The sequence below is a fragment of the Varanus komodoensis genome, unplaced genomic scaffold, assembly GCF_004798865.1.
Source record: "Varanus komodoensis strain SLA01 unplaced genomic scaffold, ASM479886v1 scaffold16, whole genome shotgun sequence".
Lineage (NCBI taxonomy): Eukaryota > Metazoa > Chordata > Lepidosauria > Squamata > Varanidae > Varanus > Varanus komodoensis.
In genome coordinates, this window is record NW_025335468.1 from 6,375,272 (window position 1) to 6,494,662 (window position 119,391).

The following is a 119,391-nucleotide window of genomic DNA, read 5'->3' on the forward strand; positions in this document are numbered from 1 at the left end:
AACAACATTATTAAAAACATCTGGGATATAAATGGAACCTTTTGGATCTAAAAAACCTACCTGCCTGCCTGCCTTTCTGCTAGAGCTAAGGACTTCTTTTGGAAAGTTTTAGAATTAGAAAAGGCTGCCTCCAGAAAGGATGGGCTTTCCTTCTGTGGAGGCGTTCAAGAAAATGCCACACCAGAGATGTTGTCTCAAGGTTCCTGCACTGAGCAGGGAGTTGTGCAAGATCACACACGAAAATTGTGTGAGTTGGTGATCTTAGCATGCCCCGCAGTAAATGACATATAAGAACATGGTAAAGCTATCAAGGGCTTGAGGCTGCTCAGGTTTTCCCTGCACTATTTACCCTGAACTGCAGGTTCCCCTGCTGCATGGAGGCCATGTGCTGGAGGGATTGATGTGTGGCATGGTGAGCAGCTGTTAAAAATGACAACGTTCCCAGAGTTCCCTTGGGTGCATAGAAATAGTTGTCCCGTCTCCTGGATGGTACATTTCTTTTGAATGAGTTGATGTCCCAGAGATCCAGATATCACCCCACAAATCCCATAACTAGCACTGACATATTGAAAAGATCAAGAATAGACTACTGGGAGGCAGCAACAAAAATAAACTCCTTATTGAAATAGTTTGCTAGACATGTTTACTCAGAAATAAGTCCCAGAAATTGAGTTGAACAGCGCTTTTAACTAAAAAATTGTTTATAGAATTACAGCCTGAAGGTTTTGATTCATTTCACTTATTCTGTTGATGAGACCCCAAAGTGCTGCAGATGAACTGTGTTTGCATCCTAGATAAGTCCTCCTCCACCTGGTGCCCTCCAGATGTGCTGGACTGCAAACCCCTCATCCACTGCTAGCATGGGGTTTGTAGTTCACTACATCTAGAAGGCACTAGGTGAAGGAAGGCAGTCTTGGAACATGACCAAAATGCTCTGCAAGCATTCTGAAGTGGCAGGTAGGTGGACATGTTTGGGCTGATGTCCAAGAGTTCCCTAAAAGTAGAAGATCGGAAAAATCTCAGTCATCGATACTGTTCAAGCCTTAATGCCATGGTTTGTCAATGATCAAATGTTGCAGCATATCAACATTCAAATATCAAATACCAAAATCAATTATGGGTGGCAAATATGCTGGCAAGTGCAGAGATGAAATATTTGCTGAATATTTGGTAGAACAGAGAAGGTCTGAAAAATATTTGACATCATAATTCACAGAATAGAATTTTGAGGATAACTTTCAGAAGCGCCAACATCTGCCAAAGATATATAAAGAAGTCAGATAGAAATCTAAAAATAAATAAATATTTAGACCAGGATGCACCTGATGATAAACAAGGTCTGCTGTATCATTTTTTTCTTTTCACATTAAATTCCAGGTGTTGGAATGTGCAATCAAGATGGGACTGGAGTTGTTCCCATGCTATGATACTGGTGAAAATTATCTACCTAGCAGACATTGCTCTAGATCGGGAGGGCAGTTCCCATTGGTGCCAATGGGGGCTTTCTTCAGCTGGGGAGGGTTCTTGGGGACTTCAGTGGGGCTTGCTTTTGAGTAGATGTATGTAGGCTTGTTCTGGGAACAGGATTACAGATTAGCCTGTGAAGTTTAAATGAAAACTTTAATGGTGCCTATTTCTTTACAGAGTTGTTCTATAAATGCATCTTCCAAGGATATGTTCTCTTATGTGGTTCTTGTCAAATGGGTCATTAGGTGCAGTAGACAATACAAAAGAAACAAATTTAAGACTGTTTGGACTAAGTGAAACCATTTTTTTTCTTTTTAAAGAGCTTAAACTATGTGCTTAAAATGTTTTTGGCAGCCTTGGGACCAACTGAAACTGTAAATGATTACAGGTGGAAAACAGAAAAGACTGAGAAGAAGAAATCACAGCCTAGGAGAACATTAAAATTCACCACAAGAGAGTTTGTTAGATAATATGCCATATATTTTCGGTACATAGGTAAAATGATACATATTCCATAGACTTACCTGGTAAGTTGTTTGAAAGACTCAAATGGTTCTGATCTGAGAAACAAGAAAAAAGTCAATTATGGAACAAAAACTTTGAAGGTAAAATATGAAGCATGTACTTTGAAGTGAAGAGAACTAGCATAGCTGCCTATCTTGATGCAGAATCAATGGCTTGTGGCTCTGATAGGTAAATAGAGCCTCCATGTTCAGAGGCAGTATATGGGGAGAAACAATAGTACCATCACCATCATGCCTTGCTCATAGTAGGCTTCTGTTTACTCTTGGAATGCCAAACTACTGGGATTTTTCAACCTATCCAGCAACATGATTAGTAAGTCTTTCAAAAACTTTATGCAACACATTTAATTTTTAAATCAGCCATAACTGAAGAATCTATAGACTCACACAGAAGCATCTTTGAAGGGAAATGCACAACATGAAGGGTGCAAACCTATGCATGCTAAGATAGAAGTCCTACAGCTCCCAGCATTCCACAGTCATCATGGCTGGTGAGGTGCATGCTGGGAGCTGTAGGACCTTTTTATGTCTCAGCATGCATAGGATTGTACCCTAGATGAATATTTAATTGCTTAGACTAATGTTTGAATGCCATCCTGGAAGAGTTTCATGCAGGAATATTCAGGATGATGAATGGGGGAGACCTAGGATCACTTGTCTGCAGTTCAGAGTGGTGTAAAAGTGTTCAGTTTAAGGGTTTTTTTATATTAAGAAAGACATATCAGCAGTGGCATAAAAATAAGGAAATGACCCACTTGGATCCAATAAGTATTATGAAGTACAGAGGACAGAAAGATAAAATAGTTACATTTTGTCTTAATCTATTGTATTCCAAACCATCTACTGCCACTTGTAATCACATTGTGTGCCTTTCCTGTCCCATCCTTTAAATTTTTTTTGCTTCCATAATCTTCTCTTTTGGAAGAGACTATTGGGCATTCCAGCCAGCAAGTGTCAAAGGCAATGTGACTTGGAATGCAACTACCAGCAACCTTATCCACAGAACTGCCTATAGTAATAACCCTGCTACCTCCTATTTCTTCATGTCCTGGAATGCTTTGACCCCTGTTTTAAGGCAAAGGCAGGATGCAAGCACTCTTCCGCATCTATTCATTTGCGTCTTTCATTTGGACTTACCTGAGCTGTGCAGGATGCTGCACAGGAGCAGGAGGAGTACCCAGAGCATGGTGTTCCCCTCCCCCCCGCCGGAAAGGAGAAACGTTCCCTCGCCTCCTCCCCTGTCGGCTCAAAATGGGCAGTGCTGCTGCTGCCACTTTCTAGCCTCACCTCGTCAAGCTTGGATGCTTTATATATAGCATGGCAAGGCCCTCCTTTATTCCCATGCACTTTCTGAGATGGCCACAGCTGCGTCAAGTGGAGCCACCGCCAAACAGGATCTTCACTTTATCAGACTCAGCACACTGAAAGGCCATTTAGGAAAGAAAGCACACATACACTTCCTCTCTCTCATTATCTTTTTTACACAGGGAGGTGAATGGATCTGGTGTGTGGTCACTGTGCCCTTATTTACTGTGAAATTAGGCCACGGAGGTCAACTGATATGCCAATCAAGAGTCTACACAATCTGACAGCAGTAAGGCTGCATGGAACCCACTGGGTAAAATCCAGCCCAAGTCCTACTTACAGGAGGCCTATTAAAAGTAATGGGTCTTAAGTGAATCTTGCATGACTTAAAACCCATTCATTTCAATGGAACTACTCTAAGTAGGTTTTATGTTGGATTTTACCCCTAGACTATTGGCTAGGGATGGATGGATGAGTTTACGTACAGGCCATGCCAGTTTTGTTTGTGTTCACATATGGACCCATTGTGTCCCATTTCTGTATCAATCTGTGATACAGACCTTTAAAAACCACATACAATTTGCATTTTTAAAGATTGACCAGCCTTCAATATGCATTCTGTATGAATTTTAGTCTAAAATAATCATTTTATACACACTTTGGTACATTGTTTGAGTTGTAAACCACACTGGGAAATTTAGAGCAGTATGAAAACCAAAAGTTAATGATGTTCTGATGTGTACATTAATCTGGGAAATGCAAATCTGCTTGGTTTGGCAGACTGAATATCCCTACAGGGGGCCAAAGACAGAAGAGGACCTAAGTTATATAGGTAGTCCTGTGGTGCTGAAAATAAGAACAGGTGATAAGGGTAGAGAGTGGGGGAGCGGGCAGAGAGAGAGAGAGAGAAGATCAAAGAGAAGGCAAGGCTCACTTATACTGCCACTTTGAGATCTTTGTGATTAACTGTTCCTTGCCTCCATTACAATCCCATTCTTTTCTTCGGTGCTTCATTTTTCACACACGGTGGCAAGGAAGACTTTTCGGCTCTGTGCAATGAGATCTGTTTCCTGGAGGAGGGCTGGACAAAGATACCTGTGGGAAACATACTTCAGTTTGCAGCACTGTAATAAAAATGCCATTTGAAGGCTATCCCACTATACCAGGCCAGGATACAAGTCACCATGAAATTCTGCTATCCATTTCTCATGGAAATTAGGTATTCTTGTGCAGCATTAAGTTCAGGGGGGTCCATGCAAGAAAATTGTGTACATTGTACAAGACTGAGTGCAATTGAAATTGTATGGCCATACATTTCTAGAACACCCTAGTTGCCTCTTCAAGGAGAATCTACGTGTTCTGTTAACTGCAGATATTTTAGCTATGCATGGTTGCTTTCCATACTCCTGGGCAACTGTCAGGATGCCTGATTTAGACTGGGATCACAGTACTCCAGAAGGAATGGTGTTAAAACTTTTCCCCACCCTGCCCTTCCATTCAACTCTTCATCGGGTGTGGGGTTAAAAAAAGAGTACTTATTGGAGCCAATGAAGGTATTTCCCCCCTTTATGACTCTCTCTTGGAATGGTAGTGGAAGAATTTGGGGGGGGGGGGGGTGGAATAGCTGGGGGATAAGGTTTAACCCCTTTGTCAGAGCACCATGGGCCCAGTCTGAATCAAGGAGGCATCACTTACTGGAGAGTAAGGGAAAATATCATGCATAACTTCATGATTCAATAATGTTTCATTTGATTCTGCAGGGGTATTGTATGAGTAGAATGTACTTTGGATTGCAAGTCAGGGTTTAAGATTCTGGACAATTCTCTGTGAAAAAAAACTCCCCACAAGTAGGAATGTAGCAAAGTATGGAGCAACCTGGCTATTATTTTTACTTGCAGAACATGTTTTTTTTTTAATAATTTTTGTTTCTAATGCTGGACCAGGCCAGGGTTACATCAGTTATGCTGTTGTGAATAGCTTACTTAAGTCTTAAGATCAATGCAAAACATATTTACACTTTCATAGATACAGAACTGGCTCAAGAAAGAGTCAAAAATGCACTTGAAATAGTAACATGGATGCCTTTTCTTTTTCATGCTAATGAAGCATTTCTTCATAAATGTTTACATTGAAATGCAGCAGATCTTTGTTCAGAAACTCATTTCTACAAATGTATTGCATTCTTTGGATTGCATTTACTTAGATTCCATTTCACACATGAGTTTAAAATTTGTTTTTATTATTTGTTGCAAGAGGAAGTCTAAACAATGGCAACGACTAAAAAGATGAACAGAATCAAACAATTGTTACAGTTTTACATAAAATGTTGCATGAAATTTAGTATTAGCCATATGAGTACATACGTATTGTAGCTCACTGTATATTTCATGTGTAGCAACCTATGGGTAAAGGTGATTATGCAGTTCTAATTGTATAAATGATTCATCTCCAGGAAAGTGCTGTGTAGGCGCCCACTACAATATCCACGACAGCAGTGGCACTTTGCAGAGTCGCTATTACAACTGCAGAAATCACAGTTGATGCTCAAAAAACACTCAGACATCACTTCCCACAAATGGTGCTTCCAGACAGCAGCAGTGGATCATAAGCTGGACAGGAAACTTGGTAGCAAAAAAGTTGGCCTAGCAGAAACGCAGGGCAAGCAAACAGGGATGATAGTTAAACTCATAAAAGATTTCTGTACATCTGCAGCATATCTATTACCTCAGCGTTAGTTGCTTTGAGAATCCAACCAGTCAACCAACCGATGTTAGTATAGTCCAAAGCCACAGACATCCCATATCATTTCTGAGCAAGAGCATTTCTATTCATTGGAAAAGGCCACTGGTGCACTTCTTTCACATGATATCTCTCCAATAAACTTTTTACTGATTTTTTGGTTGTGTGATTGTAAAGGAGGATCTCTTCGCTTCATAGTCAGAAGCTAAATGATCACAGTATTACAGGTAGGAAGGGGTTTTGCCCAGATCATGTTGTCTAGCAGCTGTACATAAGAACATTAAAAAAAGTCATGCTGGATTGGCCCAAAGGACCATCTCGTTGTGTGTACACAGGTGGCGAACCAACTGCACACAGCATCCCTCATGCAGGATGGGCGCAAGACCTCCTTCTGCCCAAGATCCTCAGCGACTGGTATATGCATAGCCAGCAGATAGCCTCCTTCCTCATGGATCTCTCCGACCCCCTTTTAAAGCCATCTAGATTGGCAGCCTGCACCCCTCGCCATGGCTACGAATTCCAGAGTTTAACTATATGCTCTGTGAAGGACTTCCTTTTATCTGTTCTAAGCCTCCCGCTATTTGGAGTAGGAAAAGCCAGAGGGCCATCACGTCTTGCTCATTCCAGGATGCTGAGTTAAACCATCCCTTTCAGGTGGCTGTTCAACAGCATCTTGAACGCCTCTAGTGCGGGAGAGCCCACAACCTCCCTAGGTACTGGGTTCCATTGTCCTATCACTGTAACAGGAAGGTTTTCCTGAGGTTCAGCGGAAGCCTGGCTTCCTGTAACTTGAGCCTGTTATTTTGTGTCCTGCACTCTTTGTGACAACCTTTCAAGTGTTTGAAGAGGGCTGTCATATCTCCTCTCAGGCTCCTCTGAGCCACTGACCCACAGCTGAGCACCATGTGTTGCAACCGAGATACTATTGCTGCACTTTTCCAAACCCTCCTCAGTTGATCAGAAGCGCATCCCTGCCTCCTCCTGGGAACAGGGCAGTGAGGCCTTCGCCTTTGCAAGCCTTTTGGGAACACAAGAACAATGCTGCTGTGACGTGCTCTCAGATGATAAATGCGTATGGGACTGTGCTGCCCTGGGTCTAAAAAATTAAGTGAGAAGCAGGCAGTTTGCAGTTGACAGGATTAGACCCGCACCTGGGTGTTGGTTTTCTCTTGTACCAACAGCGAATATGGAGACTTCACAGAGAAAACACCCATCTGCTTCAGCTACTGTTGCATCAGGACAATGATCTAGATGGCTGAAAGCATGTCTTGGACAGCTGCTCCCTGAATCAGAGGCACTGTGTTCAGTGGCAGCTTCCTAAAATGTGAAGAAAATGTGAAGTTTTAGAAGAACGTAAATGCGCTTGTAAGCACCATGTGGCCATTTCAAGGAACCAAATCCAAACACAGCTTTTGTTAAGTTTGTATCTGCAGCTGGAGATGTGGCAGATTTGGAAAAAATGTGGGAGAAAGAAGCACCCCCCCTCCCCATTTCTTCCAGAGATTCCACTCTCAGAGGTTGATGTGCCCCCCCCCCCCCCGGCCTTGGAATGGCTACCTGCAATTACTGAGTACACAGTGCTACTTTTCTGGAGAAAGTTTATTGAAATAACCAGCATCCAGGTAATTAGGAAAAGAGACTTGTTCCAAAGGGAGGATTTGATTTTTTATAAATAAGAATTGCACCCACTTTCCAAGAGGTGAACATTTCATGTGGATTTTGCATGTGCCAATCACTCGTAAGTCCGCCTATCCTGTTCCCACCTTCATCTGTGCTTTAAAAACCTGTCCGGAAATTCACATTTAAATATATATTTGGAACATTTGTCACAAAAGATGTATTTTAAATGTATTTTATCTCAAAACATACAGTTCTAAACCATTTTAACTTAATAGATTACAGTAGACTCTCAACTATCCGGCCTCTGTACTATCTGGCCTAGTTAAAAAATAACTATCAATGAACAGTAAAATAAGTTTAAATAATTTTTGGAAGAATCAAGTCTATGTTTTATGTTAATGTTTTGTTTATTTTAAAAGTGTATGTATTCGTACTGTACATGATTTTATGTTTCCTGTAATTAAGTTAGACATTATAAAATTTATCTTAAAATGTGTACATTATTTTTATCCTTGGACTTCCTTTTTCTGTAATAAATTTTTAAAACGTACAGTACATAACAAACATTTATAAAGTACTGGCCTGTACTAAGAGGTCATAAAATATTAATACGAGCAGGTTTTGGTATAAAAAGGGTGTTTTTAATGGTATGGGTGGGGTAGGAAGTGAGCATTTATAGAACTCCGGCCTATCCGGCTTTTTTGGTATCTGGCCTGCCCTTCCACCACATTAGGCCGAATAGTTGGGAGTCTCCTGTACTGCTTAAATGCGTTTTGGTAGATTTTTTGAGCTGGGAACTGTATCACAAAATTGAGAGAAGTGCAAAATCTGAAGGAGAATAATATTCTGATCTGCTTATTAATGTGGATGGTACAAATGGGCTTTCTTTTTCACTTGGTTATAGAAGAGTTCTAGCCAGCGTGGGACTCAGTTTCACTGTTATTTTGAAAAGAATTCCTGAGGACAGTGGCTCTCTAAGCTAGCTCAGTGCCTGCGCTATCTCTGTTTCCATAGGTGGGAGACCTCTGGGGCTGGGACTGCAGGTGTCAGCCACACCTTGTATTCTCCCACAGTCCAGGTAAAGAGATATTTGTGGCCTCTGCAGTTCCCATGCAACAAGCTCACAGGGATGGGGGCCAGCATGAATCCAGGTATCCTCAGAAATATGGAAATATTTTCTTAAATATTATGGAGCACATCAACATCCCCATATTGACTTCATTCCTTCAATGACTCTCTGCCAGTATATATTTCCTGATATTTTAGATTGTGGGCCTTTGGACTGGGCCTTGGGGACCATATGGCATTTGCTGAACAAAGGGGTAGAAGGAAAGGAAACATTTTTTATTTTCCTCTTCTAACAAAGCACATTCAAATTCCAGCAAACACATTTAAGAAGTAAAAAGGAAGGGGCATTCACTTACACTGAAAGATATATAAACTCACAATAAATATTCAGTGAGAAAAATGGCTATAACTTCATATACATTATGAGTATACATAAACAATTATATTTAAGAGTATATAAAGTGTAAACATGCAAGCATAAATACATATTACAATACTATAAAATGGTACTTTAAAACTGTACGTAAACCAAAATCAAGCTCTCTGACTAGTTCTTAATGTCTGGGGGAAAGCAGAGTTTTTGTTACTCTAGAGCAGCCTTAACCTGGTGGCCTTCAAAGGCATTTGGACCCCAACTCCCAGAATTCCCGTTCAGCAGGGCCATTGACTGGGAATTCTGGGTGTTGCAGTCCAAATGTGTTGGGGAAGGCTGCTCTAGAGACATCACAGAAAAGGCCCAGATCCCAGCAGACAGCTCCATACAGGATGGGTCTGCTCCTGCCCACTCCACTGCAGAGAGGCTGAGCCTTGGCAGCTACAGTTCAGCTTGCAGCTACCATCTTGTTTTTCCCTCATGCACCAAGCATCGTTTTAGTCCAGTTAATTGTGGGAACTTAAAGGGGTCACTTCCAGGAAGAGTGCTGACACTCCTCATAATTAGAAAATGTCGTGCTGAGGAGAAGCCTGCCACTCTGCCATGCTGAAAGGTTAGTCATCACTCCTGCAGGCCTTAAGAATCCTATCCATACAGAATGGGGGCTACCAAGAGCACTTTGCCAAGGGCCCCCTCAAAGCTGGAGCTGGTCCTACTCCAGGGAGCCCAAGTCCTCTCCCTTTCAGCATGTCACTATCCGGCGCATGCCAGACTGGAGTCTGCGTCACACAGAACAGAAAGCAAACAAACAGGTCGAGTGAACTGTGCCTTCATTACGGTTCAGTTAAGATTCTGCACTTCTGTGGAAGGCAATAACAAGGATGTTTACACGGCACTAAGATCTACGGCAAGAAACTAGGGAGTGAATAGCTACATTATGCTTTTACTTTGGGGAAGAGGGTTAACATATTACAAATAGCATCTCTTCTCCTGCAGATGGGAAAAGAATATCTGCTTATGGAATAAACACCAGTATCATTGTTTCCAAGGACTGTGTTTTTGGGAAATGGCAGGACCTTTAGGTGGAGGTCAAACTTGCCAAAGGGTCTGAGGATGGGAAGGGGGCAGGGCAGCCCAGCAATTTCTGGCAGGTGCAGGGGCTGAGACTGTAGGCACTGGGAGGGCATGGGGTGGAGCCCAGTAGTTCTGGTTAAGCTCAGTTCAGAGCCTGACAACCCAATGTTGTCTAAGGGGTGGGGGAGCCCATGATGGAAAATGTGCCCCTTGCTTTTCTTGTAGACTAGCTCAATCAAAACAAAACCAACCAGCCAGACACCCCCTCTCCTCCTCCCAAGGTTGTTGGCAACACTCCCAATGGATCCAATTGCTGCTCAGGCGTGCAAAATCTTGAACTGGCAATCTTGGGACCTGGGATTGGGAGATGCCTAATGAACAATGGTCTCTTTAGACACACAATGGTAGAGAAATATGCCACATCACTTCTGGACTGGCCAGGCCTGATATCAAGAGGCTTTTAGCACTGTCTTTTTTTTTTTTTTTTTTTTTTTGCTGTATTTCTAGTATATTTCCTTCCGCTCCAGCCACTGATCCCAGGAACCCTGAGCTGAGGACATAGAATGGCAGAAAAGCCTTGCGACTTCGGACCCAGGTCCCAACGTTTCCTGTAGCTGCCAAGCCAGAGGGCCCTGGGAGGCCCACAGGCCAGGCATGAGCAGGATAGTCTCTCCTGCTCTTGCTCCCAGTAACTGGTATTCAGAGGGGGAAGTTGGAGATGGCACGCAGCCATCAGTCTTGGCCAGGCTGGACGAATCTATCACTTTCACTTTCTCACACAGGCACACCTTTAAAAGGCCAAGTCCTTCCATCCTGTCTACCAAGGTATGAAGAAATGTGCAGTTTTGTAAATTCTCATTAAAACCAAAATTATACAAAATTCTCAATTATCTACAGCAGCCAAATTCAATTATTTGTGAAACTTAAGATCTTTCCCTCCCATTTAAGAAGATTGCAGATTTCCTCTTTTAAAGCTGGGCAAGTTGGAGGCCATCAGTACAGCTTGTGGTAGCGAATTCCATAATTTTATTATGTCCTGTTAGAAGAAATATTTCCTTTTAACTCTCCTGAATCTCCAACCAATCAGCCCCATGGGATGAATTTTCTAATATTTTGAGAAAAAAAGAATATTGTCTTGCTTTTATTGAATGAAAATAAAGTTATTCAGTGTTATTTCACAAGAGCCATAAATAGGTAAACCACAAGCTTTGCATGCTGGTTCAAATCTTAGGATTTCCAGGTTTAGCTGGAAAAAAATCCTGCTTAAACTGTCTGGCCTGCAATCTTTCTTCCTCAACAGCCTCCTGTGCAACAATTGGGTGTCCTTTAAAAATATCCATTAATGCAAATGGAAGCTTTATGTAAAGTCTAATTGCTGCACAGGGAGGTGATGAGTGGGGGAAAACTCCAAACAGAATGGGGAAGGAAGTTGAAAGGAAGAGATAGAACATTTAAAGGAAATTAAAGGAGAAGTCAAGAGGATTAAACCCCTTTAAAATGCTTGGAGGGTACTCAGAATCAGAATAATAAAAGCTCAGCTAGCAAGTATACTTTTCACATGTTGGGAAAAGTAGCACCAAGTTAGAGCAGTGTAAAGAAAGCTATTAGGGGAAAGGCTTCCTTTGGAAAATTGAATTTTGCTCAAATGAGGAAAACAAAAGGGAGCACAAGCTTGCCCAAGGGAGATTCAAGCAGATGATACGAAAAGCAAAATGCATTTAGAGGAGCATATTGCTAATGACATCAAGAGGAGCAATAAATAATTCTTGAAATATATCAGAGTTAGAAACCCAGGGGGACCATTGAATGACAATGGAGTTAAAGGAGTACTAGAGAAGGATTAGGAGATTACAGAGAGGCTAAATGAATTCTTTTAGCTTCAGCTACAGAAGGTGTGAAACAGATACTTGGCATCTGAAATGATATTTACATAAAGGGAGCCTGAGGAACTGAAGCTAATAGTGTGACAAAACGAGGTTTTCAACCTTCTGGATGAACTGCAAGTTAATAAATCTCCAAGCTCAGATAGTATCCATCCTAGAATTCTTACAGGGTTAAAAAGGTGAGATTGCTGATCTTCTAGCAACAATACGTAACATGTCCCTAGCACCATCCTCTGTACCAGAGAATTGGAAAAAGGCCAATATGGATCCATGAGTCAATGAATGTGTGACTGTATTAAGGATGCCTGTCAATTTAACTCCCATATTCAAACTTGTTAAGTCCTGTCCCTCTCAAATATGACAAATTTGCAAGATTTTGGTAAAGTCTCATAAAAATGAACTAAAGGAAAATTGTCACCCACGTTGGACAAATACATAATGTTCAGACTTGTGGAGGTTCTGTATATTCCTCCATGAAGCTTGTCTTTTTTGCCAATTAGGAAATCAATGTGTATTTTAAAAAGTGCACACCCAAAATGTGCACTTGTTCCCATTCACAAGTGTGGAAATTGCAGTTTTCCAAAAATGCACATTTTAAAATGTGTAGTATTCAGAAATACAGTGGTGCGTCAGTTCACAAATGCCTTGGTTCACAACCAAATCAGGTCACGAACAAAAATTTCATGAAAATTTTGATGCGGGTCGCGAACTCCGCATTGGGTGGCGACCAAGATTGCAGCCATCTCCCCACCCTCCACCCCTGAGTGGGGAGATGGCCACGATCACAGTTGTGTTTGTGCAGGGAAGACATAGAGGAGCTGACGACAGAAGAACCTGCTGAACTCCAGAGTGAGCAGCAGAAGGCACTTGCTGCGGAGTGTTCCACTGAGGAAGAGGAAGACAGGGAGGAGGTTAGCAGGGATGTGATACAACCCATTATGAAAAATGGAATGAGTGCCAGGATTTCTTTGAGAAGCACCACCCCAACATAACTAACGAACAGAGTGTTGAATCTGATGAACGATAATGTGGTCTCTCATTTCCGGAGGGTTATGCAGCGCAGGAGAAAACAAGTGACTATAGACAGATTTTTCACCAAAATTGACCCTGCAGCTAAGAGACAAAGAAGAGAGGAAACCCCTGCAAGGGATCTCCCCAATGTCCTTATGGAGGGGGACTCTCCCTCAAAACAATAACCTCCCCCCCACCTGGTTTAGTGTTCTCCACTGTACTGTACAGTACTCTGTTACTTTGTTGTTCTTTATCACTTTGTTTCAAATTTTTCTGATTAAAAAAAAAGTTACAGACTGGATTAACCTTATTTACATTGAAGCTTATGGTGAAATTTGACTTGGCTTGCGACCAAAAACTGGCTCACAACCACATTCAGAGGAGCCAAAACGGATTGACCTTATTTACATTGAATCTTATGGGGAAATTTGATTTGGCTCGTGACCAAAAACTGGCTCACAACCACATTCAGAGGAGCCAGAACGGATTGACCTTATTTACATTGAATCTTATGGGGAAATTTGACTTGGGTCACATTCAACTTGGGTCACAACCAGAGTCGTGGAACGGATTAAGTTTGTGAGCCAAGGGACCACTGTATTCCCATTTTCAAGAGGCTCACAAGTGCAGAAATGTGCTAACATTTTATCACAAAATGCACTCGCAACCACTGTCGCGTGGTGCAGACGGATGAGAATGAGGATGTGCAGAAGTTTTGTTTGTGCTCCCAAAGAGTGGGGAAAGCCCCCCGTGCATATGCATGAATGTGTGTGCGGATGTGCATGAATGTGTGAGATGGGTGTGAATGCACAGAGAGGGAGGGTGTGTGTGAGAGTGGCATCCCCATCCACTTTCTTGCCCTTATACACTGTTTCCTTTGCACCTTCTCACTAGGGAAGTTCTCTCCCTTTCAAACTGCCAATTGGTTTAAACAGAGCCTTTTCTGCAGAGGCCTCCAAGGCTGCAGCCTGGCTTTCCTCAGTTCCCAAGCACCTCCTGATTCGTCCTGGGAAGTAGAACTCACTGAGGCTGAATCCCGCGGGCTTTTCCCAGTGTTATAGCTGGCATGCAGAAGGTTAGCCGCAAGGAGTAAGGCCCTCAGGCTGGAAAAGCTCCCCTACCACTGCCTTACAGAGCAGCCTACACAAAAAAGACTAATCCCTTGTTCCATGCAGCTTGTACACCTTTCGGTATAACAGTATCAGCAACAGAGGCATTGCCTGTTTTCCTGACAACTAATGGTGGAAAGATGGGAACGTTCTCTAAAATGGTTGTTGCTTTGGCAGCTTGCTGGGATAATGGTTAAGAACAGTTTATAGTATTTAGAAGATTTTTACCACACCCTTCAGGTGGAAACAACAGGAACAGTTAACAGCATAAAACAAAATCTATGGTAAAGAGAATAATTAATTACTTGGAAATAAATGAAAATAGTAATAACAACTGCAATAAGAAAACAGCATAACAACAGCAGTGGCAGCAAACAAACAAAAACAAAAATGACCCTACACAAACTAAAGCACGATGTAACTCAATACAGAAAAGGGCCGAACAATAACAATGAAGGTTTTCGCCGGGTGTTCCAAAGGCACTAGAACTGTAACTGCCTTTAGGTCAGGAATGCTAAACGTCTTTCAACTCAAGGGCTGGAAGTGCAAAGAAATTCCCAGGAGCCAAAGGGGAAAGGAAGCATTTCAGGGCCAAAGGGGAAAGGAAGAGGGCCAAAATACCCCAAAATAACACATGTCATTTCATAATTTAGTTACTTCCAGTCAGTAACTAAGCTTTAGGAGAAGCAAGTCAACCTTTTAGAAATAGGGAGACCAGCAGGACATCTGAGAAACTGCCCAACAGTGAGTGATCAGGTGAAGGGCAGTGGGATCAGGGGAAGGGCCATCACCATGTAGAGAACCCAGCAAGGCTGAATGCGGCCTCTTGCCAGGACTTCCGACCCCCTGCCTTGCATGGATCACCACACACATATATCTAAAGTTGGAGGAATGGAAAGAAGGGCTTCTTCAGAAGATCTTTGTAACCAGGCAGCCTCAGATGCAGGAAGAGTTAAGGCTTTAAACATGGGAGCACATAGACGCACCTAGGGCAGCCTTCCCCAACCTTGTGCCTTCCAGCCCTGTTTGAACTGCAACACCTAGAGTTCCCAGTCAATGCCCCAGCTGGATGGGAATTCTGGGAGATGCAGTCCAGGTGGCTCTGAAGGCAACCAGGTTGGGGGAGGCTGATCTAGAGCATCTGCTTCAAGACTGGTGAGAAGTTCTCCCGTGGCTTAATCCCAGATAATAACCTTGCCACCATATTTATGCTCACTGTCACTCCTCTTAGCAGAAGTGGCTTACGAAAGCAGACTTTTGAGTCCACAAAGGGAAGCGCTTGGGAAACTAGATGAAGACTAATGCAGCTGCAGCAATAAAACTGCTGTAGATAATGCTTTGCAGGCCAAATCTCCTGGCTAAACAGCAAAGCACATCAGGCCCGGCTCTCAAGAGAATGAAACCATGACTATGATTATGGAATGAAACCACAACTAACATTACAGAAATGTGCCTGCCTTTTTAAACACAAGAAATCCAGGCTAAAAGGAAACTAATTGGGGTCCACCTGGCTGTTAGACCACATCTACCTTCTGTGACTCCAGTTTTCACCCAGGGTCCTCTGATGTATCGAAAGCTGTGTGCCTGGGCCGCTGTGCACCCTGCATGGCCCTTGCTATCGCCCCTCAAAACAGCTTGGAAAACTCCAAGGGCAAAATCATGTGGCCCCTTCCTCCGTGTCACCCCCTGCCACTGCAGTTCCAACAGTTTTGGAATACTCAAGGAAAGCCCCGTATGGCATGCTGCACTAATCCCAATAGGTTGTTATCAAGTATGGGTAACTTTGGCCAAGTTCCCTTAGTTCAGGATGGCATGTGGATGACTCTTCTCGCCAGTGACTAGGTTCAGAGGAATTTGCTCAAGCTGCCATCTTCCTTCCAAATGGTGGCACATATCCCATCGGCCCCGTGGCTGAAAATCAATCCCACCATGCACTGCTCCTGCCTGGCCTGCCTGCCTCTCCTCCATTGGTCCACATGCTCCCCCAGGCATGTCCTCAGCCAGCGGCCTGCTTTGGTTTGTTTTTTTCTGCTGTTGTGCGAGGCGACGACCTTTGCAGAAGAGCAGCACCATTGTTCCAGAGGAGCAGGGGAATGCAGGGATGCTCCTGCTCTGCATCGCACCAATGGGCAAGCACACCCACCCCCTTGCTGCTCATGTGCCTGCTCACACACACCCACGCATGAGGCTTGCGCATGCTGCAAGGGGCTAGCTCCCCCGGCAGCCAGGCCCATGAGGATATCCGCATGGGCAGGCTGTGCCAGGGATGGGTGGAAGGCCTCTTGTGGGAGCATGTGTGGGTATCTACCTGGGAGAGCTTTCTGGCTGGCCAGAAGGACCATGCCATGCAGCTGTGGCGGGGGTAGTGGTGGGACGGTGGGGCTTGTTGTGAGGAATGCCAAGGAAGAGATAGAAGGCAGCAGGGAGGGCAGGAGAGAAAGTGGGAGACCAGGGCTTCTCCATAAGGCATAGCCTCTTGTGCAAAGCTGCTTTCACAAGAGGAGAGTGCCAGCTTCTGGAGCAGGACACACACATGCAGCCCTTTCAGGGTGCTGCTCCAGCAATGCGCAGCAACCAGACAGGCATGTGCCTGTCTGCAAGGTCCCTTCTGCTGGAGACGGTGCTACAGGATGCCCTGCTGCTGTTGGTATCCCAAAGCTACAGCTGGACACTGGGAAGGCAGGGCATGGGCAGAGGGAAAAAGCAGCACAAGGCAGCCAATCAGGTACAGCTGCCTCAGCAGTTGCTAGGCAGAACAGGACAGTGAAAAATGGAGGATGGAGTGTCTGCTGCCACCACACTCTTGCCATCAAACTCAATGGCAGAAACAGAGAAACCACAGAAAAGCATCGTAACTGAATCCACACATAACAACCAGCAATGCTGAAGTGTGGAAACCTTAGCGCATACCCTTGATTCTCCATGAGGATTCAAGGTCACCAAACATGCCACACTACACAATACTAAATGGATTCTCACATAATGACAAGCCATACCTGCCATGGCTTGTCCTTATGTGTGAACACAGCCAATAACTCACTTTCAAGGATGAAGTATGGGTTGAATATGAATTGTCGTTGAAATGTATGTTGATGTTAAACGGTGGGTTATTATGTTCTCTGACCCAGCTGCACTAATAACCATGGCTTGCTGAATGTAGACAACTCCTAAAGAGAACCCATGGTTTGAAGATGGGTCATGCAATATGAGTTGTTCACCATGGTTTGTTATCTCAACTGGGTCCAGACAACATGATAAGCCACATTTCAACAACAACCCATGGTTCAATGACAACCTACACTCAACCCATACTTGGTTCTTGAGTCTGCATTGTTGTGTTGTTTCAACCTAGTCGCTGAATCTAGTCCGGCTTCATAACGTAAGGCTGATCTAACAGCACTCAGCCTCAGCACAACTCTAACCAAAATAGCCAGACCTCTAGGCCACTTAACCAACAGCATTTCCCTTTGGTAGGGACTGGATTTCAGTTTTGCATTGGTTTCTTGAGATAGCTACACTGTTTTTCAAAGTGATACCAATCAACTTTTTAATAGCCCCAGTTCCTGGGTTTTATATAATCCAGAAACATTTAAGTCTAGCATTAATGTTAAGGTCTCTGGAATCCAGGATTTTGAACACTAATACATCTAGATTTATCAGTGTAGCATATCTGAAGCTGTTTACTTTTAACTGAGTTTCCAGGAACTAACCTTTGTTAGTTCATAGATTTAAAACACACACACTCACATTTGTGTACTTCTGGCAAATCATTCTCCCATAGTGATGTTGATAAAAATATCAAATTGTAAGGTCAAGAACTCTACAAATTCCAGATGCAGATATGACACTGGAGGGAATTTGTGCTATAATATTTAGCCATTTCTAGAAGGATGCCTTCTAGCAGGGGAATGTTGCATTCTTACCTACCAACATTGTTTCTTTTCGTCTTTGATGTTATTCTCTGCACCCTCACGCCACTGATTGTTCCAGGAGTTCTCCGCTGCCCCATGTTGAAAAGAGAACCCCTAATCTCTCCTCCCAATCTCTTCTGAAGGAACTGCAGTTATTTCCTATATCCAGAAGGACCACTTCTTGCAACACTTTGATTTGGATATGAAAATACAATGCTCAGGTGTCACATCAGTAGTGAACACTGCGTACTTGCCTGTCCTAAGAAAACAAACAGGGACTCCTCTTTTGATGAACAGACCGATAGGTATAACCAGGCCTGAGAAAAACCCTCTTTTCTAGAAATCAGCATGTGTGTATCCTTGAAATCGAGCTGACATTAACCAGGCACCAGTCCAGAGGAAGCTAGCTGGCCCTTGACAGATAACAGCCGCTCAAACAAAGGGCAATCCACACCAACGCACCCCATCCTCCTGCTCTTCTATGCAACAGCACCCCATCCTCCAACAGCACCCTTGGAGCATCTTCTTTGGTATGCAAATGGAAAAGATCATGCTATTGTAACTTTTTACTTCTGTAGCCCATTGGAAAGTGTTAACTGTGTTACATGTAACCCTTTAATGATCAGTGTATAAAAGGGCCAGGTGAGGACTGCTCAGGCGCACCATCTGTAACGATTCATTGGTAGCTGGTTATTCTTGAGAATAAATCTTTTAAAAGGAATCCTTCCCCTGCTGTGTATTTTGTGCATATGCACACCAGGACATGGATAATTTGGTCAATACTTTCCTAATAGTTAGGTCATGGCTTTCTTCACAAACCCAAGGGGTCAGCAGATTCTGCTGCTTTCCAAATTCTGTTGCTAAATCCTATCCTTTCCAAGATTCACTTTTTCCTGTCTATAGTTACGGTAAAATTCAGCATCCATACAGCAATTAGTTTACTGCAATTGCCTGCTTGAAGGTTTCTTTTCTGTCCATTTACTTGATACTAAGCATATATGAGAGCTTAGTTTTCAAATGCAAAACCCTAAGCCTCCTCAAAGCTCTAAACTTGAGTGTGACCACAAGTCCGCCAAAAATGTGTCAAATGTGTGTTTGTGTCCATCTTGTTCCCAATGCCCAGTTCAATTTGCACAAATTTCCCAGTAGGCTAGATCAGCCCTGCTTTGATCAATGGAGAAAACGTGTCCAAATCTGGGGAAATATGTGCCATTCTCCTATTTGCTCAATCCTCCATTTGCCCAAGATTCCCATCTGTGCAGTGGTCATGCGTGCCGATGGGAATTGGGTACAAGATGATTGGCAAGACAATGTTTGGAGAACATAGTGATATTAAATGTCGCTCATTCACACATCCATCATGGATATCGCCTCTCTAAAGCACATCTTTCTCCCACCCCTGCTCTGCACCACTGATTGTATCAGCCTTCCCCAAGGTCTTCCCCATCATCCTGTCTCTTCATCACTTCTGTGCTGTGCTACATTTTGCATTTTTTTAAAAAATAACTCCTCAGGAAGAGAGAGAGAAAAAGAGAAAGAAAGAGAGAGGGAGGAAAATAAGCATCATCTATCCTCCAATACAAGTAGATCGAACAGAAATTAAACACATGCATATACACAGTGTATTAAAGCAAGTCCACATTGTATATCTTCTACTGAAAACTCCTCAGTTCCTTAGTATAGTTTGTGGAAATATATACTGCAGTTGACACAGCATGGTGTTCTTATGCCTTGCCATGAGTCAAGGTCCTCATTTAGCTCCTCCTCAGTATGGGACCGGAAATCCGTTTCATCCCATGGAAAATCCGTGTGCCTTGGCAGGTCATCTCTCTAAACTTGATTGCCCATCTAGAACTCTCCATTGTAATCCGCGGGGAAGCCTGCCTGCTTCTCTTTCAACATGGCTGCCCTGTGATTGATTAATGTGGCTTAGCTTATTAAAGCTCCGACAGCTTGGGAGACATTTCTATGGCCTCCTTCGAACTAGATTTGAACCATGGCTGTGCTGTGCGGCTGCTGGCTGCTGGATCTGGCGGCTGTGTTGCCCCTCTGCATGTTCAGCAGCACTGTGCTTACTGCTGCATGTACCTTGGCATCCAGTTATCCTTTTGGGCAATTACAAATCCATTATGTAATCGAAGGACGCCACTTCTCCTCCTCCCAATTTTCCAAATGATTGGAAAGACGTGGTTATACAGCATGGTGTAAATAAAGTGAAAATTTGCAGAAACTTTCCCAGATACCACAGGTGAAAGTAATGATTGACAATGGATATGTCTTTATGAATTTTCATATGAAGTATTCCATTTAGTTTAGGTCTTGGAGAGCAGTGTTGTGGTCCATAGGCTGCATCCCATGTCCATAGACACTCCTCTGGAGCATAGATAGATCTATACCTATGACAGGTTTTCCAGTGTTGAGTCCCCCTCCGGGCTGTGCAAGCTACCATGGAGGTCCCAACAGTGGATTCCTGGGACTCCAAGCTTGTAGGGGAAGGAAGCTGGGCCTTTAAAAAATCAGCATCCAAAGAGGTATGCAGGTAGAATATCTGAATGTGTGAGGGAGCAGCTCTCTATGCGCAGGAATCATGGGAAAGCCAGGATTGCCTCATTCCATGGCGTTGCCATTTGTCCCTGGGGAGTGGGGAGTGGGGGGAGCAGCTCGGAACTTCTTAAAGTGAAAGCAGCGAAAGGAGCTACAGATGGAACAAACCATGCGGAGCTGCTCAGGTATGCGGATGGAACTGGTTTGAATCCTTAAATCCTTAAAAACAAACAGGTAGAACATCTGCATCTGGTTCAGAATTTCCCAAACTGTTGTTTTTGCTGTACACCCCCTACTATAATGCGCTGGCTACTTTTCAGGGCATGGGAGCATATCGCCCATGTCCACCCTACTAGTTTTTCTCACTTGCATCTGTGTGGTGTCTCTGTCTTGCCCACCAATATACTTTCATCCCATTCTTCCCAAATTTGGCTGCTCTGGGCCTCCTGTGCGGCCACAGTGGGCCAGGTGCCTGCCCAACAAGTCCCTGCCTCCTGTTCTGTGTACAGCAGTGCGCTTCTGGTACCAGACTCATCAACACTCATGAATAACATTCATAAGTCTCCCATGAACTTTATTGGTCTCCCCCATGTCTGTCAGATATGTGAACTGCATCATGCTAGAAACTTAACCATTTGTTTGCCTGCTTCTGCACTCCACTGCATGCCAGATTCGTGGTTTCCTAGATATGACAGTCCATTCTGTAGCCATGGTCTCCTTAGCTGTTTTCTTACACATGATTTTGCATCAGACTAAATTTAGAGCACAATCCTATGCATGTCTACAAAGAGAAAGGGCCTAAAACTCCCAGCCTGCCTGTCTGGGGAATGCTGGGAGAGGTAGGCCTTGTTTGTAGCTAAACATGCACCTTCAAAACCTTAGCTAAGTATGCAACCCTGCTGCTTCCCAACACCATCTGAGGGGCTGCAGGATTCTTCGGAGTCCTCTCTGAGATGCTGTGATGTCAGAGCTGAGCCTCCAAAGACAGATTCCGCACCCCATGCCCTGGCAGCAGGTGGGGGGAAAAACAGCACTGCCGGCTCCTCCTGAAGGCCCGACTGGGCCCTGGAAGAGAAAAAAGGGGCTGCTGGGGGTCCGTGAGAGGAGGGGGATGGGTCCCATAGACTTACACCAATTCTGCTTGGCATCTCAGCCTCCTCCCCACCTGTTCCCCGGCACCCAATCTATATGGCCCAAAACATCCAGTGTTAGAATTTTGTGTAAATTCACAGTGTCCCTGCCAGTATGGAACACATCTGCTGCTGTCGACTCTTTGGGACTGCAGTCTATGCAGCATTCTAGTAAACGCTTGTTCTTATCAGGACATCCAGGTTTGGACCTCATCACTACCAGCAGGCCCCGATGGAGTCCGCATGTTCCCAGGCCCAAGAGGGCCGCTTAGGCATGCCGCTTTCGCTCACCTTTCCTCCATGTTGTGACTAAAGCAGCATGTGAGCAACTGAAATAACCATCGGTGTGTCCTCTGCCTCGCCACGGCCATCTCCCCCCCTCCTCTGCAGTTGCCCTCTCTGATTTAGGTTGCCCCTTGCTTGGCAGAGGGATCTACCCAGCCTGCCCATCCTGAAGTGCCACATATGCAGATGCAGCCATACAACACCAACAAGCCCAAGTGGCGAGCACCAATCCTTCTAGCCCTGGCTGGTTTTACATGCGGATCCACCTCACTGGATTGTGATGGGTGTCACATTCCTGTAAGTTGAGGCATGCCCTCTGCCTGAGCGGTGTTGATTCCCCGCTCTCTGGCTGCCTTGCAAAGCCAGCACCCAGGTTGCGGCCTTCCTTTTGGTTATCAGTTTGCAGTTGATGAGAAGCTGAACTTTTCATTAAGAAAGTGGTAAGCTGCATTAATAATGTCAACAAATAGCACTGCAGAGACTTTGCGTTAACTGTATACTTAATGTTTCATTTGTGCCATTTCTTTCCCCACTTCAGGATCTCCTGCAGAGATAATCTGGAGTAAAACAGGCTTATCTAATAGTAGCTTGACCTTTTTGCCTCCACTCTCTGCATTCATTCATTGTATATTTCCATTTTGTGAGATATCTAATCGAGGCCCGGCTTGATATGATTGTTGCCGGTTTCCCGAGTTACAAGCGCACCAAAGCAACCCCGGCATCAGAATTGGAGGAGGGACAAATAGATTTATACTGGGCTTAAGATATTTCCCACAGTCCCAATTTGTGGAAGCAGCCACTGGCTTCTGTGATGGTTCAAATGAAAGAGAAGTGAGGAATTGGGCTGAGGTGCAAGAGGTGCGACTGCAGTCCTGCAATTCTCCTCATTTGCAGTACGACTTGATCAGGCTGTGGACGGGTTTTGAGGGCCCTCGGGGAAGATGCCGCCACGGCCCACTTCCTCAGTGAGCTGCCCCTCTTCTTGCCACGGTCACCAGCTGCTGTTGCTCCTTCTCTTTCTCATCATCGCTACCACTTGCCGGCTTGCTTGACAGGCAGAGCGCCAGGAAGCCAGCTTGTGGGGCTTCATTTTTGCCATCATAACTTCATTTATTTAAAAAAAGAACGGCAACTTGTGACCTTTGCTTCTTTTTCAGGTGGCTCCGACTGGCCTACAAGATGTCACCATCCAATTGCTGCTGAATTACAGCTGTGCAGCAGAAGAAAGCGTTTCCACATTAAAAGGAGCCACATGCTGCCTGTGTGCCTTGTTTTGAAGTCCAAATCCGGTTTTACTGAATTGCAACTAAAGTTTGGCAACAGTATGGACAGTTACCGTGCAAGAGTTGATGTGATAGGCCCTTTTTCTGGCTCTGTGCTACCTCTATTGCCTGGGGCAGCCTGCCTGCATACACCAGTTGCTGAGGAGCTGGAGGGGAACGGAGGTCTTGCGCCCAGCCTGCTTGAGGGATCCTGTGGGCAGCTGGTTTGCTGCTGTGTGTACGCTGGACCAGATGGACCTTTGATCTGACCCGGCATGGCTTCTCTTATGTTCTTACATTCTTAATAGCTGGTATGCCTATGACTGCCCACAGGAGAGGACCTAAATCATGCTTGCCAGATGCCAATCCTGGCCGTTTATCAACATCAAATGGCTTCTAGAAAGTCAGACGACAGCATTTAAGTCTTGACTTTCTGTACAAGTAAGCACTAATGCTGTCCCTTTGAGAGCTACCTGCACACTGCTCAGAGAACCAGGGCTGCCATCAAGAGGAGGCACGGCCAGGCTCCTGCCAAGCGGCTGCACCCCACCAGGGACCACTGAGAGCAGCCTCCTGGCCTCGCCTCTTGGCTTCTTCATTGCAACTTGTTGGTGTCTATGCTACAGGCATATCACTGCTGGATCATTATGTGTCGAGCAATATGAAGAGAAAAATGTTGTAATCAAAATTTGAACAAAGGTCCTGTTCCTTGGTTCTGCTGAAAGACCTTCTGCCAGTGGTGCTTCCCTCTCTCCTCAACTCTCTTTTAGCAGCTGAAATTCCACCTGGCTGCAGCAGAGGGAGAGGTGGGACTGTGGAGTCCGCTGCATTGGCTCAGCTGAGAGGCCGCCTGCCATATGGCTGCTCCCCTCCCTGAACTGTTTCCCTTCAAGGTGGTCATTAGAAGAACGATTATACCACATTGAGAACTGGTGTCTGAGCTTCCCTTCCCTTCCCTTCCCTTCCCTTCCCTTCCCTTCCCTTCCCTTTTCAGGTTTTTTTGGTTGTTAGCTTATAGACAGGGAGTTTCTAGTTTGCCATTTGTCTCCAGGATTTAGCAAGACTTACGTAGGTACTTTAAAAACAAACAAGCAAACTAAATTATCAGGAAGTAAAATGGATCTTAACAATTAAGTTATGTGTTTGTTAGAAACATGCATCCCTAGAAAGCCACTTGGGCTTTTTAGGACAGCCATTACCAAGCTGCTGTCCTCCAGATGGGTCACAATATAATTCCCAGCATCCCCATCCATCACCCACAATGGGAACTGCAGTCCAGCACACCTGAAGGGCACCAGGTTGGAGAAGGGTTGTTTTAAGAAAAACGTTTACGGCCAATTAAGTGTTTTTTCCATTTCTTCTGCAATTTCTTTGCAATCAGGCCTTCCAGTTAATAGAACAGTCCTCCTTTTTCTTCACAAGTATTTTATTTGAGAAATGTGACATCAAATGATCACACCTCCTTGGCATGAAAGTACCGCTGCCATGTTTCTGACGAGGATATGAATCCTTATATCGCTCTAGTCCTTGCTCTCCACAGTGATTTCTATCACTCTTCTTTCCCAACAAGATCACAAAGTGAAAAGCCTCGGGAAACCGTACTTGGGGGCCCATTCTGGAATAATGACTCGGGGGCACCCCCTCCACTCAGCCCTTCTCAGAGCTGCACTGAATCCCCCCAGCTGTTCATGCCATTGCTTGGCCTGCTAAGCTTCCTGGGGAGGAGGCAGAACTGCTACTGGACAGAGCACTGGGTGAAACAGCTGCTGAGGCTCCACGTCCTAAGGACCTCAGAGCAATTCATGATGGATTATCGAGAGTTCAGATTTCTGTAAATCTGATCAGTGGATCCTGTGATGGACCATTTTCTCCACATTGTGTAGACTCCATGGACTTATGGACCAGTTGTTAAAAGCTTTTGCATTTGTACTAATGCCCATTAGTGCCAATGTGCACTTGTGCACGTGTGTGCGCGCACACACACATCAGCACCAGTGTGCCGTTGAAGCAACACACACTTTCCTGAATGAATGTTTGTGCTAATACACTCATGCACACTTGAACTAATGTGCATCAGCACAAGCACTCATTAGTGAAAGTTCAAATAGAATTAAATTCTCGCACGCTCCTAAAAATCCATTTTTTGTCAATGAGCAGATGGTGGAACAAGACACCCAATAATGGAGGAAACACAGAGGGAATGGATTCAAGGAGATCTTTACATCCCGATACCAGCAAGGATCTCCTTGCTCCTTGCTCTGCACTTCCTCAGCTGCAAAGCTGCTTTCACACCTTGGCTCAGCTATATACTTCAATGTGCTGTTCTCCTATACAGCTCCTGTTGCAGACACTGTCCAAACAAGTTGCAACACTTGTAAGCAGGGCTGTGTACTGCTGCACAAATATTTTGGGCCATGTTCTGTTTCTGCAATTGTTTGTCCCCTGATGAAAAGTGTGCTCTTGTGAGTCTTTTTTAGCATTTAACCTCCACATTTTGAGCAGGTTATTCCATGTACTCTGCATTTGTTTTAAGAAATGAGTAGCATAAATCTCTGCAACAGACAGTTTGCGGTGGCATCAGGAATACTGTTGACTGTAGTACTGTGTGATTTTGATTGCTTCCTTATCAAGAAATTTATATAGACTATCTGATTTCTTTAAAATAATTGGTTTTGCTCCGGCCCTCAAGCATAGAATATGAATATCAAAGAAGGACAGAATAAATTGCAATCTTTCATCTTAAATTAAGCAGCTGACTCTAGCTAGTCTCTCTCTCTCTCTTTCTCTCTCGGACACGCATGCTTATGTGTGTATGTGAAATCTACTAGCTTCTCTTATATAGCCCAGAGAGCCCAGATCTTCTCCTCAACTTGCTTATTATATTAAATAGTTCATTTTAGTTTACCATTACCATTTGCTTCATTTAATTAAGATGTATCAATCCGCATAAGTTGTAATCTTTTGTGCCTCATTACTATAAGAAACACCCCTTCCAGTCATTAACTTCATGGTGTTCTTATTAATACGTCAAAACATTCATAGACTTCGTTAAACTGTTTAGTCTGTTCCCTGCACTCTCCAAGGACATACTGAAGAACTGGATGTCCGGTGGAGACCTTTACATGTAAAAAAGGTAGCCTGTCGGAGGACCACCAAGGCTTTGAAGTACTCACCACCATGAATTATGAGCATGGAAAATAATGCAGGAAAATTATATGCAAGTACAAGTGGCCAGGGCTTCACCTGCATTTCCATGTGCCTGTGTGCCCCTTTCTGTGTTCTCTTGTTTCTGTGCTGCCCCATCCTGGACACATTTGGTCCTATATTCTCCTTTTGTCATCCTGGGATCTCCAGTTAGAGGAGGGAGCCAGAAGAACAGGTTGGAAATAAGAGAGAAGAGGCAGTGGATGGGTGGGGAGGAAGAGCAAAAAGAATAGAGAAATGCTGACACCAAGAGGGCAGTGCTTAATTTCTAAGAAGGGAGGTGCTGCTGTTCAAACCTATGTGGGGAAAAGATCTTGTGAACTGGGAGCTACTCTTGGGGACTACTCTCAGATATGTGAGGGCTGGCTGGAGTCACACAGTGGGGCAGAGTATACCTAGGACATACCCTAGGGTGCCTTCTTTGTGCTTCGGTCTCATAATCTGCGGTGTCAGTAAGTTTGCCATCAGGCTCTGGGGCTAAGCCCAGGTATACTTTTAGCTATGCGAACAGGGCCAGAGACTTTGGTTACCAAAGAGCCTTGGAGATACCTTCTGTCCAATTAATGCTTCATGTATCTGTCGTGGAGAAGATTCTCAGCTGGGTTGCCTGAGGAAAAGCTATTTCCCATGAAACTGAGTAACTTCCTGAGGATCCTGTGGAGTGCCTTCCAGTAGCAGGCGCCCTGTTAGTGTCTGCGTTTGACAGGCTGTGACCACAAAACTAACAATGCCAATTTGGTTAATCAGTTACAGTGCCTTGACCCCGGTTTATTGTAAATGACGCGGTTCGTGGTGCACACTTTACAATGCAGAAGTTCATCGTGTTTTTACCCTGAATACTTTCTTTGAAGTACTCTGGAATCCTTAAAGAAGTGTAAAAACCAGGCGCTCCTGTGTGCAGAGAAGGAAAAACCCAAGTTGCAAAGTTCACAGAGTGTTATTATAACTATTATTTTGAGTGCCATGCCCAGTGAGCAGAAGAAGCCTTCCTCACTGGAAGGCATGAAGATGGGCTTGGCATGTCAAGGCCATTGCCCTTCCCCATATTTTGCCAGCATCACTCTCCCCTGGCCTCATCTGGGGCTGGACATTCACAACAACATGAAAAGCGCAGCTGTGATGTTTGCTTTTCTCTGATTCATCCAGCAAGGAGGATGCCACACAATCAAGCATCCTCCTGTTTTGCCTGTCTTTGCATATCTATACCTGAAAAGCCCCACCGGCTCATCTGAAGCTCACTTGCCTTGGTTTCTCCCTCCCCTATCCTTGGTCTGCTGTCTTTAGGAAAATTAAGTAGACTAAGCTCAGACATATTTACTCAATAGTGGGTCCCACTGTGTTTAATAGAGCTTCCTCTATTAGGGGTGCAGCTTTCCTCGCTTACTGGCAGAATAGTGTTTTAGTCTTGCAATTTGCTCCCTTCCTCACAACCAGCTGAGGAAGAACTGGGTCAACTGCTTCACTGAGGTCATAGGAACAACCTTGGAGAAGGAGTTTTGGAAACATTTGGTGTGTGTGTTGGGGGTGGGGGGAGGAATCCAGCACTGCCAAGAAATGGCATACTCTGGTGATGCCTCAACATCCTTTGGTCCCTCTCCAAGGAGCCTCAGAGAGTTGCCCCAAAATGGCTGCCTGGCTGCTTTGCAGGGTTGGAGTGGCACAGAGGCCGCCTTCCCCTTTCTGCTCCTCCTGCTCTGCATCGGATGCTCGTAATACTTCAATTTAGGAGGTTCAAGGGCAGCCTCACCAGCCTGTGCCCTGATGCCCTTTCTGAAAGAGAAGGACTTGAGGTCACTTACAACAAAGTTTACAGCAAATGAAAATTTAAGTTAACACAGATTAAAAACAATTCAGAATAAAACACCAGGACCCAGCAAAATGAATTATTGTGTGGGAATAATGGAAAAGATGGAACAATGCAGAGTTACATGCACAGTTTTGAACAGCAAATCAAGCTAAAAGGGCCTTTGCGGATAAATGTGTGCAAGCAAGCTTCAAAAGCAAGCCTTGGGGGATGTGATGTTATGTGGCAACTTTATGGAGAGCACTTTATGGTGGGAAAAAGCAACTTGCAGCAAAAACCAAACAAAACCAGCAGGGAAATTGCTGAGCGTTCCCTTGGCAGCTGCCTTGCTCCCCGTGCACCGACTTGTCTTCCATACGTGTGTTGCTCCTGTTGGTTGTTTGCAGTCAAAAATTCACCTTAGCAGAGTGAATTGGTGCCTTGTGGCCTGAGCTAGGCTACTGTTTACACCCTTCTCTCTCTCCTGCATGTGCCTGATCGTGCCGGAGACTGCTTCCGGTCACACAAAGACTTCACGTTTCCTTGTGGAGGCTTCCTGGAAGAAAATGCACAGAAAACACTGGTGAACCTTTTGGCTCCCTTTGCTCATTGGAAGACCCTCTCTGGCGTGTCGCCACCCCATGTGACAGAGGCCTGCCGGAAATCTTTCGCATGCCAGAGTGGATGTTCCGGCTGCACAGTAGTTTTGATCCATGCCCAAGAGATGGTGTGGCTTGTCAAAAGTTCTTCTAATTAATTTCTGTTCCTGAAGGTTGGTTGACTTTGTCTAAACAGAATTTAGCACGTAAGGTCCAAGCTATGTATGGCATATAATTATATCCTTTTTCTTTGTCTTAGACAAAAGTAGCCCTGGGAAGCTGGACAGAGAGTTTCCCCTGGCCATTTTTCAACCCAAACCACTCCCCACTGCTGCCCAGTGAAACTGTATTCTTTTGAATGTCAATTTAAGGCTGTATTTCATCTTTAAAAACCACAGACCCTTAAATGCTACCCTTTTGAATATTCCATGGGATCCTAGCTTTGATGGGTGAAGGGAGCATTTGGTTATCCTCTGGCTTGGATGGACATCTGGGATTCCTGAGAATGTTGTTTCAGGTCATTGTTTAATAAGAACTTGTCAAAATCCTCAAATGTCTTTATATTCTGGACAGAAGGAACTTGAGGGGTTTTAAAAATCAAATAGGAGAGAAACCTGAACTGTTAGGTACATCCATCCAGGCCCAGAGCTTTGGGTACTTAGCTGTTAAGCACTTGGTAGGAATCCCGGTGTTAATACTAACTGTATTAGTATGAAATTGGGGTTGCTACTTGCTGCCTCTTCTTTTCCTGGCAGATTCCTTGGGTAACAGCTACGTGGTAGGCAAGTTTAATATGGTTCTTACCCTGATGGGAATAGCTGTACCTATTGAATTAGTCCAGTTTGGATGAATAAGAATTCTGCTTCTGTTCATTTTTGATTAGATTTACCAATATCTGCACATTGCTTCATATTCCGGGTGGATGGAACCAACATGAGATTTAAACTTCTTGAATGGAGAAAGTGAAAGTGCCAGCACCATTCATCCCCGGTGAACAAATGATTTAAGCTTTGTCTGAATGCCCTTTTCTTGGAGATGTGATTGGAGAAGCAGACAGGTTGCCTTGCATCTGTGTAGCTTCAGTCACACCTTGTAGAAAGGGATGTTGTTGGGCAACTGAAATCCTGCCACAATGGAATAGCATGACAGGAGGGCTGGAATGTATGAGGAAGTCAGATTTTTATATTGCAAAAACCTCTGACAGGTTATATATTCCGTTCCCCTGAGAGATGTGTATCAGTGGCAGCTGCGACTGACAAGTTTCAGAGGTTGCCTGACTATAACACTTTTGCCAAGTAAAGCATTGCTCTTTTCTACATAGGGAATGAATGACAATATGCCCTATGCAAATAGGAGAAAAATAAAGGGGCTGCATTCAGGCGTCTATCCAGCTCTGCTAGTCTCTTCAGTTGCGCAGGCTCATTCAGGCTTCTGCTTTTTGGACACCACAGAATCTAACAGAATACTGGGAATGGGCATTTATGCAGACATAGATCTTTCCTAGAGGTGCACACAGCAGATTTCTAGAAAGTGAGGAACAGCTGCTTCTCAAATGGCTCCACATTCAAATCCGAAAGTATAGACTCTATTATTATTATTATTTTACAAATTTGGTTTTCTTGCACACACACACACAATCGATGTGAGAAACAGCAAATTGTCTCATTAGTATACCAACTCTTGTATACCAATGTAAATCACTATTCTAATTTTACAAGGTTTACCATAAACATAGGGAATAATGAAGATTGGGAAAGTTAGGGCTTGCCAAATGAGGCATGGAAGGAGGTGATAAACGAAGAGCAAGGCAGGGCATTGGGAGGATATGTGACCAGGGAAGCTTGGATCTTGGTGATTACATTGGACTGTTGGGGTAGAAGTCAATACATGTAGAAGGGAAGGAGAAGAAACAGAACACAAGCAGTTATAATTACCCGGCTTCCAAGTAAAGGGCTCCTAAAGGACTTCACAGTTGTTTGCAAATAGTTAGAAAAATGCTTTGGGCCTGGGCTCATCAGGTTTCTGTTTTTAGGGAGAAACCACCAAACAGGGCAAACACTTCCTGCCCTAGTTGGAAATGGGATGCACCACACTTCTTGCACACATTGAGAGAGAGAGACAGAGAGAGAGACAGAGCAATACACCACAGTGAAACACAAAGCAAAAAAGGGGATTTGGGATGGGCAGTTATGGGGAGAACAGGCAAAGGCTTGGCCATTGTTAGGGACCTCTGAGCTACCAGAATTTGGTTCAAAAATAGTGTTTAGGATGGGGAACCTTAAAATGGGATTTCTCCTATAAGACTCTCCAGAGGGCAATTAAATTGGGTGTGCTTGGGTTATGATGGTTGGCTTCTCAACATCTAGGCTCTGTGCTGAATCGCTACTAGATGGACTCAACTGCAACAGCGACCCATGTGGAGGTCTGTGGCTTTGCAGACTAAGCCGCCTTCCTGCAAGGCATGGGATTTGCTCTGGATTCACACTCTTTGTGAGCCTCCAAGAAAAAGAAGTCAACAAGCTGGTTGGAAGCAAGAACAGCTGGGCTGTGAGCCTGGAAATGTAGATGAGGTGCTAGAGTAGACAGAAGATTCATCTTAAGAAGGCAAATAAAGAACAACTGAGTCCCAGATTCTTCTTAGAGCTGAGTTTAAATGTGCAAATGTGAGGTCAGCTCAAGCCGAGAGAGAGAGCAACTAGTGCCCGACTTCTACAGCAGATAGAAGCTTCAAAACAAGGGGCAAGAAGGATGCGATGGGGCAGGGGCTGGGCTCAGGATGGCCCATTTGTACGAGCCAAATGAAGAGAAAATCCAAAGAGCTTCCTCGCTCTTCAGTCACTTTATGCCTAGCTGGCTATACATGGCATAGACATTGCAGTGGATAATTAACGGAGAGCTTCAGCTGTTGCGTGGTATAGAAATTAAATAAATAAGTAAATAAATGCACAAGTTATTGCCTAGCAAATGAAACGTTTCAGGTGAGTTGTCCTGGTGGTATCTAAACCTGGTGTCCTGCCTAGTGGGCAGGGATGTTACGACATGGGGGAATTTCCTACCAAGGCTCTGAACTGAGCACTTTAAAGGCACCTTAGTGGTCTGCCTGCTGGCCAGTGACTTGGCAATGGACATATTTCCATATCTGCACAGGAGCTACTCCCATTAATCTAATCAATCAAGGAAGCACGAACACATTCCCTCTGGCCCTGCAACAACCTCATTGTGATTTCTGGCAGCCTTCCACGCTGCTGCTTCTGGAACAAGATGAATTTCTGAGCCAAGGTAACAACCATGCATACATAGCGTGCTATGTCCCCATCCAGAGAGCCAACTTGTCTGAGCAGCTGTGTCTGAAATGTTTATTTTGAGAGTGTCAGCTCACTGAATGTGGAAATAGCAGTTTAGCTTTTTGTAGGAAGAAGAGTAGACGTGTCCAAATGGCTACTTTGGCTTCAAAATAAATTTTCTATTTTTAAAATTTTCTACTCTTGCTACATTAACTGAAGGTTTTAAGGTTAGCTCTTATCTAATCAAAAAGAGAACCCTGCAAGCAAAAATAGGTTTACAATCTACTTATCACAGATGGACTACAATGTGTGTAACATTTTCAAGTGTGCAAATGAAAAGTAACTGTAGGATGAAGTTGAAACATTCAGTACTGAGATAGTCATTTGGACCACCACAAACCCTCAAGATACCATTTTACATCTACCTTTTTGCCATTTCCCGGTGTTCTTATTACAGAAATCTGTTAGTTCTGAACTGGGTTAAATAAAGGAGAGCAGAAGAACCTCAGTAGACCTCAGTAATTGCTCCAAAGCGGTATATTTGTAAAATCAATTAAAACTTGTTTGCAGAAAACAAAGGAAGCTGAAGTTGACTTGCAGCAAATTAAAAAGTATATGTGGATGGTGTCATTTTTCAAGGTGTCCTTTCAAGCTGGTTTCCTTCTATTCAAGAAGCCTTCCAGCCCAAAGAAAAGCCATCCAGCCGGAGTTCTGTTCCTCAGCAACAGGAACTTGCCATAAACTGAGAAAATTCTATGAAAAAAAAAATTTAGCCGCAGCACACGCCCAGGCCATCTTGTAAAGGTGGCCACATATTTATTAGCCTGTGGTCAGCAGCTGTTGTGGATTTTTGCAGCCAAGTCCTGAATCTTTATTGTTTGTTCCTTTCAGAAACCAGTTAGAGGTTGACACAGGAGGGCATTCCTATCTCCACCTGTTTACCCAATGCTATAAAACGACCGCAATAAAACTACTCCTCAATAGCATGCCAGAAGCTCCAGTTTTCAGTCTAGTGCAGTCATTGTGAATGCTCATTCTGACAGGCAATATGTATGATGATGAATGGGGAGCTTATGGGTTCCCCAGCTGAGCAGGGACAAGGGGAAAGGGGATGCCTGGCTCATCTGCATGAATTGCTTTACTGATGAATTTATTAAATGTACACCCTGCCTTTCCATCACAAAGCATGCTCAGAGTTGCTCACTACAATGAAAACCAAGGCGAGTTATAGCATTATAGCCCCAGCATAAGAGCAGATCAGTTCAATGCACATTAATACAATGAGGAACTATGCAATAGTTAACACCTTTCCCAAGAAACTAAGGAGTCAGCTTGAAGTCTAAAAGCCTAAAAAGAGTGCTGGCAGAAAGGCATACATGATGGCTACACTAGCCATGCCAGTCCTGATCTCTGCTATAGAAGACACAGATGTACTAGATTCAGGCCCTTGACCATGGATGTCCAGCCGGCTTTTTCACAGGGCTAGCCGTGTGAGTTTGTGGTAACAACAGCAAGGGAAGGCACTATCCTATGCTGCACAGTGGGGAACTGTCAGGTGATCCCAAATGGGGAAGATCAGTCAAACTCCTGGAAACAAGTTCTCCCAACCTGCCCCAGTCCAGAGACAAGCACTTCCACTTGATTCTGGTATTCTTTTATTAAATGTCAGGGTGCGCAGCTCACCAGATAGGGGATGATGAAGCAAGACTTATGAAGGTTACCCACTTGCATTTGTGGAGCGTTGGATTTACCAGCTGTGGAAGTGGACTAGAACCATAAGAACTCCCGGAAGGCCTCTGATTATACTTATCTGTGGAACCCTCATGTAGAACCCCATGCAAGGTGCTTGAGTGGATGGCTGCTGGTCAACATCAGGCACCCTGGAATGAAACAGATTATTTCATGCCATTTCAGTTGGGCTTCAGGCTGAGTTTTGGAATGGTTGTCCTGTTGGATGACCTTGGTTAGCTGGAAGATGGGAAAGTGGGTGTCTGTTGATTCTTTTCAACCTCCCAGGAGGTTTTCTTCTGGACAGGTTGTCTGGGTTAGGTGTTGGAGACTCTGTATTGCAGTATTTCTGTTCCTGCTTGGATGGTTGATTCCAGATGAAGGCACTGAAGGCTTGTCCCTCTGTGCCTTGATTGCTATGCTATGAGGTTCCACTAGGCTCTGTTCTATCCCCCACACCATTCAAAATCTACATGAAACCACTGGGACATTTTACCCAGAAATGTGAGCCAAAGGTCCTCAATATGCAGACAATCATTTTATCAACTCCAGGAGAGTCAGTGGCTGCTCTGAATCAGTGCCTGAGAAGATTGGGCCAGCAGATTGAGGGTTAATCTGGGCAAGATGGAGGTGCTATTAGGAGGTGGTTTCCCTGCCTAGATGAAGGATATTTAACTTGTTCTGGAGCAGGTTAGAGAATCAGGTTCATAGTCTGGTTTCCCCTGGATCCACCATTGTTGCTAGAAGCACAGGTGGAGTCACTAACATATAGCAGCTTTGCTCAGCCTTGGCTGATACACTAGCTACATCCTTGTCTGAACACAGCTACGGTCATCCATGATCTGGCAACCTCTTGGCTGGATTACTGTGATGCGCTCCATGTGGGGTACTTCTGAGAATGGCATGGAAACTGCAGCTGTTCCAAAACAGAGCAGTGAGACTGCTGAGAGGGACTGGCCAATGTGGTCATCTGATGCCAGTTCCTTTCCTCCTTGCCAGGAATGGGCAAGGAATTCAAAGTGCTGGTGTTGGTATTCAAAGTCATAAACAGCCCAGGGCCAGAATACCTGAAATATTGTCTGCTACCTACATATATACCTACTCAGAAACTGTCATTGTCAGTGTTCCTCCTCCAGGATCCCCAGCCAAAAGAAATGAGGCAGATGGCTACAAAAAGAGGATTTTTTTCAGCGGTGACACCCTTATGAACTTCCCAGAGAAACTCCTTTGGCGCCTACATTGTCCTCTTGCTGGTGGGGTTGATGACCATTCCAATTTCCCAGAAATTTTGCTCTTTCCATTTCTGCTGTTTTAAATCCTCCATTGTATTTGGCATACTCATGTGCTGCAAGTTTTTACTGTGCTTTTACTTCTATTTTATACTTTATTTACATTTTATGCTGCATGTTATGTCGCATTTCACAGTTTTAATTTTTGTGAGCCGCCCAGAGAGCTTTGGCTGTTGGATAACAGAAAAATATAAGAAGTGAGGAGCTCAATGGCTGCAGCCAGTGCTCTGTGATATGGGCTTAAGCACCAGGATAACCTGTAGGGTCAAAAATGCTGCTTTGGGTGTTGTACTGCAGCTGGTGTGATTGACAAGATATTCTGCTTTCTTCCATGCATCTTCTGCCTTGTTGTGCACTCCAGCTCTATTGTTCCCAGGACTTTCTTTGCTAATGAAATCCACTGCTGATGAATCAAACAGACACCCTTCCAAAATTACAGGGCGCTATATTTTAATAAATCATCACTAAAGTAGGAGGGTCTTTAGGACAGCAAGAACAAGTTAAGATTAAAGGGGGAGTGGTTGCACATGCTGGTGTTCCTAACTATAGGGCCTGTGAGTTTACTGGTGAAAAACAGATTGGATCCAGACTTCATCAAAGTTAGAGTAAAACCATTGACATTTGTGGGATAGAAGTGCCTTATGTGGAGTTCAGTGGGCCTGCCCTGAGAATGACAGAGTTTGGATCCAACCCAATATCATTCCTCATTGCCAGCACGCACTCATACTGTGTCATGTTCCAAAGAAGACCTTTTCTTTCTGACACATTTATCAGTTTATTCAGTGCCTCTTTACCAGTCCATAAAGTTCTTCAAATAAGGAAAAGTTGGTTTCTTTTTGGGTTAAGTATTTGCCTGTGATGTATTTTCTTATGATTCAGGGATTAATAATGATCAAATATAGCCCAGGAGATGGCGCATGCAGCAGCTGGGAGGCATGGATGGAAACTAAACAGAACTCTGTTTATTAGGCATTCGATGTTGCTGCTTTCCACACCCTCTGAGGCTATGCTTGTAAATGATGAAGCACGTTCTGCACATAGTAGCTGAGACTATAAAGAATGTTCTCTCTGCATTGCAGTGCAAATCCTAATAATAAAATGTTTATTATTTAAATAATTAAAATAAAATTAGAAAGTGTAAGAAACAGTGGCTACTTTGAGGAAGCCAACCGCAACTCCGGGATGTTTAAAGCTGATTATGCCGATCAGCTTTAGTTAATGGAAATTTAAGTTGCTCAGACATAGAACTGTATGATCTTGTGTTCTGGAGAGCATGCAGCCTGGTTTAGCTTCAGAAAAATGGCACTGCAATATAGGCAATGGCCATGAATGGTTTTGATGGAAGACGATACCTTAGTATATGCTATAACCTATTATGTGTTAGGGTTTTTGGACATACCAAGCAAAGTGCCAGTGATTAATAGAATGGTATTAAAACCATTCAGATTAACTCCCAACATGCAGGAAGTCATTTTGAGTTGAAGAAAATGAGGACTGAAATCGGAAATCTTTAATGGAGAAGCTACTTCGTTTCTGTGCAAACCAGGAGAACTTGACATGTTCCCCAGCTTTTGCTATACCGCTCAGAGGTATGGAATCCATCTATGTGCATTCTAAGAGCATTGGAAAAATAAAAAGTAGAATGCATGGGAGTTGAGATAGAGGATAGACAACGATCCAAAACTTTGAAGGTTGCTGTTGCCATTGTCAGTGTTCTGGGCAGCACAAAGAACTGCTGGTTAGGGTCCAGGGCTGTGGTGCGGGCAAGGGACCCTGGTTCCCACCTATGGAGTGGAGTGTGCAGGGACCTACAGGAGAGTGAGCCTTCTGAGGAGCCTCATCTGCATCCTCAGCTGAGAACAAATTCTCATGGTTTGTCAGTCCCAAGACAGACTTATTTTAAGAAGCCTTTCTTGGCTGAGAAGGAAGCCTGAAAAGTACTTGTGTGAATCAGCCCTGAGTGTGTCTTAGTATTTCTAGATGAAGGCATTTGCAGTATTAAAATACATTCTTCAAACATGCACACATGAACACAGCCCACAGGATAACTGCTGGCAAGGCTGGGGAGTTGCTACTAGGAGAGGGGAAGAAAATGGTTTCGGTTTGGTTCTGACCAGTTTATCCAGTTAGCACCTCCTGACATAGACATAGGCTCAAATGGAGTTTGCAGGATAGAAGACTTATACATTGCAATGTGTGTCAGGCAAAACATGTGGATTTTGAAAACTGCAAAAACACACATATTTTAAAAATGCATGGAGATACCCTTAAAAAAAGAAAAAAGTATGCATTTGAAAAATTCATACAAAAATATGCATACTGAACTAAAATACACACATTTATGTGTGGAAAGAAGCTCACAACTTGATGTAATTTTGACTCAGAACAAGGTCTGAGATTAAAACCAGAGAATTCAATGAATCAGGTTTTGCTAATTCACACATCTCCCATTGCTATCAGTCAGAGTCCTGGACTAGATGGCTGAATGGACTGACACATGGACTCATATAAAGAAGTGAGAACCTACAGGAGACACTTGGACCGGTGCAAGCTTATCCTGTTATAGCTTGGCTATGCAATGGCGTCACTTCCTGGGACCTGAGAGCACCGCTTTGGGCACCTACAGGCCACCTGAACCACACGGGGAAGCTAGCAGAAATCTGCTGCAGCCATGTGTAGCCCAAGCATCTGGCATGAATTGAGATCCAGTGCGGTGTGGTGGCTAGAGTGTTGGGCTGGGAGCCCAGGAGATCTGGATTCTAGTCCCCACTCAACCATGAAGCCTTTTGGGTGACTGGGCTGAACCCTTGCAAACACCCTTGGGTTCCTTGCAAGATGAAGAAAGATGGGATGATTGTAATGATTTCCTAGAACAGCCACATTGTTGCATCTGAATTTGCATGCAAGGGACATTATATGGTTGTGCTCATGGTGTGTTGAGGGGATCTTCACTGTATATCAGGGGGAGGGCGCTTTAGCACGACACGCCACTTCCTTTCCTCTGTCTTTTAGACTTCTTGGTGGAACCTTCTTTGAATCATCCTGGTTATTAAGATTCTGTTTGTTCTGAGTTACTAAAATGTTCTGTTTGGGAAAAGGGCAGTCTAGAAGACTTATTTGTATAAGCAAACAATGAGCAATGCACAGGAGTTTTTTTTCAGGGTATGATAAAATGCTTGTCCCCTGTGACCCCACCAGGGTCCATTGGAATTTTCTTTTGTTTGCGCTTGCTGCTTGGCAAATCTCTTGGCAAACTGGGCCAGCTGGCTACCCAGTGGCTCCAGCTTTCCTCTGAAGTGAACAAAATCTCACAGCCTCATGGGTTACACAGCACAGGGCTCATCACTTACTCGCTCCCCACTTCCCACAGCTTCTGGCATATGTGTGGCTGACCTAATTTGGGTTTCTTTCAGAAGGAGGGGCTCACTGGAAACATGATGTTTTCTAATATCTGGGTTCCTTTTCAAAAACACAGGATGAACCTGGGGTGCGGGGGGAGTCCCCCACTTGGAAGGGGTTACTCATTACAACAGACTTGGGGGCTGATGAAGCTTGATAGCTCTTTTTGTGATCACTGGAAAGAAAGGGAGGAGTAGGGCAGCTGCAGCTAGCCTGGAGGGGCTTGGAGTAGCAGTGAGGAGGGGAGAGTATCTCATTCCTCTTGGGGTGACATGCAGGATACAGTCTTGGCAGCAGCAAAGTCATTCTCTTACTTGGATCCTAACACAAGAGGCACAGCTATGGAAGAAGATTAAATAGTTTATTCACAAAGGTGAATAATATGTTATGCTTTTTGCTGTATGCAGCCTACATTCCTATATCTACAACTACCTACATAGCATAATGTGTAGTCTGGTTGAGAGCTGTTCAGTTCTTTATTTAATGGGAATCCCAAGAAGAGTGGCAACTGGGAGACCCCAAATGACAGCCAGCATACAGCACTGGGGCTGTGGCAATCTCCTCAGGATCCCGGCCCTTTTCTCTTCATCGGACCTCTTCTCATGCTTGGCCCTCACTTCGGAAGCGGGCCAAGAGGAACTCTGTGAATGCTCCCTGAATTCTAGTTGTGCAGTCAGCAACCTTCTTCCACAGCATGTGCAGCCCAAAGAAGCAAGCCACATGGAGAGGGATGGAGAGGGATCCTGCTGGTGGGGCTCAGCTCCTGGCAGTTGCCTGCATGAATGCCTGGCGAGCTTGGCACCCAGTCAGACTCATGGTGTGAGAAGCAGGGCAGAGTGTGGATTCCTCACACAGCCCTACGCAGCACCTCCTCAGATTAGGTCTGTGTTGAGGTTCATCACCTGCAAAACTCTCAGGACTTATATCATCCTTGCAGTCCCCAAAGTGCAGAATTAAACCCACCTCTTTTTGAAAGTCAGTTTGTCAGCCTAAAAGCGAATACACTGCCTTCTTATATTTCCCCCTCCATTCCAGAATAATACATTCTTTTAATTTTTTAACATTACTTTTCAATCTAAAATATAACTTATTCAAATATTTCAGGACATTTCCCCCTTCCAAAACTGTAATTATTCTTTTGACGGCTCATACTTTCCCCTTTAAAAAAACCACTCAACAAATTCAACCCAAATAACATTAAATACATTTTCCTTATATGCCCCTTTCTCACTTTAATATCACATGTTAATTTGTTGTTGATAGCTATATTCCATATGTTGTTGCTATATGTTGTTGATAGCTATATTTAATATCACATGTTAATTTGTTGTTGATAGCTACTGTATAGTCCAAAATTCTCTATACCAATCACACAATTGGTAATGTATTTTACTTTCCAATTCTTAGCTGTCATTAATCTTGCTGCAGTTATTAAATATGCTATTAATTCTTTTTTATTCTAGCTCCATTGTTTCTTATCAAATATTGAAAGTAATGCAATCCCATGACATATATCTATATTTAGACTTAGTATTTTACTACACTCTTTAAAAGCCTCTTCCCAAAATTTCATTATATATTCACAATCCCACCACATATGGAAATATATACTCACATCTCCAAAATAAATTGGAGTATTTATTATCTATACAATACAGCTTCACCTGAGTTAGGTACCACTTCCATACAATTTTATTCTTACTGACATACAGTTTAATATTTTCTTCATTCAGATATTTTCCCAATCTTCATTACAAATGTTCTTCTCAAATCTGTTTCCCATGTTGCTTAAGTGAATCATATTGATCCTGTCCTTCTAATGATATCTTATAAAATTTTCTTACTACCCCTTTCATCGACATATTTTCTTGTTTTGCTTTTTCTATGATAATATCTTCAAATTTCATGCCATCCCTGCATCTACCTCTTATCTTTATCCATTCTCTAGTGCAATATTCTAATTAAATCACATTATTGCATTATATTCTCTTTTCCTAATATTGCTTTTATTTCCCTATTTTTATTCAATTTCTCTAGTCAGTCCTTTAATCTAATTATTTTTTGTGCTTTAATATTTCCCTAAAAACTCCTTTAAATTTGATGGAAACCCTTCTAATTCAGTAATTGGGCATAATGGTGAGATTGATGGCTTAAATTTTTCCTTATACTTATTCCAAAGTTGCAATGTATTTTTAAGGAAAGGCTTTTCTAACTTTTTTGTAATATTTTTATTTTCACATTTGAAAATAAGACCTACCAAGGATCCTTCTAGTTGAGAAAATTCTGATCTTAGTCATATTACCTTATTGGGTTGCAATGTAATATCCAGAATATGTTCTTGTTGATAAGATACAGCATCTGCAAATGATCTCATCTTTAAGCCATGGGATCTCTCCCAGAAGATGCACCACGGAAAAGCGGTTTTGCAACGTCAGTTGTCCTCTTGCAAACCAAATGTCTTTTGGTGTCATTCCCCATACAGATCCCATGTATGGATTTGAGGTCCGACTAGATGGCCTGGGAGACCCCTTCTGACTTGCTCTGTTTCTATGATCCCCATCGGAAGAGCAAGGAGGCAGGGCATGGGCAGAAGAGATGAACTACTCACAATGTGCTTGGTTGTCTGTTGGTCAAAGCAGGGTGCGGCGCATGTACATGATTAATATCAACACTGGTGCCACAAGGACAGGCTCGCGGGCCATGGGCCATGTTGGGTAAGCTGGGGTTTAGGAGGAGTGATCTATTGGCCCAAGCTGGCCAGTGTGGATGAGATAAGAAGAGATGCTGAACAATGAATGCTGGAATTCCTGTGGACTAAAGGTTGGGCATAAAGCATTTCCCCTTCAGGAGGACAAAACAAAGAGTGGACAAAACAACCCTGCAGTGATGACGGCCGTTGTCTTGAGTGAGCCCAGTTAACACACCTGTGAATTATCCCATCCCTGGCAGCTGGCAAAGACAGGCAAAGAACTCACCTTTCTACCCATAGAAATGGACATGGTCAAGTAGCAGATGACATCAGAAATGGTCATCAAGGGTGATCAAGCAATTAGCAGTTCGCTAACTCATCCAGCAATTAGCATAAGTCTGGGAAACAATGGGAGCCTTCTCATTCCCATAGAAACAAGCACACAGAGAAAGAGGAACTTTGAAATGGAAGTGGGTAAGCTCCAAGCACAGACCTGGCAGCCCAGCCTGGAATGTGGACCTCCTGCACCCCTTCCTGTCCACAAGGGACGGCTGTCCAGAGCCTCCTGCACAGGCAGGTAGTCGGTTTGGACTTGTCAATTAGCTTCTGTCTATAAGAGCATTAAGCAGGGGGCTCTTTATTCCTTTAGAAATATAGAGTGAGATTGGGGTGCAATAAGAATATTTGCTGTCTAGGCAACATTGGGCAAAGAGTTTGGCACCTGCTACATATTTTCTTCTGAATAAACTGTCCTTGGTATTCAGAGTGATGTGTGAATGCATGCCTGGGTGCATTTGGCTCCGGCAGTGCCCATTAAACCCCAGCAAGAGATCCCAAACCTTTTGAGAGCATCCGGTGGATAAGCAGAGGTGCTTTGCTCCCCAAGATGACCTGGTGCAACAAGTGGTGGGGTGGTGTGCAAAGCACACTGTGTAGGTTGCTGTGGAGTGTGGCTTAGTGTGTCATGTAAATCCACCGAATGCAATTTCAGTACAATGCCACATTCTGTTCCTAGTTCTCTTTGACATCATCCTTGTGGGACTGTGTATCAGAATGACATAAGGCACTCCAAAACAAGTGCTTTAAAATCCTCTTTGGGAGACGCAGAGGCCTGATCCAGTTCTTTGTGTGTGACATCCAATCCATAAGACTGCATAAAGCTGGTGGTGAGAACAAAAAGCATTGCTGAGGTTCAGCTGGCTGAGGAACAAGTCTTCCACTTGAGTTTCCAATGACGTTGACAACAAAGGCTGTGAAGGAAAACCACAGGGCACCTGCAAAATGAACAGGAAGCTTCTAAGCAATGTGCTCATGGAGAGGCGTGTGAAAGTGTTGGTGTCTACCTGGAGCCTAGCAATACCTTCCCTGTTTCAGGTTGTACCCTCTCCTTTTATTACGCATGCACAAAAGGGATTTTCTTGGCAGCAGTGGAAGAGAAAGAGCCAGGGTGGTGTGGTGGTTAAGAGCATGGGATTGGGACTCAGATGACCTGGGTTCTAGTCCCCGCTCAGCCATGGAGCCAACTGGGTGACTTTGGGCCAGTCACAGACTCTCAGCCCAGCCTACCTCACAGGGTTGTTGTTGTGGGGATAAGATGGAGGAGGAGAATTTTGTAAGCTGCCTTGAGCCCTTTGTAGGGAAAAGGCAGGATATAAATTGATAAATAAATAAATAAATAAATATGCAGCCAGGGAAATTCGTGTCAGTGAGCACAACTCTCACACTTACTATATTGGGAGGGTGCGTGTGTGTTGGGGGAGGGGGTTCCATGTGTGAGTTTTACATTTGTCCTTGAGAAGGAGAGGATTTCTAGGGCTCACGTCCATGAGAAGGACAGATGCTTGCTTGTATGTTTCCCTTCCTGCCAGTTGAATGGCGCAGTAGGAATGAGAAGCAGTTCCAGGTTACTGGATCATGCTCAGAGGGGAATTGCGACTTAAGCCAGCAGGAAATTCTGCGAGATTTCCTCTTCCCTTTAGAGCCACAGTAGGAAGATGGGGAGGGAATCAGACAAACTCGATACTTAAAGTGAGCATTGATGCTGCTCGATGGCCTTAATGCTGCACCCTCTTTTTGGACATCCTAATATCCTGAGGGGCAGTCCATTGCCCCTGCGGCAGAGGCACATAAGCCCCCAGACTTGGAGGACTATGAGCATCCAATGGCCGGAGTGGAGAGTCTCTGAGCTTATATGATTGCCGAGCTTCCCATTTCTAGGCACAGTGGTTGCAGCTGCATCCATCTGCAGTGCTCGTTGTTCTAGGTGCTTTGACAGGGAGTTGCAGGGTGAGTATAAATTGCCATGGGCCATGGAAGCTCCATGGTTAGTATTATGAAGCTCTTTGAAAGCTCTTGGTAGGAATATCGGATAATATTTACATCTAGAGGGACAGACCTGGCCGAGGAATTGAATACAGATCTGAACTTAAAAGGCCAGCACCACCTAGGATAGTTTTTAAGCTGGGTCTAATGCACCCCTCAACCCTGGCTGCTCTTTTGAAGGCCAGATCCTGAAGATGAAACTCAGATACTTTGGCCACCTAATGAGAAGGAAGGACTCCATGGAGAAGAGCCTAATGCTGGGAACAATAGATGGCAAAAGAAGAAGGAGACAGCAGAGGATGAGGTGGCTAGATGGAGTCACTGAAGCAGTCGGTGTGAGCTTGGGTGGACTCCGGGGGATGGTGGAGGACAGGAAGGCCTGGAGGAATGTTGTCCATGGGGTCGCCATGGGTCAGACACGACTTTGCGACTAGCAACAATGCACCCCAGATCGTTGCTGCTGCTGCTGTTGCTGTCGAGTGCCATCGAGTCGTCTCTGACTAATGGCAACCCGATGAATGAAGGTCCTCCAAGATATCCTGTCCTCAACAGCCCCACTCAGCTTCTGTAAAATCAAGGCTGTGGCTTCCTTTAAGCAGTCACTGCATTTCATGGTTGGATTCCTCTTCTTTTGCCCTTGACTTTGGCTAGGATTTTATTCTCCAGGGAATCTTAAGATGCTCCTGAGTTATAATAGCCTCAATTTTGTCCTTTTGCTTCCAGGACAAATTCTGGCTTGATTTGATCACAAACTTACTATATAACTTCATAAAGAATAAATACTATGGGGGTAATGGAATTGTTATTGTTATTCATTACAGACAGTGATGTTCATATAGATTTAAATAGATCTAGTAAAACACAGATACTCCAGTCCAGCACCAGAGCTGGGCATTTTTAAGCCCAGCAATGTAAACAGGCTGATGTGCAGTTCCTATTCTTGCTCTGTTCTGCAGGATTGCGCAAGGCTGCAGTTCTGAGCCTAAGTATCTGTCTTTATGTCTGACTCACTTTAGTGGATTTTGAATACTTGTTGAAGGGTGTTTTGATGTCATTTGCTTATTTGCTGAAACTTGATCAAAAGGGTATTGTTTTTCACCAAAAGTTAGTCATTTCATGCAAAATTTCAGACATGCTTCTTCCCTACCAGTTCTCTTTTCCTTGTATGAAAAAATGCTTCGGTTTCCAATGCAAGACTGCACAGCTTTGGTATTTCCTACTTTTTCTCTTCTTGTTTCCTCTTAATCAGCCATTAGATAACTGGCTCAATGCCAAACCATTTTCTATAACAGTACTTATACAAAGTACATTCCCCAAGAAATACAGCATGCGTGTTTAGTTGGCTGCTGACAGAGGATTCTCACCCGCACCTAAATATTGTAGTATTTGGGATTTTTAATGCAAGCAGAGATAGGGCATGAGTGGAGACAAAAGAAATATTCCTGCAAGGCAGCAGTTTTACCATACATTAGATTTCCAGACAGAGACCCGCATGCAACTCTGGGGCATTTTCATCCAGCTCATACCTCTCTCCCCCTCTGCTTCTTCCAAACTGCAAAGCTGCTGTTTCTTCTGTGCGCACACACGTGTACGCATGCACCCCCGCCCCATATCCTCCTGCTCCTTGGTTCACACAGAGAGATTCTTGACCCTTTCTCCGGCGTTAGCCCCTGCTGAGCAATCAGCATCATCCCCTGCCTGTCCTGGGCTACTAACTAGCGATCTGACTAACACTTTGGTTAGCCTGCCCCAGAACTGCACAGCCCAGCCTCCTACCTTGAAGGCCATTTCTTTCTTCATTTCTTCATTTCATTTCTCTACTGCCCAATAGCCAAAGCTGTTTGGATGGTTCACAACGATTAATCAAATACAAAAGATATAACAGAGAGGTCCGCCTGGCGCCGTCGTTATTTGTTTTTTGGCACCAGGCTTAGACCTTTTTATTTAAAACTTATTTTAATTGCTAAATTATTGAATTAATTAGGATTTTAACATTTTTAGCCGAGAATGCACTGGGGTTTTTTAAGTGTGTGTGTGTGTGTGTGTGTTTTAATTGTTATATTATTATTATTTATGTATGTTTTTATGTATTCTTTGTGAGCTGCCCCGAGGCTTTGTTGCGATGGGGACGGCATAGAAATGTGTTAAATAAATAAATAAACAAACAAAAACACAGTAGAAAATTCCAGTGTGCTAATTTAAAACAGCTGAACATTCCAATATACAAAAATATAAAGCTATTTAACATCTAAAGCATTTCCATTAAAAACTAGACCACATTAAACAGCAGCCACAACTCACCGTGTGCCATTAAATACCTGGGAATCGAGGGCAGTTTTAATCAACAACAATATTGGCACCAACTGGGCCTGAGTGAAGAGACTGTTCCACAGATGGGGGGCCATGACTGAAAAGGCCCTCCTCCTTGTTGCCCTTTTCAGGACGTCCCTTTGAGGTGGCAGTTAGAGAAGGCTCTAGATGCAGACCATAGGGTCTAGGTAGAATGAGGTCAGAAGAGGTGTTCTATCAGGTATTGAGGTCCCAAGCCACATAGAGCTGTATAGGTTAAAACCAGAACTGTGAATTGTGCTCAGAAGTGTTTAGGCAGCCAAAGCAAGAGAGCTAGAATTGCTGTGATATGTTCAAACCCTTTGATCCCGGTTAGTAAACTGGCTGCCACAAGCTGCAGTTGCCAAACAGTCTGCAAGGGCAGCCCCACGGAGAGCACATTGCAGTAATCTAATGTGGAGATTGTTTCACGTGTGCCCCATCACCACCTGACCACTGAAGCATTTAAGTGATAATTTGCATTTGTGAATCAGCCATCTCCAGCGGATGGGAGAAAGGAAAAGCTGGCTGCATCTTTGGAGAGCTGTGTGAAGAGATAGAAGCAGTGGATCTCTGACTTGTGAAAGAGTTCAGGGTAAGAGGTCAGTTCTCAAGGAACAGAAGGAGCCAATGGTCTCACGATATCCTTCCTAACTCTCTGAAATGTATCTCACAGCTTGTGATGGAAATCAGTTTGCTACAACAGAGACCACCTAGCCTTTCCATTTGTGGTCTCTGAATTTCAGCTGCCTGGGTCTACTTAACCTAGGTAATCTATCCTACAGTGCATCCTGCAAAATTATATATGTAAGTATGAAGATAGACGTCGTCGTTTATGAAATTCTGAAGCTGTTGAAGCAAATAGAGGCAGCTCTTCAGCCACTGAATGCCTGCTGGTAACACTGAAAGTACTCAAAAGTTCGCTCATTCCCACCCGTGTGGCACTTTTTCACACAAATATGCAAGTCTGTCATCATAATGGCCTTCCTATAATCTTCTGTCTTTTCAGCCACTCACAACTTACTCTCCTTCATATTGTTCAAATTGCAGGTAATTAGAACAGGGGACGCGTTCTCAACAAGCCACAAAACCTGACTGGCACATTAGGGAGAAGGTGAGATTAGCACCCATCTTTCTGAAATCTAATTCCCCATTTGGAGGCTTGTTCTTATTTGTGCTTGAAGGTTGGACATTCAGTTATGTGAGCCCCCACTGGCAGTCTCAAGTGGTACGCTCTAGGTAGTGGCTTACCACCTTGGGGAGGCTAAGGCCAAAGGGAAGTGGTGGGAGAGAGTGCTGTAATGGCCATCACCAGCATCTGAGATGAAGGTGATGCTCCTCAAATCTTCTGATCTCCCAAAGACCCTGGTGGAATCCAGGCTGAATCTCCTCATGTGAAAATGCTTTAATCCACAGAAGAATGCTCTTGTCCTTACGCTAGTCAGATAGGTGAGATTTTTCTTTCTGATCTTTTTCCTGCACAATCTGCTTAATAAAGCAGTGGGGTGATTTTATGCGAAACACCTTCAGGCTTTTTTTTCTAAATGTGCAAATTTCAAGCTGTCTCAGAGATGGAAGTTTGCAAGCTGGCTCCACTTGTGCCATAGCAGGTCAGCACCAACACAGGTCTGGCTGGCCACCTGCCCCTAACAGGCGACCCCAGGACAGTGGCAACTTCAAGATCTCAGGGGTCCGCAGGCCTGGCACCGTCAATTGCCCCGCTCACCAGCAAGAAGCGGGCTGTGAAAACCCAGGTCCCCAGGCTGCTTTTGGTCTTCGTGGGTGCTCCATGCAAAATGAGAATACTGGTGTGATGTCGAACATCACCACGCTAATGAGGAACGAAGCATGACCTTTTGGCATAATACAAATCTGCAAGATATGTTTCTTCTGAATGTGTCTTGCCATGTGGAATCAGATGCCTTTGAGACTCACTGGTTTAATCACTCTTTCGGCTCATGGAACTAGTGTGGTTCTTTGGATCCCACCAGTCAATAATATCATCTTCAATTACATTTCTGATAAAAGCAGCGGGTAATTATTAGTTTCATTCCACAGGGGTCTTCAGGGACAGCAAACTGTTCTAAGTATTTTGGAAAAGGAGTTGAAGAAATTACAAGTCACACTTCAATTAAGATACTCTAGCACAGGGGTCTCAAACTCAACTTACCTGGGGGCCGCTGGAAGTAGAGGCTGGGTGAGTCCGGGCCACATCAAGGAGGGCCACTCATCCCGCGTTGCTCCCGGAGGCCGGCCCGCGGGCCGCGAGTTTGAGACCCCTGCTCTAGCATAATGTAGCTCCTTTCTACAGCTAAGAGATGGTGAAGATTCAATTTGCGTGTGATTGAAGGAAGACTAATATCCTTTCGGAGAAGTAAAACAGCAGTAAAAATGCAATTAACTGAATCAATATTAGATTGTTTCCTGAATGCAGGGTTACAGGTATTACAATGAAAATTTCAGCTTTGTTTACTTTGTAAGCCAAACATTGCTCTGCTCTGCGTCCTTCTCATCTTCTCCCATCTCCTCCCACTGTGATGGCATGGATTGCATCAATGGGCCTTATATAAAGAAAGACTGTAGATCAACCTCTGTTCTTCCCTCTTAGCCATTATGGGGCTAAGTCTAACCAGCCTTTTGACACTATGGCTGGTCATTTGCTATGCAACTGAAATTAAAAAAGGTAAGAATTTTTAAAAAGAGGTGGAATCATCCAGCGGGAAAGCTTGAGGAGCGCTCCGTGGCTGCTGCGGTGGACCACAAGCAGAAGCACCCATTGCACAATTAATTAAAAGGGCTTTGGGGGATATGAAGGGTATTGTGTGTGGTGGACACTGGGTGCTCTTGCTTTTGCTTGGCAGTAAAAGATAATATGCTGGAGGATGCATATTAGCTCTGGAATATTAGAACTAATAAACTAGCAGCATTAAGGTATAAAGGATCCCCTCTCAGATTTATAGAATAGAGGAGAAGAGGTTGCATTAGATAACCGTGGGGGGCAGATTTTCAGTACTATAATCCTGATTTTGAATTCGTGTATAATTGCATTCATGCTGAAATGTCAAGGAGGTGCAAACAGAATGGGACTTTCCTTCTTCGAAAAGAAAACCTAAATGGTCCTATTATGTCAGAGTAAACTATTGCACCTGTTGCATGTTTGCTGGAGGGAACTTACACTGATTTTTGCTATATATATTTAGAGGATGCCATTTGGTAGAAAGTGTACTTGAAATACTTTCATGATTATCCATGGCCTGTGCCATCCTGATAGCTAAATGAGGGAGCAATCAGCCCCTTGAGCTGAGAATCCACGTTATGACCTTCCTCTCCCATGGCAGCTGCTTCTCCAATGTCTGTAAAGTGAGCTTGGAGAGAGGTAAAGGGGGCATTCCAGTGGGTGGGGAGGGGGTCACCTCTGAAGCACCCCAAGTACATGGCTGAAAGCAGCTGCCTAGCAAAAACACAGAGCTGGAAGAGATGGGACCTGGAGAACACCTCTGCCACTCCTCCCACCAAGCCTGCAGACCTCTGAGTTGAGAGGCTTCTGGACATCCCGACTGGACTGTGCCCGAGTCAGAGCAACAAAATCACACCATTGTAGCGTGAGTGTGCAGCACACAATGCATCACCCCCGAGCGGCCTACGTTGCATGGCTTTGTGACCTTGCTGGTTCAGCCATCTCAGCTGGGAAATTATGCTGGGAACGTTTTCACAGTGCAAGCGTACACATTGCCTGCGATGTTGCAATCAATCATTGGAATAATAAAATGCTGACACTTCAATAGAACATTTGATACTGGTGACCTCCTCCCCTTCGAAGGCTCTTTAGATTTTAGGGCTTACTTTTATTGAATTGTCTAAGTATCATGCTCCATGATTGCATCTAATGGTTACTTTGTCCTCATTCTTCATCACTTCAGGAAGGAGTCCTAGCCACGGCCAACATGTCTGCAGTACCTGGGGGAACAACCACTTCAAAACTTTTGATGGAGACTTCTACCAGTTTCCGGGTGTCTGTGACTACAACTTTGTTTCCGACTGCCGAGAGTCTTACAAAGAGTTCTCTGTCCATATCCAGCGAGAAGTGAATAACAACGGCCACCCTGACATCCAATATGTTCTTGTCACAATTAAGGATGTTGCAATCTACCTCACTCACAAGTTGGTTGTGGTGGATGGGCAAATGTAAGTTTCTCTGAGAGCATGATGCTTCTAATCTATAGTGTGGAACCTGATGTTCCCGGCCAGGAAACCTTCACAAAAAGCTTGCCGCATAGATTAAAAGCTTCCATCCACCAAGGGAATTGCATTCTGTGCAGACCCCAAATTGTTTCCCCCAAATATCTTTGGTAGTGTAATTCCTGAGATTTTGCCTTAAGCAAAGTTTGATGAGAATATGGTGCTCTTCAGGGGAAATTTGGGAGAGGTTTCCGGGGAAGTAAAAATGGCTTTTAATAAGAGCAATGGCATTTCATAAGGGGCTTTACATGAGCGTTCAGCTAAAACAAATTTTGAATTGAATTTATATATTCTTGTTCAGGAAAATCTTGTTCTGAAAAATTTCAAAGTAAGCCACAAATGTCTTGATAATTTCTCGGTGGGGCAGGGGGGGGGGTTGTACTTTCCTAGATTTATGATTCCATTCCCCACCCACTGTGACATTATTTTCTGCAAGTTTTATTAGACCAGAACATAACCACATAGCAGGCCTTTTGTCTGTTGGTAAATGATATAATGCCATTTTTATTGTGAATAATTACTCTGCTGCTACTAATGTGCACTTTGTTGGTGTCCCATCTTAAATAGTAGCCAACACAGTGCAAAATACCATTGTCAACAAGCAATGCAAAGTATTATTTGGGCAAGGTACAAGTTGCAAATCAGAATTTATAATGTATGTTGTTTCTAAAATATAGAGGGCTGGGTTGTCAAAATGCTCATGGCTGCTTTCTGGAGCATTCTTCACCTAGTTATAGGTCATATAGGGCAACCTCCTTTATTTGTGTGTGTTTCCTCTTGTTCATCTCACAGCATTGCTTTGAAATAAACACTAAAGTCATCTTGCAGTGCTGGAAATGAGGCTGATAAAATACGGCCCACCCAAGTGAGTCTGTGGCCATGTTGGGATTTCTGTGCAGGCCACCTTTAGATCCAAGTCCACCGCTTATTACTGGTCCTCTGTTGTGCCATGGATACATTCTGGGTGTTGTCCTGACTTTGTAAGCCATGGCTGCCCCATCTCGCACTGTACACACTGAGTACAACTTCAGGTGCAACTAAGAGGTTCTGTCGTTCTTGCTTCAAAAGAGACTTATCTCTGTTCTTCCTGCATATGAAATAGGAAGGCCAGAGGAACCCAGTAACAGCTTGTGGTGCATCTGCTAATTCCATGGAGAAAGCACGTTTAGAAAGAAAGAAAGAAACAGGTTCTTCAGCTCTCACCATTTTCTGGCCAGTTGTGTGGCCTGGGGAATGTTGGAAGGACTAATTTCTGTCTAAACAAGCATAAGACTGTCCCTTTGGCTAGTCAATGAGCTGTTCCGCTTAGATCTTGAAAGTTCTAGTTGCTTTTCCAATCCTAGCATAGTTGAAATGGATAAGTCTTCTTCTACTTCCCAAGGTAGTAATTTGCAGTGTGGGTAGCATTCCTTACCAGATTATGACACTCAGAATCCATGCCAAATGTTGGGTAATGGGCTTAAGAAGATATGTCCCTTCTCATAAGGAATGCGTTCCTCTCCCTGAAATGTGACCCGTTTCACTGTTTGACTAACATTTTAATCTGCAACAAAACCTCTGCCATGAGCAAAGCACTCTCCTGAGCAGTGGCACCTATACAGGTACCTATGCAATAGGCAACTGTAGAGCAAGACCCTGCTCGGGAAATAGAATGACTTAGCCTAAAGTGCTCCTCAGTTCAAATTGAGAGCTGGGTTGCGAGGTCAGTTCACCAAGCAACCGCCCCTCTGTCACAATCCTGTTTGGTGTTGGGGGGGGGGGTTAAAAGCACATGAGCCACATCCCATCTTGAATCTGCACTCTAAAACTACTATATCCATTCCAGCCAGGATGTGGGTTTAAATCTGTTCTGTAGCTACAGAGCTGAACTCACATGGCATCCTCCCATTTTTCCCTGAATTCAGAGACCCTTCTGTTGCATACACTTCTGTTTGGGGTGGGTGGTTGATTTTTAACTTTTGCTATGGAGACCTTCCATTAAATCTATCCTTGGGCAAAATGGCACAATATAATCATTCTAGTAAGTGAATACGGATGCTAGGGGAAAAATGGTGTGGTGAAGGTATCTCAAATGCTAGGGCACAAAAAAGCCCTACAAAGTTAGCTGCAATCCTATGAAGCAGATATGTCAACTAGGGCATATGGCCAGTTGAAGGGCTTTTTTCTGTCTAAATGTGACAAAAGAGTGCAGTCTAAGTGTAACAAGCACAAGTATCGGTGTTAGATCTAAAATACAGATTTACTGGAAAATTTCTGATAGAAACAGCTGCAGGAGAAAGAGTACCTCTTACATTTACAGATCAAATTTACCATGCATTTTCCTAGATGCACTTTCCAACTGGAATGCTGAAAAGTAGCAAAAGTTAATAGAATGTGAATAATGTTCTACTTTTGCATGTTCATGTTAACTTTAGGCAGGATGTAAAGTTATAGTTGTGGCTTGCATACTGGAGGAAAAGAAATATCTGTGACATGAAATCTGTAGGACAGAATGGAGAGAGAATGCACATTCTTATAAAATTCTACAAATGTTTCCATATTTGATCTGTTGCCTGTGATGGAATCAACCAAACTCTGTGTGACTTCCTTCTCTATAGCACCAAGACTCCATACTATAGCTCTGGAATTTTGGTTGAGAAGAACGATATGTATAGTAAAGTCTACTCCAGAGTGGGCCTCATCCTGATATGGAACAGAAAAGATGCCTTGATGGTATGTGTGGTCTTAAACTTGCAATGCAACTTTGGCAGCGGCTTTATGGCTCAGGCCTAGAACACCCCAGAGAGGGACTGGTGTCCGGTGCCCATCTCTAGCAGATACTGTAGCCCGGAAGTAGCCAGTTAGGCAAGTGCGCTACCTGAAAGCAAGAGAAATTGGGGAAGTATTTTTGGTAGCTGTCCTAACAACGAAGGAACCTCCTTTCCCTGATCAGCCCAAGGACTGATCTTGGTTTTTCAGAAGCTCCTGGGGGGTGGGGTTTTATTCTAATAGTGGCTGGGGCTGAAGGCAAAGGCAAAATGGCAAGTCCAAAATGCCCCAAAGGCCATGACACCAGTAGACCTGAGTTCAAATCTCTTTTGAGTAGAAGCTGAGCATGAGAGGAAGCATTTCAACCTTTTAGAATGGGGGAATCTGTGCAAAAGCTGGGAAACCAGTCAGAGGAGAGCAGCTGAGGCCACCTGGGAAACTCAGGATGGGCAGATGTTGCATTCAGACCTGGGGTTCAGCACTTCCGATCCAGAGGAGGATCTCAACTCCCTTTCAGGGGAGCCATAACAACTGCTTCATGGCTTTTATGGCTCTGTTTTTGTCTGAAGCATTGGAACAGCACCGCCAGTCAGAACACCCAATACCAGCCAAGTATGCTGATGAACTAATCTGGTGTAAGCAGCTACATGTCCAGCTTTGCTACAGTCATTGAGATGTTCTTTCTGCTTCTGCTCTTTCAATCTAGGTTGAGCTCGACAGCAGCTTTAACAACCATACATGTGGTCTTTGTGGGGATTATAATGGCCTCCAGATCTATAATGAATTTATCTCTGATGGTAAGTAGAACCACGCCATGCTGTGATGCCTGTTCTGAAGGGAAGCATCTGAACACCCTGAATGCAGAAAGGGTCCACACAATCACACAATTGTTCACATTAGGCTATTAGAAAATCACCATGCTCTTGCTCCCCAGAATTAGTTCCCAAATATGAAATGAATTCTGTATTAACAAAATAATTCTTAAGTTTGAAGAATAAGCTGTATTTAAAACCAGTAATTTATTCATAAGATCAGGGTGGCTTATATTTTCCAGATATTCTTCTAGCTGACATTTAAATGAAAGACTGTCTGCATGGAGCTCATTTTTTGGATTGTAAAAAACAAGCCACTTCTAATGCACTTTAATTAAAGCCCACAGATCCATAAAGTCTATCATTAGCATGGATTTAAATTACAGAAAATGTTCAACCCTCCCATGCCTCAGTAAAGATATCCATGTATGAACAAAGCACATGGATTGATTTAAACCAGGGGTCCTCAAACGTTTTCAACAGGGGGCCAGTTGAAAGGTGCTAGTGAGGGGAGTGCGCTGCCAAGTGCGGGCAGGGGGCATGGACTGGGGCGGGGGGGGGCATGCGCATGCGTGTGCGGCAAGGCAGGGGCATGCATGCATGGAGATCCTTTTCTCCAAGCGAGTCCAAAATGACATCTGCGCGAGCAAGCCGGTGCCTTGCCATGCACACGCCCAGCAGCGGCTTGCTTGCAAGGAGACCATTTTGAACTTGCTCGGAGAAAACAATCTCTGCGCATGCATGCCCCTGCCTTGCTGTACACGGACACGCGTGCCCCCCCATCCCGGCCTGCGTGCACCCCCCCCCCACCTGCACCACCTCTGTGGCGGGCTGGATAAATGGGCATGGCGGGCCAGATTCAGCCCGCGGGCCGTAGTTTGAGGACCCATGCTTTAAACCTTGAAGGTGCAATCCTACAGCCTTCCAACACTGGCTGAGTGGGTGGGGCATAGGATACTTACAAGCTCGGAGCTGGGACTTGACCTCAGAAGGTCCTCGCTCTGATCTCATAGCCAAGACACTTCCTGCTTTGACTGAGCCTGAAAGAGAGGAGTGAGCCTCTCTTCCACAGGAGAAGAACTTTTAGACAGTCTAAATCAGCTGCCTAAATGTTTTGGAGGGGCATGGGGGCCATCCCACTGTCTGTGTTCCTTCTGCATTCTGCAGATGCTCACGATTACCTGATTTTGGAGATCTGGTATTGCACCCTAAAAGGTTTTAGCAGTCCATAGTAAGTGGATGTACCATGCAACGTGGAGTTGTGCTTCTAAGCCTTGTTAGCACATCGGGGTGGTGTATGTTTCGAGTAACTATAATAATACAGCATGATTTTTCCCAACTGGCTTCTGGATCACCTACCTTCTTGATATTTCACAAAGTATAGTTTCATTTATTTATTTTTCTATATAGCCCAATAGCCAAAGCTCTCTGGGCAGTTCACAGCAGCATATTTAAAAACAATATGCAATATACCCATGAAAACACACTAAAATCTCATAAAAGTTGGCTATAAACTTAAAACCAAACTGAAAACAGAAAAACAAACAATCTACATTAAAAAGACCCAATTAAACCCTATCTAACAACCAGCAACCCCCAGTGACTAATTAAATGTCCTGCAGTAGAGGATGGTCTTTATCAGGCACTGAAAAGTGAGTAAAGTTGGTGCCAGGCGGGCCTCAGTGAGGAGCTCATTCCATTAGCCGTCATGCTCAGTCTTGCTGATCCATCATAGGTATTGTTAATAAGTAGAGGTGTGTGAAGCATCCGTTTGGGCGGAATCCATCAGAATCTCTGGCTTTGGCTCCCCAGGCTCCAGTTCACTTTGCAGCAGCCCTGAATCCAAGTTCTTGCACCTGATATAGAGGGAGGCTGGTCACATGGGGCTCACCAGGAAGGGACCCTGGATGACTGTTGCACAAGCCATGTCCCTCTCCCAGGCCACCTGCAGCTGCCTTTCCACTGCTGCACCTGATGAGCAAAAAGGTCTGCAGTTACCTTCCTTCCGTGAGCATTCCTGGACTTTTGCTTGGCTTGGCTCCTTTGCAAGACCAGGCTGAGCACAAGAGGAAGTCCATGCATACTAGAGGAATGGATTTCACTGGGGTCCATCCCAACTGTATTACTCTTTCTTGGCAGCAGGATGCCAGGAATCATAAGTTTAAAAGGAAGACCATTAGTATTTGGATGCTTATTTGTTTAAAAATCAGTTCAGTGCCTCTAAAGATGCTGTTCACTCTTTCTCATAGGCCTGAAATACAACCCCATCACATTTGGAAACCTTCAGAAGATCAACAACCCCAAAACAGTATGTGAAGATCCTGATGAGACACAGCCTGTTGAACTTTGCAACCAACATGTAAGTTTCAATATCTGGGACAGCTTACACCAGAAATGGAGAGATCGGTCTCTTTTAGGGGAACAGGAAGTGTGAGTGAGTTATGCAACCTCTTGTGAGCCTTATATTGCTACTGATTCATTCTCTGGTGTGAAATTGGAGTTCAGCAAGTAAGAAAGTAGGAATGCTTGCCTCTTTGTGGACTCAGCTTTCTGTGCAAAGCATGGCATCTTTGTGCTCTGAAGAGTAGTGGGAAATCAAAGCAGGGCTTGTATGTGTAGTTTGTATTGAAATTATCCATGTTCAACCTGTTCTTCTCCGTATGCTCTTGGACTGCAACTCCTATTATACGCAGGGCTGATGGGTGATACAGTCCAAAACATTTGGAAGGAAAATGGTGAGAGAAAGCTGATCCAAATGAATGTACTGACAAATGGTGCTATTACTTCAGGGGTGGGCATATGGTAGATCTCCTGACTTTTGGGCTTCATCTTTCATATGTCCATACCAACATAGCTAATTGTCAAAATACTTGGGAGATGAAATTCAATACATCTGGAGATCCATCTTCTGTCCACTTTTCCCTAAGATTCTCTAATAAGGAGAAGACTAAAGCTTAACCTGGTGAACAGTGCACCTTTGAGACAGTAATGCTGGTGTCACCAGCACCATAACTTATCTGTTGTCCAGATACTATAAACATATTGAAGTTGCACGGTATAATTTCCAAATTATGTGGTTAATGTTAAGGAAATAAACTTACACATGACTGGTGTCTACTACTTCTGTGATACCCCATCTGAGTTCTAGCTACTTTTATTGTGAACAATGGCCCATATATCTTATTCCTAAAACTCCAATGCAATAGTTAGGTTTGTTATTTCAACCACCCGTGTGTGCTGTTGTATCTTCTGAGTCTGCTTTGGAAGACCCTTTAAACTCAACTTCCTTCTCTTTTTAGCGTGATGAGTGTGAGAAGCTGCTGACTTCTTCAGCTTTTGAGGATTGCCAGGGCCGCCTTAATCTGGAACAGTACATTCGAGCTTGCATGCAGGACAGATGCGCTTGTAAGAGAGCCGAAGACGCCTTCTGCGTCTGCAGCACCATCTCGGAGTATTCTCGCCAGTGTTCCCATGCTGGTGGCAAGCCGCAGAACTGGAGGACAGCGCAACTGTGCCGTACGTCATTCTCTATCTCATACAAGATGTAATCAGTAATGTATAGTAGGAGAGATTTGTGTCATTCAAGGTCAATGTGGACATCCTCATCCCTGATTTTGGCCCGTTCCAAACAGTTTTATCCTGTTTTGTAATACTCACTGATGAGGGGTTTCCCCATCGATTTTAGTGGAAAGGAACTATGGGTCATTGTTTTCTAAGTAACAGTGAAAGAGAACTGAAAATAAGAAACCAGAAGCAAGAGTGCTTAAATCTCACTGAAATGAATGAGAATTGCATTGTCATTGTATTCATTAGCATATGTTGTATTAAACATATTCAGCACAAAGAGACACAACTTCTCTCTCTTTCTTGTGTGTGCAGTGCACACAAGTTTGATCTTTTGGAGCTTTAGGTATAGCACCTGTTAAATTTCCACAAAACCCTGAGCATTCATTACAGGAAATCAACTGCCTGTATCAAAAAGTGTTAATTTACTCTCTATGAAAGTAAAGAGTTGATTGATGTAAGGTGACCTTCTAATTTGTATGGTTCCGTTGCTGTTCCAGTTAGTGTATGGCCATGAGATGTTGAGTTTCTTAATCAGTGCCGACTTCTTATTTTGTTTCATTTTTAAATTCTTTTAGCTATGTCATGTCCTGGGAACATGGTCTACAAGGAAAGTGGTTCACCGTGTATGGACACCTGTTCACACCTGGAGATCAGCAGACTATGTGAAGAGCACTACATGGATGGCTGTTTTTGCCCCGATGGTAACAATTTTAGTTGGCATAACAGTGGGTATAGCAATGGGCATAAGTTTAGGAATCCCAAGCCCAAATCATTCCTTAGCTAGAAGACTGTGACAAAGTTGCTAAGCTGCTTCACATTAATACTACCATGCAATCAACCACTTTCCAACTTGGTTGGAAAGAAACCTCACTGAACTCAGTCTGGCTTAGTTTTGAATGTTAAAGAAACATTTACGTTCAGTTTTAAAAAGGCTGCACTGAACTCTTTTGGGAAAGTCTGAGATGCAATAGCTATAGAGAAAAAAAAAGTATTTAATTGCCTCCCTGAGAAAAGCTAACCAGTAGGGTCTTCCCTGAAAAGCCAGTCTCTGCACTATTCATTAATCTCAATCATTAGCTTTGGGGTTCCTCTGAGAATGTAATTCCTGCCTGAGTTCCCTCTACCTGGCTAGTGAATTAACTCTCTTAGCACAATGGGACTGCTCAGGGTTGCAGTTTCAGTTGTCATTATGAATATATTTTATTTTGTTCTTGGGGTGTTTTTGCAGGCACAGTCTATGATGACATCACTGGGCAAGGCTGTGTGTCCATAAGCCAATGCCACTGCAAAATTCATGGGAAGCTATATTCTCCTGGTCAGAACATCACCAATGACTGTGAAAGCTGGTAAGAAACCCTGTGCAGCAGCCGCCTCTTTCAGAATTACAAATATTAGAATCCAAGAATGGAGTCCTTGATTACCATTTTGATCCTCACTTTCCAGTGCCCGGTACCTTCGAATCCATTTGTTCATTACAATGTTATGCTAAAGACTTTGTTACATGTTACAAAGAATGTTCCATGTGACATCAAGATGGGGTTATAATCCTTATAATGATTGTGAACTAGGTTGTGCATATGCTAAGGAACTGTAATTATGCAGAAGTCCAGAAGAAGGAGAGTCACAGACTGATCCTAAACAGTATAACTCTAGTATAAATCAAAATTAAATCTTTAATTTTACTAGGTCCTTCTAGAAAAGTTCTTAGGGTTGTTGAGGTTTTGTGTGGGTGCATGTGGCCATTTTGTGGCACACATCAAAAAGTTTATTTATTATTTTGAATAATTTGAAAAGGGCATTGGCTGGTTCTTGCAGTGCAGCAAGCAAGAATATGGGTTATGCATGAGCTGAATGTGGGTTATCACTGTAGGCTATTGTTGAATCACGGGTTCTTGTGTTATGTGAACCTCAGTCTGCTAACAAGCCATGGCTTGTTAACTGTGAACAACTCACAAAAGGAATCCATGGTTTGTTGTTGGGTTCTGAACTGTAGGCAACCCACACTTAACCTACTTAACCTATACTCTTGTTTGCTGTTGTGTATGTGCCAGGTCATTATCAGGTAGGAAACACTCTGGACTAGGGGTGCAATGAAGCTCAGCTGAATCTGTCCCTCTAGCCTTTATCTTGTGCTCAGCCCTGTCTTAGAAAGTACACAAGCTGAGAAGTCTGCGGACACTTGTGGGATGAAGCTTGTACAACCGGCAACCTTCTTTTGCAGCACATGCTGCATCACATGCAACACAGACAAAAGCTGCTGCACATGATGTGGAAGAGGGATGTAGCTTGTGCAGCAAACACACGGGACTCAGTTCCTGGTGAGCGTTGAGTGAAGGCTGGGTGTGCTGACCAAGAACTCAGGCTCACCGCCTCGACAAAGCAGACTGGAGTCCAAGGAGCAGAGCCCAGGGATTCTGACAGATCCCAACGTCCAAAATGGATTCATCACACATCTGTACTCATTTCTATATCTGCTTATTGCGTTAGCACTCTAAACCGGCTTGGATATCCTGAGCCCATCTTGAATGCTTTGTCTGTATTCATAGCACCTGTTCATCAGGTAGATGGATATGCCAGGACTTACCCTGCCCACGAACATGTTCATTGGAGGGTGGCGCTCACATTACTACCTTTGATGAGAAGAAGTATACATTCCATGGAGACTGCTACTATGTGTTGACCAAGGTACATGTGTCAGATGTTTCTGCTTTGTCGAAAGAAAATATGCTCAACAAAACCAATTTTCTGGTAGGTTTTGTAGGTTTTGAAATAGGAGAAGAGGACACATTTCCAAAAAGCACAGTATAGGAAATGTCCTCTTTCTATCCTTGGGCCCATTCTGTGGGCTTGGTGATTCTGGGTGTGTTTGTGACAAACTAAACAATCCATATATTTTGTTTGAAATAGGTACAAATTCAGCTATTGTCATTTTTTCATCTACAATTTTGGTAAGAAACAATTGTGCTAGGGTAAAACTAATTGGCAAATCAGTGTATTTCTGGCCCTTGACCATTTTGTCCTGCTTGTGTATTAATCTGTTATAGGTATTTTTTCAACCAACACAAGAATTCATATTTACATGCTTATTTAAGCATGAATTTCTAACATATTTTCTCTCAAGACATGCATTTCTATCTGTACTTTCTCCCTAAATATGCATGTATGTGTTTGTGCGTGCGTGCATGCATGGGCTTTACAATGTATACGGATACATATTTTGAACTGTGAAGTATATTGGAACACTCAAGAATAGTGAAGGACAAATCTGTTGGTTTTGCTTTCCCCCCTCATTTGTCACACTTTAAATACTAAGTATTTAAATAAGAAGAAATTTGTAAATTTTGGTAAATTTGGTAAATTCTTATAGAAATTGAAAGGGATTGAAAGGGATTCTCACCCAACTGTGCCAGCCAAGTCAGTAGATACATGGGGAGACCCAAATTCTATCTGCTTGCCATGTAGACATTCAGTGTGAAGAGTCTGATAGAAAAAAATGATGGGCATCTTAATTCAGTTCTACAAAGAGAGTGAATACTCTGGGACTCAAACCCAGACTTTTAAGAGCTAAGCATTCAGCCCTAGGCCTGATTGTCTGAATCTTCCAGTTCTGGTTTCTCCTGTGTCTGCATTTCATAAAAGTCAAGTTCCATTTGTACCAAATATAGAGGATTTACAAATATTCACACATTCTTATCAGAAATGGAATTTTCACCCATCCTTATACAGGAAGCATGAAACCCAGTGCTAACTCATTTCTGATCTGCATGTTAATTCAGGAAATGTGGATCAGCTCAGTTCGTATTGGCATTCACAACAATTACATTCCTCCATCCTAAACTGGGTATGTCTGCACTGTGGAATTACTACCAAAAGCACAACCATTTTCCTGGCATTCCTTTATGGCACTACATTTTGCACTGCATTTTTCTGATACATCTCCCTGAGCAGTGGACTTAATTGGTGTGCAACCAGTCCTATGATTAGATTTACCCACTGCACTGCAAGATCAAGAGCAACAGTCTTTGGTGGAAAGTTTGGCCCCCTTTACCTCTAAATGCCAGTTTACTATACACTCTTTTCTTTGCTGGTTCATTTACCCACCGGCTGCACATGATGGAGCCACCCTGAAAGTTCTTAGGCTGTAGTGCTAAAGGCCACAGGCAGCTTAGCATCCTCACCATGCCCTTCCCAACAGCAGATGAGATGCAGCTGCATCACATACGGATGGAAGGAAATAATAAAATCCATTGCACAGACACTGTGTGCAACTTGCATCCCACTGTGCGCTTGATGATGGGATCAGATGCATATATGCTTGTATGCATTGGTGCAAAGTCACACTTTTGAAAATGTGCAAATCCGCCCAACATGCTAACTCTCCCCAAAATATGTATTTTTTGTATTTTGGCCTATGGGGGAAGTACACACATTTGGTTGTTTTTCTAAAAAAACAAAAACCATATACTTCTATGACTAAATTTGCATTTATTATGGAAAGTCTGCAGTATCAGCATGACTTGGGAAATGCCAGCCTGCAGCAGCCTCTGAGGGCTGGATTCTTAGACAATGGAATCACTTGAGTCCAGTGAGGATTGCTTGGACATCCTTAGCATCACAAAGGGACTTCTCTTAGGCACATTTATAAGAGCACTGGTGGCTGCTGCTGTTTTGGTCAATGGCCAACACCTGCTGGAACATGCAGTCAAATGTTCTCCATTTGGAAAATAAGCCTAGGCTTTTAATGCCAATACAGCAGTATCTAAGATATGGATAAAAGGTTGATCATGCACCGGAATGGGTTGTTTAAAGGCTTCGGCAAGGGGCGGCATAGAAATAATAATAATAATAATAATAATAATAATAATAATAATAATAAAGGGGCCATCGCATCCGATGGCATCAGGCATTTCCCTAAAGGTGGGGTAATATTTCCCCCTGAAGGAAAGCTGGGAAGACCTGGAGCCTGGATTTTAGAACTGGACATCTGGAAGAGAAGATTTATAATACTTTTTGTTCAAGGGCTAATTTCATTCTTTCTGTCAAAGGACATCATTCACAGCATCATATTAATTGTATTTGTTCTTCTGTAATTGCAGAGCAGTAAAAATGACTCACATGTACTCTTAGGAGAGCTGAGCCCTTGCAGTCCTACAGAGAAACAGACATGCCTGAAGACAGTTGTTCTATTAACAGAGCACAAGCAAAATGTAAGTTCAATGTAAATAATTCTGACATTGCTGTGAGTGAGTTCATCTAGAGCAGAATATTCCACCAAATCAAACTTTTGCTAATGTGTAAGAAAGGAAAGATACCATCCTGTCTCCTCATGCTGGCTGGCTGGCTGGCTGGCTGGCTGGCTGGCTTGCTCTCTCTCTCTCTCTCTCTCTCTCTCTCTCTCTCTCTCTCTCTCTCTCTCTCACACACACACACACACACACACACACACACACACACACACACACACACAGATAAAGCACAATTATTGGTGATATAGCACAGTACTTCCCCCCATTCCAGAAGATTCTAGTTAGCGTTCAGCCTCAATGCTGATCCAACATCTAAACTGCATTGAAAATGAAGTCACACACAGACATCCACATTTCATTCTTCAGTGTAAATAAGTTCACTTGTCTCTTTTTAAATCCCAAGCCCACATCATCCCTGCCTTTGTGCCTGTGTTTGTTTTGCTCTGTCTTGCTTTCACAAGCCCTTTGACAGTTATATATTTGTGGAATACATTCCTGCCCCACAAAACTTCACCAGAAGGGCGGGGGCTTTTCTGCAGTATACTCGGGACTGCCTTTGCTGTCAGTTGCCGGGGGAAGGGACACCTTGCAGGCCTAGGCCGCTCTGCATCCTTTGCAGCTGACTGTCGGTTTCTGACCAGGAAAGCACCCAATGTGTCGTTCTATGAAAGGCTTCTCAGCGTGGCATTTTCAGAGGGGGTTAAACCTCTCCAGGACAAACCTCTCCAGGAGCAAAACATCCTCCAGGCTGGTTTAAAATGTGATGTGTGGATCTGCCTCAAGGTTTACAGTATCACACAGCAAATGGGCATCCAGCACAAATGCGCTAGTCAAAAGCATCTATCTGTGTGAGATGGAAGCTGCTGTTTCCACAAGAAACTTAAAATCCCTGTTAAGTTTGCAGAATGAAAAAACAAACAAGTCGCCCACACTGACTGCAGCCCTGTGCCCAGTGAGGTCCACTTAATAAAGGGCTGAGGGACACTTGCATTGGATTAATGAGGGCCACGCCTTTATGGAAATTGCCCCTCCCCAAGCCAAGCATGAACTTTGGTGTGCTTCTCCAGGAATTTATGCAGGGTTGGGCATGTGTAAGCCCTGTGCATATTCCTACACTGCCTGAGGCAAGAGAGAAGTGCCACTGCGTGGCTCCCCAGCCCCTCCTGCCACCCCTTCCCCTTCCATGCCCCCTTTACCGTTGCTTCTGCCACGGAATCAGCTCTGTGGATCGCTGCTCTTGCAACATCCATGGCGCTCCTGCAGAGCTGGCATGGGTCTCGTGAGACTTGTGGAAATTCACGTGGTCTCACAAGGCTCCTCAGGGCTCTTGTAATGGTCCCGCTAAAACAGACTGTTTCTCTCTTCGCACAGGTTGTAGTCTTCAAAGCAGATGGCACAGTATTGCTGAATGAGATGCCGTTGAACTTGCCTTATAAAGGAGGTGAGAAAGGGAGCCATCTTCCCACCGCAGGACTGCCAAAATCCCCCCATTTACCTTTCAGAGATTCATTATAGGGCCTTCTCAGTTGTGGCCCCCCATCTATGGAATCAACTTCCCAGAGAAATTTGTCACGTGCCACCCTTATACACATCCCAGCGCCAGACCAAGACGTTTTTATTCAAGGAGCATTTTAATGGTTGATTATTTAATTGGAATTTGATTTTAATTGGTATTTTGAAGTAAATTTGTAATTAATTTGTTTTTTGTAAGCTGTCCAGAGACTTTTAGTATTGGGATGGCATATACAAACTGATGATGATGATGATGATGTTGTTGTTCTAAGATTTTTCCAATCAGTTGTCAAACTATTACTTGGTGTTCCTGCTAAGAGGGTGATATTACCTTATTCTTATAATTTATTGATATTGTGGTTTTAATTGTTTATGCATGAAGGTTGATGTTGGTTTTTATTATGTAAACTATCTAGACACCCCTGCGGTTATGAGATAGTATGTAAAAGTGCTAAATAATAAATAATAATGAACAACATCATGACCTGGCTTTCCCTTTGCTTTCCAGCCAGCTTCTCGGCTTTCCAGCCATCGTCCTACTACATCATTGTGCACACGCATTATGGCCTCAAGCTGCAGATCCAGCTGGCTCCAATTATGCAGTTGTTCATTATTGCAGATCAGTCTGCCAAGGGACTTCTCCAAGGCAAGTCTGAACCGTCGTGTGGCACTGCAGGGGATATTGCAGGAGCACTGTAAGGACTGAAGTTTTCGAAAAATGGAACTGAGATTTCTATGTCCACCAAAAACAGAAAGAAAGAAAAGCAAATGAGGTTGTCCATAAAACGTAAATCCTAACCTAACCTCTTCTAGAATCTTCCATTCCATTACTGGATAGACTATTTGAAGAGCAAGCAAACTATAAAATTACCTTGTATTTCTATTTATTTTATGAATTAATGATACTTGTATTCTGCTTGAGAAGTCAAAAGCTGCTCATATGCCAAAGCATTAAAAATCACAATTACCAAAATGCTGCCTTAAGCTACAGCTACAATAAACAAAGATAGACAAGGACCCAGAAAGAGTAGCATCAGTTTACTTAGCAGTGTGTGTGCTGGTTGGGAGTTGCTGCTGAACTGAATTAAAATATCTCGGTTGTGTTGCCATGACCACTGCTTACTCTTTGACTCTTGGTTATTACTCAATGACCAAGCCATGGCTTTCAAAACAAGACATAACCAGCCAACTTCTGCTGCCTTCATCCGCAGGTCTTTGTGGGAATTTCAATGGAATAGAGAATGATGATTTCAAAACATCTGGAGGACTGGTTGAAGCAACAGGGGCTTCCTTTGCTAACACCTGGAAAGCACAAGCCAGCTGCGCTGACCAGGTGGAAAAGTGGGACAACCCTTGTGCCCTTAGCATTGAACATGGTAAGCACAGATGTTCTTCATAGATACATGGTGGCTTTCAGTTGGATCCTCACTAGTTACCCTTTATGGCCAATATTCAGGTTCAGGTCAAATACTGAATTCGCTGATGGGAACTTTCTTTATTACTCAAGTCAGCACTGCATAAGACCGTGCTTGGTCTGCGTCTTTGAACATACAATTAGCCTGCCACTTCCTTTTAGTGGATCAGAACAAATAGACATTTCTAAAGAATTAGGAGGCAAGGCTCACACGATGAAGACAACTGATCCATTTGACCTATTGTGGCTTTGAAAATAGAAGCCAGTTTGGTGTAACCTTCCATAATATTCCAATTACTTGCCTTTGTGGTCCTCTGAGTAGGCATACTCCTTCCAGTATGCTCAAAGAGTCCAGGAAGATAAGACTATTGAGACTGCACTGTTCTTAGATGATGGGGGATACAATTATGTCAATAGCTATAAATTTAAAGGGGAGTGGACCTTGTGATAAGGTGGACAGTACTTACTTGGTTTCACCATACTGTATTGCTGTGAGATCACTAGAATTATTTGCATACTAGATGATACACATCATCCAACACATAGAAAGACTGGGGATTGGTGGGAAATGTGTTGGGTTCACATTTTAATGCAATATCCCCAAACTTGTACTTCCTGAACCTATGCGGAAACTAGAATGTAGGAATATGACAAGATTTCCAAATTTTGTGATGCACTTGACAAAGTGCAACAATGTTCACAAAAATGTATACAATAGAGGAAAATAAATACAATGGAATAAATAAATGCATATGGAAATGTCTACAGAGATAATGTATAAATCAGTGAAAAGGATATACCAAGCTGTATTACATAAGAGAAAATCTCTTCTCCCACATTTATATATTTAGACAAATTCCTACAAAGGTACATAGATGAATGTACAGCAAAAAAAACCTTAATTTTTTTTTTACTTTAAAAGAACTAATTCGCAAACAGATGTGGAAATAAGATATAACAAACTTTATGCAGGAAAAATGAGAAACTGAGCAGCAGTGAATATGGCAGATTTGTTCATCCATAGGAAAGACATTAAATTAGTGGTTAATAATAACATTTAATCTCCCTGCTTAATTGCAGAGAATTATGCTGAACACTGGTGTTCTTTACTGAAAAGTACAGAAGCTCCTTTTGCCAGATGTCACTCAGTCATTGATCCATTAGATTATTATAAGGTAAGGATTTTAAAATTATTCCAGCTCCTTTGCTCTGGAAGCCTGGAATTTTGTTTTCACTTTCAAAACAGCTCTTTTCCAAATTGTTTTTCCAAAGTGATAGAATTACTAACAACAGGTGATCAAATTTTGAAACATAGCCTAAGTTTCTAGCCTTTTTTGTTCAAAATATATGAACCTGAACAAACCCACAGCAGATAAAGAACAAATATGCTGAATACCTTGCATACAGATAGAGAGGCCATGAGTCAAAGAGCAATTTTGGGTATATTCAAGACCTTGTAAATTCCAAGTAGGGTATTTCTTTTTGAATAGTGGACTTCCATGTCACACAATGAATCACTTGAGATGCTGATTCAGTGTGAAAAGCAGTTTGTTATGTGACACGGATGGCTGAGTGTGTGATCAGTGAAATGAAAGCCCCGCATCCCTTTGGGGAGATGGAATTAGATGCACGCTGCTTGGGATATTGTCCACAGGCAAACTATCCAAAATGGCAAAATCAAACAGATGTTATTTTAGTGATCAGTTAGTTTGGTTCCTGATTCAGTATATCAGATATGCTATCCCATCCCTAAAGGGAAAGGGATAACCATCCTTTAGATGAGGCATGTACAGACTTTGTACATTCTTACCGCATCTGCCTGTTGCAAGTTTTGCGGTGCCTTTCATTCCATTATCTGCTCCCTGATAGAATACCTGCAAAAATGTGCAAATCCATTTCAAAATCTGCTTTAGTCTATGGGAAGAAATTCACAATGTGGAAATAGCTCCTTCAGTTTAAAGTGGGTAACTCACCATTGATCCTGTTGGCGGCTGGCTAGCCATTGCTCTTCCTTGTGAGTTTGATTGACAGTTCCCTGATCTCCCCCTCCCCCCCCAGCGCTGCAAGTATGACGCCTGCAACTGCAACTCCAACGAGAGGTGCTTGTGCGCTGCCCTCTCATCTTATGCAAGAGCCTGCGCCTTCCACGGAGTCATGCTGTGGGGCTGGAGGGAACACATCTGCTGTACGTATCTGCGCCTGCATCTTTACCTTGGACAGATGGACAAAAGCTCTTTGAATACCAGTGCATTCTCCCTGAGGTTGCCCACAGGCCATGATAAAAACCATAGTATACCTCACTCAGAAGACTGGTTTTGGGAGTATGCAAAATATTTGGGTGAATTGAAAAGGAAGAAAAATATTGTGTTGTTTGAATTGACAGGGGATGACAGGGGAACAGACATAATGAATTCCCAAGACCTGGAGAATGGAATTTTGGATAAGTGGGTGCATGCAATAAAATTTAATTGCTAATTCCTTTATTCTATTGCATGTTAATGGAAGCGGGTGGGGGTTAATCAAGTGGTCAGTAATGTATTTTGCTGTTCCATTGCTTTCATTGCGGATTCAGAAATACATGCAATGACTGCCCAGACATATCAGTTTTTCTTTGTAGAAAAAACATTGGGAGTAAATTCAGATAGCATGCACTGAACTGACTTTAGAATGGCAAACCACCAAGCTCCTGCGTGGGTTTACTGACTTACTTAGAACTTGTATGAGCTTCTTTTTTCTCCTTCTCATTCAGACAAAGAAGAGACCTCTTGCCCAGCCAGCCAAGTCTTCCTCTACAATCTGACCACGTGCCAGCGCACCTGCCGCTCTCTTTCGGAAGGCGACAAGCACTGCTTGCTCGGCTTCACGCCCCTCGATGGCTGTGGCTGCCCTGCTCATACCTACATGAACGAGAAAGGCATCTGCGTGCCCATGTCTCAGTGCTCGTGTTATTACAAAGGGACATTTGTGGAGGCTGGAGACTTTGTGATGAAGCAAGACCAGCGGTGGTAGGTGACAGTCTTGGCTCATTGCCTTTCTGACAAGGGGGGAAGGTGATCTTAATATAAGGACTGATTTCTTCTTGTGATGTACTCTTAACTTGTGCAGCCTAAAACAGGACTGGCCCTTCAGTTAGGCAGAGTGAAGTGGCAGCTGAGTTTGGGTATCCCAAAAAGGGAGTAAATGGTTGCTGATTTACTTAACATGCTTGTATTGCACTGCCGGAGTTGGGAAAAGGTGCTTGTGAGATTTCTGCCTTGGGAACTGGAATAACTTGGGAGGCCCTGGTGCCAGGTAGCTAGACATGAGTTGCGTTGTACCACTTGTTCTCTCACCTTAGGACACAAAATGTCTTGGAGAGCCCTGCTCCAAAAGGACAGAGCCTCTTGGGATTATGTTGGCAGTGTAGGAGTGTCCAGTATATAAGCATTCTTGTTTTCTAGAGCCATAGGGCAACAAAGGGAATTTCAGCCTTAGTCTGGAAGATTGTGTCTCTAAAACAATATCAGAGCAGGTGTGGCTATGCCCGTCTGGAATGATCAGAGTTTTAAATGCTTTAGAATTCCAGGTTCTTCACTGGGGTCCTGTTCAGAACAAAAAGCATTTTAAGCAGCTTCGTGGTAAATCCTGATGTGGGTACCTTGAAAAGGCACCATCAGAGCCACACATGGGCCCATTTTATCTACCATTTATCTTTAAGAGATGTTCTAAAGTTCTTGAAGGAAGTTCCTCCCTTCTCACTGCAACTCAATGAATATGTCCCAGCATTTAAAAATGTAGAAGTATCTTGTAAGTTCTTAGTGAGAAGCTGATCTTCAGTGACTGGACGATTTTGCTCTTTATTTTGTGAAATGATAGGGCAGCATCCATGATGTTCAATTTATAGCAGGGGAGCTATTAGTCAGCAAAACCCACAAAGGGTGCTATGGCATCTTAAGGAGTGACAAATTTATTATGGAAAAAGCTTTCATGGACACTGTCCACTTCATCAGATACATTGACATGTTTAGTAGAAATGGTATTATATGTTTGTTTAAGTTTTTCCAATGTATCTTTAGTTTTATTAATATACACTGGAACATACACATTAGAATTCACAATATATACATATTATTTATGGTGATATATATACATTAGAATTCACTGGCTTCTGATTTCTTTTTTTTCCTATGATACGTTCTTTTCTAGTATTTGCAAAAATGGAAGACTCCTTTGTGTAGAAGTGGGAACACCAGATCATGGTAGATATAACTTTTTAGATATACATATGTCTTTTTCCATCCTAATTGGCTTCATTTAAAGTAAAGATCTAAAGATCGCTCCTTGTCAGTGTGCAAAACACCTCCTTTGGATAGCAAGCCCAGGCACCATAGGAATCTTCAGATTCCCCCTTCTGAAGTCAGGGACTGCACTCCAGTCTTGGCAATCAGAGCTCTGCTCCTCACAGCTAGTGCAGAAAGAACTGCATTGGCTGTTCTGTGAGACTGGAAAAGTCACCTCAAAGAAGGAGGAAACAGGGAGGAGGGGGAGGAGACCAGAAAGGCCAGGATCTGACTTATCTTGAGTATCCTTTAGTGAAATCAGCAGGAAGGGAGGCAAAGATGACCTCTATCACTCCACACACCCTTCATTGGATGATCAGACAGGTTCGGGGCTTCCTGTCAATGAGGGTTCAGGCAATAGGACTGTACTCTTAAGAGTACATGGAATTCTGCCCTGTGATTTTTCAGGGGAAAAAATAGCAATCCCCTTCCCAGCTCCCTTAACCACACTCTTCATTAGACTGATTAAAAGGCCATCTCTCTCTTTTTCTTTTATTAGCAGTGCAATTATATATGTACCTGTTTAGAAGAAAGCCCCATTTAGTTGACTAGAACTTATTGCTAGGTAAGTCTAGGATTGTATAGGATTTGGCCTCAGTCTAGGATCTGTTACATTGGCAGGGCTGCTTTTGATCTTGACTGGGGTGATTCATTCTACGCGCATAGTAAATCTTCCCTGATGCATTGTTAAGCAGTCACTTGAAGTGATATAAAACCAAGTTAAAGGCTCCCGTCCCCCGTGACCTCTCCTCCAAGCATGTATTTATGCACTCCAGAGCATTCACTCGTTCCTGGATCACCAAACTTCCCTCTCTTCTGTTTTTTTTTTTTTTTTCATTTCTGCATTATTCTGCATTATTAACATAGATCCAAGAGTTTGTTCTCAGTATACTATATGTATTTTGCAGGATGTTCAAACAATAAGACATATTTTGACTGCAACAAGAATGAGACTTGGTCGTATCAGTCTCCAGTTCTACTCAGCTGCCAAACACTGGGTACCGAACATGTATGTCTTCTTTGTATTCTTGCCTGCATCCTGGTGTCTTCTTTCCTTTGCTCCATGGAAAGCTTATGCACTGATTCTAAGCATGTCTAATAAACCCCACTGAGGGAATACATTTGGTAAATGTGTTTTGGATTATAACCACAGAGAAACCAATGTTTATGCAGTGGTACTTTTTCTCTGTCATTCATTCTGGTTGTGTTTAGTCCGTGGCTATTTTTCTTTCCTTTGAGAGTAAGTTAAACTATTTTTCTCTGTTGGTATCGAATAATATTTCCACCCAATAAAACCCACATTCTTGCTTACCATAGTTCCAAACGGAGTGCATCTCAGGGTGTGTGTGCCCTGAGGGACTGATTGATGATGGGAGAGGCAACTGTGTTAAGGAAGAGGACTGCCCATGCATTCATAACAATGAGTTCTATTCCTCTGGAAAACAAATAAAAGTGGACTGTAATACATGGTAAGATGTTGTTGTTGCTGTTACTATTATTATATTAGTATTGTCTTTTATTATTGTATTATTATTGTTGCACATATTAGCACTAATAGTAATAGTCGATGAGTGTCCTACCATGCAAACAATATATATATATGAACAACATGTTCATCATATACATTCAGGTCATCTTGCGGTTCAAAGGCAATACACTGAGACAGAGATCAGGCCTTACTCAAGTCTTCCTTTTTCCCACTTTCCAGTACTTGCCAAAAAGGAAGCTGGAAGTGCACTGGCATTGCCTGCTATGGGACATGTAACATTTATGGAAGTGGCCATTACGTCAGCTTTGATGGCAGAATCTATGATTTTGAGGGTAACTGTGAATATGTGGCTGTGCAGGTAATGTTCAATTACTATTCAGATACTCCTTGGAGTCACCTTCTATGACATCATCCCTATGTAGAAGTGTAGCAACATTTAAATAATTTCTGTTGGCGATTGAACCACTGTGTTTATTTTACCATATACATGTGATAGTAATTCAGTTCAGGGAATTAAAATGTTTTCAGTTTAACCACTCTTCTAAACAAATGTCTCTCATTTGTGAATGACATACTTCATCAATAAGCCTGCAGAAGACATGGAAACAGTTGCAAGTCCGGGTTTTATCACTCCAAACTAGTAGCAATGGGTAACACAGTGACTGAGTTTTCATAACAGAACAAGCAACCCTTTATCATAGTTTATATTTATCATAGTTTGCCGTTTCTTACCATGATCTACTTGAAAGATGATCAAATGGTTTCCATGTTATAATTGCTTCCATTCTTACTGCTCAGTCCTCCCATTGTTGGCACGTATCCCATCAGCTGCCATGCCTGAAATTCAATCTCAAGCCACAGCACTCCCTGCCTACATCTCCTGCCTCTTCTTCTTTGGTCTGCACCTCTGTTAGTAGGCAGAGAAGGATAGTAGAGGCTGGATAGCTGGAGCAGATCCTGCAGTTGCTGTTTTCTCCAGGGGACTGTGGGAATTGTATTCCAAGGCTGTGGAAACCACAAGTCTGGGTTCTGACAGCACAGCAAGCCATGGTGGTATGGAGAAACCATAGAACAAGCCAGTTTCTTCTTCAGCTTTCTAAAAATCAAACTTACCATGGTAAAATACATAATTGGGTGCAGGCAACAAGACAGGCCAACAAAGGCATAAAAAGGGCACCATGTCATGTCTGAATCCAGCCAATTTAGCAGCAACTAAATTGAAAGCAATGGAAACTTAAGTTAGGCAAAACTTATATCATTGGTTTGACTGGGACCAAGTCATGATTATCTTAGTTTAGCCTGAAGTTTAGCTGTGTGGATGCTCTTGTGATGCCCTTTTGTGTTTAAATCATTTATTTAAATAATTTCTTTATAAATTTATATTGATTATAAATAAATAACTTTATAGTTTATGTAAATTATTTATAAATATTTGATATTTATTTATTAGACATCTATCCCACCCAATGCATCCTATTCATTCATTCATTCATCATTCTTTCCATCTTCATTCATTTTGTCATTCATGCACTTCCCACTCAGATATCTCTGGTGGATTGACTTGCCACTTTTTCATATATGGCCAGGGTTTTTTCTTGTTACTTTAAAAAAAATATGTTGGGCAGCAAGATCCACCAGCACTCTTGAATGGTTTTCTCAAGGAAGGACAGAACCACAGGGCATTTCTACATGTTTGCATCACCTTGATTTGTGACATGGTGTATTGTGATATCACATGTGGCCACATCATTGAGTGCCCAAGAATAATTAGCCACAAAGAATTAGTGTTGTCTTTTAAAAAAATAAGTTCACTTTTTCCTATTTAGTCAATGCTGTGTGACCCAAATGCTCTCAGAATTATGAACAACTGTAAAACGTGAAATATAGGAAACTTACTGTGAATAAAATAATTAAACACAGTTTTGATTAATTTTGAAAGCACAAATGAAAATCAGAGTAATCTGCATTGGTGTTGCTTAGTTTTCCTCATGTTTCCTTTCCACCTTCTCTAGGATTACTGCGGCAACAAAGAGGGAACATTTAGTGTCATCACAGAAAATGTCCCATGTGGAAACACAGGAGTTACTTGCTCCAAGGCCATTAAAATTTTTCTAGGGGTATGTACCAACATAGAAGAAAATGTTCTCAAAAGTGTTGATCTGTACCTGGGGGGGCCTCTTGCACAACCCCCCCCCCCAGTGGTCTAAACTGTGGCTTCTGCCACTCCTGAAATTCCTGCTGGGATGGCAGTAGCAAAATGGGTTGGGGCTGCTACTGACCTTTGTGGCTAACTTTGATGGTGGCCAAGAAATGCTAAATGTAGCTTTAAAGGCTTGTTTCAGTATAAAGCCCCCATCACTGTCTGTCTTTCAGAACACTGAGCTGAAGTTTGAAGGAACAAAGATAGAAAAATTTGTTCTGAATAACCGTAGTGATGTGACTCATTTGATTCGTGAGCGTGTTGGACTGTACATTGTGGTTGAAAGCAGCAATGGCATTGTTCTCATCTGGGACAAGAAGACTACCATAATCATCAAGCTAACACCACGTTATCAGGTGAGTGGTTCTGGAACTTCTTCCTAAAATGGCATGGAAGGTCTGCTACTAATCAATGAATGCAAATAAAAAGGTGATTTTTGATGCATTGCTTGTCCATGTGTGCCTTAATGCACCTTTTGGATTCTTCAATAGATCCTACTATGCATTACAGTTAATGAAAAACATTCATCAATGACTCTCTCCATATAACTTGCAGACACCCATTTCTAGCAATATTGAAGATACGGGATGGAACCATAAATATTCAGGAGGAAAATCCAGTCCCTTGTTACTTCCTTGCCTTCTCCTCCCACTTGCGTAGCTCAGCAGCAGGATTGTCTTACTCCCTCCTCATGGCCTCGTGAGAAACAGAGTGAAGGGGTGGTGAGGGCTCCTTCTTTGCTAGGAAGCATCGTGAAAATAGGCATGGAAATAGACTAGGCAACACTCATGGATGATTTTGGCCTCATTTATAGAAAATCAGTGTTTTCGTGCTAACTGTCTATAACAACTTCATCAAGGCACTGGTTCAAGATTAATGGTTGGCATGGTTCTAGAAATGGTAATTGGGCTACAGGCCGAATTATTTCTGCCCCAATTTGAAGCAAATTGGCCCATTTCCTCCCCGCTGTCCCATCTTCAAGCACCAGTTGGCAGCCTTTTTCCTGCACGTGGGGAAGAGCTATTGAGCACATGAGGGCTGTTTGAGGCATCACAGCATGAAGGGCATGAGCAAGGCTGCCCCCTTAGGGAGCATTGCTAGCCATGCTCAGACTGGGGAGAAGCCCTGCAGGTCCCAGTATGCTCCAGCCAGCCATGGCCAGCAGTTGTGGGACATTTTCTGTCTGAACATACGTAGGATTACACCTTCTGTTTTTGAAAGATCAATCTTGTTTTGTTTTCTAAAAATCCAATCCCATGTAAGATTGGGAATGCTGAAAAATAAATGCACACCAGAGTTAGGACAATTATCTTTTCAAGCAATCCAGTGACTCCCAGGTTTAAGCCACGGTCGATCGGCTCTGATGCTTTGCTTTTCTCCCAGGGAAAAGTGTGTGGTTTGTGTGGAAACTTTGATGGCAAGGCCAGCAACGACTTCACAACTAGGAGCATGGTTCAAGTGAATGATGCATTGGCCTTTGGAAATTCATGGAAAATGGATCCCGCTTGCCCCGACGTGGAAGTAAATATTGAGCCCTGTGAAGTGAGACCCCATCGCAGATCCTGGGCAGAGAAAGAGTGTAGCCTCATCAAAAGCGAGTCTTTTAAAACATGTCATTATAAGGTTGGTACAATGACCTAGTTGCTAGACAATACTTTGCTACAGTGGCCTGGAAGAAAAATAAGCAATTGCCGCATGAGACCATATGGACAATGCACCACTTTCTTTGAAGTCATGCTAAAACAATCTCCCAATGCACTGTGGTCCCAACCCAAAGGAAGTGACTTGCACTTGGATCCCCTTCACCACTAGGATAGCAGTGGGCCACAACTAAAATAAATCCCAGGATTTCAGTGTGACTTGGGTTGCAAATCTATGCAGCCTTTTCTAATATTCATCAAGAATTAAAATATTAAAAGACATTTTAATATCTATTAGTCACTACCTATCCTCCAGTTATATTATATTGTTTTATATGGTTATTTATTTATGTTGTGAGCCACCCCGAGGCTTCGGCAAATGGGGCGGCATAGAAGTTCCCTAAATAAATAAATATTAATTTAATATAAATTTATTAAGTTTTATATTAATTTATGCCATTGTTTTATTGTTTTATAATGTATTTTAATTGTCTGATATTAGCCACCTAGAGATGCCATGGGCAAAATAGGTGGCATGTAAATGTTTTAACTAAATAAGAGGCTTAGCTATTTGTATGCCCTTATTGCTGTAAGAGGGTTCAGTACTGTAACTATGCACTTCCACAATTTCTGCTGGTTCCAATTCTGAAGGCTTGGAAGAAGCACTAGAAAGTTAATCAAGCTTTTTGCTACTCTGAGTTCCAAAACCATTTCCCTCTGTTTATATATAGTGTTGCCTAGTTGATGTCCACTAGCTTGGGCCTAGTGATACCTTTGAGTCTAAGAGTGGAGGTGCTTAAATATCACAATTCTCCATGGCTCACCTCAGTCCATTTCAGATTGAACCCAGATCTCAAATGGATCCATTCCCCAAGCCTCTCTCATCACATGTCCACTACCCATTTCTCCCAAACTTACCTGGGAGAAGACCAACTGGGAGGCCACCCAACAATGTTGTGCCTCAGACATCAAAGTTATGTGCCTGGATTTCAAGTGTCCCTGGATGTTGTCACGAAGATGCACAGTGACATCCAGTCAGGTGGGCAACCACAAGAAGCATCAACATTGAAATGTGGCCTAAAGGTCAAACAAAACAAATGCCCAGGAGACAGTCTCTGAATCAATATGGTTTGATTGGAACAGTTCCATCCATCCAGAAAGGATGGTGGAGCAGTTCTCTGGGTCAGGGATCAATAGATGCATAGGAAGTCCAAACAAGAAGAGTAGACAATGTGGTGCTCCAATCAAGATTGCACCTTTGAATACTACCTTGGGGCTCTCTGAGGTGCCCTACCCCTCCCACTATCTATTTTGATTTTCCATATAACATTTCTCCTTGGCAGCAATCACTTCAGAGCAAAATGGTGGCTGCAGCTGCTCCACCGTCTTTTCCCACGAGTGCCTCTGGACAACACTTGGCTCTGGAGACATTGTTGGGAAAGGAAGATAGCAGGTGGTTGCAGGCCAAGGCTTTCCTCTTCAATGTGTCCCTTTTGTGGTTGTGTCTTAGTCAGTTTCTCATATTGTGGGTTATGCCCACGGGCCCCAAAAGGCTCACTATCCTTGTTGTAGGCCATCTGGCCACTACAGAGGGAGACAGAAAGATGTGAGCTGTGTCTAGTATTCTTGGTGCAAGCCAAGGTATGGGGCTCCATTTCCCCTTTTTTCGCCCTCTTCACAGATGCCCCATTTTATAAAATGTTGCCCAAACCAATTGTATCACTGAATGTACTTTTGTTGAATGGCAAATGTGTTGCTTTTGACATACAAATGTTACTGGACAAAGAAACTTTTGCCTGAAACGCGAATTGAGGAGCACAATCTCAGGGGGATAAAATGTGCCCTGCATTCCTGATACCGTTTTGTTCTGAACCAAGTTGTAACGGGGTGGCGGTACCATGGATGTGCTATGGATATAGCAGCAAAATCCATGCGTGTTGGCAGCTATGGGGATTGATGGTGAAAGATCCTGGTGAGATGAGGATGCTGTTTCAGTGCACTGGGATGGGGAACTGATGAACCAGAGCAATAGCCAGACCCTGATGTCCTAACAGGTGAATCCGGAACCATACTATGAAGCCTGTGTGCATGACTCATGTGCCTGTGACAGCGGTGGAGACTGCGACTGCTTCTGTGCGGCTGTTGCTGTCTATGCACAGGAATGCATCAAAGCTGGAGCTTGTGTCAGCTGGAGAACTCCTGAGAGATGCCGTGAGTATCCTCGGCAAACCATTTCCTGCGTGTACCTGGAACACACAGGCTTGCAAAACTGGCTTAAGCAGTGACCACAATTCTAGGTGCATGTGTTTGTGTGTGTGTGTTTAAATTATTGCTGTGCATTTATATCCTGCCTTTCTTTCTCCTGCAAGAAACCCAAAGCATCTTACAAGGGTCACCTCCTTTCCATTTATCTTCATAACAACAACCTTGTGGGGTAGGTTAGGCTGAGAGGCAGTGACCAGTCCAAAGTCACCCAGTGGGCTCCATAGCTGGGTGGGGACTAGAACCAGAATCCAGTTCAGTATTCCTAGGCACCATACCACACTGGCCCCTATTAGCCACCTTTAACTCTGTCTTGTATATCCAGAGATTGGTTAGTTCTTCATGTCTCATACTTGCAGGCATTGAATATGCTTGTGGCTTCATCTCTTTATGATAATGTCCAGCTCTGCCTTCAAAATAACATTCAGGTGGGAATCAAGAGACCCCATAGCTCAGCTAGTTATCCTGCTTTCCTTTAAACAGGATACCCTCTGTCCAAGGAACCCTTGGGAAGGTCAGGATGCCAACAGATCACAAGATAGCTGGCGAAAATCAATGCTTTGCCTTATGGAACAGTCTTCAGGCAGTTGCAACCATTACATTAGAGATGCATCCACTTATTGCCCCATCAACCTGATGAGGATCGTGGGTTAACTCTGTTTCTTTGGCATGAGTTGAGTTGGTTTAGGGTGTAACCCAATACAAGTTGGGACTGCAGGCCTCTTTGTCTCTAAACTTGCATAGGATTGTACCTTTCATTGACTTGCATGACTTACTTATTCAGGTATCTTTTGGTCTTCCGAACAGTTAAGAAATGATTGCAGAAATGAATATCCCTCACAATTTAAACATATCTTGAACCATTCATAATTTTAAGAGATTTAACTTGTTCCCTACATTTCAAGGTGGCTTATAACATATCAAACAATAACAGTTTAAAATAGCACCAGGTGGAATGTAAAACGATGAATGCAATAAATCGCAGGCCCTGAAAAGAGTCAGTGCAATGTAGTGGTAAAGAGTGTGGGACTGGGACTCAGGCAATCTGGGTTCTAGTCATGGCCCAGCCATGGAGCCAACTTCCAGCCAGTCACCGACTCTCAGCACAACCTATCTCACAGGGTTGTTGTGGTCGGGGTGAGACTGATAGCAACAGGAGGAGAATGATGTAAGCCACTTTGAATTCTTTAAAAAAGACAAACTGCAGGATATACATTAAATAAATAAATGAATAATAATGATGATAATAATAATAATGGCCCATTTATTAATAGAAAGAAAAGCTTAGCAGGAAAACGTCTAGATAAGTGCACAGAAAACTTGACAATATGTATTTTATTGAATCAGACAAATACAGTTGTGAGAATTTTCCTTTAATTAGCTGCACCTTAATGAATGAATTGGGGGCTTGTTAAAAGCACCACTGAAGCATCATCTCCTTCCATGCAATTGTAATCTGGGCTCATAGTCTTGGGGAAAGACTACCAGGAGTATCCCCTTACAGATGTTCCTGGACACACCAGGATGTGGGGGGTCCATGGGATCTAAAAGGAACTGTGCATGGCCCTGCTCTCCCTATACCATGAGGTTACAGTTGTACGGAGGGAAACACCCAAAGAGGGCTGTAGATTCAGATCAGAATGTGTTCCCTGATGAAGTTGAGCAAAGAAGAATTTCAGTTCGTGATATGTTAGAAATTATCCAGGGAGGTGAAATACATGTAAATAAACTTGCTTAGGATGGGAAACAAGAGACTTCTGCTGCTGGTTGTCTGATGGGTCTCCTTTGTTCTGTTAGCAATCTTCTGCGAGTACTACAATCCTTCGCCAGAGGAATGCACTTGGCACTATGAGGCTTGTGGACGTGACATTACAACTTGCCAGGTCCTTGGTCAAGTTGCAACCAACTTTACATTGCCATACCTGGAAGGTAAGAAACAGCAAGTTAAGGGAAGGAGGTGCTGTCCTACTGGGACTGAGCCTGTGCTTTGCTGCAGAAGGCCCCAGAGTCTGGCCTCAGCATTTCCAGAGAGGGCTAGGAGAGAATCCTGCCTGCAACCCCAGAGAGCCGTTGCTGCCAGTCAGTGTCCACAAGACTAGGCTAGATGAACCAATGGTCTGGCTGAATGTAAGGCAGCTTCCTCTGTTCCTATACTCTTCCATGAATATTGAATTGGGAATGAATATAGCTCATTCAGTGGGCTAACCCCCCCCCCAAATATGTATATTCATCTTTGAAATTGTGTAGAGTGAGACACATGAAAAGCCGCAGATTTTGCTCACATTTTCACAGCCCATATACATCATTTTCTCGGTGCAGTGTGCATTGCAAGCATGTGTGATGAATCTGTCTTGAGAGTGGGCATCTGTCAGATGCCCCGGCCTTGGCTCCCTAGACTCCAGCCCTCTTTCTTGCAGGTGTGAATCCAACTTCTTGGCAAGTGTGCGGAAAGTTTGCGTGGATGGCACCAAGAAGCATGTCCATGTGAGCGCTGCACAAGCAGTGCCCCCCTTCTGCACATGTGACTTGAAGCCTTTGTTTGGGCTGCCAATTGTGCAACCCGACTTCCACAAGCATTTATTATTATTAATTTTGTTTCTATACTGCCTCATAGCCAGAGCTCTGGATGGTTTACAGCAATGTGTAAAACCAAACAATAAAATACAATGCAAATGCCATAGAAGCAACAGTGTTGCCATGAATTTAAAATTAGCTTAAAATAGCTAAAAACGCAGTAAGTTCACCAACTTCCTCTCAGCTGTGCTCACTGCCTAAGTGAGGGCCAAGCATGAGCAGATGCCCAACAGACAGAAGGGGGCTGGTGTCCATGGAGCATTATAGCAGCCCCAGCGCAATGGTACCACTGAGGACCAGCCATGGTCAGGGAGCTGACCTTACCAAGCAGTCTTGTCCTGGAAGGAGCAGCCTCATCCTTTCTCTCCAATCAGTTGGGGATCACTGAATTCTTACGGGCAAGAGCGCCCTTTGCCAGCAGGCCATCTTGCCTTTGTGCCCATTTTGCCAGAGAGGATCCTGAAAAAATGCTTCACACAGAAGTCTCAAAGGTGAAGCGGTGTGGAGTGCTTGTCCCCAGAGGTGGAGCATGGCAGTGGAGTTGTATTACCTGCTGAGGATTTGAAGACTACTCGCCTGAATGGATGGCGTTTTCTTTCTACCTCTTCTTCCCTTACCTGAAACATTGCCATTGAAGGAGCGGGATTAGCATCCGTAGTAGCATGGCTGAGCTCTTTCTGACCCAGTGGGCACTCAGGCTGGATCGTTTCCCCACATCACAAGGGCCTTTTCTGCAATGACACTCCAATAATGGAATGCTTTACCACTGGAGATTCGCCAGGCACCTACCTTAAAGTGTTTCAGGTGCCTGGCAAAAATCCTTCCTTTTCTGGTGCACCTTTGGCACCATCTAGACTATTTATATGAATGCACTGTTTTTTAATTACATTACTGCATTTTGTTTTTATTTAATCATTTCATTGGTATTTTACTCTGTTTAAGTATTATGATATTTTAATTGCATCATTTTATTAATGTAATTTGTAGATTTTACATTGCAATGGCTGCCCAGAGAACATGATGCTAATGGCCAGCTTTTAAACAAATCTAATAAATTAATAAAATAATATCAGTCCTCTGTAGGCATGGACTGTATCCCTCGTGCAAACACTGCTGTTATGGTATTTAGCATCACTTGCAACATGCTTCTTTGTGCAAACTAGGCTGCTATCCAATCTGTCCTCCGGAGGCCCCTGTCTTCAATGAGTGGACCTCGTCGTGTGTGCCTGGGGACCTCTGTGGCTGCTATTATGAAGACATGCACTACCCAAATGGCTCCCTGATACCCACATACAAACCCCAAGAACTGTGCCAGGAATGGTATGTGAGCATGCAGAGCTGTTTGATGTAAATACAAGGAAAGCTTTTGTTTGGATGTTGGCACTGAAGCCTGCTGGCCTCTGGGCCTAGAATTGGCCATTTCCAGAAACATGAAAGTTCGTCAGCCAGGATGCAAATGCCTCCTATGTGGGGGGTTCTCCCCCTCTTTTTTGAGAAAAGATTTATACACTGGGCATTTCCCCACTGTCGTTGGCAGTTTAAGTGTCAGTCCTCCTTTGCCAAACTTGCGACTGAGAACAGAGCAGATGCCCCAGAGATCTGGCTCCTGTCATCATCTTCCCCAACCTGCTCACCTATTGCTGATGGTTTATATGATTTGAGTCCAGGCAGAACTGGGGAAACTCACCCATCCCTACATGAAAGCCTCTGCTCTTGAGGTTATGTTATATGGAAATGCTGGTTTTGATCATTTTTAGGGCTCTAAAAAGTTCCACCCTTAAAGGCTACCAATTTTTTAAAAATGAACAAACAAACAAACAAATAGCCTAGATCAAAGGTATCTAAAGGATATCTCTTTTCTTACTAGACCCTCGTGTACATTAAGGCTGGGAGTGTAGTCACTGCTTAAGGTAGCTTTGTTAGTGGTTATGCAGCACAGGGTAGCTAGAATTCTCACCCATCCAGTGCAGCTGTGTGAATTCTCCTGGAATTCCATTCTTAGACATGTTCTCCTGGCTGAGTCCTTTTGTAAGCCTTGGGAGACTAACAAAAACATTCAGTTTTTAGGACAATATATGAATTGCAGGACTAATGCTTTAACTTGGTGTTTTGTTACACAATATTGCAGAGTATATGCAACAATACTTACTGTTTTAGGTTATTTCATGATGTTTTGGTATATTATGCTGCAGCAACAATTGCAAGCTGGGCACTTACTGGACTGAAGTGCAAAAGATGCAAATAAACTTTCTGATGTTTCATTTCTGAAATCACTTTCTCCCCTCTGGTTTAAATTTTAGTTTCTGTGTTGCAGTGGGAACAGTGCACTGTCGGCCTAAAAATGGTATGTATATCTTTTTTGCAGTTTCTGCATGCAAGAAACAAAATAGAGCACTGTACATTTCTCTGAGGGTTGTATTTCTTTGCAGTTTGGGCAATGATTTAGAACACAGGTAGGAAGCCTGTGGTTGGACTACAGCTCCCATCAAACCCAACCAGTATGCCCACTGGTAAGGGATAATGGGAGTTTTCATCAAGTAACATCTGTGGGGCCATATATTCTCAATCCCTGATTCATAATATGCCCTGCTATTATATGTCAGATTGTTAAATATTATTTTTTAAAATAATAGCCATTTTGCTTCATAGTCATTCCTTATGACTAAGCATATAACCAGTGAAGAAGTGGGCTGGTAAATATTTCATTGTAAGTGCTGGCCTTTTTCCCTTTAGAATTAAGCACTTATTTACAGCAAAACCTGCATATGATTACGTACTCAGAAGTCAGCCCCATTGAGTTCAGTGGGGATTATTTCCAAGTAAATTGCAGTCCAAGTTTCAAAACCAGTCACAGCAGGTAATTTTCTGTTTTCTTTACAGTGTCATCCTAGGCACGTTTACTTAGACATAAACCCCATCAAGTTTAGTGAAGTCTGTTCCCAAATAACTGCATTTTGGGTGGTTTGTTCATGAATAATCCTAGCATATTGTGCCATAAGTTTATACTTCCTAATGCCATTTTAGTAACCCTGCTTTTAAGCCAAGTTACAATTTTACTGAGGCCTCATAATCACTAAAGGCACTGAGTGCATCTCATTGTGGCAAAATCCTATGTGTGGTCGTACACTTAGTTTCGGCCTGCCTGGGAATGCTAGGAATGTGTGGGAAGGACCAGCATGAATACTCCATGCAGCTCCTCCTTGCAGATGCTTGCCACACTGAAGCAATTTCTATGCTCCTAATTGTATGCATGAGTGATGCTTAAGTTTATGTCCTTATTAAACATTCTGCCACCTTGCTCCCAGGTGTATTAAAATCAAGAATATTGACTTTCAGTTGACACTCTTGTGGGAGGACCCACTTTTTGTGCTCTGGATGTTTGCATGTGTGCTTTGGTTTGCTGGTTTGGACCATGTTGTCCCACAGAACGACTGATTACACTCGTTTCTGTCATGCAGGCTGCTGCATTTATGAGGACAAAGAGTACAACGTGGGAGACATCATCACGGAGAGAAATGGATCGCTCTGTTTTGAATTAATATGCACATTATCAGGTGCCTTGGAGGTTCAGGGAGTACACCCCTGCAGCACAACAGTGCCTCCCACAACCACTATTTCAACTACCTCTTCCACCACTATCACAACCACAAGTAAGCTTGCGGAGGTGTTAATACACATGTGTTGATTTTCTCCTCAGAGACAACCGGTTTTACATGAAGTTGATTTTACATCTCTTTGTATGACATTCAGTTGCTAAAGTAATACAGATACTTAGTATGATATAAGTCATATTATGTTTGAGGCTTTTGTATGCAAAATCTACAATCTTCTCCAGAATGAACTCTTAAAATGGCATGGACTCATTATATTTTCTTTTCCTGTTTCAGCTCCTACAACAACCACTTCAATTACAACAAGTAAGCTTTAATAAGGATATTGGGGAAGGGCCATGGTTGAGTGCTAGAGCATGTATTTGGCATGCATCGTGTTTTAAGTTCAGTCTGGAATAAAATGGGTAATAATCCAAACAGTAATGTGATGGGAGTGGCCAAATTCTGCCCCAAATGCTCAGCAGCCATGCTAGGCACAGTGTTCCATGTAGGGCTTGAGCATTAATTGTGTGACTCAGTGCAGGACAAATGCAGGTGTTATATCTAAGTTCACTGTTGTGACATCACCAGTAAATTTGCCAAAGGCAATAAAGAGGTAGGCATGCATGTTTAATTATCACCTTGGAGATTTTAACCTTAGGCATTTCGCTGTAAGGAAAAGTAAACTGCAATCTTGTGTATCAGTCCTTGTGCATGGGAGTCCCAGGATAGAAGTGTTGCTGTTTCCACTTCTCTGGCTTGGGATATGCTTTGTTCTCAACAATGGTGGTGATGCAGGGGCTGGGGTAGATGGATCACCTCCGGTATGATGCACTTTACTATAATAAAGTAATGGTGGAAAAGTGATCATGTGAATCCATTGCACATTCAGCTCAGAAGAATGACTTCCATATTTGTCTCACAGCTCCATGCATCTGCGAATGGACTCAATGGTACGATGTCAGTACTCCCACAAATGAACCAGGAGGTGGTGACTACGAGACATATGAAATTATAAGAAGTAAAGGATATGACTTTTGTGCAGCCCCCCTGGATATTCACTGCAGAGCTAAAGATGCACCTGACCAAACTCTGGAAGAGCTGGGACAGAAAGTGGACTGCAACGTTACCTATGGATTAATTTGCCGAAATGAGGACCAGGATCAGAGTCTTTGGAACCTCTGCTATGATTATGAGATCAGTGTGTTCTGCTGTCCAGTCCCATGCTCAACTACAACAGGGATTACAACCACAACCAGAACTCCTACCACTACAACACCACCCACTACCACCAAACCAAGTACTACCACACCAACCACCACAATGCCAACCACCACTCCTATTATTACTTCCACACCATTGACCAGCACGTCAACTGTTTCTCCAAGTACAACCACAGCAACAACAGAAAGCACTTCAAGTAATTAATATATGCTAAATTTGTGGTGTCGGCTTGCATGAATGAGGATACTATGCCTTTGATTGGCTTATTTAATACATATCTATACTCCCCAATAACCGTCTGGGTGGTTCACAATCCTAAAAGACTGAGGTATATTGAAAGCTAAAATTCCATAATATACCTATGAAAGGAGATTAACATTTCCAATGTTGAATGATATGAGGATCAGGATAAGAGCTTAGAATATTGTGGAGTAATGGCTATGCATTTGCTTTTACTCACCAAATGTTTCTTTAAATCATTGTCCACTCTGGCAGCTAAACTGGGCTTGCAAATTTATTTTGAGGAGCTTTGAATGATATTAAGATATTATTAATTAATATTAAGGGGAAACTCCCATACCTAATTTCAACTTTGAGAAAATAGTCCAGAGCTTTTCCTCTGGTAATTGCTCAGATGGGGTACCAGTGTGTGATGCAGGTGATCTTGGATGCTGCTTCAGAAATACCAATGATATACTGCCATATAGGTAAAATTTTAAAAACCTCAAGCATTCCAACACCAGATAGGTAGAATGAGTGGTATTCAGAGGATTAATGCCAAGGCGAGGGGTGCAGCTCCCCAGTTCCTCATTCCACACTGATTCCAAGCTCAGAACAGATTGCCAGCTCCATGGGTTATTTATTATTAAGCTAATATTCCTCATCTATTAGCCCAAACGCGCTCTACGTGGACTCTGGAGGCATGTACCCAAAGTCAACAAAATCCAGTTCTGGGGTACCTCGGCTCATGAACGCATCAGTTCATGACCAAATAAGGTCGCAAACAGAAATTTGTTGCCATCTCTGCATTGGGTGACAGTCATGAGCACGCCTGCCTTCTCTGCATGGGCACAATCGCGATAGTGCTGTGGGGCGGGGAGATGGCCGCGATCATGCTGGAGGGGAGATGGCTGTGATTGCATTCATGTTCCCTGCCTGAGCGTGCCCATGATTGCACCCGTCTCCTCCCCCTGAGCGCACCTGCAATCGCACCCATCTCCTCCCAACCCCCATCTACCCCCAAACCCCGCATCTCCTGGGGGAGGGGAGATGGCCGTGATCTTTGTTGTTCTTTATCACTTTGCTTCAAATATGTGTGATTAAAAAGATAGTTACAGAACGGATTAACCTTATTTACATGGAACCTTATGGGGAAATTTGACTTGGCTCATGACCAATTTGGGTCAGGATCAGAGTCCTAGAACGGATTAAGTTCGTGAGCCAAGGTACCACTGTACTTGCCGACAGTAGCACAGCCGGAGTAGGGCTTGCGGGATGCATTGCCTCCAGAACCAGCGACGTCACTGTTCCCCTTTTTCTACCCCTCTCTTGCAGCTGCTTGTCCTGACACTGAAATATGCGAGTGGTCGGACTGGATCAATGTGAGCGAGCCAACCCCTGGGCCACTAAATGGTGACTATGAAACCTACGACAACATCAGAGCGCACGGCATAATCATCTGCCACAAGCCGGACAACATCTCCTGCAGGGCAAGGAAGTTTCCGCAATACCCCATCGAAGCCCTAGGACAAAATGTGACATGTAACGTGTCGACCGGGCTTATTTGCAAAAACAAAGACCAGGTTCCCGGGCCTGTCATGCCTGCCCCAGTGTGCCTGGACTACGAGATCAAGGTTTACTGCTGCAGATGCGGATCCACGCCAACCAACACCGCTCCCACGACATCCACCTCTTCCAGGAGTCCTTCCCCCACCACCCCCACTCCCACTCCCACATTGTCCACCACCCCCAGCTCTCCTTCTACACCATCCACCACTCCTGGTACGGCTTCCACACCACCCACAGCATCCTCTACACCAACAACCATTTCTCCAAGTACAACTACTACTACGACAGAAAGCACGACAGGTAATGAAAAAGTATCAAATTTGCGCATGTGTTTTAACGTATGACATCATGCCGCTCCTTCCCCCCTCCCCTCCCTTCCCTTCCCCTGCCCTTCCCTTTTTATTTCTTTCCTATTACAGGTTTATAATCTCCACAAGCCAAATCTGTTTGGTTGGCTCACATTCATAACTGTCAGTAAAATATTGAATGCTAACATTTCAAAAGCAACATTCATACTGTTACTTCTGCTTACAATACGGTAAAATGATATGCAGGCATTGTTCTCTTTCAACAGGAGTATGTATCGATACTCTGGCAGCTAAACTGGGCCTCCATGCTTATTTGGAGTAACTGAAATGAAATCATGACTTGGCTAGATTAGGGGCCAGACAGTTCAAACAACCTCAGAGTCAAGCTTCCTATTGCTGGGGTGTAAGTTTGGGACTCTGAGGACAATTACAGGGTAAATGGACAGAGAACCACATGTGGACATCCAGTCTGCAAGATGCGTTTAAACTGAGAGTTTGGGAAATAATTACACTGACGCTTTTCTTTCTTTTCTTCCACCTCCACCCTTGAAAATATCTCACCACTGATGACAGCAATCACCACAAGTAAGTCCTACAACAAAACATGGGTTATTATGAAAGCTTCCTTTCTCTCAGTCTTGCTTTCTAACTATCTTTCCTGTGTGTGGGGGTGTGGGGGGAGGTATAAAGAGGAAGATAAGAAAATATTAACATGCTGGTGATAAAGGGTTTGCTGGGAGACCCAGGGGAATTTACAAATCATAATCTATATAACTCTTGGCATGTACGGAAAATCTTCAGTGTGAGTGGTGTCCTCATCCGGTACCGAGTCACATCATCCACCACTCCAATGGCTATTTAGACATCAAGTACCTCTCCTGCTATGACTTCCACAGCACCTACCCCTCCCATTACTGCTGCTGCACCACCCACCACTCCTGTTACTATGTCCACATGTAGTATAGTGCCACTGCCATTACTACTTCCATACCATCTAGCACTCCTGGTACTACTTGAGCAGCATCCACCATTCCTGTTACCAGTTCTGCTACTGGTACTACTTCCCCACTACTTCTGTTACTACTTCCATACCATCAAGTATTCTTGTTCATAGTCCCACATGTAGTACCACTCCTGTTACTACTTCTGCACCTTCTGCTCCTCCCATTTTTCCTTCTATGCCTGGTATGACTAATGTTACTACTTCCACAGCATATTTCACCACTCCAACTTTTTGGCCTATATGACCAGTACTATTACAGAAATTACGACAGGTAATGAAGAAGCATGAAATGTGTGCCTGTGTTTTAATGCATAATCTCATGCCCTCGCCTTCCTTTATTTGTTCCGTTCTTTGCTCCTTCCTTCCTTCCCTCCTTCCTTCCTTCCTTCCTTCCTTCCTTCCTTCCTTCCTTCCTTCCTTCCTGAATGCTTATACTCCCCAGAGCCGAACACTCTTTTCGCTCTGAGTGAACACACTTTTAGTTCACTCAGAAAGTCAGAAAAATATTGAATGCTAACGTTTCATAACATGGTGTAAGAGCTGATTTAGCTTTCTAAACACTATACAAGAATGTGACCAATGCGGCTTGAACGCTCTGCTCAGTGCAGGACTGCAGGATAAAGCTTTCTTAACGGAAAGCTGTCCAGTTGCATCTGGAACGCCTCCAGGGTGGAAGAGCCCACATCAGCCTAAGCCATTGATTCCATGCTGGCTCCCCCTTGGAGGATGCAGATGTGCTGCATGCTGGGGAATTGCTGGCAGCTGCAGGGCATTTTTCTTCTAAACATGCACAGGGCAGCATCCTTAGTAACCAGCAATAGAAGCCGCAGGCGTGGAAATATGGGGAAGCCCTTGGCTGTCATTCCTCACCCCAGTGCTCCACCACTGATGCCTCCGTAGTTTTCCTGAAATCGGCTCTCCTTTGATCTCACAGCTGGCTGCATCGTGTGCTACTGGTCCCCGTGGGTCAGTGTGAGTAAACCAAATTACAACGACAAGGATGGCGGAGACAACGAAACTTACGCCAATATCAGAGAAAAGGGCATCCACGTTTGTGGGCAGCCGTCCAACATCTCATGCAGAGCCAAAGACTTCCCCAACACCTCCCTCAAGGAACTGGGGCAAACCCTGACCTGCGACGTGTCCTCTGGACTCCTCTGTCTAAACAAGGACCAGACCCCCGGGGGAGTGGCGCCGATGTGCCTGGACTACGAAATTAGCTTTTACTGCTGTGACCCCTGCATCACCACGACAACTGGGACAACGGGGACAAATGGGACAACCGGGACAACCGAGAGCTCCATGACACGAGTCCCACCTGGAAGCACAACGTCGACGACCCCAGGGACAACAGAGACAACAGAACCGTGCACCACAGAAGAACCAGAACCATATTCCAGCAGTACTCCAGGTCGGTAGAGAAGTGCCTCGGTCACAGGCAGTAATACGGTTACTACTGCAGTCATGAAACTATCCAGGAGTACACATCTCCAGCTGTTTCATGATTTCAGCAGTCCCATCTTCTTATTTTTAATCCTTTATTTAAAATTTATTTTATTTCATTTCATTTCATTTTACCCTTTTGTGCACTGTCACAATAGCCTGTTGGCCTTGGATGGTTTTACACTGAGGATCATTTCAGCCCTCCTCCCACCTCTCGTTATGAAAACAAGGCTAATGTGGGCTTCACTGCGGAGACCTCTGCAGTTGCTGTACTAATTTCACGAACTGGTTCGTGCTGCTCTGCAAAGGGCTGAGGTGCTCCATGGCCATGCCAGGCGATTTGCAGTTTTCCTCTTGAGTGCGTCTCGGGGAAAGGCAGCCGTTCGCCCTCATCTCCTCTGGGCAATCCCTGGTGCCAGGGCGGACAGCCCCTGCGGCCGCCCTCTATCCCTGCCTCGTGTGCTGCTGCTACAAGGACACTGCCACAGGCACCACTCTATCTGCAGCGGCTGAAAATGGGGGTGCTCTTGTTGGGGATCGGGGTGCACATCACCACTCATGGCTGCCAGTTGCTGCAAATGCTCGGTTGCATCAGACAGACAGACAGACAGACAGACAGACAGACAGACAGACAGACAGCAGTCCGTGAGAGGGGTCACCTCGCCCAACGGTTTATGCCTAAACAAGGTCAACACCAAGGAGAGGTGAACTGGATGGGTTACTAAATTCAATACAGCCTTAAAGGAACTGTGTGCTATCCCACCTACCTACCTTTTTAACATGGCTGCCATAAAATGATATTTCTAGTAAGTATAAAGAGGTTTTCTCATGAATTGAATGACACCAATGCATTGAATGATATAGCGTGCACCACTGCAAGGCGCCTCTACTTGATTACCTGTTCACCATTGCTAACACTATACAATGGTTTGCTTTTGCACCGACCCAGCAATGCCTGTATTTCCTCCATCTTCATCCTATGATGCATGTCATTTTACCCTGATGCAGTAAGGGTGAAGTCTGCTTTGTGTAATGATCTTAAAGGGTTTTTCTCCATAAGTTAACATATGGTGTTAAATATGTTTTCCATTCACTGTGGAATATAGGAGCCAATGACATTAACAGAGGCATGACTTCAAATTTTTCTTTTGTAATGCAATTGATTTTTCAGCAATAGATAAGAATGGATGGGCTTTGAGTGTTAGTTCACAGAATATAGAAGATTTATGCTGAAAAAGGGTACATGCCTACCTGGCAGTGAGCCCCATTGAACATTGAATCTGTATAGTGTGGTTTGAGAAGATGCATGTCATCATTTCAAAACCCATTTTTAAAAGGTGCAGGCAGACTTCTTAGGCTCTCAAATGAATATGTTTTGATCAGATATGTTGCTTCACTGAATTTTTTCAAGAGCTGCGTTTCAACTGCCATTCAATCATTGTTTTTCATTCCTGCTTTAGCAGAGACTACAACAAGCTCAACATTCACTCGAACAGCTACACCTACAGCAACCAGCACTGGGGTTTCAACCACAAATGAATCCACAATAACCACACTCCATCCCACAACATTGACAACATTGAGCACAACATTAATTACATCAAGTTCAACCAAGTGGCCAAGTACAACAATAACTTCAATTCCTACATTATCAACAACAGGTTGCTGTGAGAAGGATGGTAAAACATTTCCACCAGGTAAATAACACAGTTTTGATCTACCTGAGATTGCACCAGATGCATGGCAACATACAAATCTCCTTTTGAATTGTTATTTTAATGTATTATTTTTCTTCACTGGTATTTGTTTCTTGTTACATCTTGCTAGGTAATGTCCTTTCAAAAATTTTACACAATAGGAAATCTACATATCTTACAGGCAATTTTTCAATTCACATAATCTAAAGCATGCCTAAGAAGTACTGTGTACACCATGAAAAGTATTAAAAATCTATTCTTCCTGACATTTCTTAGGCTTAGGAGACATGGCATCCAGTCTGCAGCATGTGGAGCAAGCTATCCTAGAGGCAAAGTGCAAATATCAACATGAATAGGCTTGATGTAAACCCACTGGCCACTGAAAGAGGTTCTGTCATCATAGTGCCAGGCCCTGACATTGCTTGGGTTTAGAGAACATGACAATCCACACTGAAGAGTTGAATGTGGGTTGAGTATGGGCTACTGTTGAACCATGAATTACTCATGATCAACCCATGATAAGCACCCTTGGTGTGTTGTTGGATGGTATAGTGTGGGTTGTTCACCATGGCTTTTTGCCTGGTTTGTTTTTTAGACAACATGATAGCATAGCAACAACCCACAGTTCACCCACACCTAGCCTTTGAATGTGGTTTATTGTGTTGTCTGAACCCCATTACTGTGAGTTGCCAAGCGAAACTTACAACGAATCAGCAGCATCATGGAAGTGACAAGTGGCAGCTGTTTTTGAAATGGAATGTAAAATGGTTCCCTAAACAACTATTGTGAAGCTTGCCATTTTCTAAGCACAAGTAAAGTCTTGTAAATTTAGAGAACATCCCAAAGGTCAAGTGTAGCTATTGTGATCTGATGTATAAGAACATCCACCGGAAGTAGGCAATGTATGTATGTATTTTTTATTCTTGAAATCTACGTACTGCCTTATCTAATAAAAAGAAGTTGGAGGTGTACTAAAATTTAAAATAATAAACCTTGCAATTATATAAATAAGAACAGCAAAGATTCAAGAAATGCTATTGCACAAACCAGGGCTGAAGTCAATAATGCTTTGTGCAAAAAAAACCATCAGAAATTACACATAATGTAGAATTCTGATTTTATTTTTAGTAAATAGTGCCTATTTGTAGAATTTGTAGGAATAACATATCAATGCTGAGCAATTCCACATATTTCTTTGGGACGAGTTCTCCCATTTCTCAAACCTGACTTGGAACTCTATAAAATTCCCAGCACATGCACATAAAAGATCATGTGAAATAGAATTTTTATTTGGTCTCATTTGAAATTTGGCTTAATACATTTTTTTAATGGACAGTCTTTCCAGGTATTCTATATAATACAAGGATTTTGCAATTTGCCTGTGAAGATGTGTGTGTGTGTGTGTGTGTGTGCATATGTTAAAATCATGCAAACAAGTTCAGTTCTAGCTAAGTCTTTAATTTAATATTACAATCTGCATATGTTGACGAATTTAGCATATTCCATTTGTAGTCCTTAACAAATTAATTGGAAATCATCCCAGAAGCCTGAGCAGGTCTTACATCTGCATTAACTTGCCTAGGGCTACCTACAATTAATCTCAAGATAGGTAAACCCGAATCTTTTTCCTGTTGATGCAAGTTCACAGTTCTCACTGTATTTGTGAGAAAAGCACCCGTGAAGCTTGCACTACAGAATCTGTATTTAAGAGTTGCATTTTACAGTGTCCCTTTACAAATGGCAAATGATAGCACAGACTAAATGTGTCATAAGCATCTCCCAAAATTTTAACTTTTTGAATGAAGAACTAATGAGAAAAAGGGGTCTCCCCTGTTCTTGTACCTACAATCCTCACCCTCATTTGTCATCAGAATAGGTGCTTGTGGGGTAGAGAGGGCGAGTGCAGAAATAGTTACGGAAACAGAGTGCAGAAACAGGTATTAGCTTGTTGTGATTTCTTTTCAAATGACAAATTGGAGTGCACACGCAGGGAACAAGGCAGTGTTGTTAGGCTCCTTGTGTGCATTCAGCAGAGAATCAGAACAGATCCTAGAGGATTCAGACTTGCCTGCAAAATTAGGTGTCAGCGTTCCTCCTCCTCTTCTTTCTGTACAGTTTCTGAGGGCATATATAGTACCCTTGTGTGTTCAGTTTGTACATGCATCAGATGCCTCTCTCCAGGTCCAGGTCCTGGTTCTTGAGGACTCTTGGCAAGTCACTCTCAGTAAGCCCCATCCCTCAGCAGCTTTCCTTTGTACCACCATTATGACTAGCTGCTGTCACTAGCTGTGGTTTTTCTCAGCACTATGACCCCTGCCTGCTTGACAGGCAGAGAGCCAATGAGCAAATAGGCCCTGGCATCTCCTGCTGTGTCTAGAGTGAGAAGCAGATGAGCAAACAGGTTGCCATGGTGAACAGGAAGAGCAATTCCAGGGGAACTTGTCAGGGAGCCTCAGGACGTCAACAGGAACCCCTTGAGGCCCGGTTCTCAACAGCATGAGGAAGGGATATATTTCTGTGCTCACCTCTCCATCCCATACACACCCATTCTGTGTCAGTCGCCATCTGAAAAAGGGCTACAGAAATTAAGCACAGGTAATTTATAGTAATCGATTCCAGCTTCAATGCTGCTGGAAAATAATTGTACAGACACCGAGGTGGCATTATGAATTTAGACACTAAAATTCACCATAGTTCTTGAGAAATTGGGCAAAAGCAACTATGCAGTCATCTTTTGGGAAACTGCTAGTTAAGACTTCTTGAGGAACTAATTCTTGTGAATGCTGATATAAACAGATCTGATTTGGAGGTCCTAGACCAATATGCTGAATGGAACACAGATAACTTTTGGATTCTGTGTTTTTCCAAATATTGTGATGTAGCTCTTGGCTCAAAGAAGAGTGAATTCTTTAAGCATCCTTATCTAGCACCCTCTCTAAAGACTACTGCATAGCTTCTTTTTCCAGATTCACTGGAACTGTGGTGATGCAGTTCTTGGATCAAATAAGATATCAAAACCCTATATTTTAAGGGTACAATACCCATCATTCAAGAGAAAATGTGTTTAGAAATAAGTATTTTGTGACAAAGCCATTAAAACACATATGAAAATACAATACTGTATGGTTTTTTTGAACACCCACATCCCATGCACAGAGACATTGATGCAGAAACAGCAGAGAATGCACATGCAAATAAAAACATGAAAAACTGACACAAACCAGAAATACACTGGTCTCTCCGGTATTTCTACTCTTCCTCCTGAGTTCTGCAAAATGGCAGTTTTAGCTTTGGTGTCTGTTGCATTTGTTCTATTTTAATTGGTCATTTTATTTCTTTATGGTTTTGTTAATCACTATGAATGCTTCCACTGTTAATCACTGTGAGAGGAAAATGCAGCTTCATATTTTATTGTAAATAGCACAAATACATAATGGAATCTGCTAACCAGGATTTCTACAGCAATCTAGCCCTGGAATTTCAGGGAGCAGATCAAGCAGCAAAACGTGACAGATGGTTTTATCCATTCCTTGTCTAAAGACACCTGGAAAGGTGTAACTCAACAGAAAGTAGTTCATGGTTTCCTTGGCTGTGTATATTTGTATAAGTAGGATTAATCCATGCTTCCTGTCATTACAACTTGTATTTATGCCTGTCTTTCAGGTGCAATTATAGAGGAGGGCATTCACAGAGGAGTGTGTTTTCTTGTCAATTGTTCATGGTGGTGTGAAATAGAATATCACTATTGGGATTGTTCAACCACACCCTCATCAGCACCAACCACACCTGCATCAGGGCCAACCACACCCTCATCAGGGCCAACAACAACCTCATCAGGGCCAACCACAACCTCATCAGGGCCAACAACAACCTCATCAGGGCCAACAACAACCATGCCAACTACAACTAGCAATGGTACTCAGACTATATATACACAACATCCTATACATTCATCTCCTCCTACTCAACCTATAAAAGAGCCATCATGTGGGGATATTCCGGTCAGTAACATTTTTTCCCTTTGTAACAATGATATTCAGTTGGAATGTTCTTTGGATTGTTTTGTCTCTTAAACTGCTTTTTAAATACCTTCTAGCTTTTTTTAAAATCAAGGTTTAAGTGGAACCCTGAAGAAGAAGAAAAAATGGAAAATTCCCTCCATTATGTTCACATTATTTACTTAGTGTATTTCTGATTAAGATATTCTGGTGGCAAGCCCCCAATCTACCATCAGAATTAATGCTATCCTTTTTCTTCAGCTTAAAAGAGGTGACTTCCCATTTGTATTGGCTCTTATTTAAACTGCAAGTTTAAATACAAATGGTACAGACACTGGTAATCTCAAGAGTGGATAAGTTCAATGCAGTGCATGTGCAGCTGCCTTTAAGTTCAGAAGTTGGAATTAGTGCAGAATGCAGGGGCTTGGCTGTTTTTAGGAGCTGCTGCTTTTCAGAGTGGACTTCCTTTGTTGAAGCAACCACACTAGATGCTGATTTGCTACCTAGTGCCATTTATGTGTTTAGTATTGGTGTACAAAGTCCTGAACAACTTGGACTTGAGGCCAGCATACTTGAGAGAGCCCCTTCTTCCTTATCAATATGCCTGGCCACTGAGGTCATTGGAGGGCATCCTCCTGGTGATTCCACGCAGATCCCAACTGGAATCCACCAGGAGAAGAGCCTTCCGTGTGGTGGGCCCATTACTATGGAATTCCCTGCATCAGCAGGTCAGGCAGATTTATTCTGAGAAGGTGTGTCTTGCTGAACAGTCATGATCTTAACACAATTTTGGTTTTACATGTTTTGATGCATTGCTTTTATTCTTTTGTTTTAACATTATACTGTTCACTGCTCTGGAATCTGGAAGTGATTCAGAACTACTGTACATTAAAGAACTAAATAGAGCAATAAACAATATCTCTGGATATAGACCTCAATTCATCAACTACATTACTTCAATCAAGAAAAATCTAGTACATTGCAAGGACATGGGTTGGATGAGGAATCTTCTGGTTAGTCTTCCTAGCTGTTAACATGTGTTTAGACATGAATGTTGTTTTCTTTCTGCCTCTCACATTACAGCCAGGAGGCTCAGAGTGGATATGTGAATGTGTGGAAGCCATATGCATTTCTAATGACACCTGGCAGCTGAAGAAAAAAGAATGCATTCCACCTGAAAAGCCCAAGTGTTCCAATGGGCTTGCCCCTGTGCCTGTGCAGGATGCGGATGGATGCTGCTGGCACTGGGAATGTGACTGTGAGTATGCACCAAAATCCATCTGATGTTCTCCTGATGGATCTGTCTTGATAGGGGAAAGTTCTTGCAGCAGTGGAGCCTGCTGGCTCTAGCATCGGATGGGCAGGGTGTTCACTCTGAACTTGAGTCTAACGTTCACATGAGTGATCCATGGTGTGGAATCCCAGCCCCTGAAGGACTAAAAGTTCAGACTCCAACCTGACATAGGAGCCATCATCTTCCTCTGTGTTGTACTGTACATATGCTGGGATTAGGGTCTCCTTTCTCAGAGCTGTAGCAGGTAGATCTTTTCCCAGTGCTGTTCTCTTGTCCCAGTTCAAACATTAGCAGTGGCACTGCTCTTTCTCATGTGATGGAGGATTGGATATGCACTCCTCCTCTGCCCCCGGCCACTTAATATGCAAAATGACTTACGAAGTGGGCAAAGTACTCAGAGACGCAGATGCATTGGTCCTTTACAGTACAGTTCCAAAGAGAGGGAGACACATTGTGCTGATTTAGGAACTGCCTGCATTGGCTTCTGTGTATGGAGCCAATGAAATTGGTCTGATTTGGTGTGTGGAAGACAATGTCAGGGCCAACGTGGTAGACGTGGTTTACATGGACCTTGAGCAGACTTAGAAGTCGTGGAGTTTAATAAAAGGTGCTCCTCTTGTAGTTTAGTAACAAGTTAAAGAATAGAGAGCAGAGTGCAGGAATATCTATACCGTATTTTTCCGTCTATAAGACGCCCCCATGTATAGGACGCCTCCCACTTTTCTTACTGATCTCTGAGTGAGCAAACTGCTGCTTCGCCGTCTCCCTGCACATGCACCTGCGTTTACACCAGTCTTTCCCCAGCGCACCTGCAATTGCGCCAGTCTCCCCCCCCCCAGCGTGCCTGCGATCGCGCCCATCTCTCCCCCCTACCAAGCATGCCCGCTGCTGCCACCTTTCAACTGGCCCCCTGTTGAAAAAGCTTGAGGACTCCTGGGCTACATGTTCTCCGCAGCATCAGCTGACGTCAGTTACATAAGACTCATGATTGGAGGAAACCTGTTAGCTTGTCTCTGCAATCAGAAGTTTTGCTCGTGAGACTAGTTTGCAGAGGTAAGTTATCGGCAGTTTCGCAACAACGGTTCTCCTCTCGCCCCCCCCCCCCCGTGTATAAGACACCCCTCCACTTTTAGGTAAATATTTTAAAGAAAAAGTATCATCTTATACATGGAAAAATACAGTAATTTCTCCCACTGAAGGGATGTATAAAGTGGGGTTCCACAGGGTTCTGTATTAGGACCAGTGCTTTTCAACTTAATCATAAATGTTCTGGAATTAGCCATGAGCAGTGAAGGATCCAAATTTGCAGGTGGCACCAACCTATTTAGGGTGGTTAAAATTAAAAGGGATTGTGAGGAGCTCCAAAGGGATCTCTCCAAGTGATGAGAAAGGGCATCAAAATGGATAATGCCATCCAGTGTAAACAAAGGTAAAGTAATGGATGATGGGGGGAAATCCCAATTTCAGGTATAGATGGATGGGATCTGAGCTAGTGGTAACTGACCAAGAAAGGAATCTTGGGGTTTTCCGGGATAGTTCTATTCAACCCAGTGCATGGCTGCTGTGAAAAAGGCAAACTCCATCTTGGGCATAAGTTGGAAAGGAATTGAAAATAAAAGGATTAAGATCATATTCCTTTTGTACAGATCTATACTAAGACTGCTCTTAGAAACTCTTGTGCAGTTTTGGTCACCACATCTGAAAAACAACATTGTAGAGTCTGAAAAAGTATAGAGAAGGGCAACTAAAATTCTGAAGAGTAGAAGCCACTTTCCTATGGGGAAAGGTCACTACAGCTGAGATTGTTTAGCTTAGAAAAAGGGTAAGTGGAGACATGACAGAGGCATATAAAATTGTGTACGGTGTGGGGAAAGTGGAAGACATTTTTCTTTCTCTCTTAATACTAGAACTTGGGATCATCCCATAAAACTGGCTGGTGAGATATTCAGGACAGATAAAAATACTTTTTCACACAGTGTATAAATGATGGAATCCACTTCCACAAGAGGTCGTGGTGGCTACCAATTTTTATGGCGTTAAAAGTGGAGTGGACATATTTATTTATTTATTTATTTATTAAAACATTTTTATGCCGCCCCATTCGCCGAAGCCTCGGGGCGGCTTACAACAATAAATTAAAAGTAATTATAATATAAATTACAATAAATATAAACATTAAATTAAAAATACAAAATACAAAAATACAATATAAAATAAGCCGCCCTGGCCAGATATGGAGGAGGAGGCTCTCTTTGGCTACTCTTTGGCTACTAGTATTGCCATGAGCACAAGTTGCTGGGGAATGCTTGCGCTCATGCGCTGCTTGAAGGATCCTGGGGGCAGCTGGTTGACCATCCTGTGAACAGGTTGCTGGACTAGAGAGACACTTGGCCAGACCAAGCAGGGCTCTTCTTCTGTTCTTCTTACATTCTTAGTATGTCTGACACATGTCAGGGTCTTCATTTTATTTGTGTGTAACCAAACTTGCATTTCTCAAATTTTGAAACAAATTACAGCATGTTAAAAATCCACACATAGAAATAGAAAGACCTTAAATACATGCAGAGCTGCTTATTTTAGCAGAACATTTAGAAAGTTCTTATAATACAATACAATGCAGGTGGAGAACTGGAACAAATGGGTTGTTATTACAGTCTGCTTTTGTCTTTGCCTTTTTAAAAAATTGACTTGAGTAGGAGGAAGTAGACCAACAAATATTAGGACTTCCACTCCCAGGATTCCTCAACATTGGCCACACCAGCATGGTCTTCTGAGAGTTGAAATCCAAAGCATCTGGAGATACATCTTGTGACCGTACCTGGTATACAATAGAGAGGATGGCTCCGGTTCTTGAGCTGTTATTGCTGCTATTGTGGCTGGCGATATTTGACACTACATCACAGTTTCCAAGATGAAGTCCTTCCAGATTTTCTCAATGATTTAATTTCTAATGCATGAGACATCAGGATCTCTTGCCTTCCCTGTTAAAATGGCTTTATTCATATTCTTCTATGTGCTACCAAAGAAAAATCTCAATTAATTCTATAATTCTATTGTCTTTCCAAAGGTTATTGCACTGGCTGGGGAGACCCACATTACATGACATTTGATGGCTTCTACTATAGCTTCCAAGGGAATTGTACGTATGTCCTTGTGGAGGAGATTATAAAAAAACACGGAAACTTTGGAATATATATTGATAACTACTACTGTAGCCCACATGAAACTGTCTCTTGCCCACGTACACTCATTATTAAGTATGAAACCCATGAAGTGCACATTAGAACAGTGCGACAGATCCCAATGACAGTTCAGGTGAGTAACAATTTGTCAAATGGTACTGGCTGTTGTAACAATTCTGCACTTGTCCAGAAGTAGCTCAAGATTTGCTAAATGACAACTGAGGATGGCCAACAGTTGTTAACAATAGCTTTTTGTACCATATGTGCCTTGCACACATTTAAGTAGGTCTCCATGCTGAACCCCCTTCCCCAGCTTTCTAGCTGGGAGGGCAACCTCACATATAAGTGTAAGCCTTTTCTCCAAGCAAGTTACACCAGCTGTTTCTGATCAAGGGAGTTCTCTAGCTTCCATTCTGGTGATTACACACTGCACTCTTCTTGGATCAACTTCAGGAAAGATACAGCAAGGAGTGTGTGACACTGGAAAACATTCTGCATGAGCTCAGTGGGTTTTTGACGCATTTCCAGTCTGATGGCCAAAAGCAAGCTGAGCTGGGGTTCAGCTTCAGCTTCCATGACATCGCTTAAAATATTTGCACAACTTTAATGCTGAGGACTGCAAATCAGGTACGACTCAGCAGAGTCATCTCACTGTATATGTATAAACTCCACCTCATCCACCTTGAATTTTCTGACAGTTAATTTCAGATTTATGCAAAATTCAGGCTCCCCCAATTTAAACACATTTGTGGAATAGAAGACTGATTTTTGCCCATTTGATTTTTGCACCCAATACCCTTGATGACTCTGCACATTGTACAAATCTCCATTCATGTTAAACATGGAAGTCTGTGTGCTGACTCAGCTTGTGCCAGATTTTGCTGCTGCCTGTGCAGAATCAGATTCTATGGGGCTGAGGTAAAAAAATCCATAGGATTTTCACTCCATTACCGGATCCCTCGATATCTCTAGCTACGCTGCACAGCACTACTATGGCTCATTTGTGCATTTTTTCCACAGTTCCTTGGAGCCAATGCTCCGTCCTTCATGTCTTTCCTAAGCATGGCCCTGTCACTGTAGGCTGCTTTGCCAAGTCTGGCTGGCTCCCAAGACTGCATGCCTCATTTTTGTAAGGCTGTGGCATATATATGGCAGCACTTATAATAGCAAATCTGATTTCCCAGTACATGAAGTAAGATCCAGACAAGGATGGAAAAGTGACTTTAGAAAGCTAATGTTAAAATGTATTCCACATGCTTCATATAGATTCGCATCCCATCTAAATGTAAATGAAAGCAAAATGTGGTCATTGTAGCATAAGCATCATTTCAGTCCAGAAATAATTTTTACTAATATGTGCACTTTGCTCATTAATTCATTGTCAGGTTTTAAAAGGCATTTTTGCTTAAGGTCAGGATAATCCGAAGATATTGCTTCACTGAGTATCTTCCAAACATCAGGATAGTTTAATACTTGCTTTAGTTGAGTGAGGGTGCAGTCCTGCCTGGATGCCTGTGTCCTGTCGTGAGCTGGTCCCCTCCTTCCTTCCCCAGGTTCCAAAAGACCTGACAATTCTTTCAAAATGCAGTTCTTTTGTTTAGACTCAGCACATAATGGAACAATTTGAACACCAAGTGGCTTTCTACCAAAGCTGAAAAGAGAAGCCTCTACTCATGCAAAGAGCTGAATCTTACCTGGAAATTTGACTGGAAAGGTGCCTCCCTTTCCAGTAAAATTTCTTGCTCCACCCTCAGGGTGACACTTGCTGCTTGAGGGCCAGATGGTGTGAATGGCAAGCCACTCTGACTGAGCAGCCCCCTTCTCCCAACAGCTCCCCACTGGCTTGAGGGATGAATTTCACACTTGCCCCCTGTCTCCTCCTGAAAACCCTCCTTCCGCTTCCAAAACAGGCTGATTCTTATGCTTAGTCCAAGAAACTTCACTGGGCTACCTCAGAGGAGCTTCAAAGCCTTTGCCTTTCCTAGTGCCTCCACCTCTTCAGAATCCTCCAATGACTCCCATTGCACAGTCTGCCACGTGTGAGACACTGGCCCACTCCCTCCACATCCCCCCAAACTTAGAGAATGGCCAGCCTCCTATGAAGGATACAAGGACTGTGAAGAGGAAGGCTGCCTGCGTGCTCTCCTGCTGTGCAAAACACTTGGATGGTCAGTTTCACAGTGCTGGTCATGCCTCAGAGCAGGAGCAAAGGACAACCAGATTGCCAAGTTCTGTGACAGCACCAGTCTCCCCGCTCCATTTTCTCGAATTCCCGTGCAATTCCTTCTTCTGCCCCAGAACCACCGAGCTCTGTCCTGGCTGCAAGAGGGTAGGCCTAGCTCCAGCTCAAAAGAATCATAGAATACTGAAGTTGGAAGGAGCCATGAAGGCCATCGGGTCCAACCCCCTGCTGTTGCAGAACACCATTACACCACTCCACTCATCTAGATGGCTGTCCAGTTTTTTATTGAATGTCTCTAGTGTGGGAAAGCCCAACACCACCTCTCCAGGCAGCTGGTTTCACTGTTGTATTGCTCTGACAGTGAGGAATTTTTTCCTGATATCTAGCCTGAATCAGGGTTGTTGCAACTTGAACTGATTATTCCATGTCTTACACTCTGGTATCAATGAGAAGAGATCTTGACCTTTCTCTTTGTGACAGCCTTTGAGGTGCTTACAGAGGGATAACTCTGAGCTCAGTGACCCAATCCAACATTTTGGATTTTGCAGCAGGATTCCAAATACCCCTGTGGCCATCTAGACACCATCTAGCAGTCATACAATTGCTCTGAAAATAGATTCATTTGGCCTATAAAAGCAAAACAACAGACAGCAACTGCTCATTTCTCTTTTTCTTTCCATGCTACCATTTTGCATTTAAAATAAATCTTTTCATGTGCTCATTAACATGGACAAAACTTACATATTCATTTTTTATTTTATTCTAACCTGTGGACAATAGGTGCTTGTGAATGGGGTGCTAGTGGCTCTACCTTTCAATAAACATGGCATGAACATTTACGTGTCAGGATTAAACCATGTGGTAGAAATTCCGTTCCTGAGGACAAATGTGACCTACAATGGCATGGCATTCACAATTAAAATGCCCTATCACATATTTAGCAACAACACCCAGGGACAATGTGGTAAGAATTCCTTTCATTTGTGCTTCTAAAACCAGAATAAAAATATCTGCCATATTTGGGGATGGGCATTTGGAGGTGACAATCAGACTATTTACACAGTGATCATTCGATGATTATTGTTGCCCTTACATGCTGTCAGCTTGTCCCTGGCTTACGACAACCCTATGAATGAATGCCCACCAAAATGTCCTGTTCTTGGCAGTCCTGCTCTTCTCTTTTAAGTACTTCCATGATACCATGTGCAAGTTATTATTTTTCCATTAATGGAGATTCTTGGCATATGAACAAAAACATAGTAGAATACAAAGGCCTGTAATACAAATGGTGTGACTCTGTTGTCAGATGTATCCATCACCATCACCACCACATTGCAATTCTATTCCGCCTTTTTTCCTCATGTGAGGAAAAAGAGGCAGCTGATATAGCTCCATCTTAGCCTCACAACAAAAACCCTGTGAGGTAGGTAGGGCTGAGAGTCTGTGACAGGCCCAAAGTCACCAAGTCAGTTTCATAGCAAAGTGGGAACTACAATCCAGTTTATTCTGGGTTCTCAGTCCAACACTTTAACCACCACACCACAATAGTTGCGATGATGATGATGATGATGATGATGATGATGATGATGATGATTTGGCCATTCTCAGGCAGCATGATTATCTAGTAATGTAACGGAAGACATCTCCTGATGTGTGAACTCATCTGCCTTTTGTCAATATTAGGTACATGCACCAACAGCACCGCAGATGACTGCATGTTGCGCAGCGGACTTCTTGCAGAGACCTGTGAAATAATGGCTGATGACTGGATTGTCCAAGATCCCAACAAGCCTTCATGCCCTCATGCCCCCCCAGTTGTGAGACCAACAACCACAGTGCCCTGCACCCCATCGCCACTCTGCGAGCTTATTAAGGAAAGGTAACTATGCGCTAGGTTATTTTCATTTTTGGAATTTGCATCTGTCCAGTTGGGTGCTGAACCCCATTTCTTAAAATTTAGTATTTCTGAGGCTGCTGGTTCTTTTGAGTGAATATGCTCTAGAAATTCATCCTGTGCTTGCTTGTGATATTCTGGGGCAAGTGACCCATCCCCAAAGATGCATGGGATGAAGGTAACTCTTATTCTTCCTTTTTATTTTTTTAATCCAGCAGCACATTTACAACATGTCATTACTGATACACTTGGTCTCAAAGAAGCACTTCAGGCACATTTCTTTAATTTTTTGTTGCATAAAGTGCTTTGCCGGTTTTATCTTTATGCCTAAGCGAGAATTTGAAGCTTAGTTGGCCACTTAAACAGTGCACCATTGACTGCTTTAAACTCCTATTTCTCACTGTGGACACTTAATGGGGAGACTTATGGCAGAGTGGATTTTCCCAAGGAGGGAAGAGTGAGGAAGTCATGGAACTTGGCTGAATTCTAGATCACCTCAAAGCAATGCACATTCAGCAAGCAGATGAAAGGTCTCAGCATACCATGGTTAATGCTGACTCTCACCAGGCATTCTCAAATTTTTATAAAAAAGAAACAAGCCAGCACATACAGATGCTAGTGATAATGATTTTCAGGCTTTTTGATTTAGAGGAAATCTGCATACACACTGAACATAATCCAACTGATGATAGTTGAGCCAAATTTAAAAGAACTGGGGCAAAAATTCTCATTCTCCAAGGCAAAGAATGACTCTGGGCTTTCATTTTGTAGATTCTTGTGAAAGAACAAGAAATGTTTATTCAGCATTCACCTTATTCATAATCTGCAGAGAATTGCCATCCTTTCTGGTGGCTTTAGGGAAAGCTACCTTTTTGCATATATTAGAATGATAACTATTTGGAGAATGAATCATTTCCCTGATGACATAGGCATGGATCCATCAGCATCTGATTAGCTTTTTCCCCTGATCTAGTGCATTCCAGAAGTGTCACGAGGCTGTTTCTCCTGACTCCTACTATGCAGCGTGCACATTTGATAGCTGCATGGTGCCTGGCCAGAACATGGAATGCGCAAGTCTTCAGAACTATGCAGCAACCTGTGCAGACCAAGGCGTATGCATTGACTGGAGAGGTCTTACCAGTGGCGCATGTCGTAAGTTCATACTTCTAAAATTCATCTAAGGATGAAATATAGCCTATAGGCTTGCGGGGTTAGGTTCTCACCAACCACCTTTGAATGCTCAGTCTGCTACTTAGGTCATTGAATCATCTGGTGTCAGAATTACATCTCCAAAAGCTTACTGAAATAGATTTACAAACTCTCCTCTCCAAGGTGATTTTATTCCCCATCAGTATATGCAATTCTATTTTTTTTCTTTTGAAAAGCTGTCATTATTTTCAAACAAATGAAAAAGTTCAGTCCCTTAGACACCTCTTATTTTATCAATCTGAAAATGTACCACGTACAAGTAAGTAGTAAATTATTGGAAGGAAGGAAGAGGGAGAGATGAAGTTGGCTGGATTTGGCTGTCATAAGTCCCCCTTCTCACCATCATTTATCTATTACATAATTTCTTATTTGCATATGCCCCTTCTTCCTTTCAGGCAACTCAAGGTAGCTCACACCATTCTCCTCCCTCTGCTCTCAATCTTATCCTCACAACAACAACCCTGTGAGGTAGATTGGGCTAAGAGACTGTGGCTGGCCCAGAGTCACCCAGCTGGCTCCATGGCTGAGCGGGGACTAGAACCCCGACTGCCTGAGTTGCAGTCCTGTGCTTTTGACCACTGCACCACACTGGCTCTCAATAGTCCCCCACTTTTCTGTTGCTGCACAGTGAGGACATCTTCTCAAGAGATGCCAAGCCAGTCTTCATCCTCATTTGGCAGCCTGCATAGAAAACATTAGATCACTCAGTGTGTCCAGAGGAAGAAGGCACCATCACTGGCCATCCAGAGAAGACGGGGGCAAGGATGAGAGGGTAGAAGCCAGCCTGGCTATCCCTTCCTTCCCACCTCTCCCCTTCAGAGCCTCTGCCTTGTGGCTCCCTCACCAGCTTTCTTTCTCTTTGCCTGGATCCTTCCCCAGCCGGCCTGGAGTCATGACTTGATTGTGATCCCTGTGCTTGGTGCTGGCTGAAAATGGTCAAGGGTTAAAATAGTTATGTATGGCTAATATTTCTCAGAGAAAACATTCAGGGTAATAGCATTAATCCCTTTGTATCCTTTATCTCTACCTCTGCTTTTATTTTAGCTATCCACTGTGCAGCCGGCAAAGTTTACAAAGCATGTGGTCCTTCTCAAGAGCAAACCTGCAAATCAGGGTAATGATTTTTTTTTTTTACAGTCTAGTACTACTTGTCTAAGTGAAATGATATTCTGAATTCTTTGGGATTGCAGTTTAGTATAATGAATGAGTTGCACCCAGTGTTAGTCTAACTTAAATCCCATTCATTTCAGTGTGTTTACTCTATGTAGGGCTAACATTGGAGATGACCCATTTTACATCTAGCACAGTGGTGTTTCCACCCTTCACTGGTCGTCCAAAGCACAATATTTATCTTGAAACAATCACATCTGGCCAGGAAATTCCAGCTCCATAAGATATGTACATATATAGTTCATGTACAGTTCACACATGCATCTGGGTAGGGGTCCAGTACTTGTGGTGGCGCATACACACCCTGTCAAGTGTGTGATACAAATGCTACATGCATACAGTTCTAAATGTATCAGCCCAGATCATATGATATTCCACCTCATGTTTGAGGGGAGAGGATCACATGAAACCAGCATACATGAATAGATCAGTGCACCTGCAGAAACCCATCACACATTATTATGGGTGTGCCATGGAGAGTCACACACACTTTCCCATCATGAGAATCCCAACTTGGATGAATCAGCACACTGGGGAAGTGACCGATTCATCATCATGCAGCATTTGCTGACTCTCAGATGGATGTGGCAAGGCCCACCACTGGAAAATACTGTGTTCATATGCCCATTAACTAGCCAATATGTCAAGTTTATTTCATATAGACACAAGAATCCTGTCACAAAAGAAGGGCAGCTTAGTCATTCTGGGCCTTTTGGTAACCCCAGGAGTCTTGCTGGTCAGAATGTAAAGTCTCTTATACCCAAAAATAGAATCTCCTGGGCAACATCCAAAAAACTCTGGGTGGGTTTTGGCTTGTGCCACGGACTTCTCCTTGCCCAAGCACCCCTTTGATGACCCAAAAATGGCTTCAGGGAGTCCTGAGGGACAGGTAGCAGAAAGGGGGGTCCATTCGGCCAGCAGTATCTGTTGCTGGATACAATCCCATCTTTCTCCACCAACCCACTCCTGAAAACCTCACACCAGCCACTCTTGATCATATGCTGATTCCAGAGCTCAGCACAAATAAATATATAGCCCCTAGAAGGTAGCATAACACTGCACAATCATCAAAGCCATCACCAAAGTTGAAATGATTGCTTTCTCCACTGGTCGTTCAGGACGTTATAGCTAGATGCATTTACTTCTGAATTGCCAGATCTCTGTGTGTGGGCCTCTTTCTGTGTGCAATAGATAGATAGATAGAGTAGACTCTTGACTATCCAGCTAGCGACTATCCGGCCTCCATACTATCTGGCCTAGTTAAAAAATAACTATCAATGAACAGTAAAATAAGTTTAAATAATTTTTATAAGAATTAAGCCTACGTTTTACATTAATGTTTTGTTTATTTTAAAAGTATATGTATTCATACTGTACAGAGTACATGATTTTATGTTTCCTGCAATTAAGTTAGACATAAAATTTATCTTAAAATGTGTACAATATTTTATCCTTGGACTTCCTTTTTCTGTAATAAATTTTTAAAACATACAGTACAGTATATAACAAACATTTATAAAGTACTGGCCTGTACTAAGAGGTCAGAAAATATGAATAAGAGCAGGTTTTGGTATAAAAAGGGTGTTTTTAATGGTATGGGTGGGGTAGGAAGTGAGCATTTATAGAACTCCGGCCTGTCCGACTTTTTTGTTATCCGGCCTGCCCTTCCTCCACATTAGGCCAGATAGTTGGGAGTCTACTGTAGATAGATAGACAGACAGACAGACAGACAGACAGACAGACAGACAGATAGATAGATCCCTGTCATCCAAGATAAGAATAAATCTTGAACTGCTCATGTATTGCAGCTTAATTGGACTGAACCAAACCCAGCAGATAGAAGGCTGCTTCTGCCCTGAGGGGACAATGCTTTATGAGGCAGGTTTGGATGTCTGTGTGGAAACCTGTGGTAAGTTTTGGTTCTGACTCTTCTCTCAAGCACACTTTGGCTACATTTGGGTATCTGGGAGAAAGTCCCAATAAACTCAGTGGGACTTGCATCTGAGGAGGCATATGTGGGATTGTATTATTAGAAAAACGGTTATCAGGAGCTGGGACATGTGTAACAGAGACTTTCCTATGCTGTTTACAGGATGTGTTGGACCAGATGGTATACCAAGGAAGGTAAGATGCACCTCATTTTTTTTCTGCTTATTCTGTGTGAATTCTAAGCCTCCCATTCTAGGGCAGTTTTCTTTTGGAAAACCATAACCACTTTATATTCTGTTTTCAGCTAATTGGAGCAGGGTTCCTCAAGGAATCTAGGATGGTTTCAAAGGTTGGCATCACCAGGACTAAAGAAACCTCAGCTGCTAAAACGCACTGGGGGAATTTAAGAAAGAGGGAAATCCTCACATTGTGACCACAGAGGGTGTGGGCCACCCCTTGTCAGCCTTCCCCAACTCATGGCCTGCAGAGGGGGTGCACTACAACTGCCAGTCTGCATAGTCAAGCACAGGGATGATGGAGTTGTAGTCTGACACATTTGGAAAGCACCAGGTTAGGAAGGCTACCACAGGAGGTGATAGCAAGGCAGCGATCTTTTTAACTTTTTTCTCTATAGGCCAATGTAATTTTAACCTGCTGGCTATAGTGCCAGTGAAACTCCCTTCATCAGGTGGCAGCCTACCAAGAATATTCTGGCATGTTGTCATATTTGGGCATTCTGGGTAGAAAAAAAGAGAAGCCTGCAGAGACAGTCACCAACTTGTGTTTTAGTACAAAAGTAAACTAACAATCTAATTCAGCTTCTGTGTAGCCTGGAGTGCCTGATCCTGCCTAAACTTGGAAGCTAAACAGGGTCAGGCCTGGTTGAAATATGGATGGGTGACTTAATGTTGTGAATTGCCCAGAAAGCTTCAGCTATGGACAGCATAGAAATGTAATTAACATTATTTTAATAAGACTCCTATGGAAAGGCCTTAACCTTTCAAATCTTTCTGCAACTCCCCCTAACCCCAAATTATCCCCACTTCCATGATCAAATTTCATATACCTTAACATTATGTACCAAAAGCAGCTAAAAATTAAGCCTACTTCTCATCTCTCCTGAAATCCTTGTAACAGTCACCGCTGACATTCAATGAAACACATGGAGAGGATCAAAATGTATTATGTGTAATACTCCACCATTTACTTTTTCCTCACTGTTGACTTTTCCTTCAATGACATGTTTGCTTTTTCCTCTATACCAGTTCGGGGAGAAGTTTCAGTTTGACTGCAAGGATTGCATTTGCCTGGAAGGAGGCAGGAGCATCATCTGTGAGCCCCATACCTGTCCTGCAGCACCAGATAAAACACCCTGTGAAGGAGAAGGCTTCCACGAAGTCACTCAGGTCAATCCTGATGACAAATGCTGTTCTCACACTGTTTGTGGTAAGTGTACCCTTTGCATTTGAAGTGTCTCTGCTGGAGCAACTGTGGGGCAGTGGTAAAGCAAACAGATTCTAGGTCTGTGGCTGAAGCTCCTCTTCCTAGCATCTCTGGTTTCATGCAGACAGACAAAATACGAGGCCAGATGGATTCTTGGTCTCATGTAGCTACATGACACCCTTATGCTCTTTCATTATGGAGAAAAATAGCCAGCAAGAGTGTCCCTGATAATTGAGACCCAGATAAATACTTTTAAGAACAGTTTCCTTAACAACAGGAAAGCCTTTCTAATTAAATTGCTTGCAGGATGTACAGTTGCTTCTCTGTGCAGCTGCCTCGGCTGAGAATAGTTTAAGGGCCTGCTCTTATCTCTGTAATGCCCTGATTTCCTTTCTGCTTCACAGTGTGTAACTCCAGTGCCTGCACCACCCAGCCTCCGAAGTGCTCTGCAGGGTTTGAAGTGGTTGCTGACACACTCCCAGGCAGCTGCTGTCCTGTTTATCAGTGCTGTAAGTCTTAGTTTGTGGAAGGATGAGCAGGATTGGCTTGGCTTTGGAAGGTTTGGTGTCACACGCTCATCTTAAGCATGCTTACTCCAGCTGTTAGTGGAATGTACTCACAGGTTGTTGCTTGGATCACAGCCTAATTCTCTCACAGGCTCCAGTCCTTGCAAGTACGACTCCTGCTCCTGCAGGCATGTGCAGCATGAATCATGCTGCCGGAGCTGTGTTCAGGTTCAGATCCTGCTGGAAGAGAGATGTTACCCTGTTTGACATTCCTGGGCGTTTGTCTCTCTACATTCTCTCCTGCTACTGAGAAGCACAACCATTTGTGTCCAGGGTTGGCCTGAAAGACAAGGGAGAAGTTTGTTGGATTCACATGTTAATGGGAACTTATGCAACTGAAATGTCTGCTTCCACTTGCAGTGCAAAAGTAGGATCCTTTCAAAGCAAAGTGTCCCCTTTTATCTGCAGACAACACTGACATTCAGTGGAAAACCACTGCGGATCCAAAGTGCTTTCCTTCAGAAGGGAACTTTTCCCACCTGCTAGTGGTGGTACCAGTAGGTCCAGGACTGCAGCCACCACTGGACCCTGGAAGTGCAGTGTGGTCACCCAACTCTTGAAAGTTGTCCTCTCTTGTTGTAGAACAAAGCATGTCAGGAACCAATATAATCGCTCATGACATTTAAATGTACAGCTGTCCCTCTTAATACAGAGTGTTTAATATACTGCCTTCTTTTGCAGCTCCCAAAGGAGTTTGTGTGCATAATGGTAATGAATACAAGGTGAGGCTTCTTCCTTCTTAATGGTGACTGGATTGGATTCGGTTGAAGAGCCCTGGGCTCCCAGTGTCATTTTCTAATAGAAGTTTTGCACAGTGAATAGTCAATTTGTCCATTTTTGGAGCCAAGTGGATATCCAGCTCTGGAGTGGCAATGAAGTTCTGCAGAATCCATCCCTCTAGCATCCATGGACTTCCACTTGTGCTTGGCCTGGTCTTGGAAAATGAACAGAGCCAAGAGGAAGTTCTTGGACACTCGTGGGGTAGAAGGTTGTGTAACTGGCAACCCACTTCTGTGCAGCAGCACAAAGGCTGCTGGGTGTGATGTAGAAGAGGAATTGTGCAGTGGGACTTTCTGGCACATGCTCCTGGCATGCTTGCCGGGAACTTGGACTCATGGCATGAAAAAGTGGGCCAGAGCCTTTTCCAGCCCAGGAAATTGGAGCCATTTCTACCTGAAAACAGAAAGAACAGCACCAATGCCCTGCTGAAAGTTTGCAACTGGGCTTTGGGGGGTGGGGGAGGAGAGGCTGTAGAGTTGCACCCTCTCTCATGTTGAATCTGCAGGGCCAAAAACAGTCATCTAGATAACATGCAGGGTGTGAGGCACTGCAGCTGCAGACCTTGCTGTTGCCCTGCCGCATGCTTTGCAAGCCTCTGAGTTTGGAGACTTCCGAGCATCTGCTGTGGGGGCCATAGCATTGCACTCTGTGTGAAAACCTCTACCCCTCTCTTCAGCAATAGCTTCAGTAAGTCCAGTGCTATGCGATACATGCAATCCTACATACATTTGCTAGGAAGCAAACTCCATTGAGGGGCTGCTTGCTTTTGAGATTGTACGCTCAGGATTGTCCTGTAAAGCAATAACAGAAAGCAAAAGCACAAATGAAACCAAGGCAGACATTCTGGGGAACAAAAAGTCAGCAAAAACTGAAGTTGAAATGGGTTCTTAAGTCTCATTCCATCTAGAAGGTGGGAATGAATTGCTGCCCCTTAACAGCCATTCACATACGACTCCATTTATGTAGCAATTTTGTGCTGGACTAATGGATGCGGATCTGTTTCACGCACCGTGTTGTGCTAACAGATGACCCTTTGCTCCTCTCTTCCAGCCTGGCTCGCAGATTTTTGCAGGGAAGTGCAAGGAATGCGTGTGCACCCAGCAGCAAAACAGCAGCACTCAGCTCAACATCATCCACTGCGACCAAGTCTCATGCAATGTGCACTGTGACCCAGTAAGCATTAGGAAACGAAGCAAAGTCAGGAGCTGGAAAGGTTTATGGACTGGTGGTGTTCCGAAGTGACACACTCCCGCTCCTGGTTGCACGAATCCTCTTTCACTATCTAGTCAGTGCTTGCACAATGGCTTCGATTGTAAGCCCTGGCCCAGGGATCGTTCTGATGATGATGATGATGATGATAGCATTTTACCGTTTCTGCTAAGACAACTGTTGAAATCTTGACAATGGCAGCACGACCAGACAAATAGCCAGATACAGGCTGAGCATCATTTGTGGCAGTCATCTTGGCACAAAAGGCATGTGGATGTAGGAGGACACGTCCACCTGTGCATTCCCCTGTGCTGTGCATTATTTACAAATGCAGCGACCACCATACCCAGTCACGTCACTGCATGTATCTCCCCACAGTTAGCAGTCTCTGAATTGGCCTGTGAACTGTTAGTGCTCTTAAACCCTTCAGCCTTGCCATGTCTTCAGAAGTTAGTAGTCAAATCCACAATCGGCAGTCAAAGCTACCATCTTTCTATAGCATGTTTATATAATAGCACATTAGGAAAGGGCCTGGTTCTAGCAAATGCCTCTTGTAGACAGAGAACTCCTTCCATCAGCGTGAGGCTTTTGATCCAGTGGAACTTTTCCAGGCTGAGCAGTGGGAGAAGGAGATCTTTGCTGGTCTCCCCTCCCACTGCAGTCACTGGTGTTTCCGTCAGAACATGCTCTGAAAGCAGCCGCCTTACTTTGCCTAATGGAAGGGACAGCTGGTCCCCAAGCCTGCTGGTACCTCCCTCTTATGTGTAGTTGGGGTTATTTTGGCTGCAAAAGGATCCTCTCTCAGAAAATAAGCACATGGTTAGTATGCAGGATAATTCCTTCCTAAACCAATTTTAAACAAGCAGTGTAGTGCAGTGCATGTCTATCTATCTAGCTGTCTAGATATGGGGTTGGAGGAGAGAGCTTTGTGTGCCACATGGCCTGCCTGCACCTGCGGAAGTCCTCTGCTGCCCTCAAGTGCAGCGGAGGATCCCCGCCTCTCTCCAGTGCTGGCTGGCTGAAGACTCAGCTGCCAGTCTGGCTGGGTTCCGTGCGTGGCGTGGCGTCCTTTGCCTAGGTGGGAGCGTGTCAGAGGCTGGCCCTGCTTGGAGAAACCCGTGCTCAAATACAAGACATCGTTAGGGGACAATCCCTAGGGGAGAAACCAGAAAGAGGCTGCTGAACAGGACGGAAGGTGCTTTGTAGGCACAGAAGGCTGAATGACTGTTGTGGGGAATGCAAAATCTATGGAGAAAGGGAATGGAGCAGGCTGCTTCCGCTCATACGTCAAGACTAGATTTCTCTTTTTTTTTAGGGATACACTCTTATGCCACAGCCTGGAGAATGCTGTGGGAAATGTATTCAAACAAGCTGCATTATAGAAACAGTCGATAATAACTTCATCATCTTAAATGTAAGTGTTTTGCTTTTCATACTAGTCCTCAACTAGTATTGATTCTTTTGCCAAATTTTGCAGAGGAGGGAAAGCAACTAATCTGGGAAGAAGGAGATGAGCTAGACAGTGCTAAATCAGTATATACAATTCAGTCCCACCCATCCCCCTGGCCTTCTCATGAATCCAAAGTCTCTGCATGTAATTTCTCCTTGGGTGAGCATTCCTCTTAGGAACACATGAAACACTTCAAGAACCATCCCTGTTTGGTCACCTTCTGTGATTATTTCTTTTTACAGGTGACCAAATCAGGGCCTGTTTGTAGGTCTGTCCTTAATCATTCTCTCCACAGGTCCTTTAGTTCCAGAAAATGGTGGCTCACTGGTCCCAATCATAAATTAGGGTTTGCCGTTACCTTCCTTAACACAAAATCCAAGTTTTCTAACCTTTCTTGAGAGCCCTTTCACTATAATGACTAGTTCGCTATTGGTCCAAAGAGCCACTAATATGAAACAGGAAGGCTCTGAGCCAGTACTGAACTTTTGTCCTCACCTTGTCCAGGCTGGTGAACGCCAGAGTGATCCAAAGAACAACTGTACCATTTACAGCTGCCAGAGGATCAACATGCAGCTGATTTCCTCCACCTCTTCAATAAGCTGCTCACCATTTAATGAGGAGAAATGTCAGCCTGTGAGTACCTGTTTCATATGCATATTCAGCCTTATGAAAACTCTTTAATTCAAACACACAGTGAGTAGAAGACAATACAGCTGGATTTTCTGTTGCATTCAGGGATGTCAGCAATTTAAAAAGGATGTCTGGAAAGACAGAAAAGATGCTACAATGCCTGCATGACCAATTACCTTTGGAATCATCCAGGCACAGGGGCTGACTTTTGCAGCTGAAAGCTGATCTGCTCACAATAACATTAAAATATTTGTTGTATCTCAGTGGCGTACATTCTTTGGGAATTTCTAACTCAAAAGATCCTACTCTACACTCATACAAGTTTAAATCAGAAAGCTCCTCCACACCTCCTCTTGAAGCATGAAACTAGATGCTTTATTCAGGCATCAATCTGAGGTACCATTTTGCTGGTCTAGATGAATGTATAATCTGGTAATGCTGTCACTGTTACTATTTTCTAGGGTACTATTACATTGTTGCCCGGTGGCTGCTGCAAAACTTGTAAGTATTATAAAAGAATTATGTATGCATTTCAGAAGATCAGGCTATTCCCCCGCCCCCTGCCTCTCATTCTTTCTGTGCATATACTGCAATAATTACTGTATATAAACAAATAGGTTCAGTTGCTCCGATTTCAAAAGCAAAGCTAAAGCTTGCCTGTATAAGAAGGCAATTCACATACTTTTACTGTAACGCTCAGCTTTATGCTTGCAGGCCCATGGTTAATGATGTGTGATGTTGTGCTGTAGTGCTGGACAGGGAACCTGGGAGCTCTGGGTTCTAACCCCTGCCTAGCCATGAAGCTCACTGGATGACTTGGGCCAGTCACTGACTCTCAGCCTAACAACCTTCCCAGGGTGGTTGTGATGAGTTGCATTAAAATGGCTGACTCCCTGTTGTGCTACTGGTGGGTCCCATGGGTACATGAGGTCATTGAGGCCCCATCGGTGAGGGTGTCCAAGGAGAGGCTGGACACACCTATGGTAGGCATGTCATGAGTGGAGCTGGCTGGAGCTGGGGGTCAGACTAGATGGCCCAGGAAGCCCCTTCTGACTTTCTCTGTTTCTTTGTTTCTATGAGGCAGCATAGGCTACTGTCTGATCTCTGGATCCAGCCCACACAGTGGTCTATTTTCATTTTTTCTCTTTTAGATTAAAGAAATGGCCACTGTACGTGGCTTCAAGTAGGAACAAGTGTCACCAAAACCTTTTCTCTGGGCTAAATATGACATTCCATTCTAATTCTAGAAATCATCCTCTGGGGCTTACGAGGCCTCTGCCTCTCCCTCCAGTCCTCAGCATTTCCCCCAAACCACCCAAATCATGTCACTATTTTTAAAAGGAAGAAAGGAACACATGGAGAAATTCCAGTCAAAATTAAGGACTTGATGAGGTTCACTGGTTTCAGTGGCAAAATGTTCACCACATGCTAAACTCTGCCATCAAAATCAGTGAGCATTATATTCAGTCAGACTCTCAAATTCTATTTCAGTAGATATTTTATTTGTATCCTGTCTTTACATTCTAGGTGAATGTTCTGTCTGACACAGGACTTTCTATACAGTTAAATCCAGGGTGAAGCCTGAAGTGCAGAAAGAGCAAATATCGGCATGGAAAAAGAGCAAATATTTTGCTGGCACTCCTGACAAGAGTGCAGGAAGCTTGAAGCTTCTGAAAGCATTTGAAAACTTTCTTTTTAAACGTTTTGTTTTGCAGGTATACCTTCTGCACCAGAAAAACCACCTTTATGCTATGCTGCAAAAACAATGGACTATATTTCGTATGGTGGCTGCCGGTCAGAGGTTCCAGTCCCTGTGGCTCAGTGTGAGGGAAGATGTGGAACTGCTTCAATGTATGTACACCAAACTGGACAATAAGACTCCATAAGTAGTTTTACAAAGCACCTCTGGACAAAACAATCACACATTTTCCAACCAAATTCGAATTGCTTCTGCCACCTGTAAAGAACATAACAAGTTTGTGTTTGATCTTCAGAATAACCTGATCTTTTGAATATTCACAGGCCACTTAAATAATTGAAACAGTGGAATAAATAAGGGCTAAGCTATATGTCATATCAACCATGCATTGTGTAGCTGTATGTCACCCCCCACTCCATCCTTTGGGGTGGGAAGGTTAAAAGGCTGAGAATGTTGTATGCTGAGGAATGGAAGCTACTTTTCATGGATAGCTGTGCCTCTGGAAAGGTTTTTCCTATTCTTCCTTGGAAAGGTCAGATAGGAAGGTACCAGTCATAGTGAGAGGAGGAGAGGAAACCTCCACCTGCATATGGAAATCTTTTTCTTGTTATTGTTAAGCCCAACGTATTTCAATCTAAATTTATTGGATTCCTTTCTTGGGTACATTCTTATGTGCCAACCCCTATCAAGCCGCAACAATTGCAAAATTTGGTTTGAAACACATGGGGTTAATAAAAAATAGGGATGTTTGAAGGCTCCCAACCATTTGCCAGATTTTTCTTACAAATAAAAATGAGGAGGGAAAGAAATTTGGGGACATTTGTGGATAGGCAAGATTCCCAAGACTTCAAGATGGGGGTATTAGTTTGGCAGATGTGCCATCTGCTCCACTTCCAGTAGGTGTCTCTGCAAGATTTTCTGTATGCTGCACGCTGATAACATATACGGATAATTATGATATCTGACAATAAAAACCAAACAGGGCTGGGATAAAGATTTGAACAGAGTCTAATAAGAACTAAAATAAGAATAATGAATACTTCTATAGCACTTCCGAATAGTGATGGGTGAACATTTAATTTTTGGAATCACCAGGACTATTTTGCACATCACAGTGAAGATTTGCCTCCCATGCTCAGTTGCACTCTGGTTTGTTTTTGTTTAAATGGGAAAAGTGCACATTTTAATCAGAGCAAATGCACTGTTTTTAAAAGAGCTCATCTAGTTGTTCACTTCCCACCACCATGAAGTATGAAAATGCATTTTAAAAAATGGGATATTTTAAAAAGTGTATCTTCTTTAATATGAACGTGAGCTTGGGAAATTCTGCATTTTTTTTTTCAAAATCAGAGATTTTTTTTATATTCAGGATTATGAAAAGGACATGTTCACATCATTTGAAATTGTCATACATCTCTACTTCTGAGGGGTCAATGTGCTTTATCTATATTAATTTGAAATCTTTAGGATACCTAAGTAAGATAGATCCATATTATCACGATAGTATAGGCAGGGGGGATTGCAATGAGAGAGAGGGTGGTGTGCTTAAGGCCACTTAGAATACAATCCTAAGCTTATTTAGACACAAAAGAGTCCTACAACTCCTCCAGAACTGTATTCTTTCTAAAGATGCATAGAATCGTGGCCTCAGTGAGTCCACAGCAGAGGGGAATGTTCAGATGGAGGATTCCCCCATAATCACACTGCATTATGTACAAATCAGTCATTTTTGTATTTCAAATGGGGGTACGCTTCATTGAACTCAATGAGACTTACTTTTGAGTAGCGATTGAAGTTGCATCAGCTCCAAAGCTGACTTTCACTTCTACTTGGATGTGTTGCTTTCTTGATCCTCTTGCCTTTCTCTTTTTAAAAACTTGGCCGTGAAGTCCCTTTTTATAATAGACGAGACAATACATTGTGCACACATTACTCAAAATGCAGCATTCTTAATGCATTACATGAGCATACTGGAAACTCATATATTCCAATAAAGAATGCAGACTACAGCTACTCTAATGCAACATCTTGACTGCCACAGAGTCACTGCAACAGCTTGTAACTCCGGCTGGTAGCACAATCTAACTCTCCCTTTCTTTTCCTGCTACAAACCAGATACTCTGCTGAAACCAACTCAATGCAGCACAGGTGCAGTTGCTGCAGAGAGGCAAAGGCAACTCAGAAGCAAGTCACACTGATATGTCCTGACGGAACCAGGAAGACACACAGCTACCTCTTTGTGGAAAGTTGTGAGTGTCTGGACAGCATGTGCGAGGTGCCATGGTCATCAGAAAGAACTGGGAAGCTGACCACACAAGCTGAGCAGCGTGCTGTGAAGCGTCGCAGGAGGGCAATCAAATAAGTAAAGCAGAAGCTGTGGCTCCATGAGCTAAACGATAGGTTAAAGGAACAGAAGGAATGCATGCACAGTGACCCTGTGTGCTGTCCCTTCCCACAAAAATTCAGCGCTTTGCCTTAATTTCCACAGTCTGTTCCATCTTTGCCTCTTTGCCTGTTTTTCATTGTGTTTGCTTTATTTATTTGTGTGAAAAACAGTTAACTTCTGTGTAAAGAGAAAGGAAGAGTTTATGATCTGGACTATTTTGAATCATCTTCTTTTGCTTTAAATAAATCAAACCACTGTTCAAAAGTAAAAGTTTTGTCACATCCTTTTTGTTGGTAAACATTTGTGCACTTGAATGTTCTATGACTCCCTGAGAGAAAGCAGAGCTTCAGGATTCCAAGGGGTATTGCCATTGTTATACACGTTCTTTCTGTGATTTGCATCATGTTTCTATCTTGGATGATGTGCCCAAGAGTAAATTCCTCCTTTTCTCCTCCTAAACCAACCTCTTTTTGATTACTCAGTGGACAACTCAGTGACTTTTTGTGCCCCATCTGTGCACAAAAAGACAGACAGACAGACAGACAGACAGACAGACAGACAGACAGACAAGCCAATAGTGAGCAAACAGTTGAAAGGTGTGCGGGGAGGAAAGAAAGAGAAAGTAAAATAGTTCAGTAACACCAGGACAACTCTAATTCCATGCAAATATGTAACATGGATGCACATGCAACCCAATTTTCAACACACAATATTTTTGAAAAGCAGGCCTGCAGTGGCATAACATTTTGCAAGACGTGTTCTTAGCTTTACTTATATCCCAATGAAGAAAGATGTAATCCATCAATTTCAGTTCCTCATGATTCCAATATTAAGTTTGGCTTGTCTTGACCTCTGAGAATATCTCCATTCTTAAGTTTGGCTTATCTCAATCTTTGAGATCTTTTTTTTAAAGTTAGGCTTAGCCATTTTAAATAAGAGTTAAAAACCAAGGAATTTAAAATTTAAAATATATATAGACTGGATCTTTTTCTATAACCTTCTAGAATTTGCAAATTTCCTTTCCTTTTCATTTGAAAAGGAGCAGACAAGTCTTAAACAGGTATTTTCCTGCAGCACATAGTTTCCTCCACTACATGACAGCCTGTATCTGACCCTGTAGAAAGAGGAGCTTTGCATGGAATTGTGCCTTGCATGCTCCTTGTATCCCCACCCCCATATCATTCCCCCCATATAAGTCTGTGATTGGGAAACATAATATGTATCAAAGTTGAAATCTAAACTTTTCAGTACTGTATGTTCTAAGCAAGTCTGTCATGGCCAGCAGCCTTCTGTGAAAAGGCTTGAAAGAAACACTTCTCTAAATCAATTCTTTGTTAAAAAGCAACTGTTTCATGGTTTAATTTA

At 43.3% G+C, this 119,391-nt stretch overlaps 2 protein-coding genes across 2 annotated transcripts in view; one reads left to right on the forward strand and one right to left on the reverse strand.

Moving 5' to 3' along the window:
- Positions 1–3,177, reverse strand: part of MUC6 (mucin 6, oligomeric mucus/gel-forming) — a 59,562-nt gene extending 56,385 nt beyond the window's left edge. The window contains exons 1-2 of the mRNA XM_044426076.1: positions 3,129–3,177; positions 1,992–2,027 (exon numbers count right to left, since the gene is read on the reverse strand). Of these exons, the coding sequence (XP_044282011.1) occupies positions 1,992–2,027; positions 3,129–3,177 (85 nt within the window). The remainder of the gene's footprint in view (positions 1–1,991; positions 2,028–3,128) is intronic.
- A 43,566-nt stretch (positions 3,178–46,743) lies between these two features.
- On the forward strand, positions 46,744–118,002 carry MUC2 (mucin 2, oligomeric mucus/gel-forming). The gene is made up of 51 exons (XM_044426077.1): positions 46,744–46,826; positions 47,491–47,738; positions 49,851–50,115; positions 52,767–52,881; positions 53,624–53,714; positions 55,979–56,088; positions 57,029–57,245; positions 57,872–57,997; positions 58,525–58,642; positions 59,843–59,981; positions 62,393–62,503; positions 63,914–63,983; positions 64,563–64,700; positions 65,266–65,430; positions 66,549–66,643; positions 67,527–67,653; positions 68,218–68,473; positions 69,654–69,706; positions 70,696–70,796; positions 71,105–71,256; positions 71,496–71,634; positions 73,289–73,393; positions 73,650–73,832; positions 74,860–75,099; positions 77,171–77,327; positions 79,176–79,307; positions 81,116–81,272; positions 82,253–82,296; positions 83,411–83,602; positions 83,840–83,869; positions 84,468–84,962; positions 86,276–86,854; positions 88,800–89,276; positions 94,669–95,006; positions 96,087–96,261; positions 99,365–99,612; positions 102,442–102,625; positions 103,345–103,540; positions 104,529–104,707; positions 105,809–105,878; positions 107,743–107,843; positions 108,027–108,058; positions 109,129–109,309; positions 109,711–109,815; positions 110,554–110,594; positions 111,703–111,825; positions 113,177–113,275; positions 113,816–113,944; positions 114,403–114,442; positions 115,657–115,792; positions 117,756–118,002. Exons 1-51 carry the CDS (start codon positions 46,744–46,746, stop codon positions 118,000–118,002), a joined length of 8,334 nt encoding a protein of 2,777 aa, XP_044282012.1.
- The last annotated feature ends 1,389 nt before the right edge of the window (positions 118,003–119,391 follow it).

What these genes read in the sequence shown, in the direction of transcription:
- MUC2 (XM_044426077.1), top strand. Translation starts at nt 46,744, where the DNA reads ATGAAGATAGACGTCGTCGTTTATGAAATTCTGAAGCTGTTGAAGCAA. An exon ending in GAACTTGCCTTATAAAGGAG is followed by an intron (nt 63,984 to 64,562) that starts GTGAGAAAGGGA and finishes TTTGCTTTCCAG; the next exon opens with CCAGCTTCTCGGCTTTCCAG. An exon ending in CTGTCCTGTTTATCAGTGCT is followed by an intron (nt 109,816 to 110,553) that starts GTAAGTCTTAGT and finishes CTTCTTTTGCAG; the next exon opens with CTCCCAAAGGAGTTTGTGTG.